The sequence below is a fragment of the Sciurus vulgaris genome (genome assembly GCF_902686455.1).
Source record: "Sciurus vulgaris genome assembly, contig: HiC_scaffold_570_arrow_ctg1, whole genome shotgun sequence".
Taxonomy (NCBI): Eukaryota; Metazoa; Chordata; class Mammalia; order Rodentia; family Sciuridae; genus Sciurus; species Sciurus vulgaris.
In genome coordinates, this window is record NW_027632454.1 from 396,465 (window position 1) to 540,643 (window position 144,179).

General features: G+C 43.1%; 5 pseudogenes across 5 annotated transcripts; 2 read left to right on the plus strand and 3 right to left on the minus strand.

Annotated features, from left to right (window-relative positions):
• Window positions 1-14,926: 14,926 nt before the first annotated feature.
• LOC306652752 (E3 ubiquitin-protein ligase ZNF598-like) lies at window positions 14,927-17,522 on the minus strand (annotated as a pseudogene). Its single transcript has one exon. The product of its transcript is annotated as an E3 ubiquitin-protein ligase ZNF598-like (transcript).
• A 3,162-nt stretch (window positions 17,523-20,684) lies between these two features.
• LOC306652764 (olfactory receptor 2T6-like) lies at window positions 20,685-21,484 on the minus strand (annotated as a pseudogene). Its single transcript has one exon. The product of its transcript is annotated as an olfactory receptor 2T6-like (transcript).
• A 50,745-nt stretch (window positions 21,485-72,229) lies between these two features.
• LOC306652755 (GDP-fucose protein O-fucosyltransferase 2-like) lies at window positions 72,230-75,727 on the minus strand (annotated as a pseudogene). Its single transcript has one exon. The product of its transcript is annotated as a GDP-fucose protein O-fucosyltransferase 2-like (transcript).
• Window positions 75,728-88,926: 13,199 nt separating this feature from the next.
• On the plus strand, window positions 88,927-109,517 carry LOC306652765 (sorting and assembly machinery component 50 homolog; annotated as a pseudogene). The gene is made up of 3 exons: window positions 88,927-88,934; window positions 102,047-102,146; window positions 108,201-109,517. The product of its transcript is annotated as a sorting and assembly machinery component 50 homolog (transcript).
• Window positions 109,518-116,943: 7,426 nt separating this feature from the next.
• On the plus strand, window positions 116,944-118,267 carry LOC306652754 (ubiquitin-conjugating enzyme E2 Q2-like; annotated as a pseudogene). Its single transcript has one exon. The product of its transcript is annotated as a ubiquitin-conjugating enzyme E2 Q2-like (transcript).
• The last annotated feature ends 25,912 nt before the right edge of the window (window positions 118,268-144,179 follow it).

Here is a 144,179-nt window from a genome sequence, read left to right on the forward strand (position 1 = left end):
CTGTGCAGGGCCAGGATCACCAGTCACAGTAGCTAACAGGATTTACTTTTGGTAATTTATTCATTTGTTTATTTATTGCAGTGAGCTCCACTTCCAGATCCATTTACTTTTGAGATAGAATCTCAATAAGCTACTGAGGTGATCTTTAAACTTGTGATCTCCCTGCCCTAGAACCCCTGCTTCCAGGATACAGTTGTGCATCACCATGTCTGGCAATAAAACTTCTGAGCATATGCTCCTAACATTTGAATAGTTTACTTACATCATGTGTTTGTAATATTATCTGCATATTAGGAAAACATAATATTTTTCTTTATAGTACAAGTAAACAGAATACAAGCTACAGTATTTTCTCACTTTACCCCAATGCCATATTTATCCTGTGCCCAAGGGAAAGAACTGGAAGAAATCATTTTCCCAGAACTCTGGACATGGCCTGAGTGATTATTCAAATTGTTTAGATGAACCAACCTTAGCAGAAGGAACAGTAAATTTTCTCCTCAAATCAGTGGTCAGGTCTCCACAATAAAACTAGGAGAGTTCTAAGAAAAACAATGTCACCAAGTGCCCTGCAGACAGCCAGACTGTTACAGAGGCACAGAGTTAGAGAGAATCTGAGAGAGGAGGAGCAGGTGGACAGGTACCACATGGTGTGGCATGAGGCATTCAGAGGTGGAGGAGAGAGGAACATGGTAAGGAGGCAACATCTATGTGAGAATAGGTAGTACAGTATTTGTAGAAGGATCTCAGGTGGGCTGGGAATGCAGATTGGGATGAAGCTAGAGAGGAACCAAGTCCAAAGAGGCCTCAAGTACTGACTGATTTAAGCTATTTCAGAAGTGACAGAGACTACAGAAGTGTTCCAAAGAAGGATGGACTTAACCCAACAGGACTGTTATCTACCAGTGGGATAGGACTTGGGTTGGGGTGACTGGTTTGAGGGGAAGAGGCATGGCTAGAACACACAGAGCATCAGGCAGGAGTGATGGCCCTTAAGGGTCTTGGGGAGTGAGGCTGGAGATGGGCATGTTCAGTGGCTGTTGAGTGAGGAGTGGAGATGCCCCCCAGTGTACTATGGAGTCTTTCCCTCAGGGAAAAACAGAGAGGGTCTGGGAAATGTGAAGGAGCAGTCAGCATGAGTAACTGCCAGGTGTATAGAGTGAAGGAGCAAGACTGGGGACTGACTCCTGGTTTCTAATTTGGGGAATGAATGCTCCAACAGCCTTGTTTGGCCAGAGGGTGTTCTGGAGAAGCAGAGAGTATCAAGGGATTCTGAGCTCCTAGCTTTTCAGTGGGTCAGTTCGAGGTCCCTACAGATGGGACAAGGGAAGGTATCTGGTAGATGGTCAAGTGATGGATCAGGACCTCATTTGAGGCTCAGTGTCATTTTGTGGGGGCTATTGCTACAGGACAAGATGAATCTCACATAAGTGTGCATGCTGAGAGGTGTGGAGGGGAGGTTGCCTGCTTTCATCCTACAGGCCAGGGAGCACTGCTGCCAGAGTCCACTTTCCTGAACTTTCCAAATGAAGGACTAGGACAATATTAAAATCCTAAATGTCTTTAGTGTATGAAAATGAAACAAAAATGTAAACACAGTCAAAAACCTAAGGACACTGAAAAATATAATTACTTCTGAAGCATATGTATTGAAAAGTGCTCCTAGCTGCATGGGGTGGTACATGCCAAAATTCCAGCTGCTAGGGAGGCTGAGGCAGGAGGATGATAAGTTCAAAGTCAACCTCAGCAACTTAGCATGGTCCCCTCTCAAAGGGAAAAGAAAACATGCTAGGTATGTGGCTGAGTGCCCCTGAATTCAATCTGTGGTAAACACACACACACACACACACACACACACACACACACACACAATCACAGAGAAAACAAAGAAACAAAAACCTGAAGAATGGAATATTCATTTTCACATGGAATATTCTTAATCTGATCTCAATATGGATGCCTTTCAAGGCATCTGATGTGTCTCAAGATGCCAGCCATCCCTGGAAATAACCTCTCTGGAGATCAAACACCAGGGCAGGCCCCCACCTCCCCCTGACTAGCCTGAGTGGCCCCAGGCAATGATTCTGTCCTTGCCTTTCTGGCCCCACTGTGCTCACCCAGATTCGGGGGATTCTTGTGGTACTGTGTAGAGCTTCTGTGTGCACATCTCTCACAGGTACTGTTCCCACAGGCACTGGTTCTGATGAACCCCATCCTAGATCACCTTCTCTCTCTGGTGTCTGCCATGGCCTGACCACACTGTGTGCTGTGAGGCTGTCCAGGCCTCCTCTCTTTGGAGAGGTTCAAGGTCCTCTGCAGTCTCCAGGGAATACCTTCCAAGGTGGTCTCCTGGCAACAGAGTTCTGTTTGGAATGCTGCAGTCTCTAGACTTAACACTAACCTGGGCTGCCCAGACCCCAGCCTCCAGCTACTGTTCCCACTTCCCTTTTCTCAGGACCCCAGGCTGGCACTAGACTCACCTGCCCCAACTTCTCCTATCCAAACCCCAAAACTGGAGCTGTTCTTGGACATCATCAAGAAAGTGCTCACCATCCAGAGGCAGACCCAGGAAAGGGACTGATGGCTGGACCTCAACCTGGCAGTCCTTTCCTAGAAAAGATATGCAGAGGAGTCAGGAACCTCTCACAATTTGAAGCAGATGCACTTAATCAAGACTTATGACTTGCACACACACACACACACACACACACACACACACCAGAGGTTTCCAAAGAAAACTTTCTGTCCAGTGTGATTATAGACAGAACCACCCTTTCCCTACTGTAGTTATTAGGACTTCAGATTTCTAACTGTGGTGACATATGCATGGAAGGAAATGTTCCATCTTGACCCTTCCTGAGCATACTGTTGAGGGCTGCTGAGTGCATGCACACACTGTGAAGCCCATGGCCAGAGCTGCTTCATATTTCTGAACTGCTCTCCTTGACCCCTCCTCCAGCCCCTGGTCACCACCTCTCCACTTCCTATTTGGAGAGTCGCCTCACTGGATGTTTCATATAACAGAGTTCACTTTAAAAGAGCACAAAGTGGCTTCACTCTCTGGATCTCCTCTGGTCCATTAAGCACCCCACCCTGACTCCAAAGCCTGAGCTCTCCACACTTTGGACTTTTTCCCTTGGTCCATTCATGAATTTGTAACATGGGTTGTCTGAGGAGTACTTAGGAAAGAAACTCACAGTTTAGACACATTGACTATAAGGATGATTTGCAGGTTCTTGGGTGCAACCAGCTGTTCCAGGGCTCCTTGCCTCAGTGCCTGCTGCTTCTCCTAGCTCCTGTAGCTGGCTGATCGGCAATAGAGGGGAGGAACTGACTCTCTGGATAAAGGACATGCTGAAGTTCTTTCTGCCAATCTACTAAGACAGAATGAAGGGAAACACAGACAATAGTAGGACAAGCAGGATCTGGTTGTGGAACCAGGGGTCTTGAAACTGACCACAGAAATGCTCAAGTTTCAGTTTTGGGTAACCATTCCCCTGTGTTCAATGTGTACACCTGCCCAGAAATCTGTCAAGACAATCAATCCCTGAGACTGTGACCTCTACTCATAGTAAGGTGACCATCTCCCCTGGGTGAGGTTTTTCCATCATGCCACCTGGTTGAGGAGGTTGGATTGTGGGTGGGACTGGAGAATGGGGAACTGGAATGGAGGACTTTGAGGAGGAGAGGGGGTGAAGATGGGGGATTGACAGGAAAGGGAGGCAGATAAACAGGAGGGTGTCAAGTGGGTGTTCTGGGGGTTAGAGAGGAAGAGCTGGGCACAGAGACTGTGTAGACAGAGTGTTGTGATGGGTATTTACCAGGGATAGAAGGGAAAGTACAGAGCAGAAGCCAGAATGGGAAGACTTGTCTGGGAAGAACACTGAGTCCTTGAAGCCTGCTGGGTCAGGGGAGGGAGGTGCGTGATAGAGCCAGAGGTTGGAGGCACAGGAAGAGGGTATGGGACTAAGGTACAGGGATGGGAGGAAGATTTCTGGTCATCTGTTTCCATGACAAAAGGCAGGCACTCCAGGCTCCTCACTGGCAGACCAGTGACTGAGTCTGTGCCAGAAGGCCTCCCACAGTTCTCTCCTCAGATTACGTGAAGAAAGCCCCATTATGACATGCACATGCCCCACTCTGTAGGTCAGCTGAGTAGATCCCACCCACCAGAGGACTTTCCCATGTCTATGTTTAAGAATGATCACACAAAACAGCAGAAGGTAAGATGCTGTAATAGCAATCCATGTCCTTGGATTGACATGCTTTTTGCCGTGGTAGGCAGTGACTGATCAGAGTGCTCTGGGCCTAGGCATGCAGTTCAAAACTGAGAAGAAAAGTGAAATCAGTGTCCCAGTGGCTTAACTCATTGCATTTTCCAGAGCCATTACTCATAATTTCATTCACTGCCTGAATAAAGGTAGTGAGAAGAAAGAAGAGGTATCTATTCTGCATTGAAAAGGATCCTGGAGAGTAAGAAGGGGGCTGCCATAGGCAAGAAATGGGATCAAAGCACATGAGACCAGTAAAGCTTCTAGAAAATTCTATGCGTCTTTAGTGCCAAGTACACATCAGAAGTGCCCAACATGGTTGAGATGGAGGATTTTGAGAATTTAAGTCTAGCAGTAGAGAAATAATCTCTAAGAGTGGAGTTTATTTCCTAGTTATGAATCACCTCCATCCTATTGTGTATATCAGGCCTAGACATTACCTGGAGAAAGAGCTCCATATACAACTGCCCAGCCACCACTCCTAGCAGGAAGATGGGCCTGGGAATCTCTCCAGGTGAATGCCAGAAGGGAATTCCCTCCTTCCTTTTCATCTAGATTTCCTAAGCAGTGAGTTATCAGGGTACAGAGCATTCAGCAAGAGGAAGAAAATCTTTTCTGGGGCAGGTCATGTCCCGCAGTGTTTCTTGGGTTTTCCTTTCTCTTGGAGAGGATCAAATGTTGAATGGGAAACAGTACTCAGTTCAGAGGCCCCAAATCCAGCATAGGTGACATGTGTGCAGAACTTACATGCTTTCCCTGGAGGACATGTCCATCAAGTTCATTTTGTCTGTAAATTAGGAAATTCTTAACCAAAGTGAAATTGCTGCTTAGTACAAAGTTTAAAAAATTGATCCCATTATTCACAAGTTGCTCAGCAGATTCAGCTAAACCAGAGCTGAGCTTCAGGATGATCATGGATTATGGGGTAGACTTTAAACACCCAGAAAGACTGGGTGAGCAGTGCCTTTATGCAGAGAAGATGTGTGTGAGTGACAGGTGGTACAGGGGGATGATTCTTGGGCTAGATCCCTCTTCAGGTGTCAAGGACCTGGGGAGGTCATATAATCCCTCTCTCCTCCTCATTTCCTACTGCTGTATTATGTTTTGACAAATTAGGTTGTATTACAAAAAGTAACCAAGTGCAGTTAATACCTTAAGAGGATGGGAAAGTCCTTCAGAGGAGCTCTACCTGTACACTCAGAGTAAAAGGACTGAGGGAGACCTTTGGGAGATTTGAACTGAGACAGGCAAGGACAACTCCAGGGAAGTGAGGAATATGGTTTGCTTTTCATTCCTTACCTGAGTTTGATGATTCACAGCTCATGTAGAACTTGGGCCTCATCTTCTGAGATATGACAGCAACACAGTGTTGTGAACTGGGCAAGGACTGTGCCTCCTGTTATTCTCCTGTGGCAATGAAAATCACATATGGTGGTTGACTTGCAGGATCATAGCACAGTTGAGAGATGGACCTGGGAGGGTGGATGCATTCAATTTCCTGAGGACAGGACTCCTGAGTAACTGAGACCTTTGAATCATGTCATGACCTCTGGCCCTAATACATCCAGCATTCCCTTTCTCAATCCTCCTGCCCAAGCTTCATGGTAGGGCAAAGTTAATGCTGTGGAGGAGGTAAGGGCAGGCAGTTCCTGAATCACAAGTCCTTCCTTTTCCTCTGACTCCAGTCAAAAACCAAACATGACACAGTTTCCTATCAAGAAAGTTCTCAGAGTGTCTTTGAGAAGAGAAACTCTGTATCTTCCCCTTTCTACCATCTTCACACTGTCGGTTGTCTCTTTGTATGTTTGGGAGACCAGATGACCACTTGGGAACTTTGTCTCCCAAGTTGCTCAGAACCCAGAACCCTCCAAACCAACTTTCACAGGATCATGCTGTAGAGAAGGAACTTCCCTTCACTGAAAAATCCTGCCGGAAACCCAAGAGAGTTGACTGGAGAAGTGTCCATTGGGCTTATGCCCAATGGTTGATGATGATGGTTGTTTAAGGACCTGTTTCTGGCTTTGTGGTCTTGCTATCTGCTTGACTCACCAGCCTGATGGAAAGGGATAATACTGCAGAAGCCCTTCCTTCCATGCCACAAACACTTCACTGAGCACTGTGAGGACCATGGAGCATATTACCTCCTCTTAGATTAACCCTTCCTTAGTCACAAACATGAAATTGCTGAAAATAAAAAACAATAAACTCTGGTTCTACTTTCAGTACTGAATGTGAATTTGTTGAGTGAGCCAGTTCCCTCTGTGAGCACTTCCAATCCAGTGTAGAGGGAGTCACAAGGAGAGATGCTCTTTGAACATGGAGCCTCTCTTCATCACATTTGAGGGTGTGTTGCACCAATATGACAGACCCCAGGCTAACATTCAGTAAACATTTCAGTTCTTAGCAGTCTCAGTAATCATGTCTGTAGTGTGTAGCTAATAGGGCTCACTCCTAAATGTCCAAAATACAAGAAGCATCCCCCCAGTTTTTATTGGGATTTGGAGATGTGTGGTGTACTGGAGAGGGTTAAGTATACCAAACCTTTACCTCCTGGAAATTCTTCATAAGTTGTGTCTCCCAGCCTCAGAATCTGTGATCTGACCAGAAGCACATGGGCTTCAAAAGTCTTTTTCACACTGGTGCATTGGAGATGTTCTCAGGCCTATGTGCACAAACTGCCTTCAGTTTTGAACTCTGAGACTCTCAGATGATGGGTAGTGATTGAGCTATCTCTAGGCTGACACATTCCAAGAAGACTTGACAATGCTGGATTCCCCTGGCATATTGCCTCAGGAGTGACTGAATGGCAACTCCAGGTTTGGGTTTAGAGCATCCACAATGGACCTGGGGTGCTGGCACACATCTGGTTCTTCCACTCAATATCCTGCCTCTGGTCTGCATCACTCTTCTTGGTCATGGCCTATCCACTTGTAGAGTGGGCACAGCAGACAAAAAAGCCTGTCATACACTATTGGGATGATGCTGGCCCCAGTCCATGCAGAAGAGAATGTATTATGACTTTTACTGTGGAATTTGACATTGAACATTGAGAATTGTGCTAGGTACCCAGAGGATTATTTAGGGGAACCAAACACACATACACCCGGAGGCACACTCATTCCCAGACCCTAATTGTAACACCACTGACTCTGGTGACATGGGCAGGTGGCCAGGCATGTGACTTGGCAGAAGTGTTTCTCTAGTGACTTCCCAATTCTGGCTCCCACAGCTGACCGGCCTCATGGTGGTGCTCCATATGACTGCAGGCAGCAACTCCACAGGTCTTACATGGAGTGAGTCAAAGAGATTTTGGTTCTGGAATATAATTTTCTGATTTTCTTGAGGGCATTCGAAGTTAGGGAAAGGAAAACTCTCTGAGGTCCAGACCACCCTAGGAACTATCTGCACAGGACTTTGGTACTCTTAAACACTACAGGCAGCCTTGAAGGGAAAGAGTATTGGGTTCAATGAATAACTATAATAAAATACCTGAGTCTTGATGATTTGTAAAGAAAAATCTTAATTTTTTTTTGTCTCAAAGCCCAATATCAGGCAACCCATCTGTGTGCCCTCTGGTGAGAATCCCCTGATGGCATCACCACATGACAGAGAATCAGAAAGGGAGCCAGCCACACACATAAGGGTGCATGCTATGGGGTGGCCTCGCTGTGCACAAAGCCTTTTCTGTGGGAACCAACTGACTCTTTAATCCCATCACCTACCCACTTGCAGACAAGCTTGCAGGCAAGCTGTGGCACCCTGTGCCATAAGGACTGCAGTGGAGCCCAGGTCTTGAAAGGCCTTTAAACTCAGAAGCAACATGCTGGAGACCAAAGCTGCATCCCATGAGCCTCTGAGGGGCATGTTCAACCACATCAGTGGAGAACACTGACATTTAGAAAAAATGAGTGATATACCAGAGTTCCACTCCTGGGATCAGAAGTAGTAGATTCCATGGTGCAAGATATCCCTGAAATCCTGAGAGCCCAGGTTTATACCCTGGACAACAAAATCAGGAGCTCCTCTCAGTCCCTAAAAGAACAAAACTTTTGCAGGGAGAGCAGCTGCCCTAGAAGAGGTGGCAGGGCCAAGAGAAGGACTCAGTCCATGACCAATCTTCTGCTTCTCTGACCCCAAAATGCAAAGCAGTTTACCTCAAACCCTTCTGAAGGATGGGGTTAGGTTCAAACTTGGGATCATCCCTCTCCAGCAAGTTCACACTGTCCACTGTCCTTGATGACCAGCTGAGAACCATGGTGAACATTCTCTGCCTGGTTTTCCAACTATTGGGGTGCAGGGCATTCCAAGACAGCTGCCCCTGGACAGTTCTGCCAAGAACAGCTTCTCTCCTCTGGGAAGGCCCTCATGATCAGTTACTGCTGATTAACTGAAGAGGACCACCAGGCTGCTGATATGGTGGCAAATGAAGTAAGTCTGAAAAAACCCTGTCTCCTTATTGATGGAGCAACTCTTCAGCCTGCAGCCTGCCCAGGCGATGATGAAATGACCCTGATTATCCAGCATTGGGCACTCACCCTGCTCTCTGCTCCCTCATCAGAGGCCTATCTCCACACTGCCCTCATCTCTCTTAAAATACTTGTTGACAAGAAGTGATGTTCCATTTCTTCTGGTTGTTCCTCAATAGCTACAACCTGGGACCGACTTTGGAACTCTCTCTGATGTCACACAGGCCTCCTTACCTCTGTCACCACATGTCCACTCCAGTTACCTGATGGCACTGTTGTCCTTCTCCACCATCCTTGGCAGCACCCAAAAATCAGGGCTTCTGTCCTCATCAGTGTGACAAATTTCCCACCGCATTACCCCTGTCTTCTTTCTTAAAAATCTCTGAGTCAAGATGTGTACTGCATCTGTCAACATCTTTCAGAAAAATTTGGCTTTTAATGCCCATTTCCTGTCTGGCTTTATGTGAGGATCATGATTCTCCTGATCAAATGAAGCAGTGGGTATACCCTCTGACTCATCTCTGGGAGTGTCTGCAAATAAATAGGCACTTTCCATTCAAAATATCTGACAGAACTAGGAGAACCCAGAGTGTCCATAGACATTGTGCATTATTGGGTTATGGAGTATTGTCTGCATTATTTGTTCTTATTTGGTAGTTGCTTTATACACTGCGTAGGGGATATATTCTATAGTACAGTTTTTCATCTTATTATAAGTATAAAAATATGTGCAGGTGTGTCTGTGTGTGTGTGTGTGTGTACTTAATGGTAGACCAGAGGGCTGTACCTCCATGGATGGTGCAATATTAATTGTACAGACCAAAGTATTGTTTCAGTTTTTTTTAAAAATAAATGATATTTGGTTGATGTAGTCCTTATTTAAAACAGTTTAATTTCTGGAGTTGGTGAAATGTCCATTTTAAATGCATTTATATGTAACCAGAGATCTTCTTTGTCAGAAAGACAAAATGAAAGAGAAAACTTTAAGATACACTGAACTGTATTTAAATTATTATATTAAGGAAATTATATTAAGTGAATTATTAAATTATATACATATAAAATATGTATGCAAGGAGGTGAAACCTAAAAGTAAATTGTGTGATTTTTACACAACTCTCTTTATATGTCACACACCATGGAACTGAACATAGTATGTGGATGAAGTTTGTAGTTAATAAGCTGTTAAAATATTAATGGCTTGACATCTTAGTGTAAAGTAAGGGTTGGCTTTGTTGAAAACATAAATTAACAATTTTCAAGGGTTCATTTACAAAAACTACCAAAAGTGACCTGGTGCGGGAAGTAAACTTGAAGACCAGATGAGGAGACCCCAGGGGAGGAAGCATGGGAGCAAGTCTGGCCTGGGTGGTGTTATCATGCTATGCAGGAAAGTGAGAACATCTGCCAGGAAGTGCAGCTCTAGACCTTACCCCATGATTGCTCCATTAGATGGCATCTCATCTTCATGAGAGCCATGTCCCTTGCTTTGGAGTGACAGGAGAGCTGAGGCCTGCCCCTGTGCTCTCCTGCAGAACACAGCATGGCATAATGCAGCAAGGCAGGTTCCTCTCCTGGTCCTACATAGGCCTTAGACTGTGGGGCTGGGTGGGAGAGCAATGCTGAAGCTCCACCCCTTGCCTATTTGCAGGGTTCACTTCCCATACTAGATGACTTCTAGGGGAACATCACCCTCTCCTGCAACCCAGTGCTGCATCCAACTGGGATCAGCATCACCACTCCCTGGTACCTCCATGACTAACAGATCATTGGCACTTGGGTCTTGGTTCCTGCCTGATTCTCAGCCTCCCTGGTTGGATTCAGACTGCTTGTATCAGTGTGAGGCCCAGTCTGAGTCCAAAGCCGGTTCTTCCTGTGCTGTGGGGCACAGCAGTCACATCCACAGAAACACAGGTTGCTGAGTGACACACACACCCTGGCTCAGCCTTGCCCTTTGCTCCTAGGATCTCCCAACTTCTTATTAGAGGCTGCTTGTAGCTCAGTGGGGAGGGGGATACAGGGGCTCAGGAGACTGCTCTCCATGACAAAGGCAAAAGGTCAAGTTCACTGTGCTGATCTCTGTTTCTTTTTGGTCAATTTACATTTATGCCAATACTGTGATGATAAAACCAGCACAAGGAGACATCAGTGATTCCACAAGTAAATGACATGTCTGACAGAAGAAAACTCTATCCACACTCAAGTCCAAATGCATGCAGCCAGCATCAGTTACCATGGGATCATCCTGAAATCATGACCTCGTACATCTGTAATTTCATAAGTAAAGATAAAAGCAGCAACAAAATGCTTAAGTGAAACATAGAAGCGTAACAGAAATGAGGGTCATTACTTTTCTCTCTTCCTGACGTTTTAGAGAAGTTTAAAGCAAAATAAAGCACGACAACAGTTCTTTTTTTTTTTTTTTTTTAAAGTTTGATTCTTTAAACGTAAATACTGCATGTAAATGCTAAATCCACACTTTGGAGATTCTTCAGGTTACCTGACCATGAGGGCATCAGTGCACCAGGAAGAAACAGCCAGGATAAAACCATGAGGTTGCTGAGCAAGACCTGGAAGTCCAGCAGAGCCAGCTTACCAAGCCACACCTGAGTTCCCTGGGACATCATCCTGCACATATCCGAGATCTGAGAAGCCCATGAGAGATTGAGGTCTATCAGACACCTGCTCTGAAGGTCAGCACCAGACCCCACCCAAAGTCTTTATGCTTCATTCTCAAGATATATTACCCAAACAAACCCAGGATGTGGTGTATCAGGGACAGATTCAGGAGACAGCTGATTTGCAGGAAAGTCAACCTCAGCAGTAAAGCAAGTTGACTGGGAATGAAGAACTCGAAGCCCATAAGCATAAGACTTTTTATTACACTTAGCAGTTGAAAAGACACATTTATTTTTTTCTTTCTGATTTCATACCCCTTGCTCTGTCTCCAGCTGTGCAGTTATTACTCAATGACTCCCAGGAATGTTCTTCCCTTGGGTGCTGCCTCAGTGTTGGAATCTACCTGTAGATTATTCATGGTCACAACTGGAATCATACTTTCTCATTACTGTGGAGTCTTTAGAGACACAATGATCAATGATAAAGTCATTAGCTTCTTGCTTTCCATGCTGCCCGCACCACATCCTGCTCCTCCTCTGGTTTCTCAGAACTTACCTAGGCTCTGTGGGATCAGAGATTCATCAATCATCACTCACATCTGTAAAACCTCACATACTCAGTTTGTCACTTCCCACATGAGTAGGATCAGCATCAGTCCTGTGGAGCTGGAGTTGCAGCTGCAATGCACACACTGTGTTAACTCCTGGGCAGGGAACCCAGGCCAGGCTCAGACCTTTGCCCACCAGATGATTCTGAGAGGGTGGAACTTTCCTCTTTACTGGAAACAGCACTCTTGGGATTGTGGAATTCAGAAGTGTGGGGAGGGACTAGGATGATTACTTTGTTTGCTTCATGGTACTTAATGTAATTTCTACACATATAACTGGCTTATGTCCACCTGTCAGAATAAGGCTACTCTGAGAAGACAAAATTAAGAAAAATGTGACTTTCCCTGCTCTGCTTTTCCTCAGTGATTATCCATGGCCCAGTGAAAGTCACATAGCATCTATTTGCTAAGCACATGCATAAATGCCCATCACTGTTTGAGGTCAGGGATAGAATCTACTAATTTTGCTATTAAAGAATATTTGAGTCTAGAAAGTACCACATCCATGATACTAACAACACACCACACAGATCCACATGAGGAAATGGCCAAGCAAGCCACACGACAGAGTTCCAATTGCCTGTTCACAAGGGGCCAGTTTTTGTCACCTGAAAGGTGAATTTGGTCCCTACACTCTCCTGTGCTCCCCAGCAGGAGACAGGAGAGAGGCTCCCAGGGCTGAGCAAGCAGAAAAGCCCACATTTCTCCTCAACTAGCGCTTCTTTCAATGAGGATGGTTACAGAACTCTTCCTGTTGTTAGTTGATATTGAGACCATGGCAGTTATAGGATGGTGTGAACGGTGGACTGAGGCTTCTCTTCTCCCCTTACTCTTTTGAGGATTGACATCCAGTGAAAGGCCCCAAGGCAGGGGTCACACACCCAGTGAAAGTGTGTGATGTTCTTTGAGTTGCTATTTCTAATGTCAGTCTTGGTGGGAAATTACAAGCCTCTTGATCCAGGAGGAATATGGTGCTGAGGACAGGCCCCTACCTACCGCACAGTTAACAGGCTAGTGCTGCCAATGACATGCCCTCTTTGACCCAGTGTCACCTACTAGAAGAGGAAATCCATGCCCATCCCCAAGGAAAGTTCCATGTCATCTGTCATGTACGATGTCACATTTTCATAAAAAAATTTCATTTGAAAATAAGATAAAACAAGAAACTATTTCCCATCAGGTTGGGGCATCTTACCTTGGCATTAGAGGGGTCTCTTCCTCCAGCAGAGCTCCAGGAGGTCAGTATGAAACAGAGTAATTATCAGCACATTGGTGGGGTTGCTCATAAATTACTAAGGGAATGGGCTCCATGTGGACATAGGAAAAGAGTGACAGAGGAGTTTGCTTTACCAGCCTGGACTGAGCTGCTGCTGGACCACTGTCATGGATGGAAAAAGCCTGGAGAGGAAAGGACAGCATAGAAATGAGACTCAGGTCCTTCACTGTGTAGTTGAAGGACACTATTTTCAGCCTGAAATGTTCAGTCAACAGATGGCACTATATTGTGTGCTCTCCTTTCCTGGAGGGCTCATGGCTCACATTCCTCCTGAGATGTCCAAATAAAATTGTTAGTCCAAGGTGCATTGCTGCTGAGATTGAGAGTTTAAATTTAGATCCCATTATTCACTGTCTACCCCATATGCCTCCTGAATAAGAGTGTGTCTTCAAGGAGATCATGAAGACGGGCTGTCAACACACCTGCAGATGGTGTGTGTGGGAACCATGTTCATGTAGATGAGACAATGCAGAGCCATCAGAGCAGAGGGCCTTGGGCCTTGGTGCCAGTGCAGAAGGCCTGGGTTCACATGAGCCTGGACCCACGTGGACCTGGGAAGGTCATGCAATTCTGTTTCTGAAGTTCTCTGCACTGTCCTTTGAGCACCGTAATGTGCCTCCATATTGCTATCCTGAGGCTGAATGTAATCAAATGCAGGTAAAACTTCAGGATAAATGACTGGCTCATCATATTTTATTTGTTTACTTTTTAAAATTTGGTGCTGAGGAGAAAACCTAGTGCCTCATCCATGCTAGGCCAGCTTTTTGCCACTGAGTTACAGCCCCAGACCCTGGCTTATCATAAAGGAGCATGTCCTTCAATTTTAAATATCTGGGAGGATATCCCACTTTGTCTAGTTGCTGTGTCCAGGGAGGGAGCTCTGGAGTTAACAACAGGGTTGGTGAAGGGCTCCTCTCTTCCTTTGCTGTGTGTGGTTATCTACAGTTTATGGGGAATGTTTCCATCATCACTTACCTTCAACTGACAAGGACTGGGAGGCATTTCCTGGTGACTCCTTTATAAGTGGAAATGGGTGGGTGTCTGTGGCTACAGAAGTAGGTCTATGGTCCTGTCTCACTTAACCTGGATTGAGAACTCTGTGTGCATCCTGGACCATATCCTGCTGTTGATGGACATGGGCTATAGTTGCTCTGAATATGTCCTTTCCTCTCACTCCTTCCTCACCAGAGGTGTACCTGCAAGCTCTCATCCCCCTGAGACACCTCAGCATCAGAAGGCACAGGCCAATTCTCTCTCAGATTAACCCTCAGGAGGCCACAGCCTATGACCTCAACCAAGGACTGCCCCTGAGGAGCTCCCAGGTCCTTAATCACTCTCTCATAAAATTACACTCTCCTCAAACTTGTTGGGACTATCTCTAATCCACACTCTTCTGCTACTGAGTGGGAGTAGTTGAGAGGATTAAGCATACTATATTTAATTCTAGGCACAAGCACTGCATAGATTTTCATAAGAAGAGGAGATATTTGGTTCTTCTGTTATTTATTCAAAACATTTTAATTTCATTTTTTTACTGCAAAATAAATTTATTTGAATATAAACTGTCTTATAAAAGATCAGAGGCAACTTGAGATCCCAGATTCAGTTTGTCTCAACTTCAAGTACCACAATTTTATCTGCTTTTAATCCTGAACACTCTTGAATAATGAACTGTTTACGTGACAGTCAACTCCAGCACCAGGGGATCCACAGCTTTCAGCTCAGGCTCATGAGGGTCCAGTTTGGGCCACTGAAGCCTCTGGCTGTGACCACAAGCAGAGGTCCTGGCATACCAGCCCTTCCTTCACCTGGCTGGCCCCAGCAGAGAAGCAGCTGCCCTAGTGGGCATTCTCTGCAACTCCTGGACACCAAGGCCACTGCCTTGCTCCTTTGCAGGGGGCAGGCCACCCTTTGGTCCACCCCTCCTCCCCTCTCAGCCTTCCTGGACATCTGGCTACTCCAGGGTCAGCCTGGGCCCCTGGAGTGGGTGGAGCCCCTTTCTTGCTGCAACTGCTGTTCTAGGTAGAGATGACTCCTGGCATGGTGGTACTGGGCTTGGATGCAGAGCACACCAGGGCAGGGAAGTCCTTTCCTGGAAGGTGTTTCTACCCCTGGTGGGACCAGAATACACCAGCTCTAGCCCCTCAAGATGTGGGGCTGCCACTGTGCAGCAGGAGGAAGTAGAAGCACAGAGACTTGGGAAATCTTCATCCGTGAGTTTTAGAGTGGGGAGGAGGGTGCTTTGGGGGGTGAGCCCTGGGTCCAGGCCCAAGCAGTCTTCTTGGCCTTCAGGACTATTTGCTGAGGCCTCCCTGGGGCCTGGGACTTCACCCTGAGCCCGGGTCAGGCACCTGGGCTGTGGGGCTCATTGTTCCTGTGGAGTGGCCTCTTCCTTCCTACGACTGCCACCCTTCTCCCAGTCCTCATTCCTGGGTGTCTCCTCATGCTGTGTAGCCACTGGTGCACGGATGGCAGCAGCCATTTCTCAGTCCTCTTCTTCCCTGTTGTACCTCCAGCTTCCTCGACTGCTTCACTAGGCTCCACTCTGGCTGGCCCAGTCCCATCAACCCTGGCAGTTGTACCTGTCCACCTCCTCGTAGTCCTCACTGCTGACTATCCCCTCACTATGATGTGAGTGCTGTGATGCAAAGCTGAACTTCAGGTCAACCTGCAGGTTCTGGCATGCCTCAGCACAGCTGTGACTGTGACAGGAAGTTGGGTGTGCCTTGAGGTCGATCTAGGTGCGGAAGGAATGGCTGAACTGCTCTGTGCTGCAGTGGCCCTCCTCACACAGGAAGTACTTCTCCAGGAAGTGCTCACACAGGTGTGCATAGTTGCTGTAGTACTCCTGGGCCCCACTTGAGTCACAGAAGTGACAGAAGTAGTGGTCTCAGCACAAGTGCTTCAGCAGCTCATCGTTGGCCAGGTACCGCTCATTGCAGAACTTGCAGAGTGGGTGTCCACGGTGTGATGTGTCATCAGGATCCCCTTGCATGCAGTGCCGAGCCAGGTCCTTACACGAGTAGTACTTGTGCTCATAGGTGAAGATCCTGAGGTGCTTCAGGCACAGCTTGTAGCAGAAAAGCTCATGCTGCTTCTGCATGTAATGCTCCAAGTCCCCAAAGAGGCTGAAGGGCAGCAGCTGGGGGCACTGCAGCACTCAAGCTGCAACAGCTGCCTGTACAATGCAAACCTTTCCATCTGCAAAGTTGATGTCATATTTCTCCTAATGCTGCAGCTGGTGGATGGGGATTGTGGCTCGCACAGCACCCGCATCTTGGTGGAGTAGCAGTAGCACACCGGATGTTCGCAGTGACCCAGCGCTGTGGCCTCCAAATCCCTGCAGCACAGCACGCAGCTGCCACCGCCCAGCTTGGGAGCTGCCACTGCCACCGCTTCCAGGGCCCCACGCAGCCATGGCAGATCTCCGGCCCCCTCTCTCATTTTAATTTCTTGATGTGGTGAAAGATATGCTGTAAAATCTACATAAATCTAGGTAGAAATCATTATTAGGAATGACAAAGCAGAACACTGAACACATGGAATTGTGTTACATTAATATTAAAATAAATGAAAAATATATAATGTAATATTAAATTATATGTACATTCCAGGAAAGAAGCTGATAAAGGATATTTTAATGATGCCTGGTCATGATGGTACACGCCTGTAATCCCAAGTACTTAGGAGACTAAAGAGGGAGGATCACAAGTTTGAATTCAATCTGGATGACTTAGCACAACCATGTCTCAAAACCAAAATTTAAAACAAGGACCTGTGTTGTATCTCAGTGATAGACTACTTGATTAGCATGCATGAGGTTCTGGATTCAATTCCAGCAACACTAAAAAAAGTCAATGCCTAAAATTAAATTATGTCATTTTTGAACAATTGTGTGAACACATTAGGAACCATGGAATTATACCTTGTGTTTGTAAATTTCATTGTAGTTGGAACTATATGTTATATTCTATTTATGTTTTATCTATCAAAATGTAAAAATGCATTCTACAGTCATATACAACTAATTAGAACAAATAAAATTAAAAATTATAAAATAGACTTTTCAGTTTTCAATGAGAATGGCTCTATTTAAACATATACTACTGGTGTCCATTAGATTTGTTTAAAACACTGCCACAGTTATTTTCACGTCCCACTCCTCCTTACTGCCTGATGTATCTTTTTCTGTTTTTCCAAGACTGGAAAGCACTGAGCTGTTTCTGGGAGGATATGATCACAGTCATTTTATAAATGGGCAGTCCGTGAAGAAGGCAGAACTTGGAGTTCACTCCTTCCAGCTAAGCTGGAAATTGCCCTACAGCCAACAGCTGTCATGTAGGGGATTTTCCCACAGAGCATCATGCAAAGACTCTGTCCCAGTGCTAGCAACATGCCACCTAGTTTGTTTCTTAAGCCTTTAAATTCCCAACTCTTTAATTTTAATGTAACACATAAATGAAGAAAGGAAAAATTCTTTTTGTCCTCTCCTTAAGTAAAAGTTATGAAGAACCAAGAAAACATGTAAAACAAACAAAAGCAATAAAACAAACTCAATATGATTATCCTTCATATTACAAATACTCTTAGTGGCCCAGATCAGAATCTAGACAACAGTTCTGGATGAGGAGGAATTGCCAGAAGCAGGTGGCAGTGGAGCTCCCTGCTCCTCTATGCAGCTTCTTAGAGGACCCCTCAAGTTCTCATCTAGAACTTCACCCACCCCCTGGTGCACCAGGTTTTTGCAATGGGTAAGGGAAGCTTCTGGAGACATCCATGGGGTTCCTCAGGATTTTCTGAAAGAAATACAGTCAAGTATAAGATGTGGGAAACAGCCCTTATTTTAGTAGACCCTGGCAGTTACTTGTCCATGTAACTCTGAGCATGGTGGAAAGTGCTTATAATCTGTGCTATGAGCTAGAGGGACCCCTTAGACACAGAGGGGAAGGTGAGCCTAAAAAGTGATGCACAAGTCCCTAAGCTAAGCAAGAGAGGGCAAAGACACTGAAAAGACCTTCAGAAAGCACAGGTTAATATGCACAATAATAGACAACCACCACAGATAGGAGCATGCAGATGACCAGTGCCATGCAAGCAGGCCAAGCCGTGCAGAAGTGAATTATCCAGGAATGGATCTTAAATAGTTCAATAACTGATATATATATTAGGGCCTGTTTGATTCCCTCTTACACACACACGCACGTGCGCGCACACACACACACACACACACACACACACACATACACTCCCTAATAATATTATTGACTAAATGTCAAAATTTCATTGAATTATCATTTGAGTTTTAATGGAAAATTTCAGCAATTTGATATAAATTCAATAAGTCGATAAAAGGGGCATTTGCTTGTCTTCCTTCCTTCATTTCTTCCTTCCTTCTTTCCATTCTTCCATACATCCCTCACCTCTTTCTTTCTTCCTTGGAGGTAAGTAGTCTAGAAATCTTGATGTATATGGGGAAAATAACCTGCATGCATGGAATGGTTAATATTTTGTAGATTGATTGAAATAAGGTTGAGGAAGAAACTGAAGCTGGAGGATGAATTACAACCAACCAAGGTCAGATTAGATTAACTGATATTTTATGGCAGAAACAAAGCCATTTGTAATTGATTGACAACTCAGTAATCAGCACTCTGTTGATACACAGGTAATAATTGATGGACAGTCACAGATTAATGTACAGGAGATGAATGGGTAGATTTGATCTGAATCCAGTGGATTTGATTGTTAGGAAGGAAAGTTTAGTTTTGCAATAAGCCTAACTGAATTTGGAGAAGTGGAACATTGAAGTGCTTAAAATCACCAAACCAAGACAGGAATACAAAGTTCCCTCATGAAAATCAAATGCAAGCTATACATTACCTTTTCCAAAACCAAAATAGCTGTCTGTCTCCTGTCCTTTCCATCTGACTTTTTTTTTTCTGTATTGTTCTGCACAGTCTGGCATAAGTAATATAGCTGGACAGAGAACAGACTGAACATTAGTGATGGGAAAATATTTACAACATTGCAATGATGCTTGTGTTTATTGTATTCTACAAGGAAATCACACAGAATAGATAAAAAATAAAAGTTTTGCTCTCATTCCTGTTCACCACACACACCATACCTCAATATTTCATTCCTTCTGCTTACAATTGGTTATATATACAAAAACCCTTTCTTCATGGCTTCTTGAATTCCTCTTTTATTTTTGGCCTAGTACTTATCATTTCTGTTAAGACATGATTCTGTGGGATTTCTCTTTGCTATATTAGTGCATCAGTCAAAAAACAAGGACTTTCCCTCAAATGGTCTTTGTTAGTTTCAATCTATTTTGAGTGCTCACATTTCACAGTATATTAAGTGACAGTTAACCATAAATTAGGTAAGTTGTGTAACTGGTACTTAAGAGAGAGTTCTCCCAAAAACTGAAAATTAAGGCTACTTCTATAGGCATAATATATAGGTAATACATTATAACACATATTAACATATGTTAAACTCCATGCAATATTTTGCTGTGCCCTTTCCTTCAGGACCTGACCCTTGGACTAAATAGATGAGAACAGATATGATTCCAGTGACTTTGCTAAGATGACTTGGGTTGCTTCTGCTTCAGTTTCCATAATCCATTTTCAACACCACCAAGTAATCTGAATGTGCACTGCCTCAGATACTGACTGTTAGGTACAAAAAGTATGAAGAGTTATACAATGGTTTTGCAAATAGTATTTGAATTAAAATCACTACTATTCAAAGGTATGCTTTAATTACTCCCTCAGAGATCCTCTCATTGAAACAGCCAAGTATATCTGCTTTAGCATTTTTTCTAGTCTTAACCCATATATAAAATATATATTTTCCTGAATTGTTGACTTCCTGAAGAACTCATGATTCACAAATTTCCAGAACCAAATTTAGATAACGGAGGAAAGTTTTCAGTTGCTACTCAAAGAAAAGTTACCTGGATCCTCAAACCCCCTTGTGAGTCTGAGTAGGGTTCCCTTGGAGGTTTTGCAATGCCCAGTCACCTTCAGATGGTGACATCCCTCAATGTTCTTTGCAATCTAACAATGGACAGTTTATAATGTCATTATGAAGACATCAAGTATGTGCAGGGTATACAATATCAAGTGGACATCTGGGTACGTTCTCCACATGAACCAGAGAACTGGAATCAGAGAAGAACTGGAAACAGTGGAATAAAGAAAGGGCAAGCCATTTTTCCCAGGACCCTGGTGTCACCCATGTGTGTACATCCCCAAGGTGCCAGGCCTCTGATGGGAGGGATCCTGAGGACCACTCTGCAGAACTGGCCTTGGAAACCATTGCCAGCATGGCCTACACCATTCATGATGCAACCTAGGTGCCCTGGGACACACATACAGGTTCTCTATGTCAGAGTCCATCCTTCATCACACAGCAGGCTCCTCCATGGCAGGATCTTACCCTCCCCAAGGCCCCATCATATCCCTATTCCTCAGCTTGTAGATGAGAGGGCTTAACAGGGACATGAGGATGATGTAGGAGGCAGAGAAGATCTTATCTTTGAGTGGGATGTGGCAGGACTGGGGAAGCATATACCTATAGGAGGTGTTCCCATAGAATAAGGTCACCACCATCATGTGTGATAAGCAAGTGGTGAAGGATTTTCTCTTCCTCTCTGCTGATATCATATGATTCACCATGAGAAAGATCTGGGTATAAGTTGTGAACACCATGGAGAAAGGGATAAATAACATCATGACACAGCAGATGTACATAACCATTACATAGGTGGCCTTGTCACAACAGTGAAGTCTCAGCATGGTGGGTACATTGAAGAAAAGGTGGTTAATCTTGTGGAAGACTCAGAATGGGGGGCTCATGATGGTGGGCATGAGGAGGAAACTGTCCAGAGTACCACCAGACCAGGAGCTGGCCAGGATGAACCAACAAATGCAGCAGCTCAAGAGAGCAGGGTAGTGCAGTGGTCTGCATATGGCCTTGTAGTTTTGTAGGCCATGAGTCAGCAGGAAGAACTTGACCTCCACAAACTCAGGTAGCAAAAGTACTGGGCAGTGCAGGTAGAAAAGGAGATGGTCTCCTTGCAAACCAGGTAGTACACCAGCATCTTGGGGACAGTAGTAGACATGTAAAGCATGTTGATGAAGCACAGATGGCTGAGGAGGAAATACATGGGCATGTGCAGCTGGGGTCCACGTAGATCAGGAATCCAGTCAATCACAGCCCCATTGGCTCTCATGACCACAGAGAAGGTGATGGAGATGACAGCAAAGAGGAGGCCTGAGGTTCAACTGTGAGGAAAGAGGCTCACCAGCATAAAGTTGACAGAGAAGGTCATGTTTAATCCATGGGCTTGTGTTTGATCTGGGAAACAGAGATGCATGGGCTGATGAGAGTGACAGTGGTGTGGCAGACCATGTGAAAGTGTCTATGTAGCAAGCACTAGTAAGTTATGATTATTTGTATGATTGACATCAGGCAATTTTTGGTGAGCTGGATTTGCAGCAACTAGAAAGTTTGGTTTTGATGGAATGAGACAAGTCGACACTTGGCAATTGCTGCTCAGAGTGAGAAAGTTTAGTTATTAAGACAGAATTCTAGGGTTCTGGAGAGGACTGGACATTGAGTCAAATAGCCAAATAGTTTAGTCAGATGTTTGATCAAATTGGGAATTTTCAACACAAATTTAAAACTGAAATGCCTCAGCTGCAAGTAACCATTAAGTTTTAGTCACAGCTAGAAACTACAGTGAGTGTCAGTGGACAGGATGACCTACCTCATCTATCTAATCTTTGGCCATGGTTGTTAGCTCCTCCTTCACTCACTCATCTATGTTACATTCATGCTCACTGCAAACCTGCATTTATGAGACACTGCTGGCAATAGTGTAGTGAGTAGTAGAGAATGTTCCACACCTTAGGTTTTTGTTATGGGAGAAATAGAGCAGGAAGTAGCCAGGGGATGTGCTTTCCAGAGCACCAGTTAGGGCTGAGGGGACAGCTGTGTTTGGACAGTGCAGGATCACATAAAATGGCCATGAGGGGGACCAGGATGGTGTTCTAAAGGATGAGTGGTGAATTTGATGGCCAGAGCTTAATGGTGCCAGGATGGCAGGGGCACAAATGTGCAGGACGTGAGGGACAGGAAGTGCCAGGGTTGCTCTTCTAGGCAGGGCATGGAGATCAGAACTGCTTTTTAAAGTACTATGAGCAGAATTAAGTTGCAGCTCAAAAGTTATAACTATCTGTTTAATCTTTACTATATGTTCATTCTGCTCTTTAAAAAAAAAAAAGTGTCCCTTTTGTATATTTGAGCCCATTAAGTTTTTACCAATCTTACATCATATTGTTTATTACAGGTTTACAAGAGGAAAACACACATCTGGGGAAGACAGGGTAATCCAGGCTTTGCCTTCTGTCCTGGGACTTTTCATCCCATACATGTTCCCTCTCACAAGACTCCTGTATTATCAGTCACAAACTCTAGAGATGGTGGCTGGTGAAAATGTCTAAAGGAACTTGTAGAACAGAGGGCATCAGGAAACCTCCTAGAGTCTCAGAAAGTTAAGGGACATCCAGGCTGTGTGTGGTTCAAAAATATAATTAAACTAAAAAAATACTTTTAAAAAATCCCACAGACTGGGTAACGATGATTTGGAGGGGACCCCAGAGATCACAGACAACCTCAGCACTGCAAATGGCAAGGAGGCATGTGGAAAATTTGCAGCTCCAGGAAATATAGACCAAATCATCACACAGGGTTGCCTCATCTGTTAGAACAGCTTAAATCAAAAACATGATCCGGTGAGGATGCAGAGAAAGGGGCCCTTTTACATGGTGCATGGAAAATAAATCAGGACAGCTATGATGGCCAATGGTGTGGAAGTTCCTCAGAAAGTTAAAACTGGAGCTGCTATGGACCCAGCAATGCCAATGTGAGGCATGTACCCAACAAAAGATGACCAGCATGCTGAAGAGAGGTCATATTTCCCAGGTACTGCAGTGCCATCAGACACTGTCCAACACAGGATAAGAAGGCAATCTAACAGCAAAGAGCAAATGGATGGGCCCAGGAACTGTGGAACATGAATAGAAGGAAAACTATTTATCCATACAAACCAAGAGGCCCTGCCATCTGTGGCAATCTGGATAAACCTGTAGGACACCATGCTAAACAACACAAGTCAGGTTAATGGGAACACTGCCATGTGAAATCATGGGAAAATCCAAGGTTGACTTCCCAGGAATGGGGGTGGTGCTACCCAAGGCAGGACTGCAGCAGTCAGCAGATGCCAAGTCACAGCCACATGCCCAGAGTGTGTTCTGAATTGCTGTTCAGAGGGCGATGGCTGGCCACATGTACACTGCATTTCATAACAGTGGGAAGGGAATTTTGGTTGCTCTACCATAGAGAAAGGAAAAATGCTTGGCAAGATGGATGTGGGAATTTCTCTGGTTTTATTGTTACAGGGCACACATGTACCAAACCTTTCTACTGTGCCCAGGTCATATTGAGATTATCAAGTTATTTAAAATACAGCATAAAATATTAGATTCAATTTCCAATGTTGATAATGTCTGGATCAAAAATTAGGACAGTCTGAGATACACTGGAGTATGAGCAGTCAGTTATGTCCCAATATTTGTGTAGAAATACTAGTCTTACTTTTCATTTTGTGAATCCAAAGAAGCAGAGGAAAGAAAGTATGTAATATTAGTATTAGTGAACAAAGAACTCATTTAAAATGCATGTTGAAATACAAACATGATTGGCAAAACTGCACAGAGTTCAGGTATTCTTAACAGCTGAGTGCATATGAGTATGTACATGTGCCCATCCAGGTCTGCAGAGGCAATGGGGCAATCCCAGGAGTCAGGCACACGACTCAGAGCAGGCTGAGCTGAGGTTCTGAAAAGCCCCTCACCCACACTTCCACCACTTCCCATCATCTGGCTGCTAGCTGAGTGCTGCTCCAGAGTCCCTTCCCCAGTGTCACCTCTGCACAGCCACAAAGGGAACACAATCAATTTCTACATGTTAACCAAGAGTCCACCACTGTTCTCTCACTGAAGTAGTCAGAAATGGTAAGCTTTTTACTTAAAACTCCAAAAAAAAAGGACACTGTGGATAGGAATAATTCTGAAGAGCACTAACATAATCAACCAGGAGATTTAAAATGGAAGGCTGAATGCATGTGTATGTGTGTGTGTGTGCACATGTGTGTTCCAAAATCTGGGAAAATGTGAAAGAGACAGCGTGGATGATCAGAGTTCAGGAGATTTAAGAAGGCACATGAATTAGAAAACAGCTACATTAATCACAGCTACAACCTTATAAAGGATGAACAACCCCTTTGAACTTGTAAGTACACCCTTCAAAGAAAGCAAATGTAAAAATTTACAAAAGAAGATGCAAAAATAGAATTTCAGTTTTAAATAAAAATGCATTATATGCTCAATACATTAAGTCAGTTCCCATTATGCAATTTTTTTCACAAAAATGCATTACCACTCTAAAGTAGGATAGCAGGTTTATACCTAAGTCAGAAAGGCTTAACTACTTAAACACATACCTAAAACACTACCTAGGGCAAAGGAGATTGCAACTGCGGTGATGTAACTACGACAAGTGGGAAACCTCTGAGATTTGTGGGGCTCAGCAGTGCAGCTGTGACAGAAATATTAGGTGAAGTTTGAATAAGCATCAGTGCTGAGGTTTGATGGTGAAAATTAACTTTTTAAATATGTGAGAAAAAGATTGATTTAAATTTTTACCGGTAAACATGGGTATGTATGGGATTATTGATAAAATTTTCTTACAAATAAGAAAACATATTTTATTAACTTCAACAAAAACAATAAACCTACTACTGGACTGGACTATATCTGCTTTCGAAGAAAATATGATAATGAAAATGAAAATATTTAACTTTGGAAATATTTGCAATCTCAAGTACACATATACATGCACACATGATGCATATTATCTGGAGAAGTTTTTTCTTTTAAATGTTTACATTTCCATAGGATATAGAAAGTGCACATTTTGCAGAGCTAAAACCCAAGTGACACTAAAGCCATCATATTCAGAAATCATAATTGTGTTCTGATGGATGACTGACCAAATTATAACCAGGGTAATCATTAGTAATGTGATGAAAGGGTAAGAGAAAATTCGACTAGTCAGAGACAGAAAGGGGAAAAAAAACAGTTCAATATTTGGAAAAAAAATTTATTATTGAAACAATTCAAGAATTTACTCATGGACCTATGGGACAGGAAAAAATTAATTCAGATAATGCTCATTAGCATTAATTGAATTTTAGTGTTTTGTTGTTATTAACATATGTAACTAGAATAAAACTGGAACGTATTGATGCCCACATTAAGATTTATTCCCAAATAATATTACATTCAAATGAAATAAAATCCTGACTCACAACCTCTTCAAAATACTGTCTTTAGTAAAAGGCTTTTGAGGAGACCACAGTGGGGTGTACTATCTCAGAAGACATGAATACATCCTTATTCCTCTCTTTCCTAAGCCTTACACAATGACACTGTCCTGGCCCCATTCATGTCCCCTGCAAGCTCCAACCACTCTGAATACCTCTCCTTCCATAGGGTCATAAGCCTACCATACATCTTAAGATTTTTCTCCTTTTGCTTTAAGTAGATTCTCATACACGAAAATCAATTACTCTGGGAAATGTCCAACCAACATTCTTCCATCATTCTTCCCTGAATATCAAAGATATAATACCTGATAAGTAATAACCAATAAGTTCTCCTTTGATGGCTGGAGCTAGGGAGAAAGGCTTGTGAATATCCACACTTTTGTCCAGAATTGAATTTTACTGCATGTAAAAATTTGCTTATATTTTTCAATAATAGAATCCATGAAATTTGCCTTTGAGATGAGTGTGCATGAGTGGGAAAGGAGGGACACTGAGAGGGAAACAGAAGAAAAGTCTACAGGAACAGTGGGAGTGAAAATCTGACTCAGCCCAGCTGAGTGCATAACAACATCAGCAGCCTTTAGGGGTGTGCTGCCAGCACAGTGGGGCCAGAGAAAGAGTGATGGTGTGCACACATCTTGGCATCCTGTTCTACTAGCTATAACTAGTTTTACCCATTTCAGGCTCTCAGTCAAATAGCTTAAATAAGATGAAGAATAACACATGCTCCAATAGGATCTACAGGAAGTATCTTCAAAAATAGAAAGAAAAAAGGATAGGCCAGAATACTTGGCAATTTTTCATTTGAAGTTGGCCTTAAACAAGAACCTTATCTATTTGAACTCATAAGCTGTAGGCAAATTCATGAACTAAAATTGTAAAGTCCAGTATACTGGGCTCAGTTGGAGAACTGTGGAAACTTTATTGGGGCCAATATAGATTAAGAAGAATGCCCATGAAAATTTGAAGCAACTTTTATTTTTGAAAATGAGAATATGACTCACATGCAGACTGTACTGATGCCTCCAGCAGATCTAAATAAATCCAAAGGATTCCTTACAACAATTAACGTTATCTAAAACCTGGGAAAATAACCTGATGAAAGAAAATCAAGAAGACAGTATGATATGTCAAAATATATTCTACTGTCACATATAACTAAAAAGAACAAATACATTTTTTATAAAGCATGTACTGGTGACAAATAAAAAAGAGGACAGTTGCACTGGTTAGTACATGAGAATCAACGTATGTACCAGTCTTTTAGATATAGTAGCCTATTTTGGACTAGGGATGGGAATAATTCTTTATCTACCAACAAATATTTTGATTATTGTATTATCTTTCATATATAGTATTTATAAATCAACAATTATTTTGGCCTTTTATTTTTTCATTTGGTTACCTGTATTCTGCCAAAAAAAAAAAAAAGAATGAACAGGGATGTTTTGCACATATTTGATGCATGGTAAGACACTAACATAATAGCCTATACACAACCATTTACATAATATTTTCAAAAGTTGTCTACCAGAAACATTATGAGAAACACGTCATAGTATAACACTAGAAACTAACAATATATAGAAAGACAGGTAGATATAACCAGTGGTTATAAAAACCACCAAGACATACTACAAACAAAAATATTTGTCCAAGTACTGTAATCCTATGTTGTTGTGCTATTTTTATGTACTTGTTACTAATGAGAAAACCAAAGCCAAGAAAGATTGAGTAACTTGCACAGGATAACAATGCTTAAGAACATAAAGGGAGCCTGGCTTTCAGGCTAATGTTCTCAATAATTATGTAAGCTTCCTCTTAAAATTAGGACTCTACAATAGCTCAAATAGCAAACAATGATGGCAGATGAAACCATGGAAAGACATTAATTGAAAGTAAAGTTTTAAAAAAGTGAAAAGAAGCCAGGCATGGTGATACATGGCCAGCTACTCAGGAGGCTGAAGCAGGAGGATTGCCAGTGCAGGGCCAGCCTAGACAACTTGGCAAGACTCAAAATCAATTTTTTTATTAATAAAAAAAACGTGCTGGGGCATAGATTAGTGGTGAAGTGATTGCCTAGTTCAATCCCTAAAACCACAAAATAAGAAGAAAGAAAGAAACACAGAAAAGGAATTAAAAAGAAGGAAGGAGACATTGTTGTCCAGTCATACTGCTTCCTTTCAAAACTTGACTCTGCCACTCACTAGATTTCTGATTTCTGATACTACTAGCTATGCAACTTCATTAATCTCTCTTAGAATGTACGTGGGTAAAATGGAGACAATATTTAATTAATAGGATTGCTACAAGGATTAAATGAAATAATTTATGTAAAGCATTTAGTCTTTAGCATAATTATTCCCAGAAATTTTCAGCAATTAATATTAAATTATATTTTTAATACATACTAATATAGCATATGATCTTATTATTTGCAAATTGGTCATATTTAGATTGATGATGGTAATCAGAGTAGATATTTCTTCTCTGGTTAGAGTTTAGAACAGAGTTTGAGTCTGGGTATATTGGTTAGCAAGCCAAGGGCATAGAGATAATAGCAGAAGCACTGAGTGTACATGACACTGTTTAGACAATTAAGATAGAGCGAAGGGAGGAGGTCAGACACCAGGGAGCAGTGTCAGGAACAAGTATCAGTCCACCTTGTGTATAAGCAGTAAAGGGAGTGTACTATCTGTAGTGAATTTAGTAACAACAAATGACTTAAGGTCTGCATGCTAATCATCATCACCAACAGCAACAACCTAAAAATATAGTGATGAAGTGACAGAGAGAATTCCTCTACTTATGATACCCCAACTGTTAATTAATACATCCCTAGAGACATCTAAAACCAGAGTCTAAGAAAATACCCAGGTTTCTGAAGGAATCAATTGGGAAGGAAATGGGCAAGAAATAGTAGAAAAATATGCAGATATAAAGAATATGTTTGAGTTTACTTATTAACAGAAAAAATATTAGAAAAAGAGATATGCATTGACATTAAAATGAGAAACAAGAAAAGTGATCCAAAGTTAGTTTAGCCATCTAGGTAGGTGAGATGCTGAATTGCCAAGTAGGAGGTAAGCCAGGGATTTATAAGGACAGTTATAAGGACAGAAAAGTTAAGCAAGATTTCTGCAGGATGGAACTAGAAAAGTGATCGCAACCACAACAAGGAGATTTCAGGAAATATTTCTTTGACAACAGAAAGAGAATTCTAAAGAAATGGGGATCATTGTTTTGAGGAAGTGTTTCCTGTTTCAGATGGCAAGAGATTTAAAAATGAATGTAAAACTGGAGGAATCCCACAGCATTCAATAAAGGAATCCTGAGGAAGATCCACAAAGAACAAAGAAGAAATGTGAGCTATGGTTCAAAAGAAAAAATTGTAATTTTTGCTTTCTATTTGTTAGCAATTATATAAAACAATAATGCTTACCCTGGTCAAAAATGCACAGGATCATGTAATCCAAGACCAGTGAATTTTTTAAACTGCCTGAATAAATAAGTAAATAAGTACATGAGTGTGTAGATATATCAGTGTGTGTGTGTTTGTGTGCGTGTGTGTGTGTGTGTGTGTGTGTACATTATATACATACATTTTTTTCAGACTGACCATAAAGCATGTGGAATGAAAAACAGAATAGTAAATTTGTACTTACTTTAAAAATTCTTATACAAAACAATAAAAATGCTAGTATTATTTTCATTAAAAATTGCCTTGTGAATTTTGGGAAGTCTTCTTATTTCTAAAGATATATTCAAAAAATAAAATATAAAGGCTAATTTAATAATGATATATATACATATTTCATATAAAATTTTAAAAATATTATTGTGGAATAACTGTCAATACAATTTCTGACCTAAAACTTATATAAGATCTTTTTTTTCTTTTAGATTAGATCTTAATGGGAATTTTCTAGTTAAGAAAATATTTGTTCCTTAATTTTCTTTCTATAATGAAAGCATTAGAACTATATAATAAAACAAAAACATAATAATACTAATATAAAAGCATTACAGTTTTTTCAGGGAAATGCCTATTACAGTTTGTGGTTTCATTATAGATGAAAATATAATTGCAAAGTAAGGATATACATTAGACAGACAGTAAACACACAAGTTAGTGGGAAACGTTCAGATTCACAATGATCATATGCAAATCTGCCTGTATTATAGGCATGCAATTATCTTTAGAGGTATGCATAGTAAAAAAAGGAAAGTAAATTTTCATAGTTAATTGCAATAGTTATCTAAAAAGGTGAAAGAGACAGAACTTTGAAGTTCATAAAGGAGCATACAAGGACAGAAATCTTGAAATCAGTGTCAAATAATTTACAAACATCAGTAAGTCTTAAAACAATCCATAAAAATTATAGAACACAAACAAATCTCGTCTTGTTACTGAAAGCAATGTGTTCTTGTCTGAGTGAGTCATTCTGTGAGAATGACCAAAAGATAAAAGAATGAAGAAAGAATCTCCTTACCCACAGATATTATGGAGACCTCTTGGGTTATCTGCAAATCAATACTACCTTTGAGGAAGAAGCACAGAGATTTTACTTAGGAAATATATACATATTCATACAGAAAAGCACTTTAGGGGTGAGTACATTCCTGAGCATGCTCAGATCAGGATGTACATTTTTCACGAATTTAGTTTAGGGCCATAGTTCAAGAAAGAAAGGTGGCAGAACTTTTCTGGACATGCTCAGCTCAAGGTCATAGAGCACAGATAAAAAGATTAAAATGGAGGACAGAAGCACTCATGGCAAGCTAAGTTCGATATTACAAGGAGTCAAGTTTATTCTAGTAGCGTAAAAAAAAAAGAGAGTTGCTGGGTGATTCTGGTTATCTTCGTTGGTTCTTGGTGATTTTCTCCAATTTTCAGCTGAAACAAAAGGAAAGAACATTTGGTAGTTGCATTAGTATAGGAGTTAACCCCAAAATATGCCTTTCTCTCTTAGTGGCTAACACTCTTTGACCACATTCTTTATGAACAAAGGACTATTAGTGGTTTCATAACAGTGCTATCTTTTATATTTCATTGTATTCATAACAGCAGTGTGTTCATGTAACCTTTAAATTTTTGAGGTAATTTATAAAGTCACAAGTAATCTTATCAGAAAGTTTTAAATTATGAGCACTTTTGAAAATTAGACACATATAGACACATATACAAATGCATGGGACTTATTAGGGCTGATTCATGCTTTATGTGATAGAAAGTATGAGTAGGGAGAAAAGCTTAATTTATCTGAGTCATATTTTAAAATACATGTGATTGGCATATGAGTTTGAATTCATTAAAAATCTTTAAAAATGACCTTAATTGTGGTGATAAAAATCTAATCAAGCATTTTATTGTTATGTTCTGAGCTACTCATTAGTGGTTTTTACAAATTAGTATGCATAAAGTGATAAAGACATATATATGTATACAGACATCCAGCATGTATTTAAGCTCAGGCAATACTCCCTACCCAGTGCTCCCAACTAATCACTGAATTCAGCAGGAATACTAAAGCAAGCTATTTCCTAGGATGTATGGTATTGTTTTTGATGGTGACTATGACTCTATGACTTCCCATTGGCCTTGCCATATATTCTTAGAAATGTACTGCAGTTTAATATCTTTTATCCAAATTTACATTCTTCCCTGTCACAAAGGGAAGCTATTTATATGTCAGTCAGCTCCCTACTTAGCCTTTTTTTCCTACTTATTTTCCATTTGCCTTCATAGGCATGTTTCCCAGTAAATCACTTGCAAGCCAAAATCTGTCTTAGCATTTGCTTCCCTGAGTATTCTGAGAAAAACACAAACATTTTGGTATTTATTAGAGGGGAACTACTTAGAAGTCTAGTTTCTATAGATTTTTAATTTAGCACTAAGAATCATCTTTAGTATTTGAAATGCTTGGCATGCATTGTCAGAAATGTGTTAGTATTTTCATGGTGAACAGATCCTATTAAGCTCAAGGAAGCCCCATATTTTTATTTTCCTTCATTTAAAAAAGCCAGTCTTCTAAAATAAATATTGGCTGTTCTGCTAGTGGAGACATGTGCAAGGGAAATAGAAAAGCAATGTAAACTAGACAAAAGCTGAAAACTTCTTTAGTGTCTGAGAATAGAAAGATCAGCCTAAATGTCATCTTTGTCATTGAAATACAAGAATATACATGTGGCCTGAAGAAATATGTAGGTAAGTGCCACATAAAGGGAGAAAGCACAGTGTAGAGAGAAAATATTTTACAGTATTCACAGGAGGAAGATGACAAATAAAAATAAATAATTCCAGGAAAACTTTATTAGATCATTTTTGGTAAACCATATTAATTTTAAGATTTCAATTTCAACCTCTGTAGAAGAAGCATATTTTAGATAATGTATGATGCCTTAATATGAAGTCTGACTCATTTATTAATTCATTATTTGTACATGCATATTTTATGCCTACTTTCTGCTAGACATTAAAATACAAATCTTATACAAGGAGGAAATAGAGATAATAATTAAAAATATATTGTGATAAAATTCTGGAAAGTTGGGCTTCAAATGCAGTGGGATTTAGGATAGGAGTGTTTAATTCTTTCATCTGAGAAGAGTAAAGAAAGGAATTTCAGATGAAGGAAGTGTGTGGGTATGGGTAGAGCTAGGAATTCAGTTCCTAGAGGGATGTGGGAGGATGCAACTAAGTCATAACTGGTTCAGGGTATTACCACTTTAGGGGACACAGTCTAGTAGACAGTACAGAACAGCATACCTTTAGCAAGGGTGGGTGAGGGAGCAGGGGGAAGGGAACAGGAGAACTAGACAGGTCATTTCCCAAACCCTTAGAAAACAAGGATTTCATCCTCAGGAGAACCAAAGAAGAATTTTACTAAAAGAAGTTACACAGATACTTTTGACTTTTAAGAAAGATCACTTAGAAATGTGATTAATCAGAGATATGTGAAGACAATGCTGAGGAATCCATATGAAGTCTATACACAACAAAGTGGCACATAATATTGTTGAATGGGTATATTTTGTTTGGATAGATAAAAAAACAAGTGGAAAAAAAGGTCTGGGACCATTACAATTCCATTAGTTTTGAGAATTGATAAATTTTGTTTACTTGCTGTTTTTTTTTTTTTTTTTTTTCTTTTTCTGGGTTTCTCTTCTTTCTCTATCTCTGCTTTACTTTTTTTTTTTTTTTTTTTTTTTTTGGAAACAGTGCTTTGGGAATGCAAGGTAAGCACTTTCCCATTTAGCTACATTCCACTCCATTCATTCACAAGTTGATTGACGTTGGGGTTATTCTCACTATGGGATTTTGGGGCTGCTATGAAAGAATTTTTGAAAAAAAAAAAAAAAAAAGGAACTGACCAATAGGGTTAGTGTGTGTCAAACTCTAATTAGGATAAGTTTGGACCAATAGCATTGGTACAGCTTTCAAACCCTAATTAGCATAAGTTTGGACCAATAGCAGTGGACCAAGTGCTATATAAACCCTTGGCAGCGCATTCTGACAGAGAAACTTGCTATGGCTCTGGGATTGCATAGCGGACTGTTCGTGGAGCCTATTCCTGGACTTGGGACCAGTTTCGTGGAGATTGTTCCTTGACGTGGAGGAGAATCCGGAAAGAAGAAACAGCAATTGGCGGTTGGTGCGCGGTGCTGGGGTCTCCTGCAACACCAGGTGGCATGGCCCGCTGTCATGAGCTGCAACACACTTTGACAGCAGAGGCCTGCCCCTTGCGCAGACACCCACGAGCCAGCAGAAGCGGCGACTTTCCATCACAGAACTCCGGTTTTGAAGGTATTGTTATATGTTAGATGATTAGTAAGTAACTATTTCAACTTCTCAGTTTTAATTCCTATTAGTGAAAACTCAGATTCGTGAAGAACAGATAGATAATTGTTCCCCACAGTTCTGGAGGTCAGGGTGAGAAAAGTCTGTCCTAACAGTTGTGTCCTCATTTGGTGGAATGGAAGAGAGTAAACCCATTCTAAATAAAAGCACTTTACTTTTCGTTTCTTTTTAATTTTATTTCAGTGCTATAAAAATGTTTTAAAAACCCAGGAAATACTACTTAGTATGTTTTATTGATTTATTTGTTCTTTGTAGTTATACATGTCAGATTAATTGATTTTGATATAATTATACAAGCATTCTGGTTAGTATTGCGTTTGTATGAATGTACATGGTGGTGGAGTCCATCTGTTGTTTTCATATGTCTACCTGGGAAAACTGATTCTTTCCACTGTCTTTCCATTGCTTATCCCCACTCCCTTCCCTCCATTCCCTCTTGTTTAATTTCCTGCACCTGTATTCTTCCCCTCACCCTTTCCATGGTGGGTTTAGCTTCCACACATTGGAGAAAACATTTCACCTTTGGTTTTTTGGAAGTGGCTTACTTCACTTCGCATGAAATTCTCCATACACACCCATTTGATGCCAAATATTATTGTTATTTTATTTTTCTGGAAGTTTGTTCTTTTTTAAATCTACTTTTTAAAAATCATTCTAATTAGTTATACAACACAGTAGAATGAATGTTGACATATACATAAATGGAGTATTATTGCTCATGCCTCTGGTTGTACGTGACTTAGAATCACACCAGTCATATAGTCATATATATACATATATATATATACATATATACATATGTAGTCATTATATATACATAATAATGTCTGATTCATTCTACCATCCATCCTACTGCCCATACCCTCTCCTCTCCCTTCACTCCACTCTACCTAATCTAAAGTAACTCTATTCTTTCCTAGCTCTCCCTATTGTGAAGTAGCATCTGCATATCAGAGAGAAATTTCAATCTTTGGTTTTCTGGGATTGGATCATCACTTAGTGTGATATTTTCCAGTTCCATCCATTTACAAGAAAATACTATAATTTTATTCTTCTTTAAGACTTGAGTAATGTTCCATCCTGTAGATCTACACATTTTCTTTATCCATTCATTTGTTGAGGTCACCTAGGTTGGTTCAATAGTTAAGCTATTATGAGTTAAGCTGTTATAAACATTGATTTGGCTACAACACTGTAGTATGTGGATTTTAAGTCCTTTGAGTATAAACAGAGGAGTGGGATCACTGGGTCAAATGGTGGTCCTGTTCCAAGTTTTCTAAGAAATTTACATAATGTTGTCCACAATGGTTGAACCATTTTGCTTTCTCACCAACAATGTATGAATGCACCTTTATCCCCACATTCTCGCCAACATTTATTGTGTCCTTGTATTCTTGGTAGATGCCATTGTGATTGCATTGAGATGAAATCAGAGTAGTTTTAATTTGCTTTTCTCTAGTTGCTAAATAACAATGAACATTTTTTACATATTTGTTGATTAATAATATTCCTTTTGTGAAGTGTCCGTTCAGTTCCATATCCCATTTATTGATTGAGTTATTTGTTTTTTGGGTGTTTTTTTAGTTCTTTATATACAATGGAGATTAATGCTCCATGTGAGGTACATGTGGGAAAGATTTTTACCCTCTCTGTAGAGTCTCTCTTTACAGTGTTACTTTTTTTTGCTGAAAAAATGTTTCTTAGTTTGAATCCATCTCATTTATTCTTGTTTCTATTTCTTCTGCTTTGGGAGTCTTGTTAAGGAAGTCTGGTCCTATGCTGCCAACATGATAATTTGGGCCTACTTTTTCTTCTATGTGGTAAAGGGTCTCAGGTCTAATTCCTAGACCCTTGATCCATTTTGAGTTGACTTTTGTACAGGGTGAGAGATAGAGGTTTCATTTCATCTTACTGCATATGGATTTCCAGTTTTGCCAGCACCAGTTGTTGAAGAGGCTATCTTTTTTTCATTGTATGTTTTTGGCACCTTTGTCTAGTATGAGGTAACTGTATTTATGTGGGTTTGTCTCTGCTTTCTGTTCTGTACCATTGGTCTACCTGTCTGTTTTGGTGTCAACACCATGTGGTTTTTGTTACTATTGCTCTGTAGTAGAGTTTAAGGTCTGGAATGGTGATGCTATCTGCATCACTTTTCTTGCTAAGGATTACATTGGCTGTTCTGGGTCTCTTATTTTTCCAAATAAAATTCATGATTGTTTTTGCTAGTTCTATGGAATTTCATTGGGGTTTTAATACAAATTGCATTAAAATTCATGCCCAAACAAATGAGTTAAAACTATGAAAAAGAATCTTGTTTTGCATTGACTTGACAGCTATTTGGTTGCTGGTGTCTGTTGAACCAGGTGCTGTCTCTTGCACTCTCAGTGGTGGCTAAGCTGAGGTTACTCTCTACATTTCAAGTTAACATTGCATTGAATTGAATCAACTTGGCATGTTGGTGCTGAGGTCTGGGTTCAGCCACAAGCTTTGCCACCACACAGCCTGGGATTCTTAATTTGTGCCTGAAAATTTCTTTGATTCCTTTATTAAATTTGCTTGATCGATTTTTGTGTGCTAGGCACTATTCTAGGTGCTGAGTGCAGAGTGAATAAACCAAGTCCCAGCCTCCAAGGAACTTAATGTAGTTAGTAAGATAATTATAGCATCCACCTCAGTATTACTGTGAAGCTTAGAAGACAGTATGTCTGTTTAATTACCACAGTGATGAGGACTATAATATTGTTGTGGAAAATAGGTATCACCTTGTTATTTGGGAATTCTTGAGTGTTGAAAAGTTGTTACTTTTTTCCTAATAAAAACAGACATTCAAGACAGTTTATACCTGAAGTCTATGAACTTCATGGACCACTGTGGGCTGTCTGTCTCTAGGTCAGGCTCACACTCCTTTACGACTCAATGCAGATTTGGGGACCCATGAAACCTCTTCTGTAACCCTGAGAGCCAGTGCTTCATAGTAGGAGGCCAAGTCAGAGTCTCCAAGTTAAGTCCATGCCACATCCGTATGGTGTTTACTTCCCCAATCATTTCATCTCCTGCCTTCACAAATTCATTGACTGCCATTGAGTTGGATGGGCCTTATTCCAAAACAGGAATTTTCTAACTTTTTGCTTTATTTGACCAGAGATTTTGGAGAGGGACCTTGGATTTCTCAATCCCCAGAATTATCTGTGTACTCTTCGCAGGCTTCTGTTATCACTGACAGTCCTAAGTTTCACTCGTTTATGAAATACCACTGCGTATATCTCATATTAAACATATTTTAAGTATACACATATAAATTACTCAATGTCAACATTCAAATAAAAAGCAGAGAATAAAAACCTCCTTCATTTCTCTGTTCATTGTTGTGCTGAATGTGTGTCTAAGGAGATGTGCATTTTCTAATTTTTGAAAAAAAAAGTATATATTAACATACTCAGCATTTCGCAAAGTCAAAATAAGGGAATTGCTCTCAGTTCTCTGAGAACTTTACTTTTATTTTATAAACCTCTGTACAGCTGGCTCTTTTGTTTTTCACAGAGTATGCATGACTTTTGGAATTAAAAATAAATGAGACAAAGTAAAAAAAAAGTGGAACTAAGTAGTCCAGCTTTGTTCCTTTCACGGGAGGGATCAGCCCATCCTCTCACTCCTTCCAGAAATGCTTTTTGGTGGGATGTTGGTGTAGCTCCATGGTAGAGCACTTGCCCAGCATAGGAAAGATCCTGGATTCAGTTCCCAATGTTGCGGAAATAAGCAAAGCAGAACAACAGCAAACATTCTCTGGAATGCTGTTGCACAGTAGGGTGATTATTGATAACAATTACGTACTGTATATTTAGCATTCGCCTATCCACCCTAGTTTTGCATAGAGCCAGGGCCACTTTGATGGAAATTCAATTTATGGGTTTTTTTTTTTTTGTCTCAAAAATCAGAAACTAGAGTGAGGAATGTACAGTGCACAGAAGACTGAGAATAGAAGAAACTTGCTCAGGGCTGGCAACACAGGTCACCTGGAAAGCATCCCAGTCTGGGGGAATATGGTCAAAATCATCCCCAGTGGGTAACTTTGGGGATGCAGTGCGAGGATAATTTCACTGTTTGACCTTAAATGCACTGTAGAAGAATCAGTTCCCAGGGGAGGTGGCTTTCCTGGAGGGGGAATTTTGTGCCTTTGTCCATAAATACGATGGCCAGTTGCAGAAAGCACTGGTGTGCCCTGTGCCCTGAAGGACTTTCCCACTGTGCCACATTCCTGGGAGTGAAGGGCCCAAGCCTTTGGTTGGGTCCAGGAGAGTCCATGATTCTCAGGCTGAGCCCTCTGTTTGTGGGAGGCGATGCCAGCTCTCAGAGCTGGGGCTTTTCTGCCTTGCATCTGGAGATTCATGGAAACCTGGTCATCATTGGAGACAGAGTGATCTTGTGGGACAAAATGTGTGAGCAGGCCTCTTTCTCTTATGAAACCCTCTCTGTTCAGACCTGAGCATTTCTGGTTTCCAGGTTGTGCCTTCAGCTACATTTGACTTGGTTTCCCATCACTACCGAGTACCCGCTGAGTACCACTTATAGTCCCTGGACTGGCACTCTCTGTTCTCCACTGTCCACAACTTTATCTGATACTCTATGCTGCCTCATGTTCCACCAAGCTGAAGCCTGTTTCCTGTCCCTCTCTTTCGCTGCTCCTTCCAAATTCTCTGCAGTCGCTCTATGGCACTAGCTCACTTATGTCTGAAATATGAGTGTCTTGGATCTTGGATTCTTTTCACACAGATTCCAATATCAGATTGGGTCAAATCCATTTCCCCATTATTTCTTGCATCCTTCCAGCTCTTTCCATCCCTTCCTGACCCAAGCCACCATCCCATCAGACAACTGTGGGAGCCTCCCACCACCCTTCTGCAGAACATTGCTCATAAAGCAGCCAACATTGTCCTCAAGTTTAAATGGGAACATTAGACCAGATACTTCCAGAATCATCCTAGATATTTGCAGGACTGGGAAGGACCTGATCATGCACAGTGAGACTGATGGGCTACCATTTTGGTTTGGAAGTGAATATGTGTTTCAGTGTACACATGTCATTACTTAACAATTGTACTTCTAGATATTTACCACAGAACTCTTTGAAAGTAATGAAAACTTTATCTAACCCTTACCAGGGCCTTACCAGCAGACAGGCCCTATTCTGAAATGCTTGAGATCTATGAATTAATTTTTTTCTTCATAATGGCTGGATTAAAGGAATGCCTTTCCTTTCTCTTAGCGGTCTCCCATCTTTTGAAACTTTGATACCAACTATCTCCTTTAAGAGGAGAAAAGAACTGAAAACTATGGAAAAAAGTGAGAAAAGTGACCTGTGCTACTTGGGGAAAAACCCTACCCATGTGACCATGGGTGCTGATTCCAGCCTGGAGCTGTTAGAAGAGCTTCAGTCCTGAGTGTGACTTGTGCTGCCAAATGTGGTCCCCAGTGACTGGCATTCCATATGGGGAAGGAGGTCAACAACCAAGCACACACAGGGCTGCTGTGACAGTGAAGGACCCCATGTCCTCTGCTTTAGGTGGAAGAGGGTCATCATGTGAAGGCAGCCCCTAGAACAGCTTCCCAGTGTCCAGGCTGCACCTGTGTGTTCCATACATAGCTCCTGCCCTCCCCACATCTCTGGCACCTGTGTCTCCAGGGCTGGGCTCAGGGTTTCCTGTGCATCAACAGGTTGGGAAGCATTGCTCTTACACCTCAGCTTTGGAGTCACCCAGGGCCTGTTGAAATGCCATCTGAGCCAGTAGAGAAGATGCTGGGGTTCTGCCTGTTTAAAGTATCAGGGTGACTGGGTGCTGTGGCACATGCTGGTAATTTGAGCAGCTCAGGAAATCTAAGGCAGGAGGATCACAAGTTCAAGGCAGCCTCAGCAACTAAACAAGATCTGTCTCAAAATAAAATATAAATAGGGCCTGAGCTTGTGGCTCAGTGGCTAAGTGACCCTGGGTTTAATCCCCAGTACCAAAAAAGAAAAGTAACAGAATTGGCTTGGCATTAAGGCAGAGGTCTCTGAAATGCAGCCCTGGAGCAAAGGGACTTTCCAGCGATGTGTGCTTAATGGTGGGGACTGCCTGTGATGAAGGTTACCAGCTGAACACCAAGGGAGATGTGGTGTGAATGCCCTGACTGCCGGCTGCACTAAGGGCATAATGGCTTTGTTGTACGCCAAGTGTGTGGAGCTGCCAGCAGCCTCACCCAATTTCTGCTTTTCCCCCCTCTGGTCACTGTCTCTGAAGGTAGATTTCAGCCTCCTTCAAGAGCACTCTGCACAAGCATACACATGCTCACACATACATACATGTGAGCCCCGCATGGCTGTTTGGCACCTTCTTCCTGCTCCTTGCCCTTTTTCTACCTTACCAAAGTTGTCCTGGCCTATGGACATGCATGTGGGATGTGGGTTGACCTCAGTCTTCTCAGTGACTTTGCAGTGCTACAAAGTGCTGCATCCTGTGGAGGCACACAGTGCACTTATCAAGGTCCTTCTAGCAGGGTTTTTCTTGTTTCTCATCTTGTCAAACGATGATATAGTTAACAAACATGCACATGTTTCTTTGTGCATTGAGTGCATACATCTCTAGGATGAATTTCTAGAAGTAGAATTGTCTAACAGTATATGCGCTTGATATTTTAAGACAGTGTCAATTCGCCTCTCAAGGAGGTTGGTGGTTATTCCGGCTTTCTATAACTATAATGGAATATTTGAGATGATCAATTTATAAAGAGTAAAGGCTCACATTGGCTTACAGGCTTGGAGGTTCTGGTTGTAGTCGGTTGGCCCTGAAGTTTTGGACCTGTGGCATGGTCAAGCACAATGGTGGGGATCACTTACCATGTCACAGGCCATGGAGCAAAAGAGAATGAGGAAGGGGCTGGGTCCCACCTCCCCTCCAATGCATGTCCCCAGCAACCTGAAGACCCCCACTGGGCCCTGCCTCTTCAAGGCACCTCCACCTTGCAGTAGTCCCCCAGGACCAAGCCTGCAGCATGTGGTCCTGTGGGCACACATCCAAACCACAGCACTGATAAGCAATTAATCAGCCACTGCAACTAAGCACAGTCAGCCCTACCTGAGGGACCCTCACCATGGATTCAACCATCTTCAGGTCATCATCTTTTAGAGAAAAAGAAAATTCATCTGTGCTGAGCCTGCACAGACTCTTTTCATCAGATTTCCTAAGCAGTACACCTGCTCGTGACAGAGTCTGCTTTGCATTAGGCATCATGAGCAATCTAGAGAGGACTTGGAACACACAGGTGGCTATTGTAGTTTATGTCAAATACTATGCCATTTTAAGTAACTTCACAACTTCTGGGATGGGCTTGCTTTACTTTGTGTCCTTACTATGCTTGAAGTGACCCACATGCCTGGATCATTGTGTGTCAGACACAAGATATAGGAATTTGTTCCTCCTGGTACCTATCTTCCCATGGGGACCCCTTGGCCCCAGGGGCAACTTCCAACAGCTTTCATGGCCTCTGAGAGGATCTTTGAATTCAGGAATTATTGACTAAGCTGTCTTGTCTGGGAGGTTGTGCAGGCTCCCATGCAAGGTTCCAGGAATGGTCTCTGAGGGCACTGGCCCTGGCACTCACACCCTGTGCTGCCCAGGTGTCCCAGGACCAGTGACATGGTACCTTCCCCTGCCACCTCTCTGCCTGGTGAACAGGGCTTTTGCCCCAGAAGCTGGCCAGGCCCAGTCTTGAGATCTTCCCTAAATTGAATCCCTCTGCTGGAAGCCTTCCCCTCAAGATAGCAGTTTCTCACAATTGTTAATTTTTGGTTCTGATCAGGTATTTCCTTGACAGGAGTCTATGGATAATGTTAATGGAAAAAATTATATTTAGCATATCTGTGTTCCATTGACCAAATGCACTGTGCCCTCATCTTATTACATCTCCGCTGGCAGATTCATCTTTGGCATTCCCTGTGTGTGGCCAGACTTAGTGGCCCAGAGCTGTTTTGGGGAGATATTATGATCTTCCATCTTTGTGTTGTGACCCATCAATGTTCAAATGACAAACTGAAACAAAGGCTGCAGGCTTGAGTGAGCACATTTGCACCTACACAGTCACCTTCAGCAGCTGGCCAGGCAAAACACCCCATCCTAACCTGGGCTCTCACCAGGGGCCACTTCTGCCCAGTATGAGGGTTCCAGGTGAGCAGGAAGGTACAAACCTCCATCCACATCCCCACCCCTTCCACTGACCACAGCCCCTTCCACTCCCTCACTCAAGGAGGGAGTCTGAGTGGGGCTGTGGGAAGGGGACTTGCACCCCTTCTGCTGGGCCCCTGCCTTATGGCCCTAGCAGACAACCATGTGGGATGGTCCAGAGTGGCCAAGACTTCTAGTTGTTAAAGAGCAGCTTTGCCTCACACTTCTGGCTGGGGCAGGGCACCTCTGCAGCCCCCAGGCCCCTACATCCTGAGAGAGGCTCCCTGGGTACCCAGCATGGGGAAAAGAGGTTGGCAGTCATTCCTCCTGTCCTCCCTGCTGTGGGCTGAGAAGCTGGCAGAACTGTGACCCTCAGCCCTGGACCCACCTTTTGCTTAACGCCCCTACACCTCCCTGAGACTCTGCAGCACCACTCTGCTGAACCCCTTAGCTCTGTGCTCTTCAGTTCCTCAGAGTTTTGCAGGACACGGTGGTGGTGCAGAATCCTGGCTGACAGAGCCTCGTGTTACCATGAGCCAAGAGTATGAAAGCTTTTGGACCCCTCCCATCGTGTGGAGGAAACCTCTTCCTCTTTAGAACATATAAGGCCCACCTTACTCCCAGACAGTGCTTGGGACCTGAGCAGAGCATGGGCAAGAGAGTTCCCACCTCTCCAACTGTTCATTCCACTTTATAGTCTTGGAGTTGAAGTCAGTGGGGATGCAGACATGAAACCTGGCTGTGGTCAGTGGAAGGGGTGGGGATGTGGATGGAGGTTTGTACCTTCCTGCTCACCTGGAACCCTCATACTGGGCAGAAGTGGCCCCTGGTGAGAGCCCAGGTTAGGATGGGGTGTTTTGCCTGGCCAGCTGCTGAAGGTGACTGTGTAGGTGCAAATGTGCTGGACGGCTACTCTCTGCAGAGCTGGCATGAGTACCATGGTGGACAGCAGGAGGGTAGTACCTCCTAGGATCCTTCTGCCCCTAGGTGACCCAGAGACCTCACTCTCAGCTGAGAAGTACCTGATCAGCAGGAGAGAGCCAGGTTCCTTACCAACTCCAAGCACTCGCTTTGGTGAGTGAAGGGCCTCATTCCACTGTGACTATGACAATGGTGCCAATATTCACAGGGTCCTAATAGGCTCCCTTCCAATCTTTTTTTTTTTTTCACTAAGAATGTTTATATTGTCCAATTTCTCATTTGATGAAATGAGCAGAACATATTTAATAAAACATATTTAACATAAAATATTAACCAAAAAAGGGGCACTTGCTATTTATAGATCATTTCAGAAAATGATACATCAATACATTAATCTAAATTTGCTCCACTGTGTTTAAAAACTACCTTGGTTTCAGTTCTCTGACTTATACCTCATTGCAACACCTGTCACAGTGTAAGGAATAAAAATATTATTTGTAATGCTAAATTGAAAAGGGAATTATAACTCTGGGGATATCATTTTAAAATGTGGCCTTAAAAGAAGAGTTTCAGAGCCTAGAACTAGTTATATACGTAGGTAATAGAATAGACATGTAATATGGAAAACTACGAAGATAACTTTGATTCAATGGACAATTCTAATTGATCTATTAAATGCTAACTATGAAATCTACACTGACCTATAGACACCCTCAACCCTGGAGTAACCAGGGAGTGGGGACAAGCTAAGGGAGGGGCTGCTCTGCCAAGGGACACCGAAGAGCCTATCTAAAGGTCCTGGGCACTGAAGGCTGTAGTTTTCTCTTGCTTGGTGGCAGCGTAGAGTGGTTGTCTCACCAGGGCAATTTAAAAACATGAAAAGAGTATTTGAAAATCCCTTATTTCGAATCAATTTTCCCTTTTCAAACTCTTTCCCTTTTTTCAAATCAATTTTTGCTATCCCACTGAATCGAACTATTTCTTTAAAATAAATTCAGAAGTTTTCCCTCTGGAATGGTTTAATAGAGTTCCTGGGACAGATTAGGCAGAAAAAAATGAGAAAAAAGTCTTGCAACATTCATCACTGTCCTATTCTGTTAGGTAAAGATCTCACCAAAGCATGAGTAGTGAAAAACACACAAGCTTAAGGGACACTCAACGTTGTTAAAAGGAATGAACATATTTAGCAAAACATTGAAAGCACTGTTCTATTTGTTTTTAATTTAGAAATGTATCAAACTCATTGCCTCTTTTTTCACATAAGCAAGCACATAGATACGAGGTTTAACAGGAATTCATACCAATAAAATTTGTATAAACATAAATCCATATTGAGCTATAACACAGATAACAAAGTAAAAATGAAGAAAACTGGTCACTATACAGTTGAACACTGCTGTGTTTTATACACTAGAAAGTCTTTTATAAAATAATCATATTATATAATCAGAAGAACAATCTTCAATGTCATCCTGCAAGATGGGTTTCTTTACTATCTCAAGTTCTTGTTTTGGTGCGTAGATTTCACTATTACGGAAAGGTTTTCTTCTTCCTTGGCTTTATGATGTTTCTTCTTCAAAATACTGCTCACGCGAAAGAGAGGTAGAGCTTGCAGCCACAGTTCTGCAAGTTGTTATTTCAACACGGCTGGTGTGTAGTAGAAGCATTGATGTTTCCTGAACATTACAATGTCTTGCAAGCTCATTGCTCACTTCCACTAGTCTTTCCTTTGTTCTGCAAAGATGGCACCATTTCCTCCAATGTTTTCTCCCTCCCTGTCTTTTCACTTGCTGCTTCATACTGTCCTCTTGGATCAATTTCCAATGAATCATTCTCCCGAGATTGAAGAGTTAATATTTTTCTTCTAATTTCTTCTTCTCCTCCTCCAGTTTTCCACACGTCATTTTTAATTCTTCCAGAGACAGAACTTCCTGCCTCAGGAATTAATTTTCCATATTTAGATATGCATGCTGTGAAGATGAGTATTCAAGTTGTTCCTTAAGATCATCCAACTCCTTATCATAGAAAATTTGCGCAGACTCTCTTCGACAATGTCCCTTTCATTGTCCATATTGATTTTTGCCTGATCATGATGTTCCTTCTCAAGAGCCAACTGCTGTTTATTGGGTTTTTGAAGTTCATCATGACTAGAGGCAGAAGCAGCACCACTACCTTCCCACATTGCTGGGGTTTCAATTTCCTCTATTTCAGGTCCTCTGCAGTGTTGTTCATCCTTTAGTTCGTTAACTTCACACACATCAAGTCTTGCCTGTTCTTCCTCTGATGTCTTTCCTGCAAGTACTTGTGGGTATTTATTTTGAAACATTTCATGTTGCTTTTCTTCATATGCAACAGCTATTTCTTTAAGGTTATTACTGCAATTCACTGCATAGGACAATTCAATCCTACCAGAGCGATCTTTCAAACACACGTCAACTCCTTTTTGCAGCAGCAGCCAGACGGTTCCTTTACTTTTGTGTCCTGCTGCGAGCATCAGTGATGTTCTTCCGTGATGATCCATCGCATGGATGCTCGCTCCCATGTCCACTAGGAATTCTGCCATTTGCTGATTGTTTTCTTTCACCGCAAGTAATAGTGAAGTGAGTCTGTCCTTGTTTTTTGCTTCAATCATTGCCTTGTGCTAAGCAGGTTTGCTGCTGCGCACGTGTTCTTACTGTAGATGGCATAGTGCAGAACAGTGTTGCCACTGGCGTCCGTCACATTTGGATCTGCATCAGACTGCAGCAAAATCATGGCACACTCCTCCACCTGGAATTGTACAGCCTTAATGAGTGCTGTGCTCTTGTCATCATCACAGATGTTGACATCATAATTCATCTTTATCAGGAGTGTCACCACTTTGGGCTGGTCATAGACACAGGCATAATGCAGAGCAGTCCCTTACTTGTTCAGTGGAGCTGCTGCTAAGGTCATCTCCAGATTCAGAATCTTGATGGATTCTTTCTGAGCCTTCTCCTGCTGAATCACAAGACTGTTCCTGGGAAAAGCTAGTTTTTTCAATGTCCAAGAACTCCGGACCAGGAAAGTGACCAAATAAGCGTGTCCTGTTCTGGCTATAAACTTTAGGAGAATGTGAGTCACTGTTAAACTTTCTGTTATTATAGGTCAGGTCCAGCCTTAGATTGAGAGTGTGACCTGGATTAAAATTGGGTCCAAAATTTTGATTGGCATCACGAATAAGACCTGTTCCTTGAACAGACGATGATGGCTTTCCAAAACTTGAAAGCTCAGGCAATTTGTTCATATTTTTTGTTGATCTCTGAAGGTGTGGACTCCACATCATTTTCATACAATTATTTGGCAGTCCAAGTGCCTGCTTAACAGGCAGCATTAGAGCTTTGCAGGTGACCTCTGTGACATACTGGGCTGGCACATAAAAGGCTTTGGAATTCTCATCCAGTTTAATTTGCCACCAGCCATCGTTGGTCTTTTTCACGAAGATGTACCACTCCCCTTGTTTCATCACAATCTTTCGGTCCTTGGCTTCATATTCATAATCATATTCCACTCCAGTATACACTTGTCCTGGAATCATCTTCTCACTTCTGTCAGCCATTTTTATTCAATATTATTCACCTCTCAAAAGGGATAGTATGCCACATTATGGCTTTAGGACTTGCTGCATTAATATAGCTATAATCCCAGCTACTTGAGCAGCTGAAGCAGATGGATGAAATATTTGAGGCCAGCCTGGTCAACTTCATGAAATCCTGTCTCAAAATATGTAGTTCAGTGGTAGACTGCTTCCTAGCAGGCATGTGAGCCAATTTCCCTCAGCACTCAAGAATCAGGTGTATTATCATACACTGTATGTGCAGAAAAGATCTTGAGGATGATTTTCTTATCTGAAACAGTCTATAAGCTTAAAAGGAGATATAAAAAGCCAGCATTACATTTAAACTGAAGTCTGGGCAGCCTTGCGGTGGCAGGCCCCCTACTCAGCCAGCACGGTGGACACAAACACCTAGGCAAGCCAGGAAAGTGTTCACACTGCCGCCTTTGTCAGCGCTTCCCTGCAGCATGGTGACCCTTCCAATCTTATGTCTGTGTCTACCACCTCTTATTTCCTGTTCTTGATTCAATGAATGGAGACCTACTCTACCAAGCCCTCCTCTCCAGATGTGGTGCTTCTTCACTCATTTTTACTCCGAAGACTCTGCTGAGATGGCTGTTTCAGGACTTGACACACTCGACCTTGGATCATGTAAGCCTGTTGATGAATACATGTTGCCAACCCTGTATCAGCTGGTCCCCTATTATCTTTGTGTCCCCACCAGCACTTCTTCTATGTACCATGGGTACTCAGTATTTGCTGAAATTAGCCAGGTTCCTTCCCAACTCCCAGCACTGGCTTTATGACTTCTGAAAATGACACGTCTCTCTTATTAAAGAACAAAGTAACCTGGACAGCGTGAAAGGTATTCCACAGTCAAGGAGTGTAGAGGGGCCAGGGTGCCCCTTCTGCATCTTCACACTTCTTTTCATATTTTGTCTTTGTTTATAATTGTCACCCATTGATGTCACACATGTATTCTGAAATGAAATTGAGTCATAATGTAGCACATTAAAAAAAAAATTTACCATCGATTTTGGAGCATTTCCCCAATGCACACAGACCTATGCTATTTTTTCTGAAGGCAAAAGGTGTTTCACAGCATGGGTGCCAACCCTCCATGGAACCATGGCTCTCCTTGGAACTTTGGGTTGTGGACATGGCCAGCCACAATAGACTGGTGAATGTCCTGCTCTCAGATCCCATGAGCTGGTCCTTATGGGAAATTGTGTGGAGCACACATTTGCAAAACATGAGGCTCTTGCTGCACTTCAGAAGACCCCTCAGAGCATTGTGCAGTGGAAACTCCCAGCCCTGCAGGCCACGGCAGACCACGCTCTGGATGCCCCACATCAACTATTAGAGTCCCGAGTCTTAAGGCTTAGTGTAACCCAACAAACACAATCTGCTTTTCACTTTTCATGTGCCTGTCTTGGATATCTAGAGACATTGGGCTATCTTGTGGCTCTAGGACTGACAGGTCTTGTCTCTTGTGACTTCCTTATTTTTGCCACATCTGTTTATGTGGAGACCTTTTCCTTATTGATTTTAATGTGCTCTTACTACATTAAGGATATGGCCTTGTGGTTTTTCATTGCCAGAGCCTTCAGGTGCTTTCCTCATTTGCCTTGGAATTTTGACACTTTGTGTTCAGAAAGTATAAAGTCCATGTAATTAAATTGTTTTTTGACACATAATTAAAGCACACTGCACAAATCTCACACTGCATGGCAGAAACCTCCAGGTGAGCCCTACTGAGAAACCTCATCTCCCAGTGCTGTACCACATACACTGCCTGGAACAAACTGCAGACCCTGAATTTGACTGTTTCTACCATCAGAATAGAGGGTGGTGATGGGCGGTAAATATGTCATCTTCTGGAGGGTGGGAAGGAATAAAAATTGCACAACATTAAAAATAAGACTTCGGACCTCAGAGCTCCAGCTCCACATATGAGAGGAAGGCAGAGGGCTACCTGCTCCTGAAAGATGTCCTTGGAACAATGATTTTCTTTCATTTACTTCCTTGCAAAATAATTCAAAACCTGCAAGGAAGTTTCACAACCTAGCTCTTCAATTTGCCTCATTCATTGATTTGATAAATATCTCTTAACCTCCCTCTGTAGGCCAGGTACTGTATCTGGCACTGGATACACAGTCAGGAGCCCTCACGGTCTCATAAGCTATGAGTCTCCACAAGCGTCACATGTATCTTTATGAAATAGGTCCTCGGTACCAGTAGGTGATAGAGTCAGATTCTAGGCACAGACTTCAGAGCAGAAAGAACTAAGCCAAAGGACCCACTAGTGCAGAATTCTTGAGTCACAACACAGATGCCCAAAAAAGACATCTCCATTCCAAACCCAATCCAGAAAAACTGATCAACTCTAAAGAGAACTCAGAATGTTAGTTTGCGGTAGTACTTGTGGGGTCCCCAGGTCAAGTCCAGGGGTTGCTCAAGTTCACCAGAGTACTCGGTCTGTCATAAAATGAGGCTGACTTGCCTCCCAGACTGGTCTCCAAGTGGACAGGGCTGAAGGTCAGGTGTACTGGAGCACTTGACCCCATACAAGAAAGTATTCCTTCTACAGAAAAGGACAATTTTTAAATTTCTCTTTTTATCTCAACATCCTCCCAAGTCCCTAAAGCATTTCTGAGGATGAAGCTTTGGATTCTGCACTCCAGGAGTAACCTGCTGGGATCTCAGTATCCACCAGAAAAGTGTCCATCACCACATCATCCTTCAGGGCAGGAGTTCCAAGGAAGGAGATGCACTTATCCATCCTGGGCTATAAAACAACTAACTGTACAGCTGGAATTCAAAGAATTTTAAGAAGAAGCATTCTAGGAGGAAGAGGTTATTTCTAGAAATAAAATTTTCAGGAGGCTCCCTCATAGTGCATCCCCTCTTTGTGACAGGCACAGGGTTAAGTATGTCAAATTATTTTAATTGCTCCTGACAACAACACTAGATGTAATATTTTTCATTCTACTTCCCAGATGGAAAAACTGAGGCTCAGAGAAATCAAGAAGTTGTTTATGGCCACCAAGTTGGAATTTAAACCCAGACCTATGACTCCATGCTATCAAGACATCAAGGACCAAAGAACTGTATGAAGACCCTAAAGAACCTAACCCTCCACCACCAAACCAGCTTTGGACCATATAGGACTCAGCAATTTTCAAAAAATTCAGTCTAGCCAGGCATGGTGTTGCACAACTGAATTCCAGGGACTTGGGAGGCTGAGGCAGGAGGACCATGAGTTCAAAGCCAGTGTTAGCAACTTAGCAAGGCTCTAAGCAAGTCAGTGAGACCCTGTCTCTACATAAAATATAACAAAGGGCTGAGAATGTGCCTCAGTGATTGAGCACCCCTGGGTTCAATGACCAGTACTAAAAAAAAAAAAAAAAAAAAAAATTCAGTCTGATTGGGTTATATTCTTGCATAATTAAGTAAAGAAAAGAAAGATTTTTAATGACACTACCAAACACATTCTCATGTCCTCCTACCCATTCCCTTAAAAAAAAAATTAAAAAAAAGAAGCTGCAGGAGGGTGGTGGGAAAGAATAGGACTAAACAAAAATTCTGAGTCCTCAAGTCAGAGTTCAAGGACCCAGTCATGACTTTGCAAGGAACGTCATACTTCTGGCCCTGGGTCTGGCTCCACCCCATCCCTCCTGCTCTTCCTGGGTGGATGGGGCATTGCTCTCCATCTCTGTCTTGGATGATCTGACCTCTAACAGAGCAAGGTGAGAATACAAAGGACAAAATTCAGACTCGATTTGACCATTCCATTTCCCATGTGGGGGAAGGAGTTGTCCTAATCTATGGGTAAGATCAAGGAGGGGGTCGGAGGCTAACTCAATACCCCAATTGTTAATCACTTTCAACCTTGTGACACTTTTAACAGAAACCAGATCTGGACCTTTGATAGACCTAGCACAGCAAGGAAGGTAATGCTGCATGGGAAGGACCTCTGTGTCAGGGCAGGTGTTGAAAACTGGTATTTCAATGAGACAGAACAGAGGCCCAGTTGCCGGGCAGAGGACCTTGACCAGTACTTCCCTCTCTGACCCATGATTATTTCATCAGTTAGGGCAAGGAAGTGTAACAGTTCTGATGTCAACAGAAAAGTGGGTTAACACATAATGAGTATCTGGTAAATCGTAATCATTACTATATTATTACTCCTATCACAAACAAAATCAGTTCTTCAAACTGTTCCGTAACTCAACATAGTCTCATGGAAGCAAGCAAAGGTTCCAGGGACTGGTTTGCCAACAAAGTTAACCTTTGGATATTTTGAGAAACAGTGAATTTTCTTTTTATTTTACACTTGTGTGGGTGTGTTGCCTTCTGGTTTCATATTCCAGCATAAAGTACCATGGCAAAAAAAGTGACAATTTTTTTTTAATTTTGTTTTTGTAGCTGTAGATGGACAGCATGCCTTTATCTTTATTTCTACGCAGTGCTAAGGATTGAACCCAGTGCCTCACATGTGCTAGGCAAGTGCTCTGTCACTGAGCTACATACCCAGCCCAAGTGGCAAATATTTTAAAAGTTTTAAATTAGAAAACAGTACAACTGTTACTAACTACAGTGAAAAGTCTTTTATTTGTTTTGCAGTGACGGCAATAAAGACTATTTTAAGTGAGAGAAAAATGTTATCACAATTACCATCTTGAATCTTTTTTTTTAATTTTTTAGTCATAGATGGACACAACTCCTTTTTTAGGGTGGTGCTGAGATTCAAACCCAGTGCCTCACACATACTAGGCAAATGCTCTACCACTGAGCTACAACCCCAGCCTGCATCCTGAATCTTGCAGTAAGTAAATATTACTACCCTAAACATTCACTTTTTATGTTAGGCCTTTCCAATGAGGAAAGTAAAAGAGTAGAATGAAAACTTACCTTGTGCTGGGGGTTTAGATCAGGGGTACAGTGCCCATCAGGCCCAATGACATGGGTTTGATCCCTAACAATACTTTAACAAAAATTCAAAGATGTATTTTGCAACAAAATTTTATTTATTTATTTATTTATTTAGCCTATGCTGTTGGATCAAATGCAAAGAACCGTCTCAATGTTAAGTTTCGTTTGTCACACCATGATGTCATCCTACACCAATTAATCATTAAAACTCTCCTGCTTCTCAAATTTGATTTGATTTGTCTTCATAAAGTTTGAACCCTGCTGCCTTAGGCTGGTCTAGCCTTGCACATCTTATCTGAGAATTACTTAGCTGCCCTTGTCGGGTGACAGGAGGTGACAGAAGCAGAAGAGGTGCCATCATCCCCCAAACACTCTGACCCTGACTGGAGGGCCTTGCTCTGCATTCTTGCCTCAGTCCATCACGGCTACTGGAACTGGTCACCAGGAGAGGCTGCCACTGCCCTGCCAGTGTCTCTCTTCCAGCACAGCACTGGTCCCCAGGCCCACAGAGCAGCCTCTGAATGGATACAACAAGGGCTGCTGCTCTAGGGTTGGAACAAAGACTGAATGTGCATAATCTGGCCATTGAGAGTGCAAGAGGGCTGCACCTGTATGAACAATGCTGTGTCTGAAGCCCCAATGTCACCAAAGGCCCCTGGACTCCCCCACCCCCTTTCCTGGCTCCTTTGTGGCTCTCTTTGTTCCTCCCTAACTCCCCAATCCGCAGGCAGACAGCAGGAATCATGCCCAGCTGCCAGCAAGGACAGTGTCTGGGAAGTCCTGAGACACCAAAGCAGCCAGCCGCCTGTGTCACAGTCCAGACTCCAGGGTGGCCATGATGCCTTCTACTGTGAATCATACCCATCTTCATGAAAGAACCAAAGTCCCACCTCCTCCCACAGTGGGCTCTTCTGGCCACCCCGAGGGCCCCCACATCTCCAGGTGCACCAAAGCACCTGGCCAGAAGACCTGTGTCTTCTGAAGTAAGGGCACAGTGGGGACAAGGGCACTGCAGCTTTTTTGGGCTGACACCACACAGCCCACACTGTGCCTGGCTGCAAACTGGTTTAGAACTCAGGCTTGGGCATCAGAATGGCAAAGTCACTCTGGCTGGGAACTTCAGAACACGTGAATAACTCCATGGCCTTGGCCCCAGTGAGGATGGTGTTCCCTTCCTGCAAGGCTCCTGCTTCCCTTCTCCTCCCACCCCTCAGTCACTCAAGCTTCATAACAGGAAAGAGGAGAAAGCTCTGAGCCAAGGACAAGAACCAGCAGAAAATCTGGACTCCTTTAACTGGATATTAAAGGACATTAGCATTTCCTTCTCTCCTTCCCAGCCTTTTTCCATGTGAGCCTCTACCTCAACACCATCACCATGTTCCCCTGGGGCTCGGCTCTGGAGAGCTGTCTCCTATTTTCATAAACATAAGATCTAGTCCTGCCACAACCTCCCTCAGTGGTCCTTTCTGAAGAGCTGGCCGTTCACTGCAAATCCTTTCTTAAATCTAATCCAAATCCTCATGCTGCAGTTTGTTTATTTCCTGTAGATCAATTCAACAATTATTTATTGAGTACCCTTTAGAGGCCTGACCCAGGTCCTGCCCTGGGCTGCCACAAAACAGGATCTGCTCCCTTCCAGAAGCCAATGCTCTGGTTGAAGAGGAAAGACCAACAAGTGGAAGTTTCACACTGCCTGCCTCATCAGCTAATGAGCTAAAGGACTGGAGGCTGGTGGGTTCTGGAGGAGAAGCTGAAGCAGCTGAGGCAGCTGCAGGAGAGATGGGACTAGGCTGCCCCTGGAGTCCATCTGGGCTCACAGCTGGGAGGAGGGAGGGCTCCTTGGGTGTGGTTCCTTATAGAAGCAGGGTATGAGGGAGGTGTATGTTGAATTTCTGTGTTAAGATGGATGGGTGCCTTGGGACAGCAGCCTCAGTCCTGTGGGCCAGAGGGACCCCATGGAGGCTCCGGTAGGAAAATCAGTTCACGAAACTGGTGTTTGGGGCTCCTTATTCAGGACACAAGGGTAGAACAGAATGAAGGGGAAAGAGAATACATGTGAGATGGGTAGTGAAGAGGCACTAGCACAAGTCCAAACATGAGGTGTCGACAGGGGCCTGTGTGACCCAGGGGTGGCCATGATGGAAAGAAAGCATCAACATAGAAGATGGTTGAGTGGAAGAGTCTAGAAACATCTCTAGGTTCCAGCCCACTTCAGTAAATCAATGGAATTGGGTCACCTCCTGCATTCCCTGCTCCAGGCCAAGAGTGGCCTCAGGCCCTGAGGTAGGGGGACAGTAAATGTCCTTGCCTGTGGAGTAAACTTCAGAGGCCAGCAAGCTCCTCTCTGGGCAATCTCTCCAGAGACCAAAGCCAGAGGCTCCCTGATCCCTTCTCTAGTGTTCCCAAGGACCCTTCTTCAGACCTTTACTCCTGGAAGTCCAGCCCAGGGACCCGGCTGCTATTACCTACCCAGAAAACGTGGCTAGAACTGACTGTTGTTACTCTGCACTCAATGGGCTGCCAAGAAGAAAAAGAACTTTCCCAAAGCCACAGTTTGGATTCAGGCAATTGAAACATAATGTCCAAAAAGGGAGGACTTGGTACCCCTCATCCCAGAGCACCTCCTTCTAGCCTCAGAAATGGTTAAGGCACAGGCAAGTGGCCCACAGAGCTCTCAAGAGAGGGGACTCAGCACTGACTGGTGGTACCACAGTGCAGTTACTCAGTAACCAGTGAGAGATGTGCAGAGGGGGGACAGGCACATTCAGGGGTACAGTTACGAGGGATAGGGTATGGAACAAAACCAGGAATGACCCCGAAGCAGGGTAGCAGAAACGTGAACTTTGCAGCCTGCTCCCGGTAGATTTGAAGGTGAGGGATACTCCCTCTGGCCCTGGTCCCGCCTCCTTAGGCAGGATCTCCACTGCCATATGCCAAGTTCATCAAGTTCTATACCAGACCTACCTGAATTTCCAGAAAAGAGCCTGGTCCCCACTTGGGTCCCAAAGAGGTCTTCTTATAAGTTCTCCTCCATCAGTCTCAGACTCATTGGGCTGCCTCTTTCCACCACACCAAGAAATAAGCCCCAGAGAGTCTGTCCAAGCCCCCAGGGATGGCTAAGAGGTAATCCCACCTGTGTTTACTCCAGACCCAAGATGCTTTTCAATGACTTCTACTTTAGCCAGATCATCATGTCCCACTGTCCCTCCCTGGGGGCTCCTATTCCTAAAGAAGCCTCCAGGATTCAGTCTCTAGCTTCTCTGAACCACAGGCTTACCTTTTAACTGATTTCTAGAACATCTGTCTAAAACAAACATCCCAAGGTCTGGAAAGCACTGTTTCTCAGGCATCTCTGTGGCCAACACAGCACAATATTTAAGAACCTGGCCTTTAGAATTAGACCAACTCTACCACTTACTTGCTGTGTGATCTTAGGCAAGTCACTCAATCTCTGATCCTAAATCTTCATCTGTAAAGTAAGAATAATGCTGATTTCATGGACTGGTGAGATGATACAGCACACTTAGCACAATACCTGGCATACTGTACCTACTCCTCAAATATCCTTTGGGCCAAAATAGGGTGGGGGAGGCAGAGGAGTAAGGAATGGAAGAGAAAGCAAACAGAACAGCTCTGATTGGTGGCTTCTGGCTCCTGTAACAGATCAGAGCTTCCAGGAACAGTGCTCAGTCAGATGCAGCAAATGCTGAGCAGTCTCAACAAAGTCAGCAGATGCCACCTGAAGGTCTCTTCCTGTGCAATTTGTGAACTTGCTGCTCCTGGGGAGGCCCCCACTTCCTGGCAGAGGTTCTCCTGAGAGATTTGGGCCCTCCAGAGGGTTGTCCCTCCAGGGTAGAGGGATTCCAGATGTTGGTTTCCTCTCTTTGTCCAATACCCCCATCCACTCTGCCTATCACCTGGGTATGAGAGAGACAGGCATCCCTAAGGGTGAAAAATAAGAACAAACATAAGCAGAAGAATCAAATGCGTACATGACTCAACTATCCAGGCTCTGAAGAAATGTGATGGGCACATTCATAGGGCATGATGGAGTTGGAAGAAATTGAATCTACATTTTCTCCCAAACTGATATGAGATGGGCTCTTTCTTCATTTGCACTCTAAAATAAAGACCCCAGGAAGCAGAAAAAGGATTCATCAAAGAGCACCTCCAACACAGGCACCCTTCACTGAGGATAAGAAGGATCCAGATCCGGAGCCTTGCTGGAGTTTGCAAATACAGCTGTAAAGCCATCTGGGCAGCACTGGACCCCTTAGCCCTGGCTGGCTCTGGCTCTGGCCTCAGACACACTGAGCCTGCACTAACAAACAAGGGATTACACTCAAGCAGACTAGGAGGAGACTGCATTTTTGCTTTCTGAAAAAGTTGCAATTTGCCAAGAAAAACCATCTCAGATTCAGACAAGGAAAAATCTTGAAATAAATTAGAGCCATGCACAGGCATGGCACAGCAGAGGAAACCCGCCTGCTTCCTGGAGGAGGAAGGCTGACCATAGTTCAGTCTGGGAAGCTAGTAGCCAGCACCAAATATCTGGGTGATAGCCTTGAAGCCTTGACAAAGAGATCCTCCCCCAGGAGAATCTCTCTGCCTGGGCCTCAGGTCTACAGGTCCATGGACTTGTTCAAGACACCCCTTTCCCAGGCAAGACTCCCAATGCTCACAGCCCTTCTTGCCCAGTTCTCCAGTCACCTTCTCTTTCCTGCATTGACCCTCACCCTCTTCTGTTTATTCCTCTTCTAGTTTCCTCCAGGGCTCCCTCTTAGCTTCACATTACAAGACAAAGGGAACTCTGCTCCATCACCCTGGCTGGAGGTGGCTTGGAAGTTCCTGCCAGCTCCTCAGTCCTGCCAAGTACTCAGTTCAGATGTAAGCAGGCAAGAAGGACCTGACCCTTCCTGCCTCCCTATACAAAACCATAGCAATGGCCAGAGAAGTGTCCTGACCACCAAAATCCTGCACCTCCTCTGAGGGTTCCCAGCAGCACAGGTAAGAGGGTTTTCATGCATCATTTCACTAAGCCCAAATTCCTACCCAACCAGCCCCCCAAATTCTTGAGAGATGGCCATGCCTTTCCTGTCCAGCATGTGCAGGTCCCAGGACAACACACAGCAAAGGCTCAGAAGTTGATGACCTCCACAACCAATGGCAAGCTCTGTGTGTGATGCTGTGATAAGTGGAAGCCAGTGGGCACTTCACAAAGCACACTAGTCTTGTGAAGTAAGTGCAGGGGTTGGATTCCACGCTCTAGTGTGTGGCTGGGTCATGAGTGGCTTCCCCATGTCTCAGTTCCCACATCAGCAAAAGGGACATGATCGTGGAACCACTGCATTAGGAGGGTCCAGGCAGAGTGAAGTCTGGGTGAAGACACATGAAGTATTTAGAACAGTACCTGGCCCAGATCAGGTGCTCAGTCAGTGTTAGCCAGTGTCACTGTCATTATCATCATCATGGCCACATTCAAGTTCTCACACCAACCCAGAAGCAATCCTGGGCGAATTAACTGAGGATCAGAGACATCGAGTGAGATCTTCAAGGTCACCATGGAAAGAGGTTGTCCGGGACATGACTTTCAGTATGGCCATCAAAGTACAACACTCTTCCACATCCAATTATTTCCACAGTCCATTAAAATTTTGTTGTGTATGTGGTATCCTGCTCCAGGGGCTACACCAATGATCAAGGCAAGCATGGTCTCCCACTGGGCCCCCATAAAGAGCAGAAAGTGAGACAAACATGGTTTCTGAGTAATTTGACAGGATTGGCCATGTGCAGGATGGAAGTGGGGTTCAGCTATCTCTGAGCTGAGCCCCTGGGACCAGAGGCCTCAAGAGAAAAGGAACGAGGTTCAGCAAGTATCCCGACTCTTCAGCCCTGTTCTCCCTTCCTGGGCTCCAAGTCCTGACCAGAGCTTGAGGTGGAGAGGATGGTCCCATCACCCCTGGCCCCCAGCACAAAATCAAATGCAGAGCTCCAGCTTAGCTGACCAACCACCAGGGGTGTGATGGGCCCTGGGCTGAGTCTCCTCCTGGCATGACTTCTGCTCAGAACAGAATCCAGAGATTTGCCCTCAGACTGTCCCATCACCACAATCCTGCTTCTTGTTCTCCAGAGCTGTTACCCAGAACATGGTTCATCTGTTCGTTCCCTGGACAAAGCTCCCAGGTTCTGTCAAGGTTCTGGAAATCCAAATCAGGAGCCATCTGAGAATGGAAAAAAATGGTCTGTGATGTTCACCAGCTCCTTGGCCCTCAGTCCAGAGGGTTCCTGAGAGGAGCCAAGCAAGTCTCTGGGAAGATGGGGAAGAGCCAGGAGACTCTTGAGTGTGTGCTCAGCTTTTTCCAGAGTTTTCTGTCTTTCCTGGTGGTCGGAGGTACAAGCAGGAAACTGGGCTTCACTTCCTGCTCTGCTCACTGAGATAAGAAGAAAGTTGTAAAAAGAACAAACTCCCCCTTACAACAAACCTTCTTGATGGAGCTTGCCTGGCCTTAAACAGGCTCCTCCAGATTCCAGAGAGCAGCAGTCCTCACAGCTCTGATTCTCCCAGTGTCCAGTCAGTTGGCCAGCAAGCACTTGAGCTGACTAGGTGCTCAGAAAGAGTGAGCGAGAACCCACGTCCTGCTCTTGCTCCACATAGTGGAGGGTCAGGACAGACAGGAAAGCACACAGAGAGAGGAACAAAACCAGCTTGGACAGTGATCTGTGCTCTGAAGAAAACAAAACCGGGTGAGGGGCCAGCAAGTGACAGATCGTGGGGAGGAAGAAAGACTCCCTGGGGGCTGAGGTGACATCTGAGCATACACTCACGTGTCCACCTTATGTGTGCTCTTCACGCAAAATGTAGGCGATATCATGACTCCTCCCTCCAGAGCCCCCCAGTCTAGTAGAGGAGAAAAGACCATGAACATGAAACCACAACTTCCCTTACCTCCCTCACTGCACCCTGCCTGCAGGAGGAGGGGAGAGGACAGGAGGGGAGGGGCAGGTCACTTAGGACCCGCCACCAGCCCACACTGAGGATTTGAATTCTATTTCCAAGTGCCACGAGAAGGCTTTGAAGGGTTCTACCAGGAAGATGATAGCATTTGATACACATTTAAAAAAAAAAAAGTGCACCCCAGCTGCTGTGACGAGAAAAGAAGTCAACGGTAGAAGGAAGGTTACCAGGGTGACACTGGTTAGAGCTTGCCAGTTTTCTGTTGGACAGGAAGAAATGTAAGGTCTTTTGGCACAACAAGGTAATAACAGTACTGTATTCCTGAAAGGTGCCGAGTCGATTTTAAGCACCTTCCTCAGTGATGCTAGCGAGTTAGTGCCTATGTTCATTTGCTTGACTTAGCGATTCCACCATGTATACATTTTCAAACATAATGTACATGCTCAATATATAAAATTTGTAATTGTCCATTTTAAAATTATTTTCTGAAAAAGGAAAGAAAAAGGACTGGTAAGATGACTCAGCAGGTAAAACATTTGCCTGGCATGTTTGGGAGGCCCCGAATTCAATCCCCAGCACCACAGAAAACAATAATGATAATGATGATGATGATGATAATAATAATTGTAAAAAAGAAAAGCAGCCAAGATCAATAAGTGGGGGTGGCAGTTTCATGCAGGATAGTGTCAGTGAAGAGAACGGTGCACACAGATGGAATCAAAGTTAGACCCAAAAGGATTTGCTGGTGGCACAGACACAGGGAGTTGAGGGAAACAGAGGACCAAGAGTGACCTGTAGAGTTGGGGCCTGAGCCAATTGCTAAATCACCATTTGCTGAGGCAGAAAGGTCTGCAGAGGGGTGACGGGAAAGAGCCTGGGAGGAGAGAGCACCTTGAGGCATATTAGGTCATGAGTGCTTACTGGACACCAGTAGTAGATGCCACTGGTCCCCATCCAGATCCCTCTTTTAGTGGGTGCCTCCTTCCCCAATGAAAGCATGGCAGATATCTCTGCAGAACAGCCGTGGTGAACATAGCCACCCAACACCCAGGGGACACAGGTAAGTTACTGTTCATCCTGCCCACCTCACCTGGTGGTGCTCAGACATTACCCAGCACTCCAGCCCTATCCAGATTCCCTCCTTCTCATTCCTGGGGGGCATGCCTTCAATAAATCCCATGCACATGAATCCCTGTCTCAGGCACTGTCTGCAACCAAGAAACCCAACTAAGACCACACCTAAAGGATGATGTTAAAGAGGCGGCTGGTCATAGGACGCTAAAGACCAGGGTTAGAGGTGCAAATGTGAGAGTCACCAGGATCTCATCAAAATAGAAGTAATGGAGTAGAGGAAGGGAAATGGGGGAGGGGGGAAGGAGGGAAAGGGAGGTACTGGGGAATGAAATCGACTGAATTATATTGTACACATGCACAAATACATCACAATGAATCCCACTATTATGTATAATGATAAGACACCAATTAAAAAATAAAGTGAAAGCCAGGCACGGTGGCACATGCCTGTGATCCTAGCAACTCCAGAACCTGAGGCAGGAAGATCCACCAGTTCAAGACCTGCCTCAGCAACTTCGTGAGACCCTGTCTCAAAATAAAAAAAGGACTGGGGATGTAGCTCAGTGGTAAACCCCAACACCAAATAAGTAAATGAATAAAATATAGAGAAAGAGTGAATCATGAAGGCATGCATTTAAAGTCATGAAATGATGAAATTGTCTAGGGAAGAGACTATAGCTGGCAACAGAAGGTCTGCAACAGAGGTGAGGAGCAATCCCACAGGGAGAGGAGTCACAGCAGGAGGAGGCAGTGAGGGAGAAAGAAGGAAAACCAAGTGAGATCGAGGAGCTGAGCAGCCTGCCTCCTCCTACCCCACCCTGTGTTGCCCCATGTGCTTCCACATGCCCATCCCAACACCTTACCTGCCTGGGTTTCAGAACCAATGAGCTGGAACTCATGGCCACACAGAAACAGTTTTGCCCCATTTAATGAGTCCCACTGGGAGCCAGGCAGGAGGCTGGAATGGAAGATGTTCGGTAAAGGCAGCTCAGAACCTGCCCCAGGCTTACCCAGGAAAGAAGTCAACAGGTGAACAAGATCCAGTGTGGGCGTGGGGATACACAGATCATGTTCTCCGGTTTAGTTTCACATCTCTCCACCACGCGCACACACACACACACACACACACACACACACACACACACACACAGGAAAGGGCTCTATCCCCATGAACTGATACAATCAAGCAGCCTTCTCAGATTCTAAGAGAAGGAATATGAATCACTGGGAGATCTTATTAACATGCAGGGTTCTTTCCACAGGTCTGGAGAGGGCCCACAATGCTGCATTTCTTATAGCATCTATGGGGTGCCTGAGATGCTGGTTAGAACCCAGGAACCACATTCCACCTGACAGCAAGTCAAGGGAAAAGCCAGAGCCATGACTAACCTTGGTCACACTCCAAACACTTCAAAGCATAAGCATGTACTATGCCTAACCATGTCATGATGCACAGGGCCTTCACTCCTGAAGCAGGATGGGAAGAAGAAAAATGTAGTAGACAGCAACATCACCACTGTTGGCTGAGCTTGCTGGCTTCATGGTGAGTACTGTGCTAAGAACATGAAGTGCATTTTTCAAACTATCCTTACAACTTGCTCTTATATTTCACCAATGAGAACACTTCAGAGGTTATGCCCACCAGCCCAGAGCCACACGGCAATATGCCCAGTCTGTACTACTTTAAAGTCTGAGCTCTATACCAGAAAAACAAGGCTGCCTCCAGTGAGCTAAAGGATTATAAAGCCCAGACTTTGAGCTGCCTGATTCTAACAGACCACTGAGTCAGGAGAGAGGGGTGGCTGGGGCAGGCAGGAGCAGTGTACCAGGTGAGGCACTCCCTAGTCATAGCCTGCCAAACTCAGCCAGAGCACTTCAGGGGTACTGGGATGGAGGGCCTCCTTCCCTCAGGTGCCCAGTTTTCCCCACCTTGATTCTTAATCTGCTGTTTCTGGTTCCCACCACGAAACACTAGTTACTAGTTACCCTCTGAGCCATTTGATAAAAGGAGAGAAACAAGAAGCATCAGTTTGTTCTCCAGCTGGAAGATGCAGTGAAATCACCCAAGACCACAATCAAGTCCCTGAAAATGCTATTTTGTTGGAAAATGCTGATTTGAATGCATGTCCCAAAGTTCAGGTATTGGAACTTTAATTCCCAAAGCAACAGAGTTGAGAGGTGAGACCTTTAAGAAGCAATTAGATCTCATGAATGCACTGATGCTATTTTCATGGAAGTGGGACCCTAATAAGAGGATGCATTTAGCCCCCTTCCTCTTGCTCTTTTCCTCTCTTGCCCTTATGCCTTCCACCATGGGATGAAGCAGCATTAAGACCTCCATCTAATCCTGGCACCATACTCTTGGATTTCCCAATCTCTAGAACCATGAGCCAAATTAATTTCTGTTCATCATAAATTATCTAGTCTCAGGCATTCTGTTATAGTAGCAGAAAAGTGACTAATACAGAAGCAGAAAACTAACAAGATTCTCCTTGGGTATGTGCCAGCTCTCTCTCTCCACAGAATACAAAGCCCTGCAGAGAAATGAGATGTCATTCATCCTCCCTGCAGACTAGTCCAGAGATGGAATGAAGTCTGGCATTGTCACTAGACTGGAAGATCCCTGAGGATAGGGAACAGAGTCTGCTTACCTCTTAGGTCCCAGGACTCAGGTCTGAGACTAGGAATGTGAAACACCAGGGTTTGCAATAACTGATTTTTTAATTAACTGATATTGCCTTCTGCTCTACTAGGAAACTTGGCCCAGAAAAGAGAATTCAACATTATATCTGTACTAAATAAGTGGAAATGAAAATGTGGACCTGGGAAGGTCCAGGCATACTGTGAAGACTGACCAGCCCCTTTTCTCTCCACCAGTCTGCAGGATCTTGAGCAGGATGTAATGAGCAGGCCAGAAGTATGAAGTCATGGTGCTTTTAGTGAAAATCTCACTCTCCTCCCTGGCCCTGACATCCCCAGGCTGTGATGAGCACAGGAGGCAGGGCTCCAGAGGCCTCAGGCCAGCCCCATGGGGAAGTTGGTGTGAGAGAGGGTAGTTCACCATCTGGGTACTTGAGGAGCTGTTGTGCCACCCAGGAGGATGGTGGGTTCCAGAGAAACAAGTGTGGGCCCTTATCCTGGGGATTCAGTGCCTCACAGGAGCCAGAGTATGTCAATACTCCAAGAAATTCAGCGCCAGGAGACCAGGACATGGTTCCCCATCTGAATGGTGATTGCAAACTGACTTAAAGCCTAGGTAGAATTTCCACAGCCCACCGGCAGCCACTGGGCCTCTTCCTGTGCAGTGCCCTCTGCCCAGATCTCTGGTCCCCTTCACTCCAGATCTGGCCTCAAGCATGTACCTGGAAGGCTCTCTGGCCTTCCAGACCTGCGCTCAGCCCAGGGCACAGAACAAACAACTCCTTCACAGCTCTCACTACAGGGGCAGCTCTATTTTCTGTGTGGGATGATTTTATGATCTTTCTCCCCATCCCCAGACTGTAAACTTCATGATGGCAGCAACTGGGTTGGTTCTTGCTGTCATCATTGTGATCTCACCTGGTGTTGGGTCTGGTACCGAGCAGAAGCTGGGTACAAGTGTGCTGGAAGAACATCTGGTCTGGCTCTGAAGGACAGAGCAGTGGTGAACAGGTAGGGCAAATCACTGCAATAGGACAGGAAGCTGTTGAGATGGATGAGCACATAAATTGTACTCCATGTCCTCCTCCTACCAACAGCCCTTATGGGTAGCAGCATGGGGACTGCCCACTCCCAGGGACTACCCCCACAGTTCATCTGCACTGCCTAATTCACACACCCATGACACCTACCACAGGTGGGTGAGAGTAAGGGAGCCAGAACTCCTATCATCTGGGTTCACTCACTGACACAGGGTCAACCTCAGCAAAGCCCTGGAGACCATGGAAAGAGTCTCCCCTACAGAAGCGAAGGCATCCTGGGCTTGCAGGGCTCACTAGCAGCTGTTCCCTCTGCAGAGGCACATGCTTCTGCCTGTAGGTCAAGATTCCAGGGAGGCCATGGGCCTTGCTCTGATGAGATCTCTTAAACTGAATCCAATCCTCAGCAATGGTGTAGGACACCACCAAAGAGCCACATCTCCCAGAAGACTATGGATGATAGTAGGCACCCACCTCCACTGTATACCTTTCATTCCAACCCATATGTGTGTGTGATCTGTGTTGATAGAATGATTTTATTCAGGTGGTTACCTTTATTTACTATTGGACAATCCTTATCCAGCATAAGTTATCCAATTTACATTGAATAATTGTATAATTAAAATATAGTCTTTGAAAAATCTACTCTTGGTAGATTTTTGCTGGTTTGTCAGAGTCTGAGGGTAAATGAAGCAGCATTCCCTGCAGGTTTCAGGCCCACATACTCCTACTCTAGTTTTTTCAACCATGAGTTAAGAGCATGATCTTCAGAGTCACACTGGTAGAAGCCAAGGTCCAGCTTTCTACTCACAAGCCAAGTGACCTCAGACTCAAGTTTAATAACCCCATTTTCTCTGCATGTCTGTACAGTGTAAGTTGCTATAGATATGTTATATTACGTATGCCTGGCACCTTCTAAGTCTTGCCAAATGTTAGTTCAGAAGAAATCATTGCTGTGGTTAAAATAATAAGCATTATCAGTTTTTAAGTACTGAAGGAAAAAGGTTCAGAGCATATGTGGAAAATAAAATAACTTTGGCCCCTGGTTGGAGCACAGGCTGGACAATACTCAGGGCTAGAGAGGTGTAGTTCAAACTCACAGGGGAAAGGGGGCTGTCAGAGCTTCCCAGGAGCCTGGGGTGAGTCTTTACCCCTGTGGGGAGCACCTGGGCCTCTGGGCAACTTTCTGTTCAAAATATGAGCAGGGGTGTCCAGCACTTCCACGGGCCTGACCCCACTGCATGAGACACAACTGGATTTCAAAAACAGGAGATACCTGCCCCAGGGAAAAGAAGATTCTACCCCCTTCTATGAAAGTCACCCTAAGCCGGAACTTCTCCATCCCCATCAGGTGTGTGTGTCCTGCTTGATAGCAGCAAAGGAAACAAAGCCTGAACCGAGACACACACAGGACCACCATGCCCTCGGTTATGCAGGGGAACAGGAAGAGGCACTTTCCAAGACCCCAGATCATGCTGCATGTCCCAAGAATTACCTGAAGCCCCTCAAGATGCTGCAGTTCAGAAGGAACAGAGAATCTTTGTTCTCAGGGCACAAATCAGTGGCCAGCTGGGCAGCTACAAAATGTCACCTCTCAAATCATGAACAATAATAATAGTGAATTCTTTTATTTCTGGGTACTGTTCTATTGATTCACATGTCAATGTGTCTGATCCTCAAAATCATCCTGTGAAAGAGGGACTTCTACTGATTTCAAATATGAAAAAACTGAGCTACAGCCAAGTTTTGTTCCTTGGTCATGGTCACCAGCTGGTTAAGGGATGGAGCCAGGAATAGAAGCCAGCTAGTCTGACCCTGTGGTTCATGGTCAAAATAGACAGGAGGTAAATGTTCTGGAGACTGATGATAACAGAATTAGTAAGAAAGGTTTGCATTGCTGAGAGAGTACATCTCTCTCAGCAAAAAAAAAAAAAAAAAGAGGGATGTGTTGATTAGCCTAATTTAAGCATTTCACAACATATACATAGATCAAAATATCACATACACTTAATGTCACATAAGTATAGACTTCTCTGTGTCAATCAATTACACTTTAATAAAGACAGCAGGCAGGGTGGGGGAACACATCCCTGAGGCAGGAAGAAAGGCTTTGTTTGTTAAAGAGGACACTGCAGGTTGTCTCCCCTTCTGTTTCTTGCTGGGTTCACTCACCTTCCAACACTCATTAGCTGAGTGTCTACTGCATGCCTACAAGCTGTCTTTGGAAGTGCCCCTGACAGCCAAAAGACATCAGAGATCACTGGCCTACTGCACACTGCTTGACAGAAGGTGTTTATATAGACACCTGAAAAACAATGTTTGCCATTTTCAGAAAGAGGGTTAAGGAAGAGAAAAAATCAGAAGAGTTAAGATATTTTTAAAAGCATTTTTATATGAACAACTGATGTGTTGTAGTCCAAAGTGTAACACACCAAAGAATGTCAACAGACTGTCTTACATTTCCAAGGTTTTTGCACAACACTCTGTAACAAATCCTCTCCAGGGTCATCTCCCCGTATGTTTATTTAGATGTTTTCTAAATGTGCCATTCATTCATTAAGAAGGTATAGCTCTGTATTGTGTTTTGCTTTGAACTCAGGCTACACATGGCTGTTCATGTGAAAGTCTAGAAATAAAGTTCACCAGAACAGCATATATGCCCTGAAGTCAAATGCTGGCCACATACAATCATCAAGGGCTGTCAGCAGGCATCTGGGACCATGGCTTATGAATCCACATGCCAGGAATAGTGGCACACACCTATAATACCAGTGACTTGGGAGGATGAAGCAGGAGGATCATGAGTTCAAAGCCAGCCTCAGCAACTTAGCAAGGCCCTAAGCAACTCAGTAAGACCCTGTTTCCAAAGAAAAAATAAAAAAGGGCTGGGGATGTGCCTCAAAAAAATAAAATAAAAACAATGAAGAATGTTCAACTCTGTAATAAAATTATCTTACAATTCTTCCTTGAAACTTCTGGGTCAGTTTAACCTCAAGAGTTTCTGCTCTTGCTCAGAAGACTGATACTCTTTGCAACACAAATCAGGATTTTTTTCACAGAAAGACAACAAAAACAAGATAAGAATTAGATAAATTTGAGCATTTTAAACATCATGGATATCTATCCTACAAATTGGGGCTTCTTTTGACTTTGTACAGAAAAAAGAGCTATTCTTTGATTTAAAAACAATGAAAACTGTTATAACACAGCTAAGGTAAGTTTGAGAAGTGAGAATTCATTCATTCAACATGCTGGCATAGGCGGAGCATGGTAGTGCATGCCTCTAATCCCAGAGGCTAAGGAGGTGGAGGCAGGAGAATTGCAAGTTCAAAGCCAGCCTCAGCAACTTAGCAAGGCTCTAAACAACTTAGAGAGACCCTGTTTCAAAAAATGCATCTCAGTTGTTAAGTGACCCTGGATTCAATCCCTGGAACAAAAAAAAAAAAAAAAAAAAAAAAGCATACTGGTCCATCCTGAACCTCCAGCATTGTGCTACATACTGGGATCCCTGCTCTCATGGAGCATGCATTCTAGAGGAGAGACATGGTCAGTAAGCAAGTAATCGAGCAAATGGTGAGAAATAAAACAAAGGGTAAAGGGTGGGAGGATCTGAGGTGGCAGTTTTTATCCACAGGTTGATGAGAGGAGGTCCCTGAGAAGGTGAAATGTGAGCAAGGAAGGGAGCCATGAAGTCTTCTAGGGAGAGAACAGTCCACCCAGGGGGAACAGAAAGGGCAACATGCCTAAGGAGAGAATATGCCCAGAGTGTTCAGGAAACAACAAGGAGGCCAGAGCGGCTGGAGCAGGAGGAGCTCAGATCAAAGAGGCAGCAGAGGAGTGAATCAGCAACTAATCCAGTGGGCCTGGAAGCCCTTGTACAATGTGACTCAGAGGAGCACTGTCCTGATTATCAAAGGCACACTTAGCTGTTCTGCTGATTACAGAGTGCAGGGGGCAAAGGCTATGGAAAGGAGACCAATATGATGACAATCTCAGTGATCCTGTTAAGAGACTGGTCCAGGGTGTATGAACAGGGATGGCGAGGAGTAGAGAGGTTCTGGATACATCTCTAAGATAGTCATTAGGATGTACCAATGAATAGATTTAGGATTTGAGAGGTAGAGAAGGATCAAAGATGACTCCAAGAAATTCAGGAGCTGCCACCCCAAAATATATTTTAGACCCCAACCTAAGGACATTTGGGGAACAGTAAATGTGGGGAGGGACTTTCTCTGAACTTTCTTCATCTAGAGATGGGTCCTCCAAAAAGAACTCAGTTGTCCCAAGCTCTGCCCCTGGGCTCTCATCAACCAGGGAAGACTGAACTGGTGCTACAGGAGATGAGATAAATGTCACACCCAGACCCTGTAGCAGGCTGTTCCCTATTCCTTTGAGGGTCCAGGAATGCTTTACTCTTCCCTAACTTGTCCCCCTCACCTAGAAAGAGAATACATAAACTTGTAGGTCTCACTGGGAGGCCTGGGATACTCACTTTTCTTCTATGGAACACCTTTTCTCCCTTTGACCTATTTGCTGTCAGTTTATTTTTTAGACTCACCTTCAGAGCACAGAGGGAGACTTTTCACACCCTGAGAGCCTAGAGGGAGCATTTTCCTGCCCCTACAGTTCTGGGGATGTAGGTGGGGCACCCCGTCATTCTGCTCCCTCCCTCTCAGGCTACAGCTGAGAGGCCATGGAGCTGCCAGGGCCAGGGAAAGGCAAGACTTCCTACCAGGTCAGCCCCTAGGTCTCTGCCCATAGATCCAACCAGCGAGGATGGTAAGAATCCCTCCTTATCCATTCCAAAATCAGATTAGCAGATGTGTGTGAGGCCTTGGGTAAAGTGACTTTGGTGTTGTCTGTGGTCATTGTTCTCCTTTGTATCCTGTTTATGTTGTGAGTCATCCTGGGGCAAGAACACAGACCTAGGCCCATGGAAGCCTATTGCTCCTGCTGTCCTCACAGACTGGGGGCTTCACAGGCTGGTGGCTCTTCTCAGGCAATCTTTGCCACAGGTCCTCCAGACAAAAATTGGATGAGGTTCTCCTTTTGTCCCCTTTTGGGTCCTGAAAACTTGGCTTGGGAGCCAGTGAGAACACTGGTTCTGGCCTTTACCAGTGGAAGACACCAGTCAGCTTGTATCATACAGCTAGGACCCATGACATGAGGGGACAGGCAGCTCTCTGTGACCATGCCAACTCTGGGAGCTGGTCCTAAGAAGATGACTCAGTTCATAGGGGGCTTTCTTTAAATTGACCTTCATTGTTTCACTTGTGCTGGGAATTTCCCACCCCAGCATGGTTTGCCCCATGTCACAGCTGAGTGGGTCTGTGACAGCAGCCCTCCCATACCCTGGAGGAGGACAGAGACAGTAGTACAGAAGGCCTCTGTTTGTTTCTTAGTCTGACTCGGGGAGTGAACATGGATCAGAGGACTGCATCTTCTGCACCCATTCCGATGATGGAGAGGTACCTCCAGGTCCTTCCAGGAAAAGACTTCCTGGCTTGAGTCACTTCTAGAATAACAAAATTGGCTACATTTTCAAACAATTTTTTAGAGAGTTCTTATTCTCAATTTGTCTTATTAGTACCTATGGGAAGATCAAATTTAAAAGATGATGTAAAGGAGTAGAATAGCCAGTCTCAGAAACTCCCTTCAGAACATTAAAAAGCAGAAATTGAGATTTAGAACACACTTGAAAATGAAAAATCCTTTAAGCCCACCCCTTCTCTGCCCTCTTACACTCCCCCAATCTCCAATCATTTGTATTCCAGGAGACGTTTTGGACCTCTGGGCTCCCTTCCTCCAAGTCCAGCTCCATTTCTTCAGCAAATACCTTCAAATTAGAATTAGCTAACTGTAAGACGTAGCTTGAATTATGACTCTTGGTTTTGGGGTACCCATCCATTAGTGACCCTTTCTCTCCCATAGATAGCTATTGCTCCGCTGTCTGTCTTGGGTTTTGTTTTTCCTGGGAACTTGGGTTTAATTTTGGCTCATCAGGGACACAGATTATTGAGACTGCATGGACAGGTAGACAACCAAAGGACTGGAACACAGCTGGACAGAAATGTAGGTCACACTCCATTTGTAGCTAGTGTACTAAGAGTGGCCAACCCTCAATGGAATTGACTAAGTCTTTTTTTTTTTTGTGGTACTAGAGATTGAACCCAGGGCCTGGAGCATGCTAGGCAAGAACTCTACTACTGAGTTAATCCTCACTCTTTTTTTAATGTTTTTGAGACAGGGTCTCACTAAGTTGCCAAGGCTGGCCTCAAACTTGGGATCCTCCTGCCTCAGCCTACCAAGCTGCTGGATTACAGGTGTACATCACTGGCCAGGCCTACATATTGATTGCTACTTGCTAACATCAGGAGTGCCTCTGAAAGGTGGTAGGGCTGCATCTTTTGGTCCCTCTTGGGAGGCATCTCATGCATCTGTGATTAAAGCCATAAAAGCCTAATTAGTTTGGTCTTCAGTCACTTGTTAGGTATACTTTCGGTTAAGAACTTTTTTTTTCTTTTTTTTTTATCGTAAACAAATGGGATACATGTTGTTTCTCTGTACATGGCGTAAAGGCATACCATTTTTGTAATCATAAATTTACATAGGGTAATGTTGTTTGATTCATTGTTATTTTTTCCCTTCCCCCCACCCCTCCCACCCCTCTTTTCCCTCTCTACAGTCCTTCCTTCCTCCATTCTTGCCCCCCTCCCTAACCCTAACTCTAACCCTAACACTAACCCCTCCTTCCCCCCATTCTGTGTCCTCATCCACTTATTAGCGATATCATTCGACCTTTGGTTTTTTGAGATTGGCTTATCTCACTTAGCATGATATTCTCCAATTTCATCCATTTGCCTGCAAATGCCATAATTTTATCCTTCTTTATGGCTGAGTAATATTCCATTGTATATATATACCTTCAGAGCATGATAGGAACTTTTTAAAAAGCCTTATCTCCTAAGCAAAAATGGAACTGCACAGGCAAAAAGAAAGAAAATGACTCATTAAGGTATTCCAAAGTTGAACAGCTATTACTAGAAGAGATAAATATTTTTATTTCCATCTTAGTTGGAAATCTGTTCTCTGATATAAAGGAACACACTGAAGATAATGCAATCTGATGATGGTAATTATCTAGACCCTTGACATCATCCAGGCTGCAAACAAAGTCTTTGGGCAAGTAAAAATTACTGTCATTGTCTTATAAATTGAGTGTTTACAAGAACAGGAACATGCTCTAGAAACAATTCAAGACCCATCTAGCCATACCCATCATTCATCAAGATGTTTGCAGAAACTGTTAAAAAAAAAGAAAAAGAAAAAAGAAATATTGAAACACTGAATATGGAGATGTGCTATGCTTAAGAAAAGGGGGGAAAAAAGAAAAAGAAAATTTAAATAGTAAATACCCCAGACAACTCATAGGCAAAGATGCCCCCCCACCCCCAACTCCTTCTTGATGAAAATGTGCATTCTGTTTTCTGTGCCTTTGGAATGTAAATCTTAGACCCTGTCTTGCCTGAGACCTGTCCATGTGCAAACTTCAGGGAGCTGATTCTCCAAGAAAGTGTATGTGGGATGGGGGGCTTTGAAAACTGACAAAATGAAAGATCTTATAATGTTTTTTCAACTAATATTAGTAAAAACCTTTGCCATGTGAGCAAGAAATCTTAACTTGTCCCATTTGCAAAAATACAATTTGTATTCAACTGTCCTTCTTATAAACAAATGAGTTTTATATTTTTGTATCAGTCTATGGCTAAAATAAGACCTTTTTGTTTATCTGTTCCTATATGTTTATGTATGTATATTTGTATGTTTTGTCTACAAAGTACAAAATCTCTTAAAGGAGTTTGATTCATATTGGTTTAGAGATAAATAAACAGGCATATAAATTAAATATACCTAAAACTGCTATAAATATAGGACCTAATCCAAACAATTTTAAAGTTCACAGGACTTGGTTTATTAGACTAGTTCAACCTGGTGCTTTCTGATCCACAGAAGACCCATGTATTTAACTTTAAGGTTTTTGCTCAGGTGATGACTAACATGCACTTGCTGTGAAAATTGTTAATAGGAAAATAAAAATGTAATGGCTAGCTTTGTCTAATGTCTGTGAAATTCTCATGAATAATCCAAGCATAATTGTTAAGAGAAAGTAAATTAAATGAGATATAGTAACTGGGATAAAAGTTAATAAGTGAACATATTTAATAACAATTGTGTTTTATAATGTGATTATTGAACATTTTTTTTTTCCAAACCTCTTTGGTGACTACACCCTTCAAGTTTTGTTAAGTTAAATTAAATTATTTAGATATTTATTTATCTCTTGATCATTTCCAAATAAGATAAAAGACCAAAATGTTAATTGCTGAACATAAGGTTTATATTAACTTTTGGCTTCTTATTACAAAGGAACTAAAAATATTTGGGTTATTAATAAACATGAAAAATGTTTCCATAAGGGAATTTCTAGAAATTATAAACAGGGTATTCATAAAATATTGGTACAGGACACTACAAAATTTCTTCCTTGATTTTTCACTGCAAATTAGAGTTACTAAGACTCAAAAATCCTAATATGTAATTAAAATTACTAGAATTTAGCCTTTTCTTTAAATGACAAGATTTTCTTATTGAAAATGAAAGTTTTTTTTCACCATTTGAGTGATTTGCCTTAAAAAAATTCTCTTATCAAAATAATTTTTGTATTTCATATTGTCTTTTTTCAGGTCTTTTATTTAAAAAGAAAATCTATTCCTCTCCATTAAGAGAACTAAGGTTTGCTGGGCCTGGTGGCACACACCTGTAATCCCAGCAACACAGGAGGCTGAGGTAGGAGGATCACAGATTCAAAGCCAGCCTAAGCATTTTATCCAGGTCCTAAGCAACGTAGAGAGACTCTGTCTCTAAATAAAATCTAAAAAGGGCTGGAGATGGAGGTTCAGTGGTTAGGTGGTTAAGTTGAACCCCTGGGTTCAATCCATCACAGGCACCAAAAGTAAAAAGAACTTTTTTTCCCTATAACTATGTACTTTTATGTATTTGAACCTTGAAGTCTTTTAACTATCACTCTGCTTAAATGAATGATAGAGAGACCATATTTAATCAAGTGTTTTAAACCTTTTTGACACTTCAAACTTCCCTAAATCAAGTTCTATATTAAATCTTTCAGACCCTGTACTAACTAACTTCAGGATTTTCCTGAAAAAGCTCAAATGATGTGCCTCTCACTTTGTTTAAAAAAAAAAGTAAGCTAATTAGGATTATTTAAAATGCTAAATTATATGGGGAAGTTTTGTCAAAACTAGGTGATGCTGGGCCTGGGGCTGTGGCTCAGTGGTAGAGCGCTTCCCTGCATGTGTGAGGCACTGGGTTTGATCCTCAGCACTGCATAAAAATGAAGTAAATAAAAATAAAGGTTCATCCCCAACTAAAAAAATACATTAAAAAAGTAAGTGATGTTGTCACTTCTTTAAACTATATTTATCACCATATTACTGATAAGCATAACAAAAAGATCCCTCCAAAATTGAGATTCCTATAAATCTAATATGTAATCAGGTTATATTAAAATGTTGTAGACCACAGAAATAACCAAACCACCCGGTCAATTACTAGTTATAATGAACTCTCATCAGATTTTCAACCATGACCATTCTAAGTTCTTTCTTTTTTCTTTTTTTTTTTTTTTTTTGAGAGAGGAGCCCCTTTATTCAGCCCCCACACCTAGCAAGACCGAGGTCAGAGCAGCCCACAGCCAAGGGCCCTGCAGCCCGGCTGCAGCACCTGTGGCTCGCCCTGGTGACAAGGTAGGCTGCAGTATTCCTAGTGGCTCCTCGCCCTCTGGCTGGCCACTCTTCAGGATCACTCACAGTAAGTGGGACAGTGGGCATTTATAGCCAGAGAGGAATGTGAAAGGTGCTCAAACCCGTCCTAGGGCTTCAGCCTGTGGGAGCCAACTGCCACTTCTCCACCAGAAACAGCACCCGGCTGTGGCCATCCCCAGAGTTGGCACTTGGCCAGGCCTGCGGGCTGGGCCGCCTGCACTGGAGCTGGGCCAGGCTCCAGTGTTCACACTCTTCAAGGTCTTTCATGGGGTGTGTCCAGGGCCACTTGTGAACCCAGTTGGCAGGGGCTGCAACATGGGCTTCAGCACAGGTGCCAAACTGCTGTCCAGATGCCACAGCTCTGGTCCATCTGTGAATGTCTGTCTCCAATGAAGGAAAGATACACATCAACAGGGTGGGACCCTCACCCTGGGGTGGCTAAAACCATCGCCTGGGCTCCTGGTCCCTGAGGCTTTCAGGCTGGTGGCTCTGCCAGGTAGGGCCACTGCATCCTGCTGAACATGGTGCAAGCTGCCTCCTATGGAAAGCGGCATTCTAGTGTGGTATGCAAACACTGCAGCCACCAGCTCACCCTGGGGCCCGAGGCCACTGCCACAGCACAGAGCAGTGCGGCCATGGAGACCTCTGTATCCCCCTGGCTCAGGGCACTGCCCAGGTCATGAACTGAACTTTGCTCTAATTCTGATGAACGTCTTCTCTGTTTGTTGGCTGTGTAAGTGAAAGGAGCCTCCTGCTGCTCTCCAGCAGTGTGGCCCTTGCTGGCACAGGCTACCCTCTGCAGGAGACAGCCCAGGTGACACCTGCTTCCCTGGCATGGGCACAGCTTTCACCCTGGGCCCTGGAGGCTGGTCCCAGGCCCAAGACCCACCTCTTGCACCAGCTGCCATAGCACTGCACACCAGTCTCCACAGCCTGAAGCTGGGCTGCCCTGAGTTACCACAGGATGCAATCAGCAGTCCTTGAGTTGTTCCTAAACCTGGTGACTGCATTTTAGAAAGCAGCAGTTTACCGTGAGCTACTCCACCTTGAGTATAGGAGCCCAGGTAGGATGACTCCACACCTTGTTGTACAAGTGCACACCATCTGCCTGGCATGATCAGGCATGAGCTGATAAATAACTCACACCTGTCAAACAAAATCAGGAGCACCTGGACCTGTGGACATCCCAGATCTCACTAGGATGAGACATAGCAGCTTCTCAACCTCACCAGACACAACCCTCTCACCTAAGACACAAAGTGGGTCTTCTGAGACCAGACCTGGTGGCACCCTGACCCTGCACTCAGCCTTACCTAGAAAAACCACCACAGCAACAAACCTGCAAATCTGTCCCAGGCTTCAGCGGGTAGTTTCTCCTGCCTGTGACCACTAAGCACAGCTGTACCCAGGTGACTTGTCATGTGACACTGGCACTCCAGACCCTCTGCTCTGCAGACTCTGGACCTACTCTCTCAAACCTGACACACAGGGACTCCCTGATCTCCACGCCTCCCTGCCTGTGCACCTGGCCAGCCTCCTGCAGCCCTGCCTTACCCTCTCCTCACTAAGTTCTGACATGGTGGAGAGACAGATGTGTGGGGCCCCTGCTCCTGAGCAGCCCAGTCACAACAGAGCCTGCCCTCACCCATCAACATGAGCTCTCTGCAGCAAGGCAGTCCCATGGGTCCCAAGGAAAGTGCATCTCACTGACCCTCAAGAAAGCAGAGTCTTGCCGCAGCCTGCGGCAGCTGGAGACAGCATGGGATGGAGCTCTCAGCAGGCCTCCCTGGGCCCAGAGCCCTGGTGGGGAGCTCCTGGCGGCCCAGGCCTGCCCAGGTGCAGGGGAACAGGCTGCAGATGGCGAGCCCTCAGTCGGTGATCTCCCAGTGGCTGGGCTGCTCACACTGCTCCCAATGGCTGGCTTTCTCCTTGTCTCCACAAAAGTGGTTGTACATTGTCTTGGGATCCAACCCCAGGATCTCCCTTTCCTCGTGAATCCAGAAAGAGAATGTGGAGACCAAGGTGCCAATAAAATCCTGGCATGCCAGCAGATCCACTGGTCGATGATGGTGACTCCACCATCCTTGTGCAGTTCCAGCTCCTGCCAGCTGGGCTCGAATGCCACCATCCTGGGAAGCAGCTTTTTCAGCTCCTTGTACTCTGTCCTGATGGCGTCTGCGGCCACGAATACCTTGTGCAGCCGGTGGGTCTTCATGAGGCTGTGGATCTTCCTCGCCACCCCTCCAGGCTGGGCACATCCTGCTGGTACCCCCAGATGAAGTCCTTTCTTCTCAGGTGGACTGCAACGTATGGGCCCCCCAGTGAAGAGCCCGGCTCCTCCTTCATCTTTGTCCAGTCTTTTTCAAAGGGGATCTTGTCCAAGGTGTCCATGGTGTTGAGGTACCTGCTTCTGAAGGCGTCTCCTACCACCCGCAGGTGTTTGGCGAACAACATGCTCTGACAGGTATCCCACTAGTCCTTGCCCCCGTACTAGTTGTGAAGGAAGTTCTCGGCTCTGTCCAGCTTCATGGACCGGGCTGAAGTGTTTTCCAGGAGCACAGGTGCTATGGTGGACCTGGATCCTGGTCAAGGAAGGGTCTGCCAGACTCTTCGATGAAGTGCTCATACTCAATGACCAGGATGTTTCAGCTGAGACTTGGAAGATCAAAAAACTCGGACCAAGGTGTCTGGTCTTGGAGGATATCAGGACTCTGCCGGTGATAGAGGCAGCCCCATGGGGTCAGGACCAACGCCCACTCCTCCGTGGTCAGCAGGGTCTGCAGCAGGGAGGGCACTCGCATGCACACATCCATGCAGAGGTTGAAGCCCTCCAGAGGGCTGACATCATACAGAAGGTACTGTTTGCGGGATGCAGCCCAAGACAGGATGTCGGCGGCTGACTGGCGGGTCCAGAACTCCTCGCCTGAGGCCAACGCCCAGCGGCCAGGGTGCCACCCCGAGGAGGAGAAAGACTACCGCCAGCGCTGCCATGGCTCCAGTGGCAACATGCTTCCAGCCCTAAGTATTTGTTATCCCCACTTATTATTTTCATTTTTATTTATTTATTTATTTATTTTGCAGTGCTGGGGATTGAACCCAGGGCCTTGTGCTTGCGAGGCAGGCACTCACTCTACCAACTGAGCTATACCCCAAGCCGCCCCCAACACTTATTATTTTGATTCTTCTCTGAAGCATCTACAATCAGCTACAAAATCACCTGGGCAGGACATCCACAGTAAATACTCTGACAAGGACTGTGGTAACTTTAAGACCATAACACTGAACTGGGTAAGGACTTCCTGAAGAACTGAACTTAACAGAAGACCTGAACTCATGAAATGGCTAAAGCAGCATCAAACTCATCAAGAATTAATTACACGGGATTGAACTGATGAAGGATTATGATTTTTATGACTTTTTTTGTTTTTCTGAAATACTGTTGGTTCTTTTTTGCTTTGTTTGCCAGATTAAAAAAAAAAACAAAACACTTTTTTTTCCTGTTATCTGTGACATAAAACAATGTAGTAAAGTAGACCTTTGTAAAGAGAACTGAAATGCTTTCTCTCTATACTTCATCTCTCCAGGATTACAAAATGAACAGTGAGTGTTCTCATTTTGTGGCAACACATTTATTTGTATAAGCTCAGTAAGAATCGTTTCTTCACTTCAGAACTACATCTCCATCTCTTTTCATTTTTCATTTTGAGTCAGGGTCTCAATAAGTTGTTTTGGGCCTCACTAAATTGCTGAGGCTGGCCTTGAACTTTCAATCCTCCTGTCTCAGCCTCCAGAACTGCTGGGATTACAGGCTTGTGCAACTATGCCCAGTCAAGACTTTTTTAAAAGAATATGTATGCTCAATCATTATTCTTGCTGCACTTAAATATTTAAACCATGTTTAACCAAACTTATTTTGCAAATAAATTAGTCTTAGTTTGATTATATTTAGTAGAAATGAAGGTAATCATAAAGAGAAAATTCACATTTCAGAAAAAACTGTAATGTACCTGTTATTAAATTCTAGCTGTCTCTGATGAGTTGTACTAAAAAAAGAAAAGAAAATCCTACCAATATGTACAGCAGTTCAATTCACAAGAGCTAGATTGTAGAACCAACCTAGAGGCCCTTCAGTTGATGAATGGATAAAGAAACTTTGGTACATATACACAATGGAATATTATTCAGTCATAAAGAAGAATAAAATTATGGCATTTGCAGGTAAATGGATGGAGTTGTAGAATATCATGCTAAGTGAAATAAGCCAAGCCCAAAAAGCCAAAGGCCAAATGTTTTCTCTGATAGATAGATGCTGATACATAAGTGGGGTGGGTGGGAGGTATAAGTGAAGAATGGAGGAATATTGGATTGTGTACAGGGAAATGAGGGGAGGGGATTGGGGGTCGGAAAGGTGGTGGAATATGACAAACATCATTACCCTGTGTACATGTAAGATTACATGAATAGTGTGACTTCATTGTGTACATTCAGAGAAATGAAAATTTGTAGCCCATTTGTGTACAATAAATCAAAATGCATTCTTCTATCATCTATATCTAAATAGAGTGAACAATTAAATTTTTTTTAATTTAAAAAAATCCTACCTCATTGTTTTCACTGTTTGGATGGCTTGTTATTTATCTGCAAAGTATTTGAATACTTAATTCTAATTTCCACTGATTTTTGGCTTTGTCCTCCTAACTAATATTTCTAACTTTTTCCCACCCTTCTGACTTGGAATTATTGAAACTAAAACTGTCCTTTCATGAAGCCCTGGAAATTGAAGCCAGACGACTTAATACAGACTTCAGAGAATTCTCCACAGCAGCTTACCTATGGACAAATTTTGGACCTGTTTATGTCTATCCAGAAAGCTCACTGGGACACCTGATGCAACGCAAACCAAGGCAATCTGTCAGATCACCATTGCCTGCCCCACCCCACCGCAGATGCTACCAAAGTCCAACGTTTAGGAATCTTCCCAGCCATCTGACCTCAGACACAGAAACTACTTTGTAGACTGCTTCAAACCCTAACTTTTTTCTTTTGTTTCGACAGAAATGACTCTTTAAATACCTGTTTGCTTTCACCATGTAAGAGGCCTAATTCTGAGGGGAACCCACCCATGGCTCCATCTCCTGAGATGAGACACAACTGTTTAACTGGACTGACCCAGGTCTCTTACCCTCAGCTACTAAGCCCCATTATTTTCTCCTGTCACCAACCCAACTTTTAGTGCATGAAACATCTGGGAAGTTTTAGACAGGGGAAATGAAGAAGTTTGGGAAATGCCACCCCAAAATATGCCACTTTGGACTTCACAATGGGAGGGATTGTCTCTGAATTCCTTTATCTGTCTAGAGACAGAGTCTCCAAAAGGAGCTCAGTTGTCCTGAAACCACTGAGTTCAGTTTTTGCTTTCAGCTACTTACAGACATGGAGAGATGTTGAGTAAGAATGTGGACATTCTGAAATGTATATATGCAGACTAGAGGCACAGACTGAGTTCTGTATGTAGATGGTATTTCAGTCATAAATGAGATCAGAAAAGGGATGAGTATAGAGGGTGTCCAGGGCTGATCCCTGCGGAACTTCAACATTTAGAGGGAGGAGTGTTGTGAAGCAACCAGGAAGGTCCAGGAAGGAGCTCCGACATTCAGAGATGAGAGAGAAGAGAAGTAACCAGGAGATGAGGAGGAATAAGGAAGTAAGACTAATTGGGAGCACCCAGGAAAGTTAAAGAGAACAGAGAGTAATGTCCCAGGAAGTGAGGAAAACATCTCACAAAGAAGGCAGTGACCAACTGTGACAAGAGAAGCAAGGCCATCAGCTGTGAGTGAGAAGGGAGAACCGATGTCTTGGAGGTTTGAGGAGAGAATGGGTGAGCTAGTCTTCCAGAACAGTGGCAGTGTGCAGACTAAAGGAAGAAAGTAACATTGTTGGGTAGCACTGGGGATACATAGGAACAAATTTCCAGTGAGGACAGTCAGAATGGTTTCATGAACGAGCCTGACAGATGGAATCAGGATAAGACTTACAGACGTACAGACACTTCTGGTCACTGGGAACCTTCTCAGAGGGTCCTGATCTGCAGGACAGAGCTCCAGGTTAGACTGTTCACATCTCACACTCCTTCATTTTCTAGAGGGCAAGGGCTTTAGTGTCCAGATCCTGTCCATTTGAGGTATGTGGCCTAGGGTGAGTGACTCAGCCTCTGTAGATCTGGATTACTTCATCTGTATAGGGGCAGAAGTAGCCCCACATCCAATCAGTTGTTTCCAGACTGGGGAAACTGTACATACCAAGTGTCCAGGGCCATCCCGTGCACAGATCAAATGTGCCCTGGGTACTGTGTGAATTACACAGGGAAGTCTCTCTGTTGTAGCAAATGCCACACATGAATTGGTCATCAGGCCTCAGACCCAGTAGGAGGGTGTCTTTCTTTGCTGGTGGCCCCAGACAGACTTCCTCCTGGGGCACTTGGGGACCTGAATGACTTTCACTATGTGGGACACCATCCCTGGGAGTGCAGTGATGTCCACATTTCCCTTAGAACACAAAGGATATGCAGGGACTAAGCAGCTTCCAGAACCCTCCACCCCATGCCCCCAAGAAGAAGACATTATGTGGTCAAACCTCCCTGCAAGGCCCACCCCAACAGATGCATGTAACTTGGGCTTGAGACTCAAGGACAAGGGCTCCTCTAGGGAGCACCTTCTTGCTCCTGGGGCTCTACAGCACCCCAAGGTGATATGGGCCTCACTTGGCCAGACAGGATCCAGCTCACATCTCTTTATGAAGCCAGGGTTCCACTGGGTCAGCACCCACCCTTATGATCTTGTTTAACGTCAGTCACCTCCCTAGGTATCAAATCTAGACACTGTTTGGATTTTCTACCCTCCTAATATGTCTTAATGGGGATTAAACTTTTTGTGGGACATTCAGACCATCATGGGGTGGGGGGAACCATTGGACTTGCCGCAGTAAATGCAGCCCCACTGAGGTTCTCTGTCTCCTTCCCTATTGATGGCTAAGGCCTGACATGCACCCAGGACTCCCATTGTTTTTCAGACACCTGTGCTGCTGTCAGATCCACTTCCCTGAGATCCCATGGCCAGGCCTCTGCTCTGCCTCCTCCAGGGACCCACCCACTTGGACCTGTGTTGCCGTTCCCTCCAGCAGCTCAATTGGCAGGCAGGGTCACTGCTACAGGATGGTTGTTTCCCCTGCTCTAAGGATCATTGTAACTGATGGAGCTCGGTGTGCTTGGTCTTTGGGAGGCCTGGGTACCCATTTTGCCCTTGAGGGACCACCTGCAGCTTGCATCCTGCCTGTCTGACCTAGTCTTCTGCATGGGACTTGCAGGCCCTCTGCCTGGCCTTTCAGTTTTAGAGGTAGTGTGGAGTGTGCATGGAAATGTCAGAAGGCCTGCAGTGGACTTCTAATTTTTTCAGAGTGTCAGCAACTGAGTGGCTTGTCAGTAGAGCCAACACAGAGCAAAGGTCAGTAGACATCCTCTATACACTTCCCCCTGCCTCTCTGCATGTTTAAAATTGTCCATAAAAATAACAGGAAAGAGAAAAGAAGATCTATTTTGGTAAAAGGAGAAATGCATCTGAGAGGTTTCATTACTGAAATCTGATTGCACAGACTGACAGAAATATTCTGAGCAGCTCTGAGAGAGATTGCTATAAGGATAGAAGTGACCTCTCAGTCCCTTGGACAGGTCTCTTCTGCATCTATTTCACAGGGTGCTGTCCTGTGGCATTCTTTTTAAATTGTCTATTCTGATCCATGGAGGCACCGCTGGCAGGACAAGTGACTCCAGGAGAACAGGGCAAGCAGAGCTGGAAGGTCCTTCCTCCTTCCAGACCCTGGGTTCCTGAATCTGCTCAGTGCTTACCATTATGCCCCTCCTCTGCACAGAAACCTGAAGCAGGAGATCAATTGGGGTCTCCACCAGGGGGACAGCCTAAGCTCTTTGGGCAACCTCTGCTCAGATGCTGAGCTGAGGGACCTAGGAAATCCTGGCAAGACAGGACCCCCATCTTGGGGCTCCAGCAGCCCAGATGGTGCCGAACCAACATTCATGTCCTGTTCCCACTAACTAGTGTTTGTGATGTGCCCAGCTGAGAAACACCAACACCTAACCTTAAGTGCACAGTCTTCCCCTGGATTCTAGATGTGTCCCCCAGTTGTGTATTCCATAATCTGCCTTGCCACTCCCAAACCTTCTGAGCCTGGCACAGGTGACACCTATCTATTGGCCTCGCTCCCCAAATGGTTACATCCCCATCTTGCCCATACCAGCCAAAAGCTCCTGACCTAGCTCCAGAGCTCCAAGTCTCTCAGCACACCTTAACAGATCCTGACCAAATAGTTTTCAGCTGGGCCCCTTGCTGACTGCCCTGTCCACCTGGCCCACCCAGTACTGCAGCTCCCTATCTGCTGGAAACCTAAGTGGGGCTGCTTTGTCCCTCTTCCCAGCCACTCTGGCAGCTTCCCCCACATTCAGGGGAAAGCCAAAGCTTCTGGAGCTTTCCTGTGCCTGAGAGGATCTGTAGGGCCTCTGTGACCTGCCTCCTTCAACCCTTCAGCCTCCCAACTGCTCCTAACGCTCATGGGTGTGCTCCCCAGGTCTCTGCTTCTCCCTGATGGCCCCTGTGCTCCACCCTCATCCTCCTGGGTTCATGCTGGGCTCCCCCACAGCACCTCCTCTACCTCCCTAAGACCCTGTCCCTGGAATGGATCAGCATGTCAGGGACTCGTTTTCTCTTGTTTGTCCTCAGTGATGGGCATGCAGCAGGTAATCTGTTGCACCAGTCACATGAAGCAGCACAGGGACCTTAGGGAAGGAAGAACAAGGAGGCAAGGGGTGAAGCACAGCTCTGTTGGGAGCCACCAGACCTCTGTCCCCCTCTCGAGTGCAGCTGTCTTTCACAAAGTCATCTATGTGGAATGGAGCACATGTCAATCAAAGCCCCAATGTCAATTAAGAAAGACAGAACCACCTAGAAGATGACTTATGACATAAAGAAAAGAGGGAAAGCTGACACCTGTCACCCAGCCTCTGCCTTGCCGGCCCTCTGCCTCCACTTAAGCTGTGTTCTGACCCAGGACTCTGCTGCAACTGGTCCCAACCAAAGAGTTCTGTCTCTGACACCCTGGTGCTGGCTGCTCTTGTTTCCAGTACTACAGCTCTGAAATTTTTCCTTGAGCCAGAAAACCTTGTCCTGGGCTTTGCAGAGTCTCACCTGATGTCTCCAAAGTACCCGTCTGCTGTTACCACCACAGCAATAAAGGCTGCCTGCTGTGTGTGCCACTGTTCCCCAGCCAAAGAAAGTCACTGCAGCTAATAGTCCTCAAAACAGCACTCGGCATGCAATCTTTGCAGATAGGCAGGTAACTCCAGCACAGGTGTGCCCAGGGGACCATGCCAGCCTCCCAGAAGGCGGCTCCTCCACTGCCCAGGCAGCACCATAGGGGTTTGAGGGATGCACCACTAGGCTCACTTTGCAGTCTGGTCCTGCACTGCTGACAAAATGCAGGTCGTTCGTGCCCACCCTCTGTATGCCACAATAATGATGATGCCACCCCCCAGAGGGTGGCAGCTCACTAAAGAACAGGGCCTGCAGAGCCTGCAGCAGGACCCATTTCCGTCCCCATCCACTGAGTGCTTCCCAGTGTATAAGTAGCCCAGCCTCAAGCACTCAGGCCTGTATGCACACACATCACGTGCATACCACACAAATACCACACACACCACACACAAAACACACCCCATGCACTCACAAACACTACACACAAATACCACACACACACACACACCATGCACACACACACACCCACACACAAACCCATATCAAACACACACCCCAATGCACACACATCACATAAAATAAACACTACACTACACACATGACAGACACTAAACACATATCTCAGGTACACACACACCAAATATACACACACCACACAAACACACCAAACACACCCTGCACACACACAGACATATTAAGCACAGCATATACAACCCATGCACACACATCCCTACACACAAACCCACATCAAGCACACACACCCCATGCACACATCTCTCACAATAAACACCACACATGCCAAACCCACATACAACACACAGTAAACACACACATATCGCACACATCAAACACACATCCCATACACACCACACACACATACACAAACACCACACATGCACACCATGCACACAGACACACATTAAACACACATACCACATACAGCCCACCCACATACCACACACACCCCATGCACACACACCACATACACAGCACACCCTAAACAAACACACACACACCATAAACACCATGCACCTTAAGTCAGTGAAAAAGTTGCACAACTTGCCCCTGGGACCCTCCCACTCATTGAAGGACATCTTTAAAGGGTGAATCATGACTCAGATGCCTGAGATGCCAATTAACTCATGAGTTGGCAAGGGAGCCAGCAGGGTATCCCATACCTTCAGAGAGAAAAGACTAGGAACACACAGATGAGGTGCAAATGCAGGAGGAACTCTGCCTGGCAGATACTGAGCTGGTCCAGGTCCACACGGAGGGAGATCCACTGAGTCCACTAGGCAAAATTTCCATTTCAGTGGGAAGATGATCAGTATTGCTGAGTCTCAGAGCTGAATGCAGCACAAAGATGCAGGAAGGAGCAAAGGACCCCAGTAAGCAGCCAACAGCTGGTGAGGCCCAGCTTCCCCATGGAATGGCTCAACCAGCTTTCTTTCTGGCCTGGTTCAAAGTCCTCGACGACTTACCTCCACAAATTAGTTTAAAAAAAAAAACAAAAACTAACATCCCAAACAAATGATATAGCTAGGATCAAAAATAAGTCAAATCACCAAGCATAGAAATGGAGAACAAATGCTTAAGCAGGCCCTCAGACTCGTGTCCCAGGAGGAGGGACAGTGAATATCCTGCAAAATGGGCAGCATAAGGCCAGGTTTGCAAATCACTCCCAGGACGTGAGCTGAGGAGCACAGCCAGGCCAGGGCCCCAGACTTCAGAAAGGGCCCGTGGATGATGGTGAGGAAGGAGCAGCCCAGGCCAAGCACCAGAGTGCTGGTACCCAGAGCAGGGGGAGAGGACCAGAGGAGAGATGGCCAGACAGGGAGCCCTGAAGCCTGGCAGAGAATGCCATCAATGGTCAGAGCCTGCAGCAGAATTGCTGTAGGATCAGGAGGTCACCAAAGGGGCCACAGGGATAGTGTCAGGGACACACACACAGGTGTTCCAGGGCTCCTGGAGCAGTCAGCAGAGAGACGGGCAAAATGGCTCAGCCCGGCAGCTTTGCAGAACACCAGGAGTGGGAAAGGAGAAATTCCATCAAGAGACAGTGACAGAAGAGTGGTTATTGGTCTCCTTCGGCCGATGGGAGCAGGAGGGGACCAGAGAGGGTCCTAAAGGGGCCAGGCAGACATGAGGATGAAGCCCCTATTCACAGTCCCCAGCAATGCCTGGGCTATGGATGTCACCAGCCCCTACTTGGTGCAGAATTTTGGCCAACTCCACCTCGACAAACCTGCCTTGGGCTTTGGTTTGCTTTGAGCCTGCTGCCCTCAGCCTGGGGCTCTCCCGGTGAAGAGCAGTGGGAACTGAGGGAGATAGGCTTGGTGGCATTGAACCTGTAAGCACGCAGACTCCCAGGTAACAGGAGTAAAGGTGACTCTCCAATGAGGCATGAGCTTTTGAGTCAGAAGACTCATGGAGCAGGTACTCCACAGTGCCCAGCAGGACAGCAGTCCTGAGAACTTCTGCCCAGGTGACACCAACCACCAGCCCCCAAACAAGATGGAACAAATAATCACCAGAAGGCTCATGGCCAGACCTGTCCTGGAGAACTCACACTGACTTATAGGGTGGACTTTGGTCAACATTCATCTGAGCCTTGTCCCTCAAGAGAGGCAATGTGCAGTGTCCATTCCAGAGTCAAACCTTAGGAAAGCAGTGCCTTCTGTGCTGCTGTGGTGAGTGGCCTGTGACTTCTGAGCCTCTCGCCTTGGGTTCCTTGTCATCCTTGGATGATTTCTGATCATGGTGCTGGCTTCCATGAAAGGCTTTTCTCCAAGTTGCCTATTCTTGATTGGCAGGCACCTTAGCTGTGTGAAGCACCCCAAACAAGAAAGGTTTCCTAAGGAAAAGCCACTCTCACATCACATGTTGCAGCCCACACCTAGAGAGGGTGCTGGGAAGGTGAACTGGCAGGAGGTGGGAGTTGCCATACTCTGTCAGTTCAAGGTGAAGCCCACTGGGCCTCCAGAGGAAGAGTGACAGGAGACCGGAAGCTGCCTGGGAGGTCTCCTCACAGACCTGACAGCACAGTCTGGGTTTTATGCAGAGGAGGAGGAGATGTTGTCCTCCTGTGGGTTTCCAAGACCTCACATCCAAGACCCTGGGGTGGAATGTCCCTAGGTGGAGGGTTCCCAGTACCTGGGAGCTGGCTCCTGAGGACACTCCAGATGGATCCTTCCCCAGGTCCTTACCTTCAGCGCCACCCAGGTGCCTCATCCTCCTGCCAATTCCTTGACACCCTCCGGAAGGAACAGTTTGTGGGACATCCACTGCACACTCTGGCTGTTCAGAGAGTGCTGGCACTTATGTCCATTCAGCATCCTGCACTGCAGTTCAGGTGGCAGGGCTTGAGCCCCTTCCCAGACACCTCCACAGCACCTGGGTCTGAGCTGACCATTGTTACCCTGGCCCCATTGTGACTTTCCAGGGGAAGCCCAGCCACCCTGTGGAGGGAAAAGCCTGGTCCTTGTTCTTAGGGAAGCTATGGACATTGTTCTTTAACTCCCTGATGGCCAAGCAGCAATGACCTGCCCCCAGGGGACAGCGCACCTGCCTGCTGGATCTGTGCTGGTCACACAAGAGCTCACTTTCAGGGCAGGTTCAAAGATGGAGCAGATGAGAACAAGTGCAAAATGACCATATGGTCAGCAACACCAGACTGCAGCCTGGAATGTCAGGACAGTGGCAAATGCCAGCACACTGGCCTTAGAATACTGGCACTAAGACTGAACTCAGACTGAATTCCTCCAGAGTCCCGCTCAAGCAAGTCCCCAACACTCAGCCACCCACTTAGGGTGTCACAGATGCTACCAGGACATCCTGACAAAAGCACCTGAGAAGAAAACAGGGAAACCTGCTAACAGGCCACCAATGGGCAGCATGCCAAGTGTTGTCCCAGAGGGGACACACTGAATGCTCAGTTAACTGCAAGGATTTCTGGAACCTTGTGTCTCCAATATATCCTCCCATGCTGTGCAAATGAAGTGCTTCTGCCTATTTTCACAGGGATGCGACACAGCCACAGAGAAAGAGAGCTTCAGGCCACCTGGAGTGACCTTGGCAAGCTCCAAGCTATTGTCCTTCTGGCTCAGGCTCTTAGCACTTGGTTCAGTTCTTCTCCTGCTGTCTCTCTTCTGCTTCTCCCTCCAGACAGAAACCTTGCTCTGTGTGGGTGTGCATCTCCCCACTAGCCCCAGGCAGCAGCATGGCCAGTCCTTCTGGTGACCTGGTCCCATCCTTTTTCCATCCAGGCTGGCCCAGGATGGCCTTTTCCTGCAGTTGCCTGGGGTCCTCTGTCATAGCCAAGCCAGCAGCTCAAGGTCAGAGAGCTGAATGTGATTTGGATTGCATGGTGAGAGGCAGCCAGAGAAGCCACCAGTCCAGCTGAAAGTGCTCACCAGGAGAGAGTTCATGTGACTGCTTTGGAACTACAGGATCCTTTGGTATAGTTCATGGGTTAACACTTTATTTCAGTGACACACAGATCTTAGTACCCACCAACAATGATGTAGGCTGCACTTTACCACCATATTTCCTGGCTATGACTGCTCCTGGCCAGAGAAATCAGGCTTGCATGTTGCAAAGAAGTTAACCCACATAAAGTGGAAGCATCTCAGGTGTGAAGGTGCAGACATGATGCAGGCACAGGTGGGATGAGCGAGTGGACTGAGGACAGGTGCTAGAACTACGGTGGGCAGTGCCAGGTCCGTGGTCTCCTCCCACAGGACAGCTGGAGACACTGACTGTGTCCTGCTGCAGGTGCTTCATTGGCCCTCATGCAGCACCATGGCCTTTCCTGACAAAGTGGGAACTGAGGACAGGGGCCAGAACTTGAGCACATGATGACAATGTGAAGCATGGAAGGTGGAAGTTGCTGCCCACCTGACTGTGCTTCATGATGCTCGGGCCCAATCTGCCACCTCAACACCAGTTCCCCTTGTACCCTGCTCCTCTCTTCCTCTGACTTCCCCTCTGCCTCTTCCATCTTCCCTGAGTACCAGGAGAAGCCATAGCCTGTGTGCAGGCTGACTTGGGAGCAATGATCAATGGTCTGAGGAGAGGCTCATCCCTCACCAATGCAAAGAGGGAGAGGGCAGGCTCTGCCCAGCCCTGCAGGCCTGCCCTGCTTCCAGACACAAGGATCCTTGAGTGTGAGCTTATCCCCAGGTGCATGGGGTCCCTGACAGCATCGACACATGATCCCTGCTTACCCACAAAGGAGGGCTGGTTTCTCAGAAGACAAGAGTCTTATGTGAGCTAAAAAAAGCTGCTGGATCAACAACCCATGATTATCTGAATGTTGGTGGGGTGATGCTGGCTGGGCCCCCACCCTGCACATCCAAGGACTCCCAGGTAACCAGGACCCACTCTATGGTCATGCCCCAACTGTACCCACCCAGTTAACACTTCCTGGGTACTGTGGGTTCAAACCCAGTGAGCCAGGCAAGCCCCTCCTCACATCTGGGTGGCATCACAGCTGCAGGTATGGAGGGTGCTGGGAGACACGGGAGGCTGGGGGATCTTCTGTCTCCACCACGTGGCTATGCACTCCCAGCCAGCCACAGGGTGGGCTAGAAGGAACTGTGCTCCCTGAGAAGGAGAAGCACCCATAGGTGACCTGGGGCTCCCACCACCACGCTATCCTCTGCCCCTGTCACAAGTTCAGAAATACTGCTGGCCCAGCCTTGTCCTCCACCCTCAGCACATGTTCAGAGAAAAAGGCACACTAGCCCTGTGTGCAGAATGACACACTGACATCTGCTTTCATGGTCCATAGCAAAAGAGCCCTTGATGACCACCTACAAAACCCCTCTAGCTGGTCATTGCTGTGATCAGACTCTGCCTGGTGGGAGGTCAGGGGCTCGAGCCTCCTTCAGAGGAGCTGGCAGAGCTTGCTCCTCTCCACCACTTCCCTCCCAAGATGCAGCATGTGCAGGTGCAAGTGGAGGCTGGGGCCTAGGGGCTGTAGGCAGAAGGAGTTGGTTCTCTGAGCTCATCCTGCCAGTCCCAGATCCTTCCCCTCCGTGATCCCACTTGAGGGAGACAGGCCTCTGTTGTGCCGCTGTTCTTGACATGGTTGTTGGAGATGATGATGCCTGATGTGGAGCCACCCCCAACCCCATCCACGGTCTTCCAAGCTATGGTATTATGAAGCACCCCACCACTCAGAGCCATGGGTGAGGCATGATGCCCTGGTGCACTAGTGGCCATCTGCTGAAGCTGCCCCTCAGAGGAGATCCCCACCCCATGGGTGCTGGGGTTGTGCAGAGAGGGCAGGGCCAGATGCCTTCTCCTGAGCACTTCTGTCCATCAGCTGAGCAGTGCTCCAGGGGAACCACCCTGGATGCATGCACAGTGGGGTCTGGGTCTTCCCAGGAGTCTCTTCAACTTGCATCCCACCTCTCCAGGTAACCCCAAGTTTTCTTGTTCAGATCATGAGTGACAACACACCACCCAGTGTCCCCCACAATATTTTCTGGGGCAGTGGTTTCCTGCTGTCCAGGCACCCATGTACTCCTCCTCTGCCTCAGCCCACTCCACAGGAATGCCAACCCTAGAGGGTCTCGGAAACATCCAGGGTCGGCTCCTCCATTGGTCCCTATCCCTTCCTGCCTGTGTCCTTGGTGCTCGGGAAGGGCCTTTCCCCTTCCTGGAACAATGCAGAATGTCTACCCAGGTAAGGGCATCCAAAAAATGACCACACCCCTGCCAGGAGCTCAGTCAGCCCTGGGCTGGGACCTACTGCATGAGGATGACAAATCCCCAGGGCAGCCACCACTTTGCCCCACCACTAGGCCTGCAGAGGTCATACAAGCACAGCCAGAAAGTCAGGTTTCAGGGCAAATATGAGGAATTAGGATGCGAAGGTAAGAATCCTGATTTTGAAACTGGCAACAGTTTTCAACACTAAAGTATTGTCCAGGTCACCTGCAGGCCACATTTGATGCTAGGGCCACCACAGAGCAAACTCTGATGAGCAGGCAAGCAGCAGGCTCTGACCAGCAGGCAAGTCTGAAGCTCACAAAAGACCTTCCTGCCAACAGCCCACGAGGCTAGAACACACCAGATTATCATTACACTTGTTGGAGAACGAGAGGCCTCCAAAAGTAGGTAATCACCCCAAAGACCCCAGGTCCAGGGTTCCCAGGGGGCTGCCCGAGCCATTGCACAGCATTGACCCCCAAGGGCAGTCCACCCACTTCAGGCCCCCATGAGTTCTTTCTACCCCACAGTCAGGCATCTAGAGTATGCACATTTGAAAGACGTGCCAAGCACATGATTTCAAGATTACTCTCAGGGCTTCAGACTTTGCCCTGATATTGAAGAACAAGTTTATTTAGGTGTATAATCAAAAACATAACCACACAGCACAACCATTATTCGTGATTGTTATTATTTTTCTTGAGTGTGGGTCAGTTACCTTTGAATGAGGAAAATGAGAAGGAAAAGACTAAGGAGTGGAAGGGAAGATAATAAAAAGAAGGGGGAGGAGGAAGAAGATGGCAGGAAGCACGGGAGACCATGGAAGGGAGGTAACCATGGACCTTTCTAGGAGAATATGCATGGTGGCCTGCATATGAAAGTGATCTCTCCTGATCATTTCCAAGGAGAAGATAGAAATCCAGACTTAGGTGAAATGTCCCAATTTAAAATGCCTGAAAGTATTTCATTCCTAGCTGCACTAGGAAGACAAACCAGCTTCCCCTGCGTGGCCTAGAAGGTGGAGGTGAGCCCACCCAATGGCCTCCCCAAGGTCATCCGTCCTTGCCAAGTTGCTGGCTCAAGTCAGTTGACTTTGGCTGGTGTACTCTGGATTAGAAATGGCGAAGCTCTTGGAGAGAGAAGCCTCAAGATATCCTCATAAGGAAGAATTGCCTCCCAGGGCCAGATGTTCTGAGCTGTCTTATATATAGCCTCTGCTTGGAAAAGACTCACTTATGTTCCTTCTATTTTCTTTTTCCACCTGTGGTGTGCTAACATAAATTCAGATGACTTTTTACAGGTGGCCAGATAATAACCCATGTCAACCAAATATTGGAACCTGTTTTTATGCATACCTTGCTCTGGGTATGAGCTAAGTTCCTCCTACTTTCCTGGCCCTGGGAAGGCCAAAGCTAGCCCTGCTTCCCATGAGCATCCTGGAGGTTTGGAGGCAGAGATGGAGCCTCTGGAAAGAGCCCCCACAAGGCTGCTCCCACCTGCCCCAAGTACTGGCTTGGCCTCTCAGTTTCCCAGGGCAAGAACAGTAGGCACTTGGATGCCCTCAGCTCTTGTTGCCCCTTCTCAGGGACTCTATGGGTGGATAGATTCTGACCTGAGAGCACAGGGCAGGAGACCCTAGCCACCTTGGTTCTGAGTGTCTTGTATTCATGCATATTCTGAACTTTCTCAGAATCTGAGAAGGTAATGGGTCTCCTCTTTCTGAGGGACAATTTGTGCTTGTACCCTACATGAGTCTGGCGATCACCCCCTCACCAGGGTTGACCTGAGCCCTATTGTATGGTTTTGTGAAAATATTTAAAAATCAGATGACGACACATAGGAGCAACTTCCCTGGAAAAATCATCAGGACTAGATGACCATGCCTCTAGGGCTGCCCCATCAGCAGATGGGCTCCCAGCCACCTCATTTTCTTATGACTCTGAGACCAAAGTCAGTCCCATATGCCACCTTTATCCCCTAACTGTGCTCTTGCCACAGGAAAGTGGCCCCTACAGTTACCTCTGCTCCAGCCAGGAGTGTGAAAATCACAGGGCAGAGCAGTGTCCATGGGTCCCATGCCCACTGGGCTACTCCAGGGGCTGACCCTTGGGCATTCCACATCTGCTTCAAGTTTCAGTGCCAGCCCCATATCCACTGCCAGTTGGGGAGCAGGAAGAACAGTGGCCTATTGCTGTGAGGTCTAAGTCACACGTTGTTGAGACTGCAGGTCATCTGAGCCAACAATGACTCAGTGACTTGTCCACATAGGTTCTAACATTCAGACTAAAACCACAGCAGAAAAGGTAAAAGCACCATGGACAGAGTTAGCAGGAGCTACAGCTGTGGTGCCATGACAGACGGTGGGTGCTGGAGATCCTGTGCATCCAGAAGTCTGGCATCAGTGGGAGGCACACCACCAGGCTGCAGCCTCATGAGTGTGTCTCCATAAAACCCAGACCCTTGGCTTATTTCCAGTCAGGTGGCTAAAGGAGGATAGCAGAGCTCAACCTGCACTGACTTGACTCTGTTGCTTTACATGTGAATAAACCTCAAAGAAAGCATCTTGCCTTTTGCAAACATATTAAAAATAATTACCTGTAGAATACAAACTTCACCTATATTGTACTTCCCACTATGTAAAATGTTGGTGTGTGCAAAAGGTATAAAACAAGGAAAATGGGTAATTTTTTCTCCCTTTTCTCTGACTTCTATTAGCATTGTTATAATGTGGTTTCCTCATAAAATAACATCACCTAATTTAAATGGCAACAAGACCTTGCACCATTCAAGTGATTTCTTGCTGCAGCCCTTTTCTTTCCCAGTCCTCAAGTAAACAAGTAAACATGCTGCTTGGGGCCAGACATGATCCCCACACCATCAGCTCCACACAGAAGAGACAAATCCTGCCTTGGTATACTTTATTTCCAGAGCAAAACCTACAGAATGAGTTTGCAGATACAGACTGCAGCCTGGAATTATTGTACAGAGAGCACAGGGAAGTCACATGGCCTACATCTTAGCCCAAAGCCCTGGCCTCTGGCAGGCTGCAGTCCACTCCTGCAGGCTTGGCTCTGTAGCAAGGCAGCTGAGCAGGGCATTCTGCTTCACAAGCTCAGTCTCCTTTTCAGTCAAAATCCCCTTCTGTGCCCCACACACTGGGCACTGCCCACCACACACAGAGCTGGTGATGTGAAAGACAAGTGCACACCAGTGACCACATGAGGAGCACAGGAGCAGACTTGGCACAGGAAGCACCTCCTGGTTCAGGAAGCATGGGAGACATGAGGAGGGAGTGGGGGATCCTGGCAGAGGGACTGGCAGGTCCGAAGGCTCTGTTGCCAGGCAGCAAGAAAGGAAGTGGACAAGAGCCAACCGTGCTGGATTGCAACTCACAGGGAGGGTCAGTGTTCACTTGAGAGTGAAGGAGTTGGGAAGGGGTCATGAGAAGATGACAAGATTGCCTCTTTAAAAGGACCCTCAATCTGCTGTAGGAAAGAGGCTGGGAGTGCAGCAGCTGCAGGAGCTGGAAGATAGTAAGGAGATTCTGGTGCAGCAGATGAGGGGAAGGCTATGCTCAGCTAGGCAGAGGCCTGGGGATGAGGCAGGTTGCATTGACACTTCAGAGGTGGCAGGGTCAGTGTGGTGAAATATGAGCCTTCAACAAGCCAGCATTCTCTGAGCTTGGGGCAGGCTGAGCCACCCAGCCATCTGGGCGCCTGCTGCATCCTGAGCACCCCGTTTACGTTCTCACACCTTGATCTTTGCACAGGTGTTTCAGGAGAACCTGCCCATACCAGTACTGTTCTAGTCTGAGAATGCATCATTGAGCAAGATTATCTTGTTCTTTCTTTCCTGTCCCACCCAGCCCTGATGTGCAGTGGAGGAAAGGCCTCACTGAGCCTCATCCCCCAGGGGAGGGACAAAGCACTGGGAGTGTGTATCTGACTTGCACATGCAGCTTCAGAACAGGAAGGTGTACTTTACATTCTATATAGACAAAACACTATGCTCTGCCTTACGCCAATGATGATCACACCTGATCACCAGAACCTGTGATTGCTTCTTTACACACATGGTGGCTATTTCAGTACAATTAAACTAAGTATCCTGAGACAGGAGGCAGGAGGGTAAGAACCAGAAGAAGTTAGTAAAGCAGACGTCTGAGAGGTAGGGGAGAGAGACAGATGCTGATGGGTGGATGAGTGGATGGCTGGACAGATGGTTGGGTGGATGGATGGATTGTGAATTGGTGGATAGGTAGATGGATGGAGATAGATGGAGATGAGTAGATGGATGGAAATGGATGGATGGATAGATGCGTGGATGGGTAAAGGGGTAGATGGATGGTTGGGTGGGTAGATGGATATGTGGGTGGAAGGATCGGTGGGTGGAAAGATGGGTGTGTGGGTGGACAGGTAGGTAGATCTATGGGTATATAGATTTAAAAAATATTTTTAGATGTTGATAGACCCTTATTATTTTATTCATTTTTATATGTGGTGCTGAGAATCAAACCCAGTGTCTCACACATGCTAGGCAAGCACTCCACCACTAAGGCTCAACCCCAGCCTGCTATGTGGATTTTTGATGGACTGATATGAAGACATTAGAGGAGAGGAGAAGAGGATAAACATCTTCAGAAGATAGAAGGCAAGGAAACAAATTCTCTTCTGAGCCTCCAAAGGGAACACAGCCCTGTGTCATCTGGGTTTTAGGCCAGTAAGACTGATTCTGTGCATCTGGCCTCTAAGATAATAAACACATGCTGTTTTGAGCACTGAGTGTGTGGGATTGGTTACTGCAGCTGTAAGAAGTCAGTATATTTTTTTTCTAGAGAAAACATCAATTCATTTAACAATATAAAAATTTCAATTATACAAAGAAAAAGTAGTCAAGATAAAAAATACGGGAGGTGGATTGCATCCAGAAATATGTTGATATATGTAATGCGCAGGGAGGACTTGAGTCAATAATAAACATTCCATGTGGAAAATCAAGGGGAGTATACAACATAAAAGAAAAATGCAGATAGCCAATTCACCCAGGAGAAGCCATCCAGTGACAGATGGGGGAATGGAGACAGACACCACCACCAGGTGCATCTCTTGGCCCCGAGTCTGCAGTGATGAGGAAATGGTGCTAAGAAGCCCCACCAGGGGCAACACCGACTGCCACATCTTTCAGAGCAGCAGTCTTGCTGTGTGCAAATAGCATCTGGGGGCAGAGCAGAGCCAGAAACAGCCAGGCCAAGAGGGCACTTGATTTATGAAGGAAGTGGTGCTGCAGGGAAAGGGAAGGTGTCCTGCCTCATGGGAACTGGGCAAGTTGGCATCTATATGGGAGAAGACAGAGCCTGACCCCTCTTCCACAGCATCCAGGACACAACACTACAGGCTATAAATCTGAGCAGGAAAGAGAACAATGATCGTTTCAGGTGACATGGAAGGTTCTTTATGATCTTGGGTTAGGTGAGATTTCCCAACCAGGACATAAAAAGCACCACACAGAAGAGAAGAGCTTGACGGATTGGGCTGCATTAAAATTTAAAACTGCTGATCATTAGTAGATGCCATAGAGAAAAAGGCAAGACCCAGTCACAGAAGAAATTTGTAATACATGTAACTATCAAATGGCTCATATCCAAAATGCACAAAGAACTCCTGAAAATCAATAAGAAAAAATCAGCAGACAGCCCAGCAGAAAAACAGGGTGGGACATATTTTTTAAGGAGTATTAGCATGTACAATACACACAAAGAAAGGTCACCAGGTCATGGAAAAAGAAAATGGCCACCAGAAAGTGGTGATGGTGGCTGCCAGAATGACCATTCTGGAAAAGAAAGGCAATTTCTAAACCTGGAAACTGGAATGCTTGTACTCCAAGAGGGGACCATCTTGGAAAATTTATCATCATCTGTCACTGAGAAACATATGCACACCCAGGATCTAGCTACTCCGTTGCTGGGTGGATATCAAAAAGAAAGTCACACCCACATTCACCAGAAGAGACCCAAGAACATCTGGGACTGCTCTTGTAACAGCCAAAGCTGACCCAAAGGTAGGAGCCACACAGGCAAATGAATGCTGGCCAAACTCTGCTGTTGGATCTGGGGTGACCCCAGTTGTGTCCCCTTGGTGAATGCTCTCACACTGCAGCCTACTGTGTGATTCCTGCACATGTGCTGTGCCACAATAGTGTGCTTTTTCTATATATGGGCCTGGAGAGGCTGGCTCTGAATAACCCAAAGCCAGTTCCAAATCAGTCTATAAATCTGCAGATCTCTGGTGACCCTCTGCAAGTAAATACAAATCTGGTATAAACATCTAGAACAAAGTTAAAGAGGAGAAAAAATGTAGGCATTTAACCAGACAGTTCTTCTCCTAAGAAGTTATGCTAAATAGGGATGAGCTTGATGGTGCCTACCCAGTGACAGGAGAGACTAAGGCAGGAGGATTGCAAGTTCAAGGCCATCCTGGGCAACTTAGGGAGACCCTGTCTCAGAATGAAGAATAAGGAAAAGGGCTGGGGATGTGACTCTATGGTAGAAAATCAATGGGTTCAATCCCTGATGTCAAAAAGAAAAATATTATGCTAAAGAGAGATGAGCAAGAACACAGGAGGTTCATTAGCATGTTGTGTGTAATAGCAAGAACATGAAAAAGCAATTGCACAGACACAGAAGACTAATAGAGGAGCGCTGCAATGCAGGCATGAAAATGGGAACAGAGTCTACAGCTATTGGTGTGGAAATAATAAACCAAAAAGCCAGAGCTGACTTGTGAGGGATAGAAAGGCCAGTGGTCCATTCTGAGCTTTACATGTAACATGACTAGAGTGTAAGGAGGGCAGCCAAGGGGGCAGGATGGAAAGTTACAAGCAGGTGACAGGGTGTATGGATCCACAGCCCCTTGAGAGACAGGTGGGGAAAGGAAGGTCCACCTGAGCAGCAGAGATTAACTGCAGAGTGCCCAAAGGAAACTCAACCAGGGGCTCTCAACCATAACAAGACAAAGGGAGGCAGGGATAACTAAAGGTCCATTTCTTTAGACAGCCCAGTGGGAGAAAGTAAAACCCAAGTCACCTCATGAAAACTGCACCCCACAGTCCTCAGTCAGTAAGGAGCCAGCAGGGAGGGGCCTTACACTCTGGGATAGGATGCTGGTGGTAGCTGCTCCTGTGTGCCTGCTCCCAGACACCCTGTCTTTCAAGACCTCATTAAAACAAAGCAAGTGTTCCTTGTCTCTTGTCCATCCTTTGGGCTTAGACAGGCGAGTGTGTTTCTTTTAATGGCTATGACAGGTTGATAAAGGTGAATGACAACCTGGGCATGAAAATGAGTAGTATACAGCTATTAGTCTGGAAAAGTTACACCAAAAAGCCAGAACACTGCTGGCCAGCATGAACAGTGGAGCCCAAGTACATAACATTGATGTGCACCTTCCTAGGGAAATTGCTGGAGGAGGCTCATCCAAACAAAATGAATATGCTGTAGAGACACAGTCACAGGGATGTTTAGAAAAGCCATGTTAAGGAACCAGCCCAGGTGCCCATCAACAGATGAATGACTAAAGAAAATAGGGTCTGTATACAATGGGATTTTACTCAGCCATAAAAAAGAATAAAATTATGGCATTTGTTGGTAAATGGATGAAAATGGAGAATATCATGCTGACTGAAATAAGCCAGATTCAGAAAGTCAAGAATCAAATGTTTTCTCTCACATGCAAGAAGCTAGATCAGAATAAAGTGTGTAGGGGGATCTCATGAAATAAAAGGGAGACCAGTGGAGGAGAGGAAGGGATTGAGTGGGAAGGAGGAAAGACGGGAAAAGGTATAAACCGTGGAGTGAAATTGACTACGTTATGCCATGTGCGTTTATGAAAATACCAGAGGGAATTCCACATCTATGCATATCTCTAATGCACTGATTTAAAAACTGTAAATAAAAAGAATATCACCATCTATTCTCTCCAAATGTAGGTAGCAAATGACATTTAGCCACACATGGCATGAGTATGTGTGCATGTGTAACAGCAGGGATGCCCTGGGCCCTAGTGCACCCAACAATGGCCACATTCAGGGAAGAAAATGTTCCATAAAGCATCTCTTCTTATTGGCCACAGATTCTAGAGAAACAGCCCTCATCTTAGATGTGACCCAACCTCTCTGTCTTCCTTACCTCTGGGTTAGAAAACTTCAATTTAGGAGGCAAAAAAAGTGAAGATGCTTAATAGTCCAAAACTATTTAAAAAAAACAAACTATAAGTAAATGGGTAGATGAGAGCGTTCAGATGGTAGTATGAGGAGTGTGATGGCTGGCTGACCATGGCAGTAACAGGTCAGGGCTCACCTGGGAATCTCCAAGGCATGTTGGGCCTTGACTGTCACCACTGGGGAGGAGGGGCAGGGATGCTGCTCAGCACTCTGTGGTGTTTAGGCCAGTCCCACAATACAGCCCTGGCATCTGTTAATCTTACCAGAGAAACCCTGAGCACAAGAGGGCAGAGGAATTCCAGCAAGCACTGGAGTGCAGGGAGACCTCAGAGACCTCATCTGTATCTGCCCCACACCTGAGCATGACAGTCATGCTGTTCTGCTCCTGTCATACCTAACGTGGCTCTCAGCACCATCTAGAAGCCTCTGCACCCCTCTTCCCCTTGACTCATCCACTTTGTCCCAGAAGACCAAATGAGGTTTTTTTACTTCAGTGACAAAGGACAACAAGGCACCAAAATAGGCCCTAAAAGGAGGCCTCTTTCTACCCAGGGGGGACCATGTAAGGAAGCACCTGCTCTGGGGGTCACAGGAAGGGGGAGAATTGACCCAGCCTTGAGACAAACCACATGTGACACCTGGAGCCAGGCCAGAACACGGGCCAGTTCTGAAACTCCCTGTCCTGTTTGTTATCAGCAAACTGAAGGTTCAAGTCTGGGGAGTACCCAACAGACAGAAAGATCCTGGGAAGAGCAAAGTGGTCACATATTCAGAGCCTCAGCATTTCTGCTTTGGCAAGCCTGGGTCCTGCAATATATCCATCTGCATCCCCAGGGTTAGCCAGAAGCTCCATGGCTTAGAATGGAGCTCTGTCCCTCAAGAGCTGGGGTTTGTACCCCCTCTGTGCAGGGTGAGCAGACCCCTCAGCCTTGGACTGAGACCTGGGCTCACAGGCCTTATTGAAGAAAGTACTGTTCATCTGCAACCTGTTCCCTCAGAAAGAACAGGGAGAACATGTGCACCCAGCTCCCTCCCAAGCACCCTCCATTCCAACAGGCCCATAAGGACCAGCAACTCAAAGGCATACCTCCAGAGGTCCTCAGAAGTGTGACCCCAGCCTTCAGAGGAAAACGCTAGAACCTGGAGGACACTTGGCTAAGACGGATTCAATCACCATCCTCTGGGATGAAAAAAACTCTTATCTACCTCTCTTCAAGAAAATATTCAAACAATTTCTTCATTAAAAATAGCCATAGTGACCAGCCATTAAGGCTGGAACTTCACTTCAGCCCTCCTACCTTTCTCGGTTTTTAGATTGACACCTTCTCACTTCACAAGGACAAAAATGCACAAGACATCCACTACTAGCCTCAAGGCCCCAGAGCCTCCAATTCCCCTGCAGAGGTAGTGGGAGGCCATGGGCTTCCCCAGTCACTTACTGCTAGGGAGACTGAGGATGATGGAGACAAGATGCCCAGGCCCCATCAGAGTCTGGTCAGACAGTGGGGCCGCTGGACACCCCAGCTCCTGTATCTGGAAGATTCCATGGCATTCCTCAAGAGAAGAGCATGCATGTTTCCCAAGTGTGCAACTCCACTCTGTTCAGTCTGCAGCTGCTTCTCCAGCCACATTGAAACCTGGGGTTCTAAGTCCTCCAGAAGCCATCATTACCCTCCTTGTACCAGGACTCAGCACACTAGCAAAGTGGGCAGGTCCCCAGCCCTCTCTGCTATCCTCTCTGCCCCAGAGAGTTCACAGAGCACCTGATGCCTGCACCTGCTACCTGCACCCAGGTTCCTTGCCCCTTCAACTGTCCCTACACCTTCCCCCTGTACCCATACTCCTGCCCCCTGCACCTGCCCTTTACACCACACTCTTGCCCTGGCACCCTGCATGTGCCCCCTGCATCTGATTTTGTAGTGGCACCTGCTCTTTTTGCTGCAGCCTACATTTATGGAACTTCTTTCTGCTATGTGTTTACCACTGAACATTTCTCTTTGAAAAACTGGCATTTGGTTTGCTCCCATTGCCACCTCATATGATGCTTGAGTGAGCTGTAGTTGAAATTGTGTGGTTTTATTTAAACGTTTACTTCTAATGAGTTATATTTCTCACCAAAGTACTTCCTTTTAAAGAATCAATTCACTAAATTTAGCATTCCACTACCAGTTAGGTATATAATTCAGTCAGGTCATTGAAGGATTACCTTCATGTTTCTTGCACCTATTTACTGGATTTTCTCTGTTTTTTTTTTTTTTTTGTGACAGATCACTTTCATTATTTTGTAAAATCCTTTAGGATTATGAATTTATAAATTATAATTGGTTAGAGAATATACTAGCTACTGAGATTGAAAATTTAGATTTCCCATGTACTGATATGTATCTCAGTAATTTTTCTCTGTATAAAGGACAATAATTAGTTTGTTTGATGAGAACATCATATTTCACTAAGAGTGCTAAGCCTGATATGAAGAATTCCATGTTGAATACAGCATACATGTTTCATAAACTTTGGCTTACATGGCTTAAATATCTTAGAGGATATGTGTATTGACATGCAGAAGAAATTCTAAGTCAGTGTAAAATACATGGAAATACTCATTTGTTAATTACTAATTAGTTAATTAATTGACTTTGAAACAGGATGTAGCTTAAAACTCATTTCAACTGCATTTAATAGCTGATAAACAAATGGCTAGAAAGGCCTCATCAGTGTTGCACTTGGCACATAAATACTTTTGATCCCTTAATAAAAAGTAAGCCTGTAGGTAGGGGACTTCTGGCCATTTTCCTTCCTTTCTGTAGCATGAACCTCATAGAGACAGAGTATTATGGTTTAGACTTGGGCCATTTCTCTTTATCCCCTAATTTGTATTGAGGTAAATCAACATTACAAAAGAAAATTAATCTCTTCTTAAGAGTTTCCATGCAAAATGGTCCCAGTTTTGCACTATGTGCCCCAAGGAAACGGTAGCTTATATCAATAGTTGATTTTCTGTCTGCCAAATAAAACCAGCTTGTTTTGGTGGCACATTCCTGTAATCTCAACAACAAGGGAGGGTGAGGCAGGAGGATTGCAAATTCAAGGCCAGCCTCAGCAACATTGTGAGGCCATAAGCAACTTAGATGCCTTAAAATAAAACAATAAAAAGTATTGGGCATGTGGCTCAGTGGTTAAGTTCCCCTGTGTTCAATCCATGGTACAAAACACACATACACACACATACACACATTTCATAAATACATAAATAAGTAAATATGTATATAAATGACAGAAAATGTCAATACCCTAGGAGTCCCTCAGAAGCTCTGACATGCAAGAGAGATGAATGTAAGAAGGTGTCCTTCCAATATATTCCATTTTAAGCACAGAACCAATTGATGTCCCTTTGTGGTTTTCTAGAACTTGATAGCATGTGTGTCCAAGTCCATCAACTCATGCCTTATTTGCTGAACTCACTGTTGCTCAATTATGTAATCTTACTGAAGAAACATCTTCAATCACCTTATGAAAGTCAATTAATATAACTTTAGTATATGACCCTTAATCCTTTTGCAGATAATTTGAAGAGTAGAATGGTATCTATATTGGAGAATGGAGGGGGCCAGAGGTCTTTGTGTCACTCTGTTGGAAACATAGCCAGTCCAAAAATAATAAATACTGTCTTTTAATAGGATAAATGACAGTAAAGAGCAAAGATCATGGTATTGCTTGACTTTCCCTTGGAATAAGAACTATGAGGGGACAGAGTGTTCATGCAGAATCGCTATACATTAAGGACAAAAGCTTCCATTTTGGTGAAAACATACCAGCTGTGAAATGTCTTAAACCTAACAAGTGTCCCATGAGGTGATTTGTAAGGAGATAAAGATGGTGAACTCATTGCCCTCAAGATTCTGGGCATGACCTCTAAATGAAGGTGATATGATGCTCATTATTGAAGAGAGTCAGGGGGACACCATAAGGCAACAGTCAGAACAGTGAAGTCACACTGCCTCTCTGGTAGCCTTGCTCAAAACAATGCCACAAAAAGCAAGAGAGAGTGTACATCTCCATGTTAGCAGGAAAAAAAATGGTGTCACTGCAGATACTGACTGGAAGATGAACAATGATGACATAGCTCACATCAAACAGAGCACAGGTATGACATACAGAAGAGTTTTGGCAAAGAAGTGTATACAGAGAAGCTCAAAGCAAAAGGCAAGATATCAGAGGTTGTTAAACATCATCTCAACCAAAGCTGGGAGAGGAACAAGGTGAAATTAAAATACTAATCCTGTAGACAGCTGTCGAGCTGTGTGGAGACACCAGGTTAGAAGTCACAGGAGAGTAGGAATTTGAGCTCCAAACCTCAGTTCCTGTGCTCCAAAGAGAGAAAATTTTAATCAGACAACAAAAGCCATGCAAGAGAACTTTATTATAAGTAAAAGTAAAGTAAGAGCACTCTCACAAGAGTGGGTCATCTCCCAGGACAGAATGAAAAACAAAACCGTGCTGTCTCCAAATTTATTGGTGTTTTGTGGTTACCTTGAGAAATGGGGTCCACCTTCACCACTCTTTGCCAATCATATGTTCAACTCCTCTATGGCGGGTGGCAGAGTTTTTGACCCTAGTTAGTCCTTTCCAGAACTGTTATAGTGACCATCCTTATAAGGGGAAATTTCATTTACAAGTCAATCCTGTGTTAGTGAGAGTATTGGGGTTACTGACCAGACAGAATTTACTTTTGTATGTCTGCACTACTATGAAAATTTTTCTTCTGAAATGTATTAAGATACACATGGCCATATAGTCTGGCTTTACAATGACACTGTCAAGAATTTGTATAGCCTCATTAATCTTTCTTGACGCATTCTTAAGTGGCTCCCTTTTGTTCTGTTTATTTGTACATCTGTTGTTTTTCTACACTATCTTATTACCCACTTCCCTTAAAAGTAACTTAAAGAAAACCCATGACCTTACCCTGTTATTGGTTTGCATTTCACTGCTCACTACTCACTGCTCCCTGCCATATCCCACCCTCTGAGAGAACTGACAATGACCCTCTTTGTTTTGCCAGGTACAGGGAAGAGAAGGGTCCCTTTGCCTTGGAGCTACAGGCTGGATGGCAGATGAACAGGACTCCCCCTGCCTTCCACAGGGACTACACAGTAAAAAAGGTAGTGGTCAGGTGTCAGTTGCAGAGCCAACTCTGGCAGGATGCCCTCCTCACACTGGAGACCAGCCGGACTTTCATAAACTTGATGAAGTTCCTCACTGATCTTCAATAGCCCCATGGAAACATTTAATAAAAATCCTCACAGATGAGAAGTTGAAGCACACACAGCAGTCAAGTTTGCCCTGAACTAGCAAATAAGGGTCTGGATGGCAGGTCCCACCACCCTGGGTCAAGGCTTCCACTTGTATCTTCACTGGACTGAGTCCTGATAGAGTTGGTTTATGATGCAAAAATTCAACATGATAGCTTTAAAAACAGGAAAGCATAAGTTCTAATCACCAAAATATCCCCTTTACTAACCATATTACAGTACAAAATTCTGATGTCTTTCAGATTTAATAAATATAATCATATTAAATATTATTACAGCATATTACAAACAACACAAAATGCAAAGATGGCATTCAGACTTCTCACAAAACATATTTTGTCCTAGATTTAAAAGACCATATTCAGATATATCACTTATATATTTTTATGGAGCATGTCAAAGGAATTCAACATATGTATACAATATAAGTTTTATCAAGTAACACTGATTTGATTTTGAGGTCACTATAGTGTAATCTCCCTTCATTTTTTTGTGATAAATGACTGCATAGAATTCATACTGTGACAGAGCACTATCTCTGTGTGCCCTTCAAGAATGGGGACATGCTAGCATTCTAAGCAGTCATTGATGTAGGACATATGAGGCTGTACACCTGAGGAATTTGCAGGAAGCAGGTTAATTTAAGTGCAGCAATCCAGAGGGGCTAACACCAAAAATCTCTGAACCCCAGGTCTGGAAATTCTCTGAGATTTCTACTCAGTGGGTGGTTACACAACATGGTGGTTAACATAACAGTTACTTTTTGTTCCACATTCTTAGGTTTCACAAGTTTTTATTAGAAAACAAACTAACTTTTGCACTTCAACAAGTGAGATTGCAGGCCTGACATTGTACAACTAAAAGAAACCTAGTCTTTACAACAAGTCCCCACCAGACTTGTTGGGGTGCAATCCCAGGAAATACAGGTGACAAAAACCCAGGAAGATGAGGCTCCCACTCCTCATCAACTTGGGATTCCCAGAAAGGGATACCAACAATTCCAACCCAAAGCAAAGATGTTCAGACTTCTCTCACCAAAGTGGAGAAGCACAGATGTTGGGGCCTTAGTGAATTCTTGTTAGTGGCTTACTGGTAAAAGTATTTAGTTAAATTATTTGACTTTATTGAGACTCAGTTGTCTCATCTATAAAGTTGGATTGAAAACAGCACTTTTTCTGTGGGGATTAGGTGTGTGTTTTAGAAAATGAACCACATGAAGTACTCCAACTCAAACCATACAGGTTTAGTTCACAGTACTGTGACTTAGCAGCTGTGTGACCTCAAATAATCACTTCTCTATGCTTCAGTTTTCACATCTGGGAAATTGGAACAAAACTGGACATGATAATGAACTTACAGAGCTAATATGGGTTAACATATGTGAGGTGGTTAGGATACAGTAGATGTCCTTTGAGATGGCAATCACTATTATTAGAAAGGACTTGTGTGGAAGATCCATCTGGATGTAGTAAGTGGTGTTCAAGAGTTTCAAGACAGTGTGGATATCTGGCGCTGTGTCAACATGGCTCAATGGGTTAATAGTGCAGAGTTATTCTGTGAGGGTGTGTCAGTGTGACAAAAACACATCACAGCTCACCTTGGTACACATCAGAACTACATATACATAAAAACATAATAATAAATTTTAAATAAAAATAAGATCCACCAACTCTCTGATCATAGGCAAGGTCGATGTCTCATGCCTCCTTCTGCAACTGTCAATCAGAACTAATGGGATCACCCACCAGAGAGGGTGGGGCAGAAGAGATAACCCCAGGGGAACTCTGGGAAGAAGGCTTGGAAGTGCTGGGTGCTCAGTCTTCAAATCTCAGTGGCAAAGTGAGTGGCTTGGAGCTGAGGCTCAGGTTTGAATTATGCATCTTGCTTGTGGCATGACCTTGGCTCAGTCATGTGTTTTTTCTCAGCCTCAAACTCTTGGTTTCTGACATGAAATAATCAGGCCTAGTTTGCAGGGTTAAGAGACATGTCTGTAGGGTGGCACTGAAGGGCTTTCCTTTTGTGGACCTCTGTTCCTGAGGTCATCACATGAAGCACCACCGACATCCTCATTCACAATCTCGATGTCTTTGTCTCCTCCATCAGGAGGCTTTAGTGCAGGGTCAAGATGAGAAAATGCTTTATGAGGTGCAGCTTCATGCAGGGGTGTGAGTCAGGTGGCACAGAAAGACGCCCTCCTCAGGTGTGTCTCATTCCCCCACCACTGCCACTTCTTATATTCCAGTCAAAAATGACCCCAAGGAAAGCAGACTATGAGGAGCAAGTAGTCTGAGCAGCCCTGAGGAGAGGTTGCATCCCACCTGCCCTCCCTTCTGTCTGAGAACCTGTGAGACCCATTCACTGACTCAGCCAAGGGTGGACCTGCCTTCCCAGCTAGCAGGTTCAACATGCCTCCCATGCTGAAATCCAACTCAGCTCTCAGACACCTCAGTGAAGTTCAAATAGGTGAGACCTGCAGGTTAGTCACCAAGACCTGAATAAGAATGGACATTAGGAGCTGGGTTGCTGAGGCAGGAGGATGGAGAGTTCAAAGTCAGTCTCAGTAAAAGTGAGGAACTAAGGAACTCAGGGAGACCTTATCTCTAAATAAAATACAAAATAGGGCTGAGATGTGGTAAGTATTTGAATGCCCCTGAGTTCAATCCTGGTACCCCAGAAAAGGAATTGACATTGGTTTGTAATGATAAAAACAATGCCCCTATTCTCCAGGGGCTCCATGAATGTTTGTTGAATGAATAAATGCTTTTGGCTTCCATCACTGATTATTTATTTTCTGCCAATGGTATGCTAAGCATATAACCTGAATTCCTGTAAGTGCCACAGGACCAGCCCATGAGTAACTTTCTGTCACTGTCCTCATTTTATAGACTAGAAAGCTGAACCCACATGTTGCGTGGCTGGATGCATGGCTACTGAGCAGCAGAACCAGCCTTGAACCCTGGCCTGTCTACCTGCCCATGCCCCCCACACACCCAGGACTTAACCAAGTGTCCTGAACCAACCAGACATTAGGGGCCTATTGAATGAACAAATGTCACAGACCATCTGCTGGAGTCTCCCTGGGAAAATACACCCTTTTCAAATTTCTACTGAGTTTAAGTGTCTCTCTTGTCAGCTCCCCTGGACTTCTTAAAACTCAGGGAGGAGAAGGCACCCTCAGGCTTCAGAGTCAGTAGTCAATGGCAGATTAACATCCATGTGTTCCCAGCCCAGGATGGCTTCCTCTTCCATGATGAGTCCTGGGATCCATCACTCTTCCTTGATGTGACCTGAGGACAGAGTAACTTCCTGGTTCCTGACATCAGCTCTTGCTCCTGAAAATGAGCAGAGGGTCACCTGCAGCCTCTCCTGTTCATGTTTACGAGAGGCAGAGTGGAGGAGCTGATGGAGAGAGCAAGTTGCATGTGGGAAGGCCAAGTGCAGACTCCCATTCTGTACCCCCCGCCCAGGCCCTGAGCCAGAGCAACAGACAGAGGCTCAGTCATCTAGGGAGGAAAACAGTCCTGGAAACAGGTGTGAGGTTTGTGACCCTGCTCCACAGCTGCCAGTGGAGCAGACCACAGGTCCAGTGAATGCGGACTCTTGTGGCTCTTTCTCTTCTGTTCAAGATGCCACAGATCTAAACCCTACTTTTGTTTGGTTGAAGAAAATAAGAGATGTGGTGTCTCAACTGAGCAGGAGAGTGGAGAGATGTATTGTGGTTTCAGAAACAGAAGAGCTGAAGTGTCCAGTGTCCCAGCATTGAGGGCTGAGGGCACCTGTCATCATGGTGGATGTGAACACCCTGTGTGAAGTATTTTAAAAGATCTAATAAATACAAGAGGCCAAGAGAGGAACTAAAATGGGAACGTGGGTCTTATGGCCCATGTTGACACGAAACTGAGCCTCAGAGAAATCACGTTCCTGCCTTAGGTCACACAGCAAGTGACTCTGTTCCTTTTATATTTTTTTCTTATTTTGTTTTCATTTCATTTGGGGGAGAGGTAACAGGGAACTGAATCCAGTGGTCTTTAACCAAGAAGCCACATTTCCAGCCCTTTTTATTCTTATTTTGAGACAGGGTCTTGCTAAGTTGCTGAGGCTGACCTTGAACTTATGATCTTCCTCTCCCAGCCTCACCAGATGCTGGAATTACAGACTTGTATCACCAAGTCCAGAAAGGAATGAGTTTTTAAAGGTTATAAATGTGATTCAAAAGGTTTTTGGACACAAAATGGCTCATTAAAAAAACAAACAAACAAAAAAAAAAAAAACTATTTCAATAATTTCAGCAAAAATGGAAAAAATAATACAGCGTGTGGCTGCTGCTTCTTGGTCACACCAGGAGATTCTGACAAGAGATGGTAGAAGGGTAAGTGATTCAGGTTCTACTGCATCTGAGGTTTGAATTTCCAAAGCCCAAAAACATAGTTTCTATTGGAGGCAACAGCATATTTGAGTAGATCAGTTGTTACATATTGAACTAGCTAAATATAGGAGAAAATGTTGCTGTAGATATTTATAATTTTTTCTGTCTGGTCAAATTGACTTATCATAATGGGCTCTTCTAAAGCAGGTTGCTTGTCCTGGGCAAAGTTAGCATGGGGTCTGGGGAAATCTCTGCCATGGGACTGTCCCATGTGTGGCAGGATCTCGAGCAGCAGGCCTGACCCATGCCCACTTGGGGCCAATGGCATGCTCCCCCAGTTGTGAGCGCCCAAAAGGCCAGATGTCCTCTGCCCGCCTCCCATTGAGAACCATTGTTCTAGAGTCAGAACTGGTTATTGTTGAGTGTTGGAGAGTCAGTTAGTACAGGGTGATAGTGGGAAGAAACAAAATGATTTCCTTCTGGAAAAGAAAACAAAACCTGACTCTGATAGAAGAATTCAAACAGAATAATCTAGTGGTTTTGTCTCCATGGAAGACTGATGTAAATGATTATGTGCAGTACTAAAAGCCTTCTCATTAGCATCCTGTTGAAGAGCCCCTTGGCCCACCCACACAAGTGTCTGAAACACGACTGGTCCTGAAGTTGGCTAAACTCCTTTCATGCAGTCCACAGAATGGTCAGGAAGTCATGTGCAGAAGGTCTCCCCACAAGTACCATTCAGAGTCTAATTTCATTATGCTTTTCCCAAGCCCAATTAGCTTCATGAGCTGCTTAGATCAAAAGCAACACATCTGTGTGTGTGTGTGTGTGTGTGTATGTGTGTATGTGCATGTATGTGTGTGTGTGTATGTGTGTATGTGCATGTGTGTGTGTGTGTGTGTGTGTGTGTGTGTGTGTGTGTTGAGGTGTGGGAGATAAGGTGCCCACCATCCTGGTGAACCAGAGTCTGTTTTAGCAATACAATCCCTGTACCCTAGGAAATCCTTTGGTCTCCAGCAAACCAAAGCAACTGGTCCCCCCAGGGGAGAACATGAGAGCTGCTCATGGAAACCCTTCCTGTAACGTGGCAGTTAATAAAGAATAAAGGACAATGACACAGAGATCCTAAGCATACAAGGCCACAAGACAAGCAGGCTTTGTGGCCCTGTTTTGTGTCAGCACCACACAGTAACTGAGGTGGGGCAGGGTCCTTCAGCATAGAATAGCTATTAAGTTGTAGGAAGGAACCTACCTGAAAAGAATGGATTTCCAGGACCCATTTCTCCAGGGAAGCATCAACAGATTGAGCAACATTTGAATCAACTTCTTAAGAACTCTGGAGGGCACTCAGAAATTCAGAGCAACTAAACACTGATTTTTGGAAGCGTCGAAGAGGTCAGAGAGTAGGGTGACTTTTCACTTGCCTGTTTCATCAACTTCCTCTGCTAAGTTATGGTCTTGAATAGGTCAGTTGTATTCCAAGGGTGGAATCCTGGCCCTCAACTCTGAGGGCTGCACAGTAGATTCTCTTCTCAAAGAATTGTGAACCTGAAGCTAAACAGGAAATACTGGAAAACAAAGACATGATAGTTCAGCATGTTCACTTCAATGGTCTTGGAAGGATTAGGGATGACGTCATCATGTATGAAATTGGATATGTTTTTAAGGCTAGAAACCTCATTGAGGTGATGAGGAAGTCTCACGAAGTGAGAAGTTGCTGCGTCTAGGGATCTTTAGACAAGTGGACGTTCTTATGGACACATGTCAAGGTGATGATGTGCTGCCCAATGGGCTAGACATCACCTTTGAGGTGACAGAGCTAAGGAGACTGATGGGCAGCTACAACACCATGGTCAGGAACAATGAGGGCAGCATGGTACTCAGCCTCAAGCTCCCTAATCTTCTAGGACATGCAGAAAAAGTGACTTTTCAGTTTTCCTATGGAACTAGAGAAACTTCCTACAGCCTGTCTTCTTCAAACCACAGCCTGGAAACTTTGAGAGAAGCCTCTCTGTGAACATGTACAAAATCACTGGGCAGTTCCTGTGGAGCTCGCTTTGGGAGGCAGACAGAGGCATGTCCACCAAGTGCAGCTTTCCCATGTGGAAAAGCAGCCACAACTGTCAAGTGGGAGGGTGTGTGGCGGGAGCTTGGCTGCCTCTCCAAGACGGCATCTTTCATGGTGCAGAAAGAAAGTGGGCATTCACTGAAGTTGTCCCTTTCACACACCATGGCCATCAACTCTGGGAATTCTTCCATCTTACCAACAAGAGGCGCCTTGCTGAAGGTTAACCACGAACAGGCGGGCTACGCTGCTGGGGATGTGAGCTTCCTAAAAGAAGACTTTGAGCTTCAGTTGAATAAGCAGCTTGTGTTGGATTCGGTGTTCTCAGCCTCTCTCTGGGGTGGAATGTTGGTGCCCATTGGTGAGAAACCCTCGAGTATTGCCAACAGGTTTTACCTCAGAGGACCCACCAGCATCCATCGACTCAGCATGCACAGAATTGGGCCCCAGAGTGAAGGGGACTACCTGGGAGGAGAGGGCTACTGGGCTGGTGGCCTGCACCTGTACACCCTGCTGCCCTTCCGGCCAGGCCAGGTGGCTTTGGAGAGCCCTTCAGAACCCACTTTTTCCTGAACGTGGGAAACCTCTGCAACCTCAACTATGGGGAAGGGCCAGAGCCCACATTCATAAACTGGCCAAGTGCATCCACTGGTCCTACAGAGCAGGCATCGCCCTCAGGCTGGGCAACATCACTCACCTGGAGTTCAACTACTGCGTCCCCATGGGAGTGCTGCTGGGTGACAGGATATGTGAAGGCATGCAGTTTGGAGCCAGGATACGGTTCCTATAGCTGGTGCTTCCTCCAGAGAAGCTTGGGAACACTGGCAGCAGAAGTTGCCATGCTACATGCCTTCCCAGGGGAGGCTTTTGTGTGGTCCTGGGTCACAGCTCCACTGAGAAACCAGCCAATATATTTTAAAGACAAATAAACAAACAAAAAAATGAAAAAAATATAGATCAATGGAATCCATCAAAATTAAAACTTCTGTGCATCAAATATCATTATCAAATAAAAGACAAATAAAATGGGAGAAAATATTTGAAATTAAAACATTTAATATGATAAGGATCTGGTAATCAAAACATATAAAGAACGTTTAAGTCAGTAACAGAAAGACAAACCAATTTACAAAAGTTGAGTGAACATTTCTCCAAAGACACAAATGACTGCATTATCATTCATTAAAGAAATCCAAGTCACAATTACAAGGACACATCAGGATATCTAGAATAAAAAGAAGAGAATAACAAATATTGGTGATACATGGAGACACTGGAACTCTCATACATTGCTGATGGGCATCTAACATGGTACCATCAATATGGAATGTGGTTTCATCGTTCTGCATAAAACATTAAACATATAATTAACATTTGACCCACCAATTTCACTTACAGGTATATATACAAAAACTTTGAAAGGAGTTACAGAAAACAAATGTTTTATATACAAATGTTCACAGCAGCACTATTTACAGTAGCTAAGAGATAGAAACGACCAAATGTCTATCAACAGATGAATAGACAAATAAAATGTGAGATAGACTTACAGCAAGTGCTCAGCTGTGAAAGGACTCTCATGCCTCCTGCAACCTGGAAGAATCCAAGAACACTCTGCTAAACAAGAGAACCCAGACACAAAAGTTCACATACTGCATGATTTCAGTGAGGAACCAGGAGGAAACTGGGAAGCAGCAAAGGATTTCTGCTTCTCAGTAGCACCTAGGTTTTTAATCACAATATCAATAACATCAGCCACAGAAACCTTTTATGGAGTGTTGTCACACACTGAGCTAGACACATGGCATGTGCTACATTACTGAGCCCTCTCAATATCAGAGGCCCATTTAACTGATGGGGAAACTGCTCTCTGAGAGGTAATTTCAAAACAAGATTCAATCTCTGCATTTTATGGAAAAAAATCAAATGTACTTCTAAGAATTACAGAAAAGTGTAATGGGTTGCTGCCAAGAGCTCTGCAAAATTCCAAGCAATTGTATTGCAATCTGATATTAAACCCATCCCTGCTTGTCTAATGATATCATTGAAGGTAAAAGCATCCTAGAGATTCACCATCCAGTGCAGTAGCTCCTAGCTACCTGTGATTCCTAAACTTTAAAATTGAAATAAAATAATAGGAAACTAGTTCCTAATTGCATTAGCCACATTGCAAATGCTCAGCAACCATATATGGCTAACGTCTACCATATTGAATAATCACCTGTGGAACATCTCCATCGCTACAGAAAGCTTTAGTGGATGGCATCACTCAGAAACACTATGCTTTCAAATTTCTGAGGTTAGTCTGACAATCTTGTGACTCTTCTCTTCTCATGACCTTCCCATGTTTTGGTAAACAGGGTGTGTGTGTGTGTGTGTGTGTGCATGTGTGTAAACATCTCCTCCTCAAAACTGAGCCTGTCATAATACTTTTGAACAGTCATACCACAAATACTCCAGGCCCTGAATTGATTTATCTTTATGTTTGGGTGAATTCTTCACATTTTGGGTCTCTTTGGTAATCTTTTCACCTCATTTTTTTTTTAATTGCCTTGGCTGGCTGTTATAATTCATCATGAATGCATCTTGGCCTAGGCCTGACTCTCCTGACAGAAGGAACAGTCAGTCTTCGAGAGGTCTAAGGCATTTTTCTCCCTTCATCTTTCTCAGTTTCCAGCATATATTTGTCACTCTAAGAAAACATGAACTCTGGATTTGATGTACTTTAATTGATTTCACCCTCGACAAGTCATACTGCCCATCAGCTCTTTTATTGGGTTTCCCTGAACTTTCCTTAAAGCTAGGGTTTTCATCTGGGCCTGAAACCAAGCTGTCATCAAGCAATTTCCTCCCCTCACCAGCTCTCAGGACCCATCTTATTTCCATTCCCATAAATCTCCTGAGAAAAAAGAAAGAGATTTGCAATGGTACAAGGGAAAGATGGTAGATGAAAGAAAAATAAACAGGAAAAAGGAGAAGAGAATGGATAGGATGTCCTTACTCTTAACTTTTTGGTGATTTTTTTCTGAATATTTTATCCAGATTGTTAACAGGGTAAAATTAGAGAGAAGAATGTATGGATGAAATGATAGATGGATAGAAGAATGGATGGGAGGATGAAAGGATGAATGGATGGGAGGATGAGTGGATAGATGAATGGATAGATGGGAGGATGGATGGATGAATGGGAGGGTGGATGGATGGATAAATGGATGGATAGATGGATGGATGGGAGGATGAATGCTTTGATGGGCAGGCATAAAGACAGACACATAGATGAATGTGTGAGTAAGTTAAAGAATTTCAGCTAAAATCATTAATCATTTAATTCATCCATAGAACATCAAAATAATTTACATTATTGCATATACCAGAAATTCTGATAGGTGCTTAAAGGGTGAGAAAACATACAGAGAACTTGAACTCACACTCAAAACTAAAGAATGCACATAGAAATATGAAATCACAGGATAAACTATATTAAGGACACTCAACAATGCAAGAATAAGGAGGGAGTGGTGAGTTTCAGAGAAGTCCAATAATTAAGGGAATGAATTAATACATGTCAGTTTTCTCAGACAAGAAACTCAAATTGTCTAGTTACGGCTATTCCTAGGTTTAATTATAAGTCTCAGTATTTGGGTGCTCCTGAATTCCCTGTTTTTTCCTCATCCATGTGAAGAGTATGGATCCTTACCCACTTATATCTCCATTCACAAAGGAACATTAAAGTTTAAGGTACTGATTAAATATATCACTTTTCCTAATTGTATAATTTTGAAATATTTTTCCTAAGATTCCTCAGACTAGTGGGTTTAGGGTTCCATGAAAAACCTGAGACCTGAGTCATGGACTTCACTGATGCTTCAGTTTGATTCCAAGGAAACTGAAGTATCCAGTTATCCAGAAAACAACTGATGATTGGTTAGATGTGTCTGTCGGTGACATGGACAAGGAACCTCAACATCAAGGACCACACAGTTAGTGATGTCAAGTGGTTACTTCAGCATTAATCTGCAGGTGAGTCAACTTCATTTCTCACCAACAAGGATTGCTGGTTGATTTCCTGCCAGAAGCAACGTCTACAGCCACCTCTCTCCTGCATCTGAAGAAGACATCAGGAAACCTGGTTGTTGTCATGGTTCCAGGTGGACTCTGCACCCTGTGGATTTCTTGCATGAAGAATTCAAAGGGGCACTGGAGTACAATAATCTCTTGTAAAAAAAAAGTTCTTGTAAATGGATGACTTTAAACTGGTTGCCAAGTATTCTATAAATGATTACAGCTTTGGATGAGAAGATAAACCTACTGAGGGGAGTCATGAGACTTGACTTATTCCTGAGTTCCTATGATTTCTTCATTGCCTTGCTAAGCCTTGATTTTCTCTTCAGTCAAGTCCTACTTCATATATTTATTGCAAGAATTAATCTGAAGTCATGAGAGAAAGCATAATAAGTTCATGAATAAAACCAAGGACTGTAGCAATGGTCCACATGATCTTGAATTCTGATTGATTTCCTAAGACTGGCAACCTTAGGAAACTTCTTGCATTCTTCTCTGTGTCTATTTCCTCAATAATAAATGCAGATGTGATAACATGTGTACATCCTTCGTAGAGTTCTTAGATGAGGACCAAAAAAGTTAGCTTATACAAAGCAACTTTAACAATGCTTCACACATAATAAGAACTCATTAAATATTTGTTGCTGTTTGATATTACTATGATACTTCTGTGTGATGTGTGGTCCTTTGTCTAGGCACTTTGTTAAGGAAATTGGGATCTATCAATAGTGTGTATTCCTCCTGTTACTTCTTCATCCACGTACTTAGTTTGGAAAATACAAAGATCTACTCCCAAATAGATTATTAAAAAAAGGAGTTGAAGTCTTATGAGACAGAATAATGAGAATCAGTTTTTATTTCATTTTTCATTGGTTCTTTTGAAGACTCAAACTATCAATCTTCTTTTCTACTTTTTTTAAAGGTATAATAACATTTACCATCCTGAGAATCTTTGCTTGTTTATTGCATCAGTTTTGAAAAGTTCTGTCAAGGAAGAATGCTAATAAATTGTTACTTGATCAAAAGTGATGCTTGCCTTTTTGTGAGATCAGCCTAATTTCAATGTTTCATTTCAGTTCATCTTCCCTCCATGGATGGGAGAAATTGTAAATCCTCAAGACTTAGAAGAGCTGTTAGAGAGTGGCCAGGAAGATGAGACACTAAAGAAATGGGATTTGCATTAAAATAAAATCATACAAGGTAAGAGGAAAAGAGCAATTTGCTTCTGTGATGTTGTATGTGTGTAATATAAATAGAAATCCTTTAAAAACCTTTACAAAATATTTAGGGTGCTTCCTAGTCATATGTTCCATATCAATTGAAAATGTGAAACTCTCTAACTGAAAAATTTCTCCACAAAACATTCAAGTATCACTTTAGCTTGACTAAATACAATTTCCTTTCAATGATTTTCCTTTCAATTATTTATATTATTTCCTTTCAATTATACAACATTTTAAAAGGAGTATTTATGTTTTATCTCTGTGCTTCTGTGTTTGTGTCACTATACCTCAATTAGTATCTCAAGAAATGTAAACCAAACCTTCTGAGTATTTTAAAGTGAAATCAGTTCAACATTATTTTAGCAACCAAATGACAATTGAGAATTTTCAAAAATAGTTTACAGTTCATCTAATTTACCAATAAAGGGCATTTCTTTATATCTATTATATATGAGATATACTTAATAAAATTAATGATCATGTTAATATAAATAATAAATTGTGAGAGTTCTCCATGTGCGCATTGTAATCTATGGAATGAAGCAATGCAAATAAAGAGCAAATGACAATAAATATGTATTAAATAATAATTTAAAAAATAAGTATTTGAACATTTTAGAAATGAGAGGTAAAGTATATACCAAATATGGAAGATAACTTCAGTGCTAGAAGATAGCCATAGTGGAAGAAGCAAAGACAAAAAATAGATTCAGAGGCAATTTCACTAAGAAATAATATGAAATTCCAGGATTACAGAGTAACGAACAGCAACTTTTAAGAAATGGCAAATTTTCTGGATTACAAGAACACTTTTGTAGAACTGCTTAGAACTGTTTTTTTCTGAGTAAAATGGAAATAAACCCTATTTTATTGTAGGAATCCTTACTAAGAAGCTCCTGAAATTATCTTTTATGTTTCTTATATTCCACTACTACCAAAAAATATCTGTCATTATGCAAATCAACAATTAAGTTTACATATTTTGAAAATTATAAAATTGCAACCCACATCGCAGTTGAGTTAGGTAATACTACTATAACATTGCTTATGTTTGGATTTTCTATAATTAATCAAGGTCTTAAAGATGGTACTTATAAATCTGGGACATCATTAATATAATTTATATCAATTTTATTTGGGTATAATTAACTAGAGTAAAATTCTAACATTTAATGTAAAATTAAATATGTTTTGACAAATTTACAAACCCTGTGACCACAAACATTATTATGATATAAGACATTCATCATTTCCTTGGAGATAATTTCTGGCCAACTGGTCTTAGTCAACTATGTATGATTCTGTTAGATTACATCAACCAATTCTTTTCTAAAATTTCACATATATAGAATCGTGATATGTACTTTTCATATCTGGCTTTTTTTACTCAAGAGAATAGTTTTATGAGATTCAGTTATTAAATTTAGAACCAAATACATTTTATTGCAGAATTATTTTCAATTTTGTATGTGTGTGTATTTATTATTATTACCAGATATCTATTGAAGACTCTTGAGTTCCCAATTATAGCTAATGTTAGTAAGCATCTCTTGGCATCGCCATTAAACTATTTACATTTGCATAATTTTTCACTTGCTTTGGATAAATGTGAAATTGTCTGGTTGTTTAAGTAAATGAAAGCTTGCTCGGCAATTTCCCAAAATAGTGCTTGAAATATTTTATACTCTCATTAACACTGTGTGAGAATTACAGTTCCCCCTTTCCCTTTTTACATTTAGTTAACATCACTCTTTCTGATTTTGTCAGTCTAGTGAGTCTATAGTCACATATATTGTAAAAAATATTCCATAGGCTATGATTTGACAATTTAACAAAATACCTGTAGGACTGACATAATTCTTTCCTGATATTTTCCCTTGTAGCTTTTTACTCTTTTTATCCATTCACTTACATCAGACTTCCTAAAAAATGATTTGTAAGAGATAAAGCCTACAAAAATAAAGATATTTTAGTTTATTTAATTTTTTAGTGGGCAGTTCACTATTATACAAATAATAAAGAAAAATTGTATTTTAAAAAGTTTATACTGTTATATAATTTACTCATTACAGTGACAATTTTTTTAAAAATTATACTTACTACAGATTTTTAATGGAATCCTGGAACAGAAAAGGAAATTTGGCAAAACTAAAGAAATCTGAATACAATATGGACATTAGTAAATAATTATATAAAATTATTAGATGTTTCACAAGTATAAATTTGTCACTGCTAACACAAGATGCTAATATTACAGAAATTGGAAGTAGGGTACATGGTTACTGTACATATTCACAATTTCTAATATACGTTTAAAAAAATCCACCACAGGATTACAAGTTTGATTAAAAACAATAGTTCATAAGTAACACCAAATTGATTAACTGACAATAATTTTAATTACCACATACTTTACACTGTTTGCAGTTCTCCAATATATTTCAACTCTTTTTTACTCTGAAAGAAATGAAAAAAATGAGGAAGTCCCTTTAAATTGGAATCATTAGTTTTTTTAATTATAAAATCACTTCCTATGGAAAGCAGCAATTTATGTATTCATTATTATTGATCCATACCTATGCCAGAATAAACAGTAAATACTTTACCTTAAACAGAACATTACTCAGCTCACTGTTATTGTATTTAGAACAAAACAAAAAAAACAAAAAAAAAAAAACAAAAAAACATAATTTTTTCCTTAAAAAGTACAGGCTTGAAGAGGTATATTAAAATAAGCAAGGTACAGCTGCCCACTGAGGCCTCGAGCCCCTCGCCATTTTCCAGCCGCGCTCCGACGCTGGTCGCGGCGGCGGGGAGAGGCGGAGCCGCAAGAGCGCGGCCCGGGCCAGCCCCGCGGGGCGGTCAAGGCCCGGACGGCGGCTCCGGGCCCAGCTCCCCTTCTGTACCCCTCCCGCCGGTGATGAGGGGAAGATGTCCGTGTCAGGGCTCAAGACTGAGCTGAAGTTCCTGGTGTCCATCTTCGACAAGAACCACGAGCGATTCCGCATCATCAGCTGGAAGCTGGACGAACTGCACTGCCAGTTTCTGGTACCGCCGCCTGCGCCGCCGGGTAGCCCGCACTCACCGCAGCCGCCGCTCACGCTCCACTGCAACATCACGGAATCTTACCCATCTTCTTCACCAATAAGGTTTGTGGACTCCGATGACCCAACTCTGACGTCGGTTCTGGAACGTCTAGAAGATACTAAGAACAACAATTCGCTTCGTCAGCAATTGAAGTGGTTGATATGTGAACTCTGCAGATTATATAACCTTCCTAAGCACCTGGATGTTGAGATGCTAGATCAACCACTACCCACGGGTCAGAATGGAATAACAGAAGAAGTGACTTCAGAAGAGGAGGAGGAAGAAGAGATGGCCGAAGATATAGAAGACTTGGATCATTATGAGATGAAGGAAGAAGAGCCTATTAGTGGGAAAAAGTCAGAGGATGAAGGAATTGAAAAAGAAAATTTGGCAATATTAGAGAAAATTAGGAAGACTCAAAGGCAAGACCTTTTAAACAGTGCGGTGTCTGGGTCAGTGCAAGCTTCAGATAGACTTATGAAAGAGCTCAGGGACATATACAGATCACAGATTTATAAAACAGGGATTTATTCAGTGAAACTCATAAATGACAGTTTATATGATAGCATGTTAAACTGCAGAAGGTTGACCCTGATAGTCCTTTGCACAGTGATCTTCAGATCTTAAAAGAAAAAGAAGGCAGAAAATACATTTTTGCTTAACTTCTCTTGTAAGGATAACTTTTCCTTTGATCCTCCATTTGTTCGAGTGGTATTACCTGTTCTCTCAGGAGGGTACGTGTTGGGTGGAGGAGCATTATGTATGGAACTTCTCACAAAACAGGGCTGGAGCAGTGCCTATTCAATAGAATCGGTCATCATGAAAATAAATGCCACCTTAGTCAAAGGCAAGGCCAGAGTGCAGTTTGGAGCAAATAGGAATCAATATAGTCTAGCAAGAGCCCAAGAGTCCTATAATTCCATTGTACAGACACATGAGAAAAATGGCTGGTACACTCCTCCAAAGGAAGATGGCTAAAATATGTTGACTCTTACATGTTTGGACCAATGTTGCTTTAAAGAAAATCTTCCCAACATGCAGGTACAAGCTTTGAGTGCCCCTATAACAGCAGTACCGAAGATGTTAGCTAATAGAGATTTTAGTGGATAATCTGTCAACTGACATCCAGTATAAGTTACAGCCATTTCATTTTGCTCACTTCAGTTATCTTGGACTGAGCAGTGGGGCCTTTAGTGTATTCCTGATAAATACACTTCCTGGCCACTCCTTATCTCTTTTTCTTGAAAAGTGAAATCTTTTAAGCAGGCAAGTCAGCATCAGGTTACTGCAGTTCCAACTTGGCAGTGACTTTCCTATGTTGAGTCCATGGGTTACGAGGATTTGCAAAATACTGTTCCATTTAGAGCCAATAAAAGTTTAATCAACGTTCAATATTGGTTTAGAAAATGTTAAGTCTTCTAAACCACAACCTTTTTAAGGCCTAAAACCATTTTATGATATTGCCAACGTAATGACAGGAAATTTACTCATTAAATTGTTAAACATTTTTTATGGCTACGTGAAGATATGAATTGTTTCCTGAAGGTATGCTCTTACTTGAATTGTACTTTTTAGGCAAAGCAAAGTAAGGCAGTGCCACTTAAGGCTTGTGAGTAGTAATTTCCACTGGGGCAGCAGAGTCTTGCTGGGCTGAATCTGCTTCTTGTTGGTTCAGTATTTCTTACGAAGAAGAGCCATAATATAGAGCTTGAAGTTATTTAAAATACTAAGTAATTTTACCTTTCCATTTTATTAATGGAATGTTGCAATTATTTGTAAACTAATAAACATATAGTGATTGGCATGAAATAAAAAAATTAAAAATAAAAAAATTAAAAAAAATAAAATAAGCAAAGTGAAAAATTCATAAAAATCAAGACTGTCTTGCATCTATTATCTATTCTTATGCATCACACAGCCATAAATTTTAGGCTTTCACAATGACTCAATGATTCTCAGGAATTCAATTGCATTGGGGGAATAATTAGAGGACTGGTTGAAATCAAACATGTAAATTTTCTCAATAATGCATCTGACAGTTTGAACATTCCTCATTAAACTTCATAGCCTTCACTAGTATTTCATGAGCTCACAGAAATGTTACAGAGGGCACAGTTGGAAACTTCAAGGAAGCTCATGAGGCCTGAACTCCAAGTTGTTATGATATCAGTTTCATCACATTTAGTTTATCAAAGAAAATCACAGGCCTTCCCTCTGGATGGAGGATCAACAATGCTGTATTGGATACTGCCATGTATATTGGACTGGAAGGAATATGCAGACTTGAAACAATATACCACAAATGCATACATTAGCATCAGGTGTATTGACAGTGTATAAGCAGGGCTAAAAACTGGTATGACAGAATTGTTTCACATAGTTGCTCTCATTCTCATCATCAATATCACCATTATCATCTTCACTATTATTTCTGATTCCTTTGAAAAGAAAAGCACTTTTCTTAACATTTCCTAATTATTTTAGCATAACAAAAGTTCTGCAATATTGGCTGTTTTATTCTTATTTTAATCAGGTTTTAGCATATGTATTAGGAAAACATTTTTATTAAATATTCACTTATTTTTTTTCATAATTGAGATCTTATTGACTATATTGAGAATCAGTGCACAGACATTTCACTCTGTACACAATTTTTTTTACTTTTTTGTGGTGCTGGGAATTGAACCCAGGACCTTTTTCACGCAAGGAAAATACTCTACCAGCTGAGTTATATTCCCAGTTCTCACTTCATACATAATCTTTAACATACCAGAAATCTAAAAAATCTTATACTGCGATTCTTTTTTTAGTTATTTCTGTGACTTTCCAGCTTTGAATTTGGAGGCAAATATTTCTTAATTAAAGTATAAAGTACTGGTGTCCTTGAATGCTGTTTTTATTTAGGTCCTGCTAATTCAAATTGTTGTCACATACTCAAATTTTCCTTCTTTCACAGCACATTAAAAATTTATTAGTAAAACTAGACTTTCATGACCAAAGATGTTACAGAGTACACATGATTCTAATAGCAATGATCCAGTAGTGGTGTTCTTTAGGAAACAATTCTAAAAAGCACAAGAATAGAAGTCATTTAAACTATTGAAGACATTAAATGAATGACTGTGGCTTCAATTGCCATTTAATATGTTTTGTATTGTAGGATATAAAAAAATAAACCCACCTATGGAATGTTAAGCTAACACCCAAAAGATTGTAAGTCTCCCATAATTCAATATCCCACTATTTTCTGTATGTACCCCCAAAATAAGTAAATAATTTCACTTCTAAAAATAATCATGTATAGTTAAAAAATGGGATTAGCTGGGAGTCTCTCCTTTTTAAAAATGTTTCTAGAATACACACAAACTTGCATTTACATAATAGTTGATAAAAATATTCCTCCAGATTGTACAAGAAGGGAGACATGATCAATGTTAAGACATAGTGTACGAATAATCTGATTTGGCTTCTTTCTATTCTGCTTCATCAGAGGCTGGACTCTCCTCACGTTTTCTTTCTACATTTTCTGCAGTTAAATCTTTAGTTTCTAGTTTAGCTACTTCAATCTGTTTTCCCTTTTCTCCCCTTTTCCCTTTTATTTCAATATTTTTATCCCAAGATTTACCCTTGCCTGCCATCTTCCTGGGTTTGGCATTTGTCTTTGTAGGAGCAGGCTTAGCAGACAGCCTGGGGGACCTCCTCTTGGACTCCTCCTTCACCTTGCCTTCTGCTGAGCTGACCTTCCTGATGGGAATCCCAGCTGAGTACAGATTGCATGTGGGTGCTCCAGGCCACAGCTGGCTGGAAACTTCTGAAGCTGTGCCGCCTGTCCATTGCTGCTGCTCTTGCCTCCTGAGCTGCTGCAACCCACTAAGTTTTAATGCAGTTTTTAACATAACTGGAGAAATGGTTGTGCCCAGACCTCTGTGTAGGTGTTGTGCTCAAGGCCTGAACCACCACCAAAGAGACCACCAGGGATACCAAGCAGTATGCAACCGCAGAAAGAGCAGTTTATTGAAGCAGCTGCTCAGGCATTCAACACAGACTAATGCCAAATACCCCGAGCACAAATTTACAAGCTGTTTTATACACTTCAGGCAAAGGGACTCAGTTTCTCGTTTACAATTGGAGGGTTTATGTCCTTGTTTGCATATCAGGCCATAAAAGTTTCAGCTGCATAATTTTAGTCACCATAGTAACTACTGGTGTATAGGAGGTCAGCAGTGAGGTCAGCTTGACCACAGTCGGGAGAGCTCCCCTTACCCCTACCAACAGCCTAAATTAGCTGCCAGGGTCATCCTGTTATCTAGCTAGGCTGACTTCAGCTCATCTGCAGCTTTTCATTTTTAACCCCTTTTTAGCATCAGCAGCTCTGGCAACTTTTTAAGTTAACTCATTGGGACCTTACAAAATAACTATGGGTGGTTTCAATGTTTCTGAGCTTGGTTATTTTAGAGAGATAAAATGAGACAGCAGTAATAAAGATTAAGGTCACTACCAGTTTTGCAGTTTTGAACATTCATGAATACCCTTTCCTATTGATCAGATCACATAATCTTGTGTTCAAATACACATATCACAACATGGAACTTTTTGCACTATCCACCAATCTCGATATTATAGAACATGTTAACTATAGAGGGCATTCATCACAAGACACTTTCTTAAACCACAATATGGCAGATATATTTCAAGAAACATATTTTAGGAATAGGATGTCACTATTTTATATTTATGAAATAAAGTTCACTATAAAGTAGAAAAGAATTATCCACTATTGATTATGGCTAATATCCTGTATGAGGGGTGTTTTCAAAACCAGGATCAAACGTGTTTTTCAACTCTCTTACCTCCTTATACCTTTTGACCTATTCCAGTCAATAAATTTGCATCATAATTTTAAGTCAATATATTTTGTTTCATATGATAATTATGCTAAAATTTGACCTATCCCTTAATATGGACATGTAGAAGCTACACCCATTATTCAGAAACTAAAAACAATGTCATTATAACCATCTTGATATATAAATAGTGATTTGTTTGTTCAAACTTGCATTATTTTGGAAGAATATGGTGAGCTAAATGGTGTTTATATTTTTAGTAATTTTTATGCAAGAAAATACATTAATTGGCTCTTTTATTAGTCCACTTGCATCTTAAAAGTTGCCCATTTTACTATATATTTTACAACACAGTTCTTTTCATTTATTAAATTGTGAAAATGATAAAGACATTATTCTGAAAACTCTGAATAGACAAAGAAATTTTTAAAAATACAAAATGTGTTTCACTAGAGATAATCTGTAAATCTTTGTGACACTGAGGTTAGTTCTAGTTTCTAAAATCAAGAAAATCCCAGGCATATTTCTAAGTTGCTAATTATCTAATAAGATAAAAATAACTTTTTTATTTTCCTAGTTTTATCTAATATATGATTTTTGTGAGTGTATTGGTAATAAATTTATAGGGTTTTTTTCATCATAAGTAGATGAACATTAAATCCAGTAAATTTGATCATTCAGCTGCACATTGCTTTTGTTTGTTTTTTCATTATATTGACTGAACTGACTGATTTTGATTACACCTTCCTTCCTATCTTCCTTCCTTCCTTCCTATTTGATAGCCAGCACATTTAAAAATCTCAAATACTCTTTTCTTTCTTTCAAAGCAAAGTTTTTTCTTTTAAAAATGTTTTTGTGTATTGTTTTTAGAAAAATGGTGCCCACCTCAAAATTGTAAAATGATTCTCCACTTTTAAAACATTTATATCTCTAGGGATGGAGTTGTGGCTCAGTGGTAGAGTGCTTGCCTGGAATACATGAGGCCCTGGGTTTGATACTCAGCACCACATATAAATAAAATTTTAAAAATTATATATTAATTAGTATGTATTTCAACACATTTTTATGTTGATGCTCCCTCTGTATTTCTTTTTATCCCATGTATGTGCCCTATGTTCCCCTACATTTAGTAGCATTATTTTTTCTACTGATAATATCACTTCTTCATGTATATTTTTACCATTTGTCAAAAGTAACAGAAATTTGTTTTGAAGATTACAGACATGACATTTAATTGAGACAAGTTGGTACATATTTCTATAATTCTGTTTGTATCTACTTATTAAATGCTTGGATTTTCTAAATGCTCACTTAAAGTAATAACATATGATTAGGTTTGAAGAGTCAATGATCTTTCCAAGGCTAATATAAGACTACCATTTGAAGAGTGGCTGTTGGTCCATGTTTTAGGATAGTTTGTGGATATGGTTGTAGGTTGTAACTAGAAGTATACTAAATTCTCCAGCCTTTGCAGACAGATAAGTGACGCACCAAAATTATCTTAGTTATTTGTTGAACATCAGCTTGGAAGAAAAACATTAAAAAAAAAAAAACAAAACTAAAACTCCTCCCAGTCCAGTCTCCTTACATACATTGTCAGCTAGGGTAACCCTAAACTAGCAGCACATAGGCTTGGTAGCTTCCTGGTCTCAGAGGAATTAAGTCATTTCATCACATGCACAGTGTTGAACAATGATACAAATACAAATTATATAAACAGGACTCCTACAATAAGCAAGTGGTATTTCTGCCTCAGAACTATCCTGTGCACACACACTCAGCAGCTGAGTTAGCTACACAGTAGTCAGTTAGCTACACAGGTCATAGGCAGGCAAGCAGACAGGCAGGAACAAAGGGCTCTCCACCAAAGCAGGCTCCTTGGCTCTGCCTCAGGAGATTAGAAATCTAGGTACTTGAGCAGGAGCTACTCCAAGGGGCTTGGATATAGTTCCAATCAAATTCCTCAGGAGTGAGCATGGAAACACCACTAAAAGAGAGAGGGAACACATAGCCCATTTGCAAACAGGGATAACCTTCCAAATCTCTTATTTTAACAGTTTATATGTATGAACATTATAATCCATAATATAACTATATTTGCTGTATATAAAAATAAGGTTATCTTCTGACTTCAAACCCTTTGTTAAGGAAAACTGATGTCTTGGGAAGAAACTGTGCTTTTGAGCTTGCAGTTTTATATTTCACTAGCACACCACTGCTTCCCAGGGGGTGAAATGGTTGGCCATAAGAAATTGTGATATGGAAATTGGGAAAGGTCAGGAAATCTAAGCTCCAGGGTATCTGTGCTCAGGTTACTTAAGAGGAGAGAGCCAGGATGCAGGAGATAATCTGAAGGTCTGTGGGTGGGGAGAGCCAAGGGAAGAATTCCAATTGATGTAAACAAAGGGGTATCTACTGGGAGATGGAACTGAATTCAGCAAGTCATAGAGCAGCAAGAATTCTCCCCAAACTGCAATTTAGCCATATTAAGCTAACCTGGCAATGGGACTGGCAAAAACATATGCTGAAAGTTCCCATTTGGCAATACATATTTCCAGCCTTTTATGTTGTGATAAGCCTGTGAAACCTGCAGAATTCACCTAAACAATTTAGGTTTTATCAGATCCTTTAGTGACTCTTTTGGAAACTCAGGCAATTTAAATTCAAAAATATGGATTTCAACTTTTAATGAGGTTTCTTGAGTCCTCTTCTCTGTACCCCACCCCCACGTCATTTCCTTTCCACCTCTTCAATCATATTTTTTTCATTCCACAGCACTGAATTATGAATCTGAAGTTCTCATTTGCTAAAAATATGTCTCTTTCTAGCTTATAACTCTTACTCCAAACTCATTTTCAGATCATCCATCCTAGTTCACCACACCACAATTTCACAAAGGTAGAACTGGACTATCAGAAACTGTGGAAAAGAGTCAATAGGGCCCTACTTTGTCCTCATTTGTTTCATGCTTCTGTGTGAACAAAGTAGGGCTTTTGTCTGCAGGTCGGCAAAAGGCTCTGACTTCCTGTCATTGTTATTCCAGATCCTTTCTAATAAAGTGATACTGTTGACTTACACAATATTACAGGGTCTGGATTTCCTGAGTAAGTTCAAAGCAGCCATTGAGGAGTTATCTGAAAAACCCTTTTCAATTGCTCCTAGTTGATCAGAAGGGCTCTTTCCTTGACCTACTGCAACAAGAGAAAGAGAAGTACATAGTAAGTACAAAACTGGTCATTCCTTGGAGAGATGTGCCTGCAGTGGATCTGGGCACATATCCAGTGGAAGTACATTTCTTGCTGGGCAGCCTTCACAGAAATCAGAAGCTAATACACACACCCTGTCACACACACAGAGGGAAGGGTTGGTTTTCCACTCTGATGGCAATCCTTCATGTGTCCTCTTCTTCACTGGCATCACTGGGTCCTTCCTCATCAACCTCTACCTTTGATCAGCTGATTCATTAGAGATACCAAGTTGTTCCTTGCCCTGGGTGATCCAAATCATCAGCCTGTCCATATGGGACTGAATGTCTGCCAGTATCTTAGTTACATGAGCTGTGGCCATTGCTTCCGGATGTCCATTAGATGAAGAGCCTTCTGCTCCTCATCAGCAATCACTTTTGGAACTTTCTTAAATTCTTCTTTTAATTTTGGTTAGTGAGATTATTTTTTCACTTTTTAAAGCAGGTATTAATTTCTGACATCTCCTATGTAATCAACAAAATACTTAATTTTAAAATAGTAAACCAACGATTCTATCAGTCAGGCTTCTATCATGTTAATGAAATACCTGATTAACTAACTCATAAAGAAAAAAATGTCTATTTTTCTTATGATTCTGGAGGGTATAACCCAAGAACTAAGGACCCCTTGTTTTGTTGCTCTAGAAAGGGAACCACATGATGATGTAAGCACTTAGCTCAGTAAGTTCCTCACTACTTATCTAGGAAGCACTAGACTACAGGCTGGGGGAATTCCCAGTGACCTAAGAACTTCCCATAACCCTTACCTCTCAAAACTTGAACCACCTTCCAATCCCACCACCCCATGCACCAAGTCTTTAACACATATGCCTTGAGGATCGTTAACATCCCAACCACAGCTACCATTCACTGAGTGCAGTTAACCATGAATCCCTGTTCTCAGGGGGGAGAAAGTAAATACCAAGGTGATGGTGTCTTCAACTGCCTATTCTATATGTATTTCAACATTCACTATTATGTTGTCAAATGGAACACTTAGAGAAAATTCTGAAGATTATGAGAAATTGTTTTCATTTATGGGGAAAAGCTAATTAAGTAAAAGTCATTGAAAAGTTGGACATTAGTGTAATGCTATACTCCTGGCTGGAATATAGCTCATTATTCTTTCTGATGTATAGCAGAGTTCTTAGAGAATACTATAAAAGCTAATTGTAATTCTGATTATTCCCTATTCTATTATTCACTAGATCTATGTTCTTAGTACCTGGTAAAAGTACATGTAGATTTTTTTCAATTATCTGTGTTCTTCTAAGGACCTTCTTTCAGATGTTTAGTTAAAAATATCAAACTAATATCCAAAGAGAAAGTAACTGCAAAGATATAATAATATTCTTTTTGTGACTAATTTTATTTTTTTCCTATTTTATTTTTAATAAATGTTGACAAGTGGCCAGATAAAAATGATCCAAGTTGAATCTGTTCTAAATTTTTATTATTAATAATATTCATCAAATTATGATTATAAATTTTATGATATTATGTTAACCCTTTAATTTACTTGTTGTAAGAAATGATGTGAAATAAAAATAATTATTAAAACTTTTTAATTATAGAGAAGATTATAAAAATAAATTAAGTCCATAATTGCCTTTGTTAAGATGAAGAATAACTGGAGTATTTATAAAATTAAGACAAATTTGCAATTGGGATGCAATATGTAGACCACTGTTTCCCATTGCACATATTTTGTATTAATAATTTACTTGGCTGAGTGCAGTGGTACATACCTGTAATCCCACTGGCTCAGGAGGCTGAGGCAGGAGAATTACAAGATCAAAGCCAGCCTCAGCAACTTAGCAAGGCCCTTAGCAACTTGGCAAGTCCCAGTCTCTAAATAAATACAAAATAGGGCTGGAAATGTGACTTGTGGTCAAGTGCCCATGAGTTCAATCTCTGGTAAAAAATAATAATAAAAATAATTTAATTGGACAACTATTCATTGTATTGTGTTATTTTATTATCTGACATTTCCTCTTACTTTTATTCAGTCCTGCCCAGTGCTACCCTAGAATAAGTTATATTAATACCAGAAATACAAATTGCTAAAATCTTGTGAGTATATGCAAATGATCCACATGTTCTTCAGCTAATAAGATTTTCATTTTCTTTATAGTGACTGTAATTATTGAACTATCTCTATGAAAGTTCATAATTCCAGGAAAAGAAGACAGACCTTCATCTCATTCTGCTTATCTCTCTACCTGTTGAGTATATCTGTTCAGGGGTTCTTCAAATATTTTACATAGGCCACAGGTCATTTGACTCTTCAAAGCAGAGTCATTCTACTAATTGTACATAGATTTTCATTAACAATATAATTGTCCTCCCAGAAATTTTTTATTAGCATCAAGGGACTGTGAGCAAAAGAGTGTGAAGAGATAGATAATTTTTTAAACTGGTTAATTATTCTATAATTTTTTTCTACTTTTATATTAAATTGAATTTACTTAAAAATGAGTAACATACTACTAAAGCATGTGCTACTCAGCTTTTTGGCTGCAGCATTGAAAGATCTGACCAGATCAGTTTTAGGAGAGGAAAAGTTTATTTGGGAGTTTATAGTTTCAGAGGTCTCAGTCCATAGACAGCAGGCTCCATTCCTCAGTTCTTAAGGTGAGGCCAAACATCATGCAGATGAGTGTGGCAGAGGGAAGTAGCTAACATAACCATCAAGCAACAGAGAAAGAGATCTTGGTTTGCCACAACAAATGTCCACCAAAAAGCCACAACTACAAACATCAACCACCTCCAGTCACATCACACTTCACTTAAGTTACCACTCAATCCCATTAGATGATTATTTCACTGATTGGATTACAGGTCTCACAACCCAATAATTTCTTCTCTAAACAAATTTCCAAAGAACCATTCGTATGATGATAAAACAACCACCTACACCCAACTCTGCACAGCATGGCAGATATCATATGTGACCTTTGGATGGTCCATGTTCCTGTAACCCCCACCAGGAATCTTGGCACTGAGATAGCTTTCTAGAAAGTTACTTTTACTGAACATCCCAACATCCACTTCCACTCAAAATTCTCTTACTCTGGTTTTGATTCTTTTCAATGAAATGCCTGTGTCAAAAATGCTCCTGTGAAATGAATGCAGTGGACTTGAAAACTGGCATTCATCAATTTTGGATTCAAAGGCCTGGAGTTTCCAGGCTCTGGTAGAGCCTTGATTTCTCTTGCACTTGCTTTCTCTCCCTTTTGGGTCTTTTTGAGACTTGGGCCCCAAGGGTCCCACTTAGTATCTGCTATGAAACCTGTTCACTCTCCAGATATCTTCCAATGTCATACACAGTCAGACTGAAGCACTGTGACATCACCATGCACTGGCGAGCAGAGGAGTAAACTGTTCTGGCTTCATAAGATGAAGATACAAGACAAGCACCAGTTCAGCTGTCATGGTATGAGGGAAGACTGAGGGCCCAATCTGTTCTTTTCAGCAAACCTGACCCCAACTTCTTCATGTACTGGAAGTGGAAAGTGGGTCTGTGGGGGTACTATCCCACTTGACCTATGGGCAATTCTGCTCTTTCCACAGCCTGGGACCTCTCTGTCACCTGCCTGCCAGCACCAATTTCCAGGGCTGCTAGGAAGCACTGTCCTAGGTTGAGAACACCACACATGCTGTGCTCCTAGACACCTGCATGCTACAGCCAGCACTGGGAACACCACAGGTCCAGTGTATGCAGGATGTCTGGACATGCGTGGGAGGACTCAAGGATCAACCAGCCTAACATTGGTACCAGGACAATTCCATGCCAGCCACTCTTCCAGGCCCTGGATCACCGGAGATTTTGCCCAGTCAGATTTTGCCTATGTCCCTGCACGAATAAGGAGTGCCGCCTGTTGACATCTGACCACAGTGGAGCATCCACTTAAGCTCCATGCCTTATGGGAAGTTTAAGATATACAATGTCACATGTAATCTGGTGGGGTGACCCCTCATTCATAGAAAGGCAACACAGGTGACAGTTTGAACCTGTGCAGAATGAAAGCTAAGGGGAGGTGGTTGGTGGCTGTACTTTCATGTATAGGTCTGAGGGAGTGAGTCACTGGACTTGTGTGAGGGAGGGAAGGAGAGAGCAAGCAAGGGAGCATCCCATGATGGGCACCTGCTGCACCAGTCAGGCCCCACTTCAGATGCTGTGACCCTGTTCCAAGGTCATGTCCAGAAACTCTTTTTGGCTGAGTTTCCAACAGTTGATTTAACTGAACTTTACATGCACATATATTTGACCTACCTGGCTTAATATAATGGTTCATCCTCTTGGCCTGACTCTAGCCTTTCTGACACAAGGTCCTCTGAGAAAATGCCAAGGGTTTTGTAGCAGTGTTGGAGGAAACAGTTTTCATGTGAGTGTCACAGGCCCTGGAAAAATCGTGCTCCAAAACACTTTTGGGGATGAGTGAAACCAGTGCCTGATAGTGACCTGATAAGCACACATATCCAGTATTTCATGCAGAACACTGGAGGAGAGGAAAAGTAACAAGTTTCTAAAGCTGGATATTAAAAAGGGAAGAGCTAAAGATTATTCCATGGAGCACTAACTCCAGAAAGGTATTGAAAAATGAAAGGCTCATTTTTTTTTCACAGACAATAAAAGAAACTGTAATTGTTCATGGTCCCCTAAAAAATACCAGCAGATTCATTGGTTTCTACATATCAGAAGCAAATATTAAAGGGAGATTTTTAGTTACACAAAAATAAAAATTGACAATAGTTCAACTTGCAAAGGAATTAAGTGCACTTGTAGCTTCTGAGTTCTTTCAGGTTGCTGGCAATAGACTTCATATTACACATGTGCTGATTTTCCTTTTCTGTTATGAGACCTAGTAGGGAAGGCTTTCCTTATACACTGGCACCTTAACCCAAGCATCTGAATATACACAAGTGAAATGTTTGAAAGGCAGCACTTAGTGATGTCTCTCCAAATAAAATGGCATCCTCATCAGAAAATATATATGATAAAAACATTATAAAAATCTATAAGTACACAAGAATGTAGACCCTAAAGAGGACAAATAAGAATTTGAAAAATGGTAAAGTTTTATTGAACCCCAAGAACACTATGCTAGTTTTTGAACCCCCCAAATATTCTAAAACATTTCTAAAATACAACATCCTTTATCGTTTTTGAATTGATTTTAGCCATCAGAAGATGTTGCACCCCTAGTGACTTAGATTTAATTTCTATAAGTGCGAATATTTTCAAGCATATATTCATTTAGGATGCCTTAACCTAAGAAGCCCAATTACCAATTTCAACAAAAAAAAATTATAAGAAAAGAGCCTCCTAAATGCAACAACACACAGGATGACTGAAAACCGTCCATCCAATGCACAAAATAATATTAAAAAGTTTTATAAAAGTTCTGAATGGTTGTACAATGATACATATAAGCCAAAATTTTAACATCTGCTATTGCTCATGAATCACACCAGAAGAACCTAAGATAATCACAACATCTTCTCAATGACCCAAAGCAACATGAATTCTGCCCAAAGCTAGTATAGCTGGAGAATATGCAGTGCCAATAAGCAGCTCTCTTTTGTCATCACCTCTAGGTCCCCCAGCTCACATGGAGGCTCACTTCCATCTTGCCAAATTGTACAAGGCCATGTAATTTGTATACAGCCAAGGATCATTCCCCAGAAGGTTATTGCTGATTTTCATGCTATAAAATCCTTGAGAGCATCATTTTTCTTCCAAAATAGGCTATTTAATGGGAATGCTGTTGCTGGTCAGTTACTGAGAGTTGTTCCACCCCAGAGATGACTACAATAAAATAAAGGACATTGAGAAAACACTGAGGACTCCTGCATTCTGATGAAATCATTAATCTTAGGAAGGCCTCCATTATAATCCTGCTAGTTTTCCAACTATATTTTATAGATGTAATTAAGTCATGGAGAAAAAGTTAAAAAGAATCGATGATCTGGAATATCTGGAGAGGGTCATTAGGGCAGGTGACTGGATACTCTTCCAGTTTTATCTCTGTGCTGAGCTTGGCAGGAGAACCATCCCAATGTAAAACCAGTCACCCTGTAAGGAATTGATACTTTCATTTTTGAAATCTATCTCACTAGAGGTTTTACTTACCACTCAAGACTTGCATTCATGGAGTGTGACATTATAGAGAGATTGATCCCTGTCTCTGTAAGCACAGTAATGGTCCTGGGTTGACCTTGGACCATAGAAATTCCTCAGTGATCTGTGGGAGCATGGAGTGGGAAGAGAGGTAGGGACGTCTCACATGTATTCAATTCTTAGGTCATTAGGATTTAAGAAGAGTGTTGTGATCAATCCAAATCTGGCCAAAATGACAGGCCTACATGGGATGCTGCCTCTGGCCTGTCCTCTCAGTCACTGGGAATACTGACCCAGGAACATCTAGAGTTCAAAGCCAGATTCAGTCATTTGGCCAGGATCCCAAGTACCCAACCAAACGCTGACAGTAAATATAAATATGTCATCAGCAAGGGATATGGCACAGTGGAGAGCTTACCCTGAATTCAATGTATGGTACCAAAAAAAATACATAAATCAATCCTCCAATAATTAAATTAAATTGAGGCTCACTGAGTTTTCATCCCTGCAGATGGTCGAGTTCTGTTCAGCTCCAATTGGGAATCCTGGCACTGAGAGAGAGAGATGAGTTTCGAGAAATTGTCTTCCATTGAACATCTCAAAATGCACTTGTCAAAATCCAGTTGCCCTGGTTTTGATTCTTCTCAATGAATTGTTCAACTCTTTGAAGAATGCTCCTGTGAAATGATTGCAGAGAACTGGAAACATAGGTCATTCAAAGGGTCAATGGGTGACATCTATCAAGTTTGGATTCAATGGCTGGGAGACAGGAGGCTACAGTAGGGAACTGTACTTGCTTTCTCTCCCCAGAGCACCTTTCTGGACCTTGGGTGCCAAGGGTCTGGCTAAGTGACTGCTGTGACATCCTGGCCACTCTGCAGATATCTGCCCATGTCACAGACCGGCAGAATGACAGCACTGTGACATCATTGTGCTCAGTCAGCAGAAGAGCTTCTGGGACCGATGGCCTCCAAGGAAGATACAAGACAAGCACCAGCTCAGCTGTCATGGGATGAGTGAAGGTGTAGGGAGAGAGCCCAGGGGTGTGTTCTTTTCCACCAATGCACACCACTTTCTTCACTCAATGGAAGTGGAGTGTGGGTCTGCTGGGGGCATGGCCCATCTGACCTATGGGTGAACCTGCTCCTTCTGAGGCCCAGGACACAGCTGTCACATGCCTACCAGCACTACCCTCCAGGGCCATGATACAGCGCAGTCCATGGCCTGGCCTGGGGCCTGATGGGTGCCATGCCATCCACATCCTGCTGCCAGCACTTGGGTCCTGCTGTGGGACCTGCGGAACCCAGAGGCCTGGAAGGCAGCAGGGGGAAGCAAGGATCAGTCAGCTTAGCACCTGCAACAGTAGAAATACCCTCCCATTGTGCTCCTCCAGGCCCTGCTTCACCCGAGATTTTTCCCAGTCAGAGAAGCAATCGAGGTTTGCCCCAGCCACAAGTGCTGGCAGCTGAAGATATCCGAGGGTGGTGCACCATCCTGTGAGCCTTGGTGGGCTATGGGAAGTTTGAGTTTGGAAACCTCACACCAAGTTTGGTGGGGTGCCCCTCCATTCCTAGAAAGGTGATACAGTTGACAGCTGAAACTTGTGCAGAATTAAGCTAAGGGGAAGCAGAGGGGGGGCGAGGAGGGGGCTTCTGCTCTTGCTTGTAGGCCTAGAGGGAATGAGTCATGGAGCTTGAGCCATGGAGGCCAGGAGCCAGCAAACATGGGAGCGTCCTGTGCTGGACACCTGCTACCCAAGCCAGGCCCAACAGTAGGCTCAGTCCAAAAATTCCTTTGGCCTGAGTCTACAACTGTGCCCATCAACTGACTTGTCATGCACAAGTAGCTGGCCAATCTGCCTTAACATAATGGTTTGTCCCCTTGGTCCTACTCCAGTCAGTCACAAAGAGGGCTCAGTGAGACACTGCAAGGGTTCATCTTGCAGCCTCTGGAGGAAATGGATTTCATGTGAATGGAACAGCACTTGGAACAAAGATGCTCCACAAATGTTGGTGTCATGAATGAAACAAGTGCCTGAGGCTGACTTGATGACCCCAATCATCCAGTGCTTCATGCCAGCATGGCACATGTACAAGGCTATCCGAGAGGAAATTTCCACATATTTGAAAGCTGAATAGTAAAAATCAGAAGAGGGCCATGATTATGGCTCAGTAGCAGGATGCTTGCCTAGCATGTGTGAGGCACTGTGTTCGAACCTAAACACCACATAAAAATAAAGAAATAAAATAAAGGCATTCTTTCCTACTACAACTACAAATTTTAAAAAAATCACAAGAACAAAAGACTTTTTGGTTTTGCTCTAACTCCAGAAAGGTGTTTGAAATGCAAGGCTAATTTCTTTCCACAGACACCGATAGTAATTGCACTTGTTCATGGTCTCCTGAGAAATACCAGTAGATTCATTATCTTCAGAGGATGATAAGTGAGACTTAAGGGGAGATGATTATTTAAGCAAAGGTAAGAAGGGACAGTAATTCACCTTCTACAGGACCTAACTGCACATGTGGCTTCTGTGTTCTTTCCTACTGCCTGGAAAGGACATAAAATTACCCATATGCTGATTTGGCCTCTCTGGCAGGACACCTAAGAGGGAAGGCTTTCCTTACACAACAGCACCTCCAGCCAAGCACCTGAATTCACACAAGTGAAAAGTTTGAAACGCAGAACTCCATGATGTCTCTCCCAATAAGTAGGGCTCCTCATCAACAAACACTAAACAAAATAGAACTCTAGGTGTAAAACACCATGAAGACCATAAAGGGAAAATCATGAATTTGTATACCAGAAAAGATTCCTTAAACTTCAAGCATGTTCATTTTTATGCACTGAAGTGCTTTTAGCCAAGAGAATGATGGCCCATCCGAGGGGCTTTGATTTTCTTCCTTTCACAGTGAGTCATTCCAACCTTCTATTCAGGTTTGATGCCTTGACCTAAGAAGCCCACTCACCAAATTCCACAGCCACTTTGAGAAGAATAGAAAACAGCCTGCTACACTCAATACAGACTGACTGGAAAACCTTCACCAAATGCACAAAACAATGCAAAAACTTTTCCCAAGGGTTTCCACTGGACAAAGAATGATACACATAATCCAGCTTTTTCTTTTCTTTTTAAAAATATTTGCTCTAAATATTTACACATGACCATTGAATGCATGTATGTATTTTGATAGATCATACATTATTTCCTCATCTACATCTAAGAGAGACCTGAAATACCTGCTTATGTTCTGACTCACCTCAGAAGAACAAAGGTATTGATTCACATATTTCCTTAAAGAAAAGGAAAATCTACCTACTGCTCAGCAGAACCCAGGAGAAAAGGGCAGTGTGGCAAAGAGCAGTTCACTTTGGTCATCCTGCTTGCCCAGCTCATGTGGAGCAGCAAACATGAACCAGGCCACTTCATTTGCACAGAGACATGGAACCTGCCTCAGAAGGTTCCTGCTGCCCAAATACTAGGGCAGGTGCTCCTGTGACTTTCCTGTCACAAAATTCTGCTGAGCATCCTTCCTTCTTCAAGAATAGGGGCACTAACATCCCAGAGCAGCTGCTTCACATGAATGCTGTTACCTCTCAGTTACTGAGAGTTGTCCCACTCCCAGGGATGCCTACTGTGCACTGGAAAAGCACAGAGGCCTCCTAGCCCAGCTCCCTACTGAAAACACTCATCCAGAGTACACTTCCATTTGAAGCCTGCTACATTCTCAACCACATTTTTGGGATGTGATTCAACACAGGAGAAAACATTGAAAAGCATTAAACATCAGGAATATCTGACAGGGGTCAGTAGGGAAGTTGACTGGATCCTCTTCCAGCCCAACCTCTGTGGCCAGCTTGGCAGGAGAACCATTTAAGCAATTTAATTTAAGCAATTAATACTTTTGTTTTTGAAATCTATCCCACCATATTTTCTAATCACCCCTCAAGATCTGTAGTCATGGGATGTGTCACTGCAGAGAGATTGATCCTTGTCTCTATAAGCCAATGATCATGGGTGAACTGGGACAATAGAAAACCCTCAGTGGTCCCTGGGGGCATGGGGTGGGAGGAGAGGCAGGGACATCTCTTATGTATTCAATTCATTATGGTTTAAGAAGAGTGTTGTGTTCACTTAAAATCTGGCCAAAATGATGGGCCCACATGGGGTTCTGGCTCTGGCCTGTCCTATCAGTCACTGGGTAGGCTGCCCCAGGAGGATCTGGAGTTTGGAGCCAGCTTCAGCAAATTAGGCCCCAAGTACCTTACCAAACCCTGTCAGCAAATATAAATATACCAACAGTGAGATATGTGGCACAGTGGAGAGTTGACCCTGGATTCCATATATGGTACCAATAAAATAAAATGAAATAATTAATTAAATTAAGCAGAAACTCAACGAATTTTCATCCTGGCAGATGGTTCAGTTCTCTCAACTCCAATCAGGAATCCTGGCACCGAGAGAGAAATGAATTTCCAGAAAATGTCTTCCATTGAACATCTCAAAACCCACTTGTCAAAATGCACTTGCCCTGCTTGTGATTCTTCTTCATGGGCTGTCCAAATGTTGTAACAATGCTCCTGTGAAATGACTGCAAAACACTGGAAACCTAGGTCATTCCAAGCATCGATGACTGACATTAATCCACTTTGTATTCAATGGCTGGGAGAGAGCAGGCTAAGGTCATGGATTGCACTTGCTTTCTCTCCCCAGAGTGTCTTTCTGTGCCTTGGGCACCAAGGGTCCCACTTAGTGACTGCTGTGACATCCTGGTCGCTCTGCAGATATCTGCCCATGTCACAGACTGGCAGAATGACAGCACTATGACATCATCGTGCGTGCGTCAGCAGAGCAGCTTCCCGTCCTGGCGGGGCATCTGAGGAAGATACAAGAGGAGCACCACCTAAGCTGTCATGGGTTGAGGGAAGGCTTAGGAAGAGAGCCCAGAGGCATGTTCTTTTTCACCAATGCACACCACTTTCTTCACTCAATGGAAGTGGAGCTTTGGTCTGCTGGGGGCGTGGCCCGTCTGACCTATGGGTGAACCTGCTCCTTCTGAGGCCCAGGACACAGCTGTCACGTGCCTACCAGCACTACCCTTCAGGGCCACGAGGCGGCGCACTCCACGGTCCGGCCCGGGGCCTGATGGGCGCCATGCCACCCGTATCCTGCTACCAGCACTGGGGACCTCGCAGGACCCGCCGACCCGTGAGGCCTGGAGGGCGGCAGGAGGAGGCAAGGATCAGCCAGCTTTGCACTGGCAACAGCAGAAATGCCCTCCCTTTGCGCTCCTCCAGGCCCTGCCTTACCTGAGTTTTGCTGGGTCAGAGAAATGACCGTGGTCCTCCCCATCCACAAACACTGGCAGCTGAAGTCATCCGAGGGCAAAGCACCATCCTATGAGCCTCCGTGGGCTATGGGAACTTTAAACTTGTAATCATTCCATCAAATCTGGCCGGGTGTTCCTCCATTCCTAGAAAGGCAATGCAGGTGACAGCTGTTATTTTGGCAGAATTAATGCTAAGTATAAGCATGCGGTGGCTGCCCTTTCTTGTGGGCCTGGAGGGAGTAAGTCCCTGAGCCTGAGAGAGAGAGGCCAGGAGACAGCAAGCAAGGGAGCGTCCTGTGCCGGGCACCTACTGCATCAGCCAGGCCCCACATGTAGGCTCAATCCAGAAATTCTTTTTGCCTGGGTCTCTAACTATGTCCTTAAGTTGACTTGACATGCACAAGTGGCCAGCCATCTGTCTTAACATAAAGCTTCATCCCCTTGGCCTGACTCCAGCCACTCACACACAAGGCCCTCTGAGAGACTGCCAAGGGTTTTGTAGCAGCCTCTGGAGGAAATGGATTTCATGTGAATGGCACAACCCTGGGCACAAAGATGCTCCACAAATGTTTTGTCATAAGTGAAACAAGTGCCTGAGATTGATCTGCTGAGTCCCATCATTCAGTGCTTCATGCCAACAAGGCAATATCTAAAAATTTGATTTGCACATTATAGTTCATATTTATGGGATTGCCATATTATATTCCAATACTTTCCATACATGCATACAATGTGTAATGATCACATCTGAGCAATTAGGTTTTGAATTTGATTAACATTTATACATAGAGTAATAAGCCTATTTTGTAAAAGGAAGTTTCTTGGGAATCTCAGAATTTTAATTTTTCATTTTATAACCATAACTAGAGTCAAAGAGAACCAGAAAAATCTCTTAAGTTTCCAAACATTAGTTACCGTGTTGTTTTATAAAGGTTTTCTCTTATATGGTCCCCTCCATATTTGCCTTTAATTGCTTTCAAGTGCACTTATGTCTTGGGTTTTATTTATTTATTTATTTATTTATTGGGGATACAGCTCAGTTGATAGAGTGCTTGCCTTGCAAGCCTCTGGTACTGGGTTCATATCCCCAGCACTGCAAAGGGAAAAAAATTCAACACAAAAATATGTATTTATTTTGAGTAACAGGTGTGTTTTTTTTTCATTTCATAGGCAATATAAATTATATTACATGTTGTTTTTCCCTTTTGGTTTTGTTAAGAAACTCCACATAAATTTGTTGTCTCAGTGTTTGCAACTGAGTGGATTGCTCTGCATATCTGTGTTCTGTCTTTGTATCATTCAGCTTTCCATTGCTATAATAAAATATCTGAGATTATCATCTTAGAAAGAGAAAGTATTTATTTTGGCTCACAGTTTTGGAAGTTTCAATCCATGATCAACAGGCCCTATTGTTTGGGGCCTAGGGTGAGGCAGTACATATGGCAGAAGTGTGTGGTGAAAATAAACTGCTCACCTCATGACAAGGAAACAAGAAGAGAACAAGAAAGGAATCAGGGCCCTTGAAAGGCATATTCTCAGTGACCTAAAGACTTTTCTCTCAGCCCTGCTCCTAAGGCTTCTACACCTACCAGTAGTGCCACCCTGGGATCCAAAACTTTATTTAGTACATGAACTTTTTGGAGACATTCAAGAACCAAACTACAACAACTGGTTTGAAATTTTCCAAACTACACAGTTGGAGATATAATCTAAATTTATCTTATTTTCTAAATTATACCTTTTGCAATTAGAAAAAAATAAACTTTGTTTTAAAAGGATATGTGCAACTTTGAATGATTTCTAATGTTTTGATTCTGAATACAAACTAGTTTGAGGTTAAAATTAATGAGTTAAATATAGGCTCTCAGTTCTTATAAAACCAGGAGTATTGCATGACCTTGAAAGTCCAGATTAACTGAATTGTTGGCCAGACAGATAAGAAAGTATTTCAAGAATGGGGCTGTAGCTCAGTTGCAGAGCATTTGCCTAGCATGTGTGAGGCACTGGGTTAGATCATCAGCATCACATAAAAATAAGTAAAATAAGGCATGCTGTCCCTCTACAACAAGAAATTTAAAAAAAAAAAAAAGAATTTCAAATGGCATAAAATAGCTAGCTAAATTGTGGCACTTCTAGTTTTTTTACTTATATCTAAATAATTTGAAACCACTTTTTGGTTATTTGTACACTTTAAGATGAGAAAATCCATTATCTACCTAAATGCTGGTGATATTTTATTATAATTAATTTTATAGTTGATCTTACTGCTTACTATTTATCAGAAAGGATGGACCAAGATCTGTTCTAAAACTAAAGTTATTATTTCAGTACAGGTCCTCAGAATTAATTGACTCAGATCCAGTAACTAAACAACAGGTTAATTTCTTTACTTAAGGATATGTTTTGTAAGTAATTCTTCAGGTAAGTGTAATGGCACTTGTCTTGCTAAAAGTCATACATTTCATGACAATTATTCAGATTTTTCTGTAGTCAGAATGAGACACTAAAAATTTCTTCTTTGAAAACACTTTAGTGCACATCCTCATCATTCTCCAATAGGGCATTTGAATGTCCTGCAGCCAGGCAAGTGGGCGAGGGCTCTTTACTCAGCCTAGAAGATTGTTGTAATGTCATATAATAGAAGCATCCAGGGGCTGCAGTTGTAGCTCCTGGTAGAATTCTTGATTAGCATGTGTGAGGCACTGGGTTCAATCCTCAGGACCACATAAAAATAAGTAAAATAAAGGTCTTGTGTCCTTCTACAACTAAAAAAAGAAGAAGAAGAAGCATCCAGTGTTGCCAGACTTGAAATCAGTCAATCTCTAAATATTGGTAACTTATGTAAACTTAAAAAAAAAAAAAGAAAGAACGTGAGTTTGCAGACTTACTTCTCTATTGGTTAGAACTTAATGGTCCTCTACATTTGCTTAATTCTTATCAAATTGATTTTTAAGGAAAATCCTAGATCACCTGGGGGATGAGGGGCTTCCTCTATCTACTACCATATGTTCCTAGTAAGAGGACTATGTTAATGAGGTGACTCAACTCTTCACAAAGGCAGTCAACTCCCTACCATGTGCTAATCTCATTACTAAATTCTGAGCAATAATGATCTGCCTTCAGCCACCCAATAGGAACCAGTCCATCAGAAAGCTGCATAGCTAACCATATTGTCCTGAATTCACATATACAGAAACCTTCTCATCCCCTGCCAAGAGTGTTCTGTTGACTCGAGCCTCTGTCTTCTGCATATACTAAGGAATTGTAGATGGAAGAGTTTCACAAAATCCACTAGCACCTTTCCTGTAAAGTGCTGGGCACTTTTTCACTTTAGGCTGCCTATAAGAAATGGCACTCTGATTTTTTTTCAGAGTCAAGTACTATGAAATGCCAGGCTGTCCTTGAGTATCTGATGTATAGTCCTTTCAGAGAAATGAATTGTGTGACCGAATGTGTTTCCTTTTTCACCTTGGCTGCCACAGAGCTCTGAGCTCAACTTTAGTTCCTGAGTAGGAACCTGTGCCTACATATCTGCACTCTAATTTGTTCCCTGGCCTGAATTTTCTGTCCAAATTTTGTATATCTCTTGCTCTGACTTATCTATAATTTTTAAATTATGTAATAGCACTAGTCATCTCAAATTATAGAAAATGCTGGGAAATCAATGATAAATATGCCTACAACTCTCTTACACCTAGTTAACCACCCTTAGTTCAGGCAGGAGTTAAACATTCTTCCATGGTGACAAGGATGCATCTTATGAGTTGTCCAGGGTTTATAAGAGATTAAATAAGAGAAAAATGAATTACCTTCAAAGGATTGTTAATGTTTTTGCAACTCTGAAGAATGTCATTTTTTAACTTTGATTTTTCCCCCTTTGGAGGTACATGGGTAGGTGAAATAATGGTTGAAAAACTTAAGTAGGAAACTCAAAGTTCCAAGTTCTTCAATTAAATAATTTTCTCAAAACTTTTTCAATATTCTCTACTGGTAGGCCTGAATTGGAAGAATTAGCCTTCTGTGTGAGCCAAGTTATATTCTTTGTCTTAACCTCCTTTCTACTTTACATATTAATGACCTGATCATATTTTCTAGTGTGTTTCCACATACACACTTTAACTGAAGGCACCTGGAAGAGCTAATGGCAGAATTCATTGTTGTCTTAATACATCTTTTATATTTGGCAAGCTGATGGCAGAAAGTTAATTGAATGTGATGACCATTCTTACACATTATCATCATACACTAATCTATGATCTAATATTTTAATTCTATACTTAAGAATAGGGCAACAAAACTGCTTTCTGAATGTAGGATAAACATTAAAGTGTGTCAAAATGTCTGTAATCCCGTTTGGGCATGTCTTTATTTTTTTAATATACCAAGAATCTACAAAATGGAAGTAACCTATACTTATTTCATATTTCAATTTTCATTTACTGGGTTACTTTGATCTAAGCATAGAGAAAATACAGAGATTGAAGATGCAGTTTTTGTACTGAAGGTACTAACAGTCTGAACTTCACTGTTGCATATGTTAGCCTCTGATCACATGTGGCTATTTAAAATTAAATTTAAAATTCAGTTTCTCAGTTATAAATTTCATGCTCTAGGTAGCCACAGTCACTACTGTGTTGAACAATGCACATATAGAACATTTCTCTCATCACCAAAAGTTCTCTTGGATTGCTTTGGTCTCGAGTCCCTGTGAGACTCATATATACAAGATAGAACAAAATAATTTCAGACTGAGAAAAAATTCTTTATAAAGTGTGTGGAAGAATGACTTTGGGCATGTTGAAGCCTCCTGCCAGAGATTCTCATTTCAGGGGGCCATGGAAGTCTGTATTTTTAACAAATATCTCATATTCTAATGGAGAAGGTATGTGGGCTACACAAAAAAATCAATTTCAGCTAAGTGGGAGGGTATTTTGGGTTCTCAGGTTTGTTTTGATGGGTATAGGAAGGAGAAATTCTATTCCAGTTTGATGGAAGGTAAAATCAAAGACTAACTGAAAAACTAGACAAGTCTTTCTAAAACCTTTGACAGAAAAAAAATTAAGGCAAAAAATCCAAAAGAAAAAATGGTCAAGGAACCAAACAAGCCTTACATAAAATAGAAAATACAAATTGTCATAAAATATGACAACTTCACTTTCCCTTGGGAAAACCCATATCAAATGGGGGAGTGAATTTTCACACCTTTCTTAGAAAGTAATCTGTTGACATCTACTATAATTAAAAATGCACTTACTCATAGATCTTCCAAAGAGTGCATTCTCCTTTCTCCATAAAAAATTCCAGCATGTGAAACACATATACACATATAAGAATATTTAATGTAGCACTGTTTGCAACAAAATATTGGAAACAACTAGAATGTCCATCAATAGGGGAATGAAGAAGTGAATTATGAAGCATCCATACCATCGAATGTATTTTCTTAAAAAAATAACACCTCTTAAGATGTTAACCTCTTAATATGTAATTGATAAATTACTAAGTGTGGAAAAGGCATGATGTCATATTTGTAGGAAAAAAAATAAGGGAAATTGTATTTGTTTCCTATGACTGCTGTAACAAATTGCCATGTACTTCATTGCTGAAAATTACATATTTATTCTAATGCAGCTAGAAATGACTAGAAGCCTAGAATCCCAGTTTTGGTGGGCCAAACTCAGAGTGCCAGCAGGGCCACACTCTCTACAGTCTATGAGGAGAATCCATTCCTTTTCTCTTCCTACTTCTGATGTCTGCCAGCATTCCTTCACTTGTGGCCACATCGCTCATCTCTGCTGTTGTCATATCACCTTGTCCTCTTCTGTGTCAAATTGTTCTCTACCTCTTCCTTACAAGGACGCTGCTTATGATTTGCATTAGTATCCCCTAGGATTATCTCCCCATATCACAATAATTAATTACATTAGTAATGATCTTTTATCCATATAAGGCAAAATTCACAGGTTCCAGAGATTAGGATCTAGATCTTTGGGGATCTTTATTCAGTCTATGACAACATGTTTGTACACTTAAAGAATGCTGTCAAAAGATAGTTTCTTTAAGAAGGAGAAGAAAAATTTAACTTTATTGATATACACTTTGATTTGTCAAAAAAATAAAGTTATGGGCCTGGGTTGTGGCTTAGTGGTAGAGCACTTGCTTAGTTTGTGTGAGGCACCTGGTTCTATCCTCAGCTACAGTTAAAAATAAAGTTCCACCAACAACAAAAGAACTATTTAAAATAAAGATGTGGGGCCAGGCATGGTGGCACATATCTGTCAGCCCAGCAGCTTAGGAGGATGAGCTAAGAGAATCACAAGTTCAAAGCCAGATTCAGCAACATAGCAAGGCCCTAAGCAACTCACTGAGCTCCTGTCTCAAAAATATTAAATGGGGGCGGGGCTGGGGAGATAGCTCAGTCGGTAGGGTAGAGTGCTTGCCTTGTAATCACAAGGCCCTGGGTTCAATCCCCAGCACCCAAAAAAAAAAAATATTAAATGGGCTGGGGATTAGCTCAGTGCTTAAGCACCTCTGGGTTCAATCCCTGGTCCAAAAAAATAATATTCTGGGGCTGGGAATGTAGCTCAGTGGTAGAATGCTTGCTTACCATGTGGAAGGCTCTGCGTTTAATACCCAGCACCACCAAAAATAACAATAATGAAAGCGAAGTTGAAAATTTTTAAAAGAAGAGCAAAATTTTCAGGTAAAGATGACAAAAGAAGTAGAGGTAGCAATATTAATTTCAAATATAGTAGAATTCTGTGACATAAGTTTCTTAGAATTTGATGTTCTATATAGACTAATAATATCAAGTTGGTGGAGTATTTTAGTTAAATCTTCAATAAACTTGATTTAATAGCTTTAATAGAACTTAGTATGCTATAACAAAATACATAATATACTTTTTCAAGAAAAATTCACAAAAATCAGTATATACTAGTTCACAAAGAAAATTTCGATAAGAAAAGATAGTTTGCTGGGAGTAGTGATGCACACCTGTAATCCCAGCAGCTTGAGCGGCTGAGGCAGAAGGGTCTAAAGCTCACAGTTCGCCTCTGCATCTTAATGGGTCTCTAAGCAGCTCAGTGAGACACTGTCTCTAAAGAAAATGCAAAAAAAGGACTGGAACATTCCTCAATGGTTAACCACCCTGGGTTCAATCTTCAGTACAAAAAAAAGAAGTGAGAGAGAGATACAGTTTATGTTATGTAGCCACAAGGCAATAACAGTAGAATTAATAGTTTAAAAGATAGCAAGGACCAGGGGATGTAGTTCAGTGGTACATTATAGACTTAGTATGCATGAAACCCTGTGTTCAATCCCTAGTTCTCCTCACTAAGAAAAGAAAGCAATATAAAAATTATCATTTTATACTGAGGAAATAAAAACCAAACTTATAAAAAATAGAAAAGAACAACTACAGCCACATTACTTATCAAAATCTGTCTTATACCAGGAACAGTAGCACATTCCTGTAATCTTAGCAACTCAGAAAGCTGTGCCAGGAGGGTTAAAAGTTCAAGACCAGCCTGGGAAAT